Here is a 143019-nt window from a genome sequence, read left to right as displayed (position 1 = left end):
TATGAAAATGTAGTATGAAGATACTAACATGGAGTATGAAGATACTAACACGTAGTATGAAGATACTAACACGTAGTATGAAGATACTAACATGGAGTATGAAGATACTAACACGTAGTATGAAGATACTAACATGGAGTATGAAGATACTAACATGGAGTATGAAGATACTAACACAGAGTATGAAGATGTAGTATGAAGATACTAACATGTAGTATGAAGATACTAACATGTAGTATGAAGATACTAACACGTAGTATGAAGATACTAACATGTAGTATGAAGATGTAGTATGAAGATACTAACACGTAGTATGAAGATACTAACATGTAGTATGAAGATGTAGTATGAAGATACTAACATGGAGTATGAAGATACTAACACAGAGTATGAAGATGTAGTATGAAGATACTAACATGTAGTATGAAGATACTAACATGTAGTATGAAGATACTAACATGTAGTATGAAGATACTAACATGGAGTATGAAGATACTAACATGGAGTATGAAGATACTAACACAGAGTATGAAGATGTAGTATGAAGATACTAACATGTAGTATGAAGATACTAACATGTAGTATGAAGATACTAACACGTAGTATGAAGATACTAACATGTAGTATGAAGATGTAGTATGAAGATACTAACATGTAGTATGAAGCTACTAACATGTAGTATGAAGATACTAACACGTAGTATGAAGATACTAACATGTAGTATGAAGATGTAGTATGAAGATACTAACACGTAGTATGAAGATACTAACACAGAGTATGAAGATACTAACATGTAGTATGAAGATACTAACATGTAGTATGAAGATACTAACACGGAGTATGAAGATACTAACATGTAGTATGAAGATACTAACATGTAGAATGAAGATACTAACACAGAGTATGAAGATACTAACATGTAGTATGAAGATACTAACATGTAGTATGAAGATACTAACATGTAGTATGAAGATACTAACACAGAGTATGAAGATACTAACATGTAGTATGAAGATACTAACATGTAGTATGAAGATACTAACACGTAGTATGAAGATACTAACATGTAGTATGAAGATACTAACACAGAGTATGAAGATACTAACATGTAGTATGAAGATACTAACATGTAGTATGAAGATACTAACACGGAGTATGAAGATACTAACATGTAGTATGAAGATGTAGTATGAAGATACTAACACGTAGTATGAAGATACTAACACAGAGTATGAAGATACTAACATGTAGTATGAAGATACTAACATGTAGTATGAAGATACTAACATGTAGTATGAAGATACTAACACGGAGTATGAAGATACTAACATGTAGTATGAAGATAATAACACAGAGTATGAAGATACTAACATGTAGTATGAAGATACTAACATGTAGTATGAAGATAGTCCGGTGGAGTATAAAGTACTCTAAAGCCATACTTGAGTAAAGTAAAGATACTTTACTGGAAAACGACTCCAGTCAAAGTGAAAGTCACCTGTTAGAATACTACTTGAGTGAAAGTCTTAAAGTATCTGATATTTACTGTACTTAAGTTTCAAAAGTAATTTTCTGATATTAAATGTACTTAAGTATTGAAAGTAAAAGTACAAGTAAATGCTGTTAATACAAAAGCAAAGGGTCAACATTTTGAGAATTATGAAGTTTATTCTTTTACGTGCTGAGGAGCTGAGATCCATCCAGGAGCAACAATGTTCAACATCAGATCCTGTACAGAAGAATGCTTTACTATGAACTTATCATCAGAATTCTCCAAAAAGCAACATGACCCTATGAAGGAGTTATAACGTTTATAAGTCTGCTCGTTCCGACTAGAGGATGTAGAGAACAAATGCATAATATTGTGTTCAGCAGCAAACATCAACTTGCTGCATCAGGTCCGTGTTTAGAGGAACCTTCTGAACTCCTCTGGGCCTGATTTGTGCATTCGTGTCATCATTTTTGCATTCGGCTGCAGTTCCTTCACAAAATCTCTAAATGGTTCTTGTTCAACAACACAGAATGGATGGAGGCCTCGGACCACATACTGGACCTCTGAGACCCAGTCAAGGTGTTCAGTGATGTGGTCTGCTTGCTGGTGGAGGGAGTCTCTTCGTTGATGTCAGCGCTGCATATTGTTTAAGGTGATGTTCATGCTTTCTCTGAAACAGTGAGAAAGACATTACCCCCACGTGCTACACACACTTGCATGCATCTCCGACTACGACGCGGTTCAAATCGTAACGCTGCGCTCGGCTCCTGTCAATCCTATGGTGTGGTGGCTAGCTAACGTTACGTTAGCTAACGTTAGCCAACTAGTGCTGCAATGATTATAGCTAAGATGACTCAAATCAACAAAATCTCAGAGGTCACAGCCCGGTGTCTCCTAGTGAGCGCAGTCCACCGAAAACATTATATTTAACACAATTTAAGCTTCTGCATTTTCCAAACGCACAAGTATTATTCAAACGTATTGTTCGGTTTGTAAGCCTCGTACCGAACGGTTTAATACGAATACGTGTGTTGTTACACTCCTAGAAACAAATAACCGTAGCTGTGGCTCATCATGAGGTTATTATGGGGTGGTTCAGATGCAGGACAGCCACTGGAATCTGGTAACTAAAGTAAAACTAAATGAAGAGCAGTAAAAGTACAATATTTACCTCTGAGATGTAAAGATGCTAAGCTAACGAGCAGCTCACTGATCAAAATGTCGTCACCGGTTTGTTTCATCTGAACAAAAGCTGAAGAGTAGTGTCGAGGGGAGACCTTTCCAGGAGAGAGACAGGCCGCTGGACTTCTGCTGCTGCTAACTTTCTGCAGCAAAGTCCCACCAAAAATGAACTGGATCCGGCTTACAATCAAAAAGTATTTAATTAACATGAGAAGCTAGAACAGTTGCAAACTGAATTACTCTATCGATATCAATATGTCCCTTGGGGCTGAGTCCTCACTTGCCCCAGCTAATCGGCCAGCCCAGCTGGTCAACTCCCGAGTGGTAACAGTGCGAACAGAACCCAAAACTCTCTGGAACTATCCTATATTTAAAAGTCTCTGTCCGAATGTTTAAATGTCCAGTATCAGCCTCTGTGATTGGCCGAAATACAATAAACCCCTAATGGCTTTGGCTGTTATCAGCTCAGTGTTTGGTTGAAGTCGTCCGGACTCCTCCTGCTCTGTTGGTCATCTGTCCAGCTCCTCTGTGTCCCCTTTGATGTCCCCTTTGATGTCTCTGGTCCTCGACCTATTCCCTTATATGGTCGTGAAGAGCCTGTCCTCTGCATTCCTCACTGACCCTGTCTCCCCTTTGATCTCTCTGCCTCATGGCTCAGAACCCCCTAACCTATGTGACTGTACTTTGGTTCAATACTTCCAATGATTATGTTAAAGACTCCTACAAGTAAACTTATTGCAAACATATAATATCTTCCATAAGTAAACATCCTGTAAACCTATATTACATTCCATAAGTAAATATATTGTGACTCTTAACATAATTTACATTCTCATCATTGTGACAATTTTATTCACCACTAGGGGTGTTATTAATTCTACTAAATAATGCTTTTAATACTTAAATTCTCCACAGTAAAAACATTTTGTGGAGGTTTATATGTACCGCAGTATTTCTACACGCACAGCTGTACAGTTACATTCAAAAATATAATTTAAAATGTTTAAAATACATTTAAAGTTAATACAATTCATTTAACATCAAGGATGTTCTCTACATTTCATCATGTGTTTATCTGATGTGAGTCCCGATGTTTGTTACTGTCACTTTAAAGATGAAGGTCTTTTATCAATGAGCAATGTCCTCGAGTGATGTCACTTGAGTCAACGTCTTGCAGACTAAAAAGTGAGAGAAGTAAGTGTGACGTTGTGAAGGAGTGAGACATCTGTACCCGCTGCTCATCTCTGCATCGGGACACAACACGCGGCAGCCTGTCGGAGCGAGAGGTGCATTGTGGGTAATGTAGGCGATGGGTTTTAACCAGGAAGAAGAACGTTTCTCTGATTCTTTTAGTTTCAGGAGTCACTTGATGAATACAAACATGTTTATGATGTCACGGCTCATTTGCATATTAACACCAGGTGTACACTGAGGGTCCTGTGACCAGCAGTGTCTCTCTCTCTCTCTCTCTCGCTCTGTTGGCTCTTTGCTTGGACGCCCGCTCTGTCTACATGACCTCCGTGTTCAGCTTCTTCTTCTCTGGTTCGGCTACGTTCAGGAAGCTGATGTGACACTCCGACTCGTCCTGCAGCGCTCGCCGGCCGCTCTGCTGTGATGATGATGATGACGATGTCAGCAGCCAGCAAGGGGCGTGGCCTCGGGCCCTGCAGTGACCGTGCAGCACAAGGGCGGCGGTCAGCGCCACCGCGCCCAGCGTCAGGCCCGCCAGCACCAGCAGGACGACGAGCTGGACCTCCGACAGGCTGGCGGCACGGCGCTCGCTCACCGTCACCTTGAACGGCCTGTCGCCATGTCGACTGCCGTTCAAGGTGACGGTCCTCTCATTCTGATCCCCGGTGGTCAGGCGAGGTACGGCCCCGCCTCCTCCCGCCTCCCACCCCAGCGTCGTCCAGCCGGGCTCGCGGCCCCTCGGCTCCATCTCGCAGGTGACCCCGGTGTAACCGGGCCGGCAGACGCAGTGGAAGCCTGCGGCGCGGTCCAGGCAGCGGCCGGCGTTGAGGCACGGCCGGCTGGCACAGTCGTCCAGGTTGACGGTGCAGAAGCGGCCGGTGAAGCCGGCGGGGCAGAGGCACGAGAAGTGGTTGACGCCGTCCAGGCAGGTGGCGCCGTTGGCACACGGTCTCACCAGGCAGTCGTCCACATCGGTCTCACAGCGCCGACCCGTGAAGCCGGCCAGGCAGCGACACGCCAGGTCCACCGCAAAACCGTCGGCGTCCTCACAGAGGCCGCCATTTTTACATGGAGACCTGGAGACAAAACACACGAAGAAGAAGAAGAGACAAGCGTGAACACCTGGTGCTGAGTTCACAGAACCACATCCATCATCATCAGGGACATGAGGACATGTTAATGACGTAGTAGCTAGCTAGCAGCAACTAGCTACTAGGTAGTAGCTGCTAGCTCGCAGACATTCAGTAACTAGCTAGCAGCTACTAGCTTCTAGATACTAGCTACTAGCTAGCTAGCTCCCCACTAGGTGCTAGCTGGCTAGCTATCCCTAAATAGTTGGTTCTTGGATTAATCAGTTATTGTTAATAGTTGAACCTGTCCTGTGACAGTGACAGTAAATATAAATGTGTTTGTAGTCGTCACTTCCTCAGATACTAAATCAGACTTTATTCAGATTAACTAAATGTTTACTTTTAGGGATTCAAACTAAAAAACAGCTTTTTAGAGCTGAACAACTGTTTTCATGACGAGTGAAGGAGGACGAAGTTGGCCAAACAGAAGGATCATCCAGGTGGTCTACAGGGAGACCTGCACAGACCTTCTCAGGTGACAGGGTCCGGTCTTCAGCTGACAGTCTCTGCCGTGGAAGCCGTGGGCACACAGACAAGTGTACTCAGCGTTGTCCTCCATCACACAGGTCGCTCCGTTCTGACACGGCGGCTGCTCCGAGCACACCGACAAGTCTGAAACAAGGAGACGGGGACACGTCAGACCGGATCCCAACAGGGACCCCAAAAACCAACCAGAAGAAGAGGGAGACTCCAGACCTTTGTCACAGAAGCGGCCCCCCCAGCCCGGCTCACAGCTGCACTGCCACGGCTGCTGACAGGATCCGTGAAGACAGCCGGGCGTCGGCACGCAGCGCTCGCACCGCTCGCCGTCCCAACCGGGGTCACACCTGGAGACACAGAGAGACAGAGACCTCATTCACCGGGTCCTAATCCGGGTCTCTACCCGGGTCTACCACCAGCTGGACCAGAAACCCTCTAGAGGAAGGATCCGGATCAGATGTGGAGCCAGCTAGCTAGTAGCTAGTCTCTGAGTCCTTGGGTCTCTACTCAAAAGACCAGGACCAGAGCTGAGGGCTAGACCTTCAGGCTCCCTCTGAACCACAACAGTCCACTACAGCAGTGCTGACGCTCAACAGAGGGGAGACTCCGGGTCAGTTGTCCCAGGTCCTGGTTCGAGAAGGGGAGGGGGGGGCTTTAGAGATCATCTAGTCCTGGGCATCAACAAGACACCCAGAAACTAGACCTCCATCAGTTAGGCCAGAAACTCACTTCCAACCAGACATCACGTGTTAAAGCTGCATTCTCTCTAGTGTCCACCAGGGGGCGACTCCTCTGGTTGTATAGAAGTCTATGAGAAAATGACTCTACTTCTCTCTTGATTTATTACCTCAGTAAACATTGTAAACATGAGTTTATGGTCTCAATCTCTAGTTTCAAGTCTTCTTCAATACAGCATGATGTTCATTTAGTACATGATGGTCCATTTAGAGTCACACAGACCATAAAGCAGGGGATGCTTTAGGGGCGGGGCTACACGGTGATTGACAGGTCTCTGGTAGACCATAAAGCGTGTATGCTTTAGAGCGGGTTATTGATGGTCTCACATGCAGACTCCGGACTCGTCACAGCGGCTGTTGGTGACGTTACAGCTGCAGTCACTTCCTGCAGAGAAGAAAAGCCAGAAGAAGAAGAGAAGAAATCAGCTGGAAGCTTAGATTTAAACAGGAACAGCTTCCTGTTTCAAGAGTTTCACAATAAAAGCATCAGCTGAACTTCTATCAATATTTACTGATCAATAATCAAACTCATTAGTTCAACAGGATTCTGTGGGGGACTTTTATTATTGAAGGCGAACATCAGTATGACATCTGGTTCATCAGGTGAAAACAAACTAAATCTAAACTTCAGGGCCACTTACTGGCTTTTTTTCAAACACATCTCACAGCCTTCATCAGCTCAGTGGTATCACATGACCGAGGGGTCGAACGTCATTGGTTACATGATCAAGACACGCTGATGAAGGCCGTGAGATGTGGTTGAAAGCTCTGGAAGAAACTCCTCAGTGGATCTGGAGATGAGATCGTGTTTTTCAAAATGACACAATTGATTGTGTCATTCCTGTGGGCGTGGCCTGTGAGTGACTCAGGTCAGGTGACCTCTGACGCGTCTGTCTGTCTGTCGGAGAGAAAGCTGAACTCTACTGATCTTCATCAGAGTGAGGAGGAAGAGGACAGGAGACACTTCCTCTCTGCAGGTGAGTCTCAGATTCCAGGTTTGATGGAGGATCAGACTGCAAGTTATCAGCAGGAATATTTAGACGAGCAGCTGTGATTCAAAGGGGGTCCTGACAGGAGACCAGACCACAGACCACCAACAGCTGAGGGGGGCTAAGTGTTATCTGAGAAGGATTTAATCTGACAGCTGGACAACAATAGGACACCGAGTGAGGATCTGCTCTAAAAGAACAATACTAAGGACTTGACTGTACCTTGACCTCTGCAGGACGGGACGATGAGGACGATCAGGACACAGCAGCTCAGCAGGAAGCCTGAAGATCTCACTGAGGACATGTTGGAGACCCGGAGGACGAAGACCACCTGTGACAGAAGAGACAGACGCGTTGGTGGAGGCTGACCTGGAGTCAGTTTGTCGGCGTCGGGTGAACTCACTGAGGCTCCTGAAAGGTGAGACGTCTCAAGCTGTCATCGTCCAGATCAAAGGCCTGAACCAGGTGTGAGACACATAAATCAGACCTGCTGCTGCTCCCATATCAGCTGTTCACACATTATACCTCTTGACATCACAGACCAGAAACTGATCTGAGGACGTCAGACAAATCTGACTTCAGATCAGAGTGATCGGGTCTCACGGCCATTGGCATCATTTCAGTTTGCAAAGACCGTTTGTCGTTTTTAACCGGTGGGCAGCAACGCATCAAACCCGTGAGAACTGAGAATCAAACCCACGAGGACTGAGAATCAAACCCACGAGGACTGAGTATCAAACCCGTGAGGACTGAGAATCAAACCCGTGAGGACTGAGCATCAAACCCGTGAGGACTGAGCATCAAACCCACGAGGACTGAGAATCAAACCCGTGAGGACTGAGCATCAAACCCACGAGGACTGAGCATCAAACCCGTGAGGACTGAGCATCAAACCCGTGAGGACTGAGCATCAAACCCACGAGGACTGAGCATACAAAGTACCTGAACAGGTAGAGAACAGAGTACCTGAACATTAACTAACTGCTTTGAGGTCAGTGAACGACGTGTCTCCATGACAACAGCTCGACTGGACCACCTGACTACCACCAGCCAATCACGCTCTCTTTAGACGGAGCTAGGCTAACAGTTTCCACCAGTGGTGGCCGTCAGGGCCTGCAAAGCCTTCTCTGCTGGCCTAAACAGAATCACAAAGTTAGAGCTAGTTTATAATTTAATAATGTTTCTTAAATACACTACATGTATCATAATTTATATAAATATTGTTCCCATTATCTTATGTTCTCATTGCACAGCTACTGTGCTCCTCAGCTGCTCTGCTTCAGTGCAGCTTGTTTTAAGTAGAGCTTTGATCCAATCAGAGTTCACCTCTGTGTCTCTAGGTAGAAGAGAGGCCCCAGGCCTGCAGACTCACCAGTGAATCCATGTGCAGGTTAAGTGAATGGGGACGATGTTGTTGATCGTCATAGTCTTCAACCAATCAGATCTTTAGTTTGACATGTTGGGCGTATTCTTTGACGTGTCAGAGCTGCTAGCTGGCCTACAGCTACGTCAGCATTAACACACAGCTCAGTTTTCAGCAGCAGCTCTGCAGTGAGGTGCAGCGTGCGCTGTGATTGGTCAGTGGGCGAGCACGTGACTATCGGAAAACGAAACTTAAAGTAGCATCAGAGGCTTAGTCAGAGTAGTGAGAGTTCACATTGAAAGATATGGAAGAAATTATGACATTTAGCTTGGTGTAGATTATTATTATTTTTACCTATCTTTGTTTTTTAACACTCAATGGCTGAAGGAGGAGAAACGGATTAGTGAGTTGGGATTTAACCGTGAGATTAAACTCTGTCAACAAAGAAAGGAGGATGGAGTTTGTCTTTAAGTGATCAGCATTTGGTAAGTCAACTGGTTTGTTTTTTTACATCTAATATCTGAATGTCCTCGAGTGTGCAGCAGAACACGTGTAAGAATAGACGTATTCGGATTAAACCGTTCAGTACGAGGCTTACGACTAACAATACGTGTGAATAATACTCGTGCATTTGGAAAATTCAGAAGCTTAAATTGTGGGAAATATAATGTTTTCGGTGGATTGTGCTCACGTAGGAGACAACGGGCCTTGACCTCTGAACCCGGAACAAAAACAAAAAACAGCTGAGGCCCCGCACTTCTGAGAGGCTAAACTAGCTTAGCAAACAATAACTCCGCGCATGACGGGATGCTTCGGAATTAACGGACAATGCATAAAGTCCAAATCTATAACTAACACAATGACAACAACAAACTCACAAGAACCCGTCACATGAATTCATGACAACAGAGCAACAAATCAATCCAGCAACACAGCAGCAGAACTCCCCTAGAAACAAATAACCGTAGCTGTGGCTCATCATGAGGTTATTATGGGGTGTTTCAGGTGCAGGACAGCACTGAAGACCCGGCTATAACATTCACAGCCCGCCACTGGTTTCCACCTGCTTTCAGTCTTTGTGCTAAGCTAACCTCACCACATGCTGGACTTGTCTCAGAGAACCAGTGGTTGTGACCCACACCTGTTCCTGGACTTTAAATCATGTGATACTCCTCCAGCTTCCTGTTCCTACCTGCTTCTTCCTCTTCTTCCTCTTCTTCCTCTTCAAGCTTCAGTCTGTTCAGCCTGTTGCTGTAGCGACAGTCCTCAGGGCGCTCTGCCCACACACTCGACTGGCAGGCGGCAGGAGATAACGAGCAGGATCATTTTTCCAGAGATTACAGTTGAGAACACAAGACAGGAACTGACATGCCTGTGTGTGTGTGTGTGTGTGTGTGTGTGTGTGTGTGTGTGTGTGTGTGTGTGTGTGTGTCTGTGCTGTGGTATGTGAGTGAGGAAGACACTCGGTCACACACATTTCTTTTCTTTCAGTCTGTTTGCTCGAGAAAGAAAAGAATGAAGGGAGTGTGTGTGTTTGAGAATGGAAGGCAACAGGTGGCCAATTTAACACACACACATACACACACTCACACTTTCTGTATTGTCAGTAAAGCTGCAGAATAAAACTATATTGGTGGAATGTAACTAAGTACATTTACTACACTACTGTACTTTTGTACAGAGCACAGGTACTTTACTTTACTTGAGCACTTTCTACTTTTACTGTACTTCATCTCAGAGGTACATAGTGTACTTCTTGGAGTCCACAAATGGACTAATTTTAATGTGCTGCTGCCAAATCTCTGAGTTATCTTTGATCAGGATTTGTCTTTGAACTCTCAGATCAAACAAACTTCAAGGACCGCCTCTTTTCACCTACGTAACATTAAACAATCAGACACATCCTGTCTCACTTCTAGACTAGATTACTGTGATTCCTTATAGAACCATGTTACTCTACTAGAGAGCACCATCATACCTTAAGGAGCGTATAGAACCATGTTACCCTACTAGAGAGCACCATCATACCTTAAGGAGCTTATAGAACCATGTTACCCTACTAGAGAGCACCATCATACCTTAAGGAGCTTATAGAACCATGTTACCCTACTAGAGAGGACCATCATACCTTAAGGAGCTTATAGAACCATGTTACCCTACTAGAGAGCACCATCATACCTTAAGGAGCTTATAGAACCATGTTACCCTACTAGAGAGGACCATCATACCTTAAGGAGCGTATAGAACCATGTTCATTATTGATGGTACTGCTGTTGATGATGTTGACAGGCTAGAGATTGATCATAAATCCGTCAACAAGGTCCTTAAGCAAATCAATGTCAACAAGGCCACAGGTCCAGATGGTATCTCTGCTTCTCTAATAAAAACATGTGCAGATGAATTGACGCCTGCCCGGGGCCCCATTTTCTGGAGGTCCCTAGATTCTCACACTGTACCAACACAATGGAAAAAGGCAATCATCACACCTGTCCCTAAGAAAGCCTGTCCACAGGAGGATAATGATGTAGACCTGATGCTCTAACCTCTGTTGTGATGAAGTGTTTGGAGAAGCTCACGGTGAACTACGGCTGGATGTAGGTCCACAGATAGATCCACCAGTCTGCATACACAGCAGAGGCACTGATGATGCAACCAACAGCATAGTGCATCTAGTTAGGGCTGCACGATTATGGCAAAAATCATGATCACGATTATTTATCACGATTATTCATTAATTCTAGGGACAGCATCTTTTTATTGCACTTTCATGATTAAATGAACAAGAACACTGCTTTCACTTCCATGTTGTGCTACATTCCAGCTATTTACGATTTCCCTTTCACACGACACCGTCTGCTCTGTTCTGTTGTCTCTCTACTCTACTAACACCGGAGTCGACTGCAGACAGAACTTGTGTTGAGGCTGCCCTGCAGGGTGCACATATGACTCCTCCCACCTCGTTCGCCCCCTGCTGGCTGACTGTTAGTTGAGGAAGCGCTTGATTTGATCTGTAGCAGAGCATTTTAAACGTCAATATCGCAAACGATCATGCTCATTTAATTGTGGCAGCCAAAATCGTGATCGCAATTAAAATTTGATTAATTGTGCAGCCCTACATCTAGTGAAGAACACCTGGAGGATCTGAGGGCTGATGCTAGACTGATGTTTGTAGACTTGAGTTCAGCCTTTAACACTCTACAGCCCCACGTTCTCCTGAACACACTGCAGCTGATGAACGTCAACCCGTCACTACTGAGTGGTCCCACTCATTCCTCACCAACCGGACCCAGCAGCTCACCAGTCCTGTTCACCCGGTACACTAATGAATGACCATGCAGCCCTGCTAACAGTGACGTGATGAAGCTCTCTGGTGATGCAGCCATCCTGGGCTGAATACAAACATGAGATTCAGAACTTTGTCCAGTGGTGCGACAAACACTTCCTCATCCTCAACGTCAGGAAGACAGAGGAGATGGTGTTCAACCCCAAACACACTGGAGACCCTCACCAGTGGTCATCCAACCAGAGCACAGGTTGACTCCTACAGATACCTGGGCAACACACTGACAATGAACCGACATGGAGTGTTCAGGTAGTAAATGTCTGCACACTTCCTTCGTAGGCTGAGGGTCTTTGGGGTCAACCAGAAGGTGTTGCTCCTCTTCTACCACGCCGTAGAGAGCGTCCTGCGGTTTGGCCTCTCAGGGTTCAGCTGAAAGCCCAGATCACCGGCTCACACAAAGATCCATGAAGATGATGGGAGTCAGACAGCATCCCACACTCCAGGCCGTCTCTGATGAGACTATCATCAGACAGAAGATGATCTCAGACCCACCATGTCCTCACCCTGAAGATCAGCTTCTTCCCTCAGGCAGACGCTTCAGAGTCCCCCAGAGCAGCTCCACCGCTGTAAGAACTCCTTTATCCAGCAAAGCCCGAAATGGAAAGCTAGCCAGAGCTTAACCCAGTAACACCATGTTTTTATTCATTTATTATCTTAACTATACACTACAGGTGTGTGTACAGGTGTGTGTACAGGTGTGTGTACAGGTGTGTGTACAGGTGTGTGTACAATGGGCAGTGTGAAATGTATGTGATGGCTGGTGGCAGTCTGTGCATGTACTGTAGGTACTGTGTGTGCAAGCATGTGGACAGGTTTAAAGTTAGGGCTGGCTCAGGTTTATAGTTAGGACTGGTTCAGGTTCATAGTTAGGACTGGTTCAGGTTCATAGTTAGGACTGGTTCAGGTTCATAGTTAGGACTGGCTCAGGTTTATAGTTAGGACTGGTTCAGGTTTATAGTTAGGGCTGGTTCAGGTTCATAGTTAGGACTGGTTCAGGTCTATAGTTAGGGCTGGTTCAGGTTCATAGTTAGGACTGGTTCAGGTTTATAGTTAGGGCTGGTTCAGGTTTATAGTTAGGACTGGTTCAGGTTCATAGTTAGGACTGGTTCAGGTTTATAGTTAGGACTGGTTCAGGTTCATAGTTAGGGCTGGTTCAGGTTTATAGTTAGGACTGGTTCAGGTTTATAGTTAGGACTGGTTCAGGTTTATAGTTAGGGCTGGTTCAGGTTCATAGTTAGGACTGGTTCAGGTTCATAGTTAGGACTGGTTCAGGTTCATAGTTAGGACTGGTTCAGGTTTATAGTTAGGGCTGGTTCAGGTTCATAGTTAGGACTGGTTCAGGTCTATAGTTAGGGCTGGTTCAGGTTTATAGTTAGGACTGGTTCAGGTTTATAGTTAGGACTGGTTCAGGTTCATAGTTAGGACTGGTTCAGGTTCATAGTTAGGACTGGTTCAGGTTTATAGTTAGGGCTGGTTCAGGTTTATAGTTAGGACTGGTTCAGGTTTATAGTTAGGGCTGGTTCAGGTTCATAGTTAGGGCTGGTTCAGGTTTATAGTTAGGACTGGTTCAGGTTTATAGTTAGGGCTGGTTCAGGTTCATAGTTAGGACTGGTTCAGGTTCATAGTTAGGACTGGTTCAGGTTTATAGTTAGGGCTGGTTCAGGTTCATAGTTAGGACTGGTTCAGGTCTATAGTTAGGGCTGGTTCAGGTTCATAGTTAGGACTGGTTCAGGTTTATAGTTAGGGCTGGTTCAGGTTTATAGTTAGGACTGGTTCAGGTTCATAGTTAGGACTGGTTCAGGTTCATAGTTAGGACTGGTTCAGGTTTATAGTTAGGACTGGTTCAGGTTTATAGTTAGGACTGGTTCAGGTTTATAGTTAGGGCTGGTTCAGGTTCATAGTTAGGACTGGTTCAGGTTCATAGTTAGGACTGGTTCAGGTTCATAGTTAGGACTGGTTCAGGTTTATAGTTAGGGCTGGTTCAGGTTCATAGTTAGGACTGGTTCAGGTCTATAGTTAGGGCTGGTTCAGGTTTATAGTTAGGACTGGTTCAGGTTTATAGTTAGGGCTGGTTCAGGTTCATAGTTAGGACTGGTTCAGGTTCATAGTTAGGACTGGTTCAGGTTCATAGTTAGGACTGGTTCAGGTTTATAGTTAGGGCTGGTTCAGGTTTATAGTTAGGACTGGTTCAGGTTTATAGTTAGGGCTGGTTCAGGTTCATAGTTAGGACTGGTTCAGGTCTATAGTTAGGACTGGTTCAGGTTCATAGTTAGGGCTGGTTCAGGTTTATAGTTAGGACTGGTTCAGGTCTATAGTTAGGACTGGTTCAGGTTCATAGTTAGGACTGGTTCAGGTTCATAGTTAGGACTGGTTCAGGTTCATAGTTAGGACTGGTTCAGGTCTATAGTTAGGACTGGTTCAGGTTTATAGTTAGGACTGGTTCAGGTTCATAGTTAGGACTGGTTCAGGTTCATAGTTAGGACTGGTTCAGGTCTATAGTTAGGACTGGTTCAGGTTTATAGTTAGGACTGGTTCAGGTCTATAGTTAGGACTGGTTCAGGTTCATAGTTAGGACTGGTTCAGGTTCATAGTTAGGACTGGTTCAGGTTCATAGTTAGGACTGGTTCAGGTTCATAGTTAGGACTGGTTCAGGTTTATAGTTTGTTATCTATCTATCTTCGTTGGTAGTCATATTACTATTGCCGATACTATTACTGCTTTTGTTACCGTTGTTATTCTACTATATCCACTTCTGCTGTTATTACTAGTGGTCATGTTTCCGTTATTATTATACTTACTACTCATTATATTAATCATTTCTGTCACATTGAGTGTGTTGTAACTCCGTTATGTTGTTCATTCTGTACAAATGACATCACACTTCATCCTGATAGAGGATGATGATGATGATGATGATGATGATGACAGAGGATGTCGTATGTGTACAGATAGTAAAGAACTCTGAGGAGAATTTGTGATTTTGGGCTACACAGAATATATTGAATTTAATTAAACTAAAAGTATTAACACCACACTGTAGAAATACTCTATTAAAATAAAAGTACTAATATTACTCTGTAACATACTGTTACAATAAAAGTACTAATACCATACTGTAAAAATATTCTGTTAAAAAAAGTCCTTCAGGTGTCCAACATGTCAGTAATGTCAGTACATCTTAAAAACTGATCATGTTATTGATCAAACCCTTAGAGGGTTCCTTTTATTCCACAACCACTGGACCATACATTTCCCATAATGCAATGGGATAGTGCCTTTGATAATGCCACACACATCGGGCTAACCGTCCGTCGGTCCGAACTTCTATAGGTATCAAACACGTGATGTCTGTAAATGATGCTGCTGAACTCTCCAACTGATGCTAAGCTAACTTTAGCCTTCCATCAGTAGTAACTGTCACAGCATCAACACCTCAGAAGACGACATGACAACAATCCCGTAGGATAGAGTGACTACAAACACTTATTTCAGGTCAAACAAACAAACACAATACATAAAAAGATACAAAATCTATGGAAACAAACAAATGACATCGTTGCTATCGTCCCTTTAAACGGCTCAAAGTGTGTGTGTGTGTGTCTGTGTGTCTGTGTGTGTGTCTGTGTGTGTGTGTGTGTTATATTCTGGATAAACTGAAGCTGATCTAATGTTACATTCTCCTGAGTGTAAAGAGTGAGAACAATAAAGAAGTGTAGTTCTTACCTTCATCTGACAGATTCCTGCTTTAATGTCACAAAGCTCTTTAATATTCAGTGTTTGCTCTCTGCTGCCCTTCAACACACACACACACACACACACACTCTCTGTTCCTCTGCTGCTTATTTTAAAGACTGTTTGAAGCTGCAGACGGACGACCAGGAGACCCGTCCTCCACCCGTCCTCCCTCTTCATTTAACACACTCCCTCTCTGCAGGGTCTGACCCCAACACACACACACACACACACACACACACACACACACACACACACACACACACACACACACACATTTACTGGAGTGTATGTGCTGTTTGTCAGATAACTGTGGTGTTAAATTAAATCTGACCACAGTGACAGAAACACTGAGGACACACTGTTAATAAGTGTTGATTAGACTTTCACACTTAAAGTAAAAGATGTGTGATGTTGTGAAGACAGCTGCAGGTCTGAAACCAGAGAATCTATAAAAATAAAATGTTATTCATCGCGAACTATTATACATCCTTTGCACAAAAAATATTTAAGATAAATATATCATGAACAAAATACTGAAGCACAGTGTTACAGTCTATGTTTGTATTTAAAACTGCTGGCTGAGGAGCCAAAGAAAAGAGGACAAAGAACCGTGAACAAGACCAAACGAGTCTGAGACTAAATATTCTCGGGACAGAAACAGGAGTAAAAAGACTTTGGAGTAAAGAGTAGAAACACTCAGAGAACTAAAACAGGTCTGAGTCAAAACACCCAGAGAACTAAAACAGGTCTGAGTCAAAACACCCAGAGAACTAAAACAAGTCTGAGTCAAAACACCCAGGGAACTAAAACAGGTCTGAGTCAAAACACCCAGAGAACTAAAACAAGTCTGAGTCAAAACACCCAGGGAACTAAAACAGGTCTGAGTCAAAACACCCAGAGAACTAAAACAAGTCTGAGTCAAAACACCCAGAGAACTAAAACAAGTCTGAGTCAAAACACCCAGAGAACTAAAACAAGTCTGAGTCAAAACACCCAGAGAACTAAAACAAGTCTGAGTCAAAACACTCAGAGAACTAAAACAAGTCTGAGTCAAAACACCCAGAGAACTAAAACAAGTCTGAGTCAAAACACCCAGAGAACTAAAACAAGTCTGAGTCAAAACACCCAGAGAACTAAAACAAGTCTGAGTCAAAACACCCAGAGAACTAAAACAAGTCTGAGTCAAAACACCCAGAGAACTAAAACAAGTCTGAGTCAAAACACCCAGAGAACTAAAACAAGTCTGAGTCAAAACACCCAGAGAACTAAAACAAGTCTGAGTCAAAACACCCAGAGAACTAAAACAAGTCTGAGTCAAAACACCCAGAGAACTAAAACAGGTCTGAGTCAAAACACCCAGAGAACTAAAACAGGTCTGAGTCAAAACACTCAGGGAACTAAAACAAGTCTGAGTCAAAACACTCAGGGAACTAAAACAAGTCTGAGTCAAAACACTCAGGGAACTAAAACAAGTCTGAGTCAAAACACCCAGAGAACTAAAACAGGTCTGAGTCAAAACACTCAGGGAACTAAAACAAGTCTGAGTCAAAACACTCAGGGAACTAAAACAAGTCTGAGTCAAAACACCCAGAGAACTAAAACAGGTCTGAGTAGAAACACTCAGGGAACTAAAACAGGTCTGAGTCACTAGAAAACTAGAACTAGAACCACCTACAGAACCCCTGTAACCTCCTTGATGACCATTAGAAAAATACCCATTCAACTAAAAGAAGTCTGAGTCAAAACAGGCTGTTGTTTACCCAGAATGCTCTGCTGTTTTTGGGACCGTCTTCCTCTATCTGATGATCCCCACAGATCTGTTCAGTCTGATATCAGCTTCCAGCAGGCCAAGTGTGTCGGCATCAGACGGTGTGTGTTTGTAAAAAGGCTTCTGTAAGCGAATCAGATCTGACTTCAGATCAGTAGACGCGACTCTTACCGGCAGGCTGAGACTCGTCTTCACTTGAACAAGGTGCAGCTTTTTATTTGTCTTCAGGTGAGAGTGGAGAGACAGAGGCATGCTGGGAGACAACATAAACACTTCAGAGATTCATGACATTCCTTTTGTACACTACAAACTTCATTGAAAAAAGTGTAGACACTGTAAAGTACAAAGTAGGTTTAAGAGGATCCCAGCACTGTTCATCAGAATCTCAAAGTGTTGTACCAAAATCCATGTTCTTTAAAAAGATGTTCCTTTTTTCTGTGTTTTGATGATGTGGGAAGAATACATCTCTCCAAAATGTTGAGTATGTGTTCAACCACCATAACAAAGACCACTACAACCACTAGAACATCCTAAGGGCCCACAGAACCTCCTCAAGGACCTCCTATGGTCTCCTTGATGATTACTAAAACTACCTACAGAACTTCTAGAACCTCCTTGATCACCACTAGAACCACCTACAGAAGCCATAAAACCTCCTTGATTATATATTGTTGATATATTGATGATATACTGATGATATACTGATGATATACTGATGATATACTGATGATGTACTGATGATATACTGATGATATACTGAGGATATACTGATGATATACTGATGATATACTGATGATATACTGATGATATATTAATGATATACTGATGATATACTGATGATATACTGATGATATATTAATGATATACTGATGATATACTGATGATATACTGATGATATACTGATGATATATTAATGATATACTGAGGATATACTGATGATATACTGATGATATATTAATGATATACTGATGATATACTGATGATATACTGATGATATATTAATGATATACTGAGGATATACTGATGATATACTGATGATATATTAATGATATACTGATGATATACTGATGATATACTGAGGATATACTGATGATATACTGATGATATATTGATTATATATTGATTATATACTGATGATATACTGATGATATATTGATTATATACTGATGATATACTGATAATATATTAATGATATACTGATGATATACTGATGATATACTGATTATATATTGATTATATACTGATGATATATTGATTATATATTGATTATATACTGATGATATACTGATGATATATTGATTATATACTGATGATATACTGATGATATATTAATGATATACTGATGATATACTGATGATATACTGATTATATATTGATTATATACTGATGATATATTGATTATATATTGATTATATACTGATGATATACTGATGATATACTGAGGATATACTGATGATATACTGATGATATACTGATGATATATTGATTATATACTGATGATATATTGATTATATACTGATGATATATTGATTATATATTGATGATATACTGATAATATATTAATGATATACTGATGATATACTGATGATATACTGATTATATATTGATTATATACTGATGATATATTGATTATATATTGATTATATACTGATGATATACTGATGATATATTGATTATATACTGATGATATATTGATTATATACTGATGATATATTGATTATATACTGATGATATACTGATAATATATTAATGATATACTGATGATATACTGATGATATACTGATTATATATTGATTATATACTGATGATATATTGATTATATATTGATTATATACTGATGATATACTGATGATATATTGATTATATACTGATGATATACTGATGATATACTGATTATATATTGATTATATACTGATGATATATTGATTATATATTGATTATATACTGATGATATACTGATGATATATTGATTATATACTGATGATATACTGATGATATACTGATTATATATTGATTATATACTGATGATATATTGATTATATATTGATTATATACTGAGGATATACTGATGATATACTGATGATATACTGATGATATATTGATTATATACTGATGATATATTGATTATATACTGATGATATATTGATTATATATTGATTATATACTGATGATATATTGATGATATATTGATTATATACTGATGATATATTGATTATATATTGATTATATACTGATGATATACTGATGATATACTGATGATATATTGATTATATACTGATGATATATTGATTATATATTGATTATATATTGATTATATACTGATGATATATTGATTATATATTGATTATATACTGATGATATATTGATTATATACTGATGATATATTGATTATATACTGATGATATATTGATGATATATTGATTATATACTGATGATATATTGATTATATACTGATGATATACTGATGATATACTGATGATATATTATATATATTATAACTCCTCCTCACAGTTTTACTATGAAAACGTGTGAAAGGCAGATTGTGGAGCATCATGGGACGTTAAATGAAAATCCAATGAAAATGTGTCATCACAAATAAAACATTTACAAATCAATAAGCAACAATCTGAGACCTGATGAGCTCCACTGGTCTGGTTCAGTTTCTGCTGGTGTAACCGGATCCATCTATGACGGCGTTCAGGATCTAAATCTGACCGCCGGCCGCCGCTCAGACGGTTGGTGGTGGTTGGACGGGGTGGGGTGGGTGGGGTGGTGGGGGTGGTGGGGGGGATTGGGTGGTGTTGTGGGTCTGTGGTGGTCTGTGGGGGTGTTGGAGCTCTGTGGGTGTCTGTGGATCTGTGGGTGTCTGTGGTGGTTTGTGGGTTTGTGGTGGTCTGTGGGGGTGTTAAGGGGTTGATGAGGGTCTAACCTAATGAATGAACCGGACCAGGAGCAGCTGGGAGATTCCTCTCTGCTCTAAACTGTCAAACCACCTGCCCCACAATGCCTCTGTGTTTATACAGGGAGAAGAATGGAGGGGGGAGGAGGGGGGGGGGCCTTGACCCCACCCCTCACCACAGCTGCTGAGGACCCCCCCCCTTAACATTCAGAAGGGGTAAAGCAGTGGTTCTCAAACTTTTTCTGTCACGCCCCACTTTGGAGGAAGAAAAATGTTCATGCCCCAACAACATGGTAACGAAGTGGTAACAACACGGTAACAATGTGGTAACAACATGGTAACAAAGTGGTAACAACATGGTAACAACATGGTAACAACGTGGTAACAAAGTGGTAACAACATGGTAACAACGTGGTAACAACGTGGTAACAACGTGGTAACAAAGTGGTAACAAAGTGGTAACAACATGGTAACAACGTGGTAACAAAGTGGTAACAACATGGTAACAACGTGGTAACAAAGTGGTAACAACATGGTAACAACGTGGTAACAAAGTGGTAACAACATGGTAACAACATGGTAACAACATGGTAACAAAGTGGTAACAACATGGTAACAACGTGGTAACAACGTGGTAACAATGTGGTAACAAAGTGGTAACAAAGTGGTAACAACATGGTAACAACGTGGTAACAAAGTGGTAACAACATGGTAACAACGTGGTAACAAAGTGGTAACAACATGGTAACAACATGGTAACAACATGGTAACAAAGTGGCAACAACATGGTAACAACATGGTAACAAAGTGGTAACAACATGGTAACAACATGGTAACAAAGTGGTAACAACATGGTAACAACATGGTAACAAAGTGGTCCGTGTTGAATTATTGTTCTATCTGTGCAAAAAATAACTAATATTTGGCAAAGAATTGCTTATTATAGCTTATCCAGACCCAGCTCCACCTTTATCCAGGCCCAGCTCCACCTTTATCCAGACCCAGCTCCACCTTTATCCAGGCCCAGCTCCACCTTTATCCAGACCCAGCTCCACCTTTATCCAGGCCCAGCTCCACCTTTATCCAGGCCCAGCTCCACCTTTATCCAGGCCCAGCTCCACCTTTATCCAGGCCCAGCTCCACCTTTATCCAGACCCAGCTCCACCTTTATCCAGACCCAGCTCCACCTTTATCCAGGCCCAGCTCCACCTTTATCCAGGCCCAGCTCCACCTTTATCCAGGCCCAGCTCCACCTTTATCCAGACCCAGCTCCACCTTTATCCAGACCCAGCTCCTTCACATCTCAGCCCTGCATCAAGCTGCGCTACACAAACAGCCTCTTCCTTCCTCCTCTACCTCATCATCTCATCAGTATCTGGGCCTTTCATTCTACTTTGAGTTAAAACAAACAACCTGATCCGCCGGTGTTCCGGTTTAAAGTTAACAACGTTTTTTCCTCCTAAATCGCGATAATGACGAACGTTAACAATCCACAGAGTTCCGCATGCAGTGGACGTTAACTTAACCAGCAAGTCTGAACGGTAACGTAACTTAACGTAACTTAAACTGTAACGGAGGGAAAGACGCTGTAGACATCTTAACGCTGATTGAAGACTCCACACGTCACATCAAAGATGTTTTATTGTGAAGATCACCACATCAGCTTTTCTCCTCGTCTCACTCCAACCTGAGAAACGCTGGCGACCAGTTGACCCCCCCCCCCCCCCCAAAAAATAAAAAAACTCTACGGATATACACGATTCACGTGGATGATATATTTTGATTAAAAACGGCGAATTTCACCAAAAAGCGACAAGTTTGCAGGTATGAATACAATTCTTGAAATAAAAAAATTCTGCATTTCCCTCACGCCCCACCTGCAATACCGCTGCGCCCCACTAGAGGGGCGCGCCCCACAGTTTGAGAACCACTGGGGTAAATGATTCAGGAGTCCCATATTTCCTTTTTTACTTCCTTTGTCCTTCCCTACTTCCTTCCTTCCTTTGCCACCAGACTCTGTTCGTACCAAACAAGGATTCATGTTTCTATTAATGTGACATTTTATAAACTTTATAAACTTTCTTTTATGTTTTACTGGACTGATGCCTCTGACCTCTTTGATAATGAGCCAATAAACACAGTGATCAATACGCTCTGTGTTTTTATGAGTCATCATCATCCTGTTATTGTAACTGATCGAGGGAAGGGAGGAGATGAGGAGATGAGGAGATGAGGGGAGGAGACGAGGAGACGAGACGAGACAAGGATGACAGAAGATACAGATCATGTTGAGATCAGATGACATCATTGATCAGTATTGATCAGCTCTGAGAAGTCAGACTGCTTCTTCTTCTCTCTGACTTTCCTTCACAGGTTTTGAAACCCGTCAGAGAGACACCAGCAGCTGCTGGGACTCAAACCAGTGACATGTTCTCCATACCTCCCATTACTCCCATTACTCCCATAGCTCCCATAGCTCCCATACCAGAGGACAGAGGGGGGATCTGCATTGTTGTGGAGCAGCTGGACATTGTCTTCGTCTCTCGCTCTGCAGGGAGACGATAATCTGCTCAACAGCTGTGTGTGTGTGTGTGTGTGTGTGTGCATGCGTGTGCGTGTGCGTGTGCGTGTGTGTGTGTGTGTGTGTGTGTGTGTGTGTGAGCTTCAGTGTGAAGACGATTTGATTGGTTGAGAGAAGAAAGGGAGGACGGGTCATTGTTTCTCAGGTGGTCCTCCACATAGATCTCCCATCATGCACCACATAAACAAACTGTTCCTCTTGTGCTTTTATTTGATTTCCTTTACTTTTCTAAGTGTTCTTCCTTTACTTCCTGTGCCCTCAGTCAGTCAAATCTGATGTGTTGATACATAACACCTCAGTGTGTCTATCTGAGTGTTTTGGTGTAAACAGTCTGAAACAGTCTATGGACACTGGAACCAACCTGCAGACATAACTGAGGGACTCTAACACAGACAACCTGTCTGTCTGTCTCTCAATTCAATTTCAATTTTCAATTCAATTTGCTTTATTGGCATGAACGTTTAGAAACGGTATTGCTAAAGCATCACACAAATGTAACAAACAATAATATTAATCCTGACGTCAGTGGGGAGTTCATTCCACCATCGTGGGGCCAGGACAGAGAACAGAGACCGGGTCCATCGGCCTCAGGGACCTCTGAGCGACGGGGAACCGATCGCCCCGAGGCAGCAGAGCGGAGTGGTCGGGGGGGTGTAGGGCTAGACCATGGCCTGGAGACAGGAAGGAGCTGTTCCTTTCACTGCCCTGTAGACTAGCACCAGAGTCTGAACCTGTAGCCTAGCACCAGAGTCTGAACCTGTAGACTAGCACCAGAGTCTGAACCTGTAGACTAGCACCAGAGTCTGAACCTGTAGACTAGCACCAGAGTCTGAACCTGTAGGCTAGCACCAGAGTCTGAACCTGTAGACTAGCACCAGAGTCTGAACCTGTAGACTAGCACCAGAGTCTGAACCTGTAGACTAGCACCAGTCTGAACCTGTAGGCTAGCACCAGTCTGAACCTGTAGACTAGCACCAGAGTCTGAACCTGTAGGCTAGAACCAGTCTGAACCTGTAGACTAGCACCAGAGTCTGAACCTGTAGACTAGCACCAGTCTGAACCTGTAGACTAGCACCAGAGTCTGAACCTGTAGACTAGCACCAGAGTCTGAACCTGTAGACTAGCACCAGTCTGAACCTGTAGACTAGCACCAGAGTCTGAACCTGTAGACTAGCACCAGAGTCTGAACCTGGATGAGAGCTCTTACAGGGAGCCAGTGTAGAGCACGGAGAAGGGAGGTTGTGGGAGAACTTGGGGCGATCAAACACCAGACGAGCTGCAGAGATGAACAGAGCCTGGATGAGCATCTGCACCGTCTCCTCAGTGAGGAAGAGGAGAATCCTCCTGATGGTGTAGAGCAGGAATCTACAGGAGCGAGTAACCGATGAGATGTTTGCTGAGAACAACAGCTGGTCGTCCAGGGTCACACCCAGGTTCACCACGGTATCATCACATATAATATCTATATATTAGTGCTGGGCAACGATTACAATTATTTATCTCGATTAATCGCATGATATTTTTTGCGATTAATCTCATTGTTGTGTTAAAGTTCATAATGAATCTAAAGTAGTGTGTTGAGCTCTTGTATGTTAAAGTGCTGCTCTATGAACTAAAGGTCAACAACATTTGGTTTAAACACTTTAAACTCATCAGGTTCTTGTTAACAGCAGGATTCTCTTCACACAGCAGCAGTTATAACACAGTTATAATGATTCTGATCATAGATATTCAGCGTGTTCACAACTTTATCTTCATGTGTGTCAGAGATGAATTTAAATATACATCTTGAAACCTGAAACCGATCTACGTCATGTTTTATGTTTGTTAAAGTCTCAGTAGTGATAACTAAATTATGTGATTATTAAACATATTACAAACTAAACACTTTAAAAACTCTAAACAATAATTTAAATGAATAATTTATTGTTGGTATGTTGGTCAGACACTATGCTACGCTGATTAGCGTAATATGTGTGGTGTTTGTTATAAATGTACGTTGGTACATAGAGGGTGATGAGAAGCTGTACATGGAGGGACTTAGGACCCAGGGGAACGTAGGGGAAGCATGGAACCTGTAGTGTGTGTGTGTGTGTGTGTGTGTGTGTGTGAGAGAGAGAGAGACAAGAGTGAAGGAGTGAAGGGGGTCTGGACCGGGCATGTCACCTGGTGGGGGGAGCGGCAGCAGCAGGAAGTGACGTCACACAAACAGCTGTTCACCGCTCGCTGCCCGGTTCTTGTGTTAAAAATGTTGCTTAATAGTAATAATAAAAACTGCGTTAACGCGCGATAATATAATTGTCGGCGTTAATTAATGAATGCTTTAATGCAATAATAACGCGTTAACTTGCTCAGCACTAATATATATATATTTATATAACGTGTGTGTGTGTGTGTAGGTCACTCGCTGTCCCTCAGCTTGTGGCATGTTAATACGTATTGGGCAGCAAGATATGTCCTATCTCCTCCTCTACTCCCTATCTCCTTCTCCTCTACTCCCGATCTCCTTCTCCTCTACTCTCTATCTCCTTCTCCTCTACTCCCTATCTCCTTCTCCTCTACTCTCTATCTCCTTCTCCTCTAGTATTTTTCATTTTAAGATGTCACTAACATTTTTAAATCTGAAATTACAGTTTATTATATACATTTTATTGAATGTTTGGCATTTTATGTGGAAGTGCATCTCCCTCTGTCTCTCTGTGTCTGTATATATATCTGTATATATATATCTGTATATATATACAGACATATATATATATATGTCTGTATATATATCTGTATATATATATCTGTATATATATACAGATATATATATACAGACATATATATATATATTGAGGTTTTCGTACATTACTTGAGGAGTAAACGACTACTAGAATATGTTGTAAGTATTTCTTTATATATTTAGAGTCAAAGTATTTTAATCATTTTATTTTATTCCGTCCACATTAAGGTGTGTGACGTCATCACGCAGGACGTCTGACGGGCTCGAGGATTCCTAAGGATTACCCGTCATGCCCCGCGGGTAAAGATGGCGACAGCTGAGCCCAGCAGCAGATGAACTTTATCGGCTGTGAGTGACCGTTAGACACCATCGAAGAAGAAGAAGAAGAAGAAGAAGAAGGCTCGGTGCGTCTCCTCCGGATGTTGATCTCCTCCTCAGACCGGAGGAGCGGACCGAAGCTCCGGATAAAGTTTATCTGCTCTCCGCGCTGACTCACAGGTAAGCTCTGTAGTTCCGGTTCTGTTTGTTGTTCGGTGAACTGGGCCACAGTCAGACCCGCCGCAGGTCTGTCCCGTGTTAGTGTTGAGGCCCGGTTCGGCCCGCTGTGTCCGTCGTGTTTGTCCGCCGTCAGCCTGTGAGACCGCTCTGAGGGCTGCACTTTCCGCTCAAATACTTTTACTAGAGAACTGTCTCGTTCGCGTGTGCGCGCGCGCGAACGAGTGTGCGTGTTTTACAGATTCCTGTAGGACACGCCCTCATCACACCCACCTGGCTCTAACAGCCAATCACAAGGCTGGATTACATCCTGGGCAAAGTGACCCACTTCTCAGGGAGCCCAAGACCCTCAGAGACCCTCAGAGACCCTCAGGGACCCTCAGGGACCCTCAGGGACCCTCAATAATGGAATATATATTTTTGTAAACCAAATCAACCAGTTTAATGAGTGAAGTTCTGGACTTTTGTTAACCAGCTGTGAAAGAACAGATGTGGATCAGAAGAAGTCTACTTTAGTGAGTCCAGACCTGGTCTCGCCCTCCAACATCTCCTCTTGTTTCATGTTCGCTCATCTTCATCAGTAAACGGGTGAACTCTTCATCAGTAAACGGGTGAACTCTTCATCAGTAAACGGGTGAACTCTTCATCAGTAAACGGGTGAACTCTTCATCAGTAAACGGGTGAACTCTTCATCAGTAAACGGGTGAACTCTTCATCAGTAAACGGGTGAACTCTTCATCAGTAAACAGGTGAACTCTTCATCAGTAAACGGGTGAACTCTTCATCAGTAAACAGGTGAACTCTTCATCAGTAAACAGGTGAACTCTTCATCAGTAAACAGGTGAACTCTTCATCAGTAAACGGGTGAACTCTTCATCAGTAAACGGGTGAACTCTTCATCAGTAAACGGGTGAACTCTTCATCAGTAAACGGGTGAACTCTTCATCAGTAAACGGGTGAACTCTTCATCAGTAAACGGGTGAACTCTTCATCAGTAAACAGGTGAACTCTTCATCAGTAAACGGGTGAACTCTTCATCAGTAAACAGGTGAACTCTTCATCAGTAAACGGGTGAACTCTTCATCAGTAAACGGGTGAACTCTTCATCAGTAAACAGGTGAACTCTTCATCAGTAAACGGGTGAACTCTTCATCAGTAAACGGGTGAACTCTTCATCAGTAAACGGGTGAACTCTTCATCAGTAAACGGGTGAACTCTTCATCAGTAAACGGGTGAACTCTTCATCAGTAAACAGGTGAACTCTTCATCAGTAAACAGGTGAACTCTTCATCAGTAAACAGGTGAACTCTGCTGATACACAGTTCAGATGTGTCAAGTTGTAAGAGGTCAAAGTTCAACACACCTGAGGGGGGGCTGGGTACTGGTCTGTTGCTGAGTTCAGTACCTGTAATAACCTGTAATAAGCTGTAATAACCTGTAATAACCTGTAATAACCTGTAAACATTTAACAGGGAGAGCACTTTAAGGCTCAGGTGTGTGTTTAACTGTGTTTAGTTGTGTTCAGGTGTGTGTAGTTGTGCACGCTGTAAAACGTTCACTGTTCGTTTTATTACGTATTTTATTATGGTGCTGGGCGGTATGACCTAAAGTGTGTATCACGGTATATCACGGTATTTTCTTTGTGTGCATATACTTATTAAACAGACCCTTTCAGGTGAGGACTGTGGTCTTTAGAGCAGTTTAGACCCTTTAAAGAGACCAAACAGATATTTGACTTTCACGTGTGGCTTTACATGAGTTCTGCTCTGTGATGTCTCTCCTCGTCTCCTCCTGTGTCACGGTGTGGGGACATCTCACTGGAGTCAGGAAGCGTATCAGAATACTCTTATCTGATTGGTTAAACTGCATCACGTGACGTGCTTTACAACGCATTGGTCTGTGTTTTTCCTGCGCCGCTGAACAAGTGGCGTAAATGCTGGACAGGAGCGTGAATAACTGCGCTGCTTTAAGGCAAAGGCCCGCGACCCACTGAAAACGGGTCCACCACGACCCACCAGTTGAGAATCTGGTCTACAGGATCATGACGAGCGGTGAACAGCTGTTCATGTGGCGTGTCTTCCGTCTCTTCCTGTTTCCTTCCCCTACATTCCCCTGGGTCCTAAGTCCCTCCATGTACAGCTTCTCATCACCCTCTACGTACCGACGTACATTATAACAAACAGCACACATATTACAGTAATCAGCGTCTGACTCTATCGGTGCATCTCCAGTTAAAGTTATGAAGTTATGACCATGACTAGGGGTCCCTCTCAATACAGATAAGATAACTAGCTCCGATGCTAACGCTTTCGCCAGTGAACTATATCGCTAGCTGCCTGTTGAAGACGGACAGCAGTGTTCCGGCTGTGCACCGGTATGACGGTATGTGAAAATTCATATCGTACGGGAAATTGAAACCGGTATACCGCCCAGCACTACTTTGAATTAATTAAAAACATAAAGTTAAACTAAAGGATTGTCTTTGTTCATCTTCATCAACATAAATCTTATTACTTTATGACTTTATGAGTATAATTATTAAACCTGTGAGATAAACTTATCGTTTGTTTTCGTGCTGCGTCACTTTAAATGTTGCCACCGCAAGGAATTGTGGGTCGGAATTATCTCCTTTCCTTTGATAAAGGAAGGTCCAGTGTTTCCTATGCTAAAGGATATAGGAAAGGAAGCATTGAAGCACCTTTCCTTAGCATCTAGATGATTGTAACAGCTGTTATCATGAAGCACTCTTAGAGACTTCAGGTTCCTCGGTGAGGAACCTTCTGAAGAAGAAAGGACTGGTAGACCTCTGCCTCCTCAGTGTGTTGGTCCGTCCCTCTATCCGGTCTGACTTCCTGTGTGGCCCGTTGGTTCCTCCTGAACTGAGCTGTAGTGAGTGTGTTGTGATGTAGAGTGAGTGTTCTTAATTAAGATATCAGGCTGTGATACAGACACAAGACGTATTAAATGTCTGTGATTGTGACGCATGTGGACGATATAATCTATAATAATATGATCCCTCACACTGACTCCTATAGAGCTGTGCTGTTGCTAGGAAACAGCCTGAGTCTGTGTTGTCTTTGTGATGTCAGCAAACAGTGACAGGAAGTGAGGTCGCTCTGCTGTGAGGGAATCTGACTCTTGTTTGATGTGGACTGATCCAGGGGTACATCCCAAGTCTCTTAATTGCATCCTCGTTTCCCTCACTTGGGTCCTTTCCTTGCATCCTAGTCCCTCCCATCACGGATGCATGGAGGAAGCCAAGCGAGGAGAGAGGAGACGAGGAAACATGTTTTAAGAGACATGAGACGTCCTTTCCTCAGTTGCGTCACGTGAAGCGACGTCTGTTTCTGATGACGAGGATCAGCTGATCACATCTGGATCAGCTGATCACATCTGGATCAGCTGATCAGTCAGTCGGCTTTAACAGCTGGAGAGACTTTAGAGGAGTTTGTGTGTGTTCACATGATCCTCTCTCTGACTTTAATCCTTTCATCATAAAGTTATTGAGGGAACATCAGATCATGAAAACACTGTTTTTAATAAATGTAGAAAGTTGTTTGTGGTTCTTTTGTTGTTCAGACTACAATGAAGATCTATTTAAACCAGACGGTGAATCAGAAAGCTAGTGTGTGTGGGGGGGGGGGGGGGGCTGCACAATTAATCGAATTTTAATCGCGATCACGGTTTTGGCTGCCACGATTAAATGAGCATGATCGTCTGCGATGTTGACGTTTAAAATGCTACAGATCAAATCAAGCGCTTCCTCAACTAACAGTCAGCCAACCAGCAGGCGGAGAACGAGGGGGGAGGAGTCACATGTGCACCCTGCAGAAGTAGAAGAGTAGAGAGGAGGAGCTTGAAGGACGAGTACTTGTGCTTCATTTATTTATTTCCCCCCCCTGTGTTTGGTTTCTGTCTGGTTTCTGTTTCCATGAGTTTGGTTTCATGTTCATGTGAGTCAAGTCATACGAGCTCAGCGTATCAAGAACCTGTGACGGTAACGAACCTGTGAAAGTCATCTGAAGGAGTTCAGTCGTCACCCCAAAAAGGACAGAAGTCGCTCAGAGACGGTTGGTACAGTCGCCCCAGAGATGGAGGGTGGTCTGCTAGACCAGGGGTTCTTAACCTTTTTGACCTCGGGGCCCATTCACATGTTCACACTGTGTTGGTTTAACTGATCTCACTCTTGGTTTGATTTGTATTCAATAACTAAATCAAATCCACTCCCAGTTTAACAAGCAGAGCCCTCGTCAAATAACTGAGAGTGTGTGTGTGTGTGTGTGTGTGTGTGTGTGTGTGTGTGTGTGTGTGTGTGTGTGTGTGTGTGTGTGTGTGTGTGTGTGTGTGTGTGTGTGTGTGTGTGTGTGTGTGTGTGTGTGTGTGTGTGTGTGTGTAAACCTGCACACACAACAAGACCAACAGGCTAACAATCCAACAACTCAAGCTCCTACAGGAACACATGGAAAGGCTCAATTCAGGCTTATTAACACAAAAATAATTAATAATTAGATTTCACTACAGAAAAAAGGGAGACTCAAAAAAACTGAGAAAAAAATTGAAATTTGATAAATAAATATGTGGTAATAAAATAAATACAATCAAAATAATAAGTTTCACATTAAATAAACTATAAATACTATTTAAATAAAGTGCAAATGAAACCATAGCCTCATAATCTGACGACGACGACGACGACGACGACGACGACGACGACGACGACGACGACGACGACGACGACGACGACGACGACGACGACGACAACAACAACAACAACAGTTCTGCCCCTCTCAGTGAGACACCATCACATCCTGTGCTCTCTGAGGAGACTCCGGTCCGCTCAGTCTGCTTCGGGCTTTGGTCTTAGTTGCGGCCACGCTGGAGAATCCTGACTCACACAGGAATGTAGTCCTGAATGGGAGAAGGAGTTTCACAGCCCTCAGTTCTCGACACGGGTCCTCCTTTGAGACCGCATTCCAGAAGGAGCCCAGGTCCAGTTTGCCCCACTGCACCTTTAAAGTGCTGTCGGTGGAAACGTCCAGAACATTCCAGATGTGAGGGCAAAGCAACATCGTCTTCAGTGGGATCCACAGGAAATTGGTCCAAAATCCACATGTGCCCGTCTCTGGGACCCTCAGGACAGGATGTGAGAGGTGCTGAGAGACCGAGTCACCGATCTGCACCTGAGGAGAGTTTTCCAAAATGTCAGACAAAAGTGTAAACAGGTCCATCCTCTGCTCCTGGGCCCTCAGTCCACAACGCAAGGTTCCTCCTGAAACTTGAACTTTGTCTGCAACAACACATATGTTGCTATTACTCCCTTGAAGTGAGATGTTCAGCCGGTTCAGGAGGCAAGTTTAGCTGTGAACTCCGTGTTGGCATCGTCATGTGCCAGAGGAGACCTCATTCCTCAGTCCAAACAGACGATTGAGGACCATCTCACCTCACGGTGATGGAGCAGCTGGACACGATCTGCTTCCATGTCCTCTCACAGCTCGACAAAACATCTGGAGTTCACAGCTCTACTTTTAATGAAGTTGATGGTTTTCACACTCACATCCATCAGCTCATGGAACTCTGGGGACATTTGTTTACCTGCAAGGCTTTCACTGTGCAGAAAGCAGTGGGTCCATTTAGCTTCTGGTGCACGATCAAGTATCTGCTTGACGAGGCCGTTGTGCCTGCCAGTCATTGACGCTGCACATTCACTGCACACCCCAACACGTTCTCAGTGCAGCAGTTATCCACGCAAAGGAAACGTTCCTGAGCCGTAGCTCGTGTTGGTAGCTCTCCACAAAACAGTGTGTCTTCGTGCAAACTACTGTCCCAGCGACAGCGAACAAAAAACAGCGGCATTCGTGACATCAATGGACTCGTCTACTTTCTATTCTTTCCAGAAGCTGGTGCTGTATGTCTGAGGCCATGTCCGTGATACGGTGACTCACAGTGTCGGTTGAGAGTGGGACGGTCAGCAGCCTCTCCAATCACCTCACAGCGGCAGCTAACCAGCTCCTCCGCTGTGGTGAATGGTCTCTCACTCTGCGCCACACGTCTGGCTACGAGGTAGCTGGCTTTCAAAGCACATTTGGAGTCACCAGTCAGTGACACGACAGACCTGTTCTGCATCTGTGGCCCATTTTCCTTTCTCTTGAAGAATTCCACCGGCTCTCCCACGAGCGTTGGATGTTTGGTCGCGAGGTGTCGCTTTAGTTTGGAAGGCTTCAGTGCTTCGTTGGATAGCGTTAGCTCACACTCCACACACGGGGCCCTCGGCTCGGCCTCGTTGCCTCCGTTCACAAAGCCGAACTTAAGAAAGTCAGGATTCTACTTGCGCACACATTTAGACGTTTGGGGGGGTTTGGTACCACTGTCGTCTTCATTTTTTCTTTTTAAATACTTATCCATCACTTTCGCTACAGGCTAGCGGCTAGCTGAGTGTCGTCTTCTGCTTATTGGACGCAATACCGCCACCAGGTGGTGGGAAGCTGTACTGTAACTGAGCGTCTCATAACAGTAATATCTCTGTCTTTAATTGATAACCTATGCGGTCCCGCGGCCCACAGGTGCAAAACTGAAAGTTTTTTGCGGCCCTCTATTCTTAACCATGGGGCCCCGTGGTTAAGAATCACTGTTCTAGAGGACAGTAGTCTCCCCAGAGAAGGAGGGTAGTCTTCTAGAGAAGGACGGTAGTCTTCTAGAGAAGGACAGTAGTCGCCCCAGAGATGGAGGGTAGTCTTCTAGAGAAGGACAGTAGTCTCCCACAGAGATGGAGGGTAGTCTTCTAGAGAAGGACGGTAGTCTCCCCAGAGATGGAGGGTAGTCTTCTAGAGATGGAGGGTAGTCTTCTAGAGATGGACGGTAGTCTTCTAGAGAAGGAGGGTAGTCGCCCCAGAGAAGGAGGGTAGTCTTCTAGAGAAGGACGGTAGTCTTCTAGAGAAGGACAGTAGTCGCCCCAGAGATGGAGGGTAGTCTTCTAGAGAAGGACAGTAGTCTCCCACAGAGATGGAGGGTAGTCTTCTAGAGAAGGACGGTAGTCTCCCCAGAGATGGAGGGTAGTCTTCTAGAGATGGAGGGTAGTCTTCTAGAGAAGGACGGTAGTCTTCTAGAGAAGGACAGTAGTCGCCCCAGAGAAGGAGGGTAGTCTTCTAGAGAAGGACAGTAGTCTCCCACAGAGATGGAGGGTAGTCTTCTAGAGAAGGAGGGTAGTCTTCTAGAGAAGGACAGTAGTCTCCCACAGAGATGGACAGTAGTCTTCTAGAGAAGGACGGTAGTCGCCCCAGAGATGGAGGGTAGTCTTCTAGAGAAGGAGGGTAGTCGCCCCAGAGATGGAGGGTAGTCTTCTAGAGAAGGAGGGTAGTCTTCTAGAGAAGGACAGTAGTCTCCCACAGAGATGGACAGTAGTCTTCTAGAGAAGGACAGTAGTCTCCCACAGAGATGGAGGGTAGTCTTCTAGAGAAGGACAGTTGTCTTCTAGAGAAGGAGGGTTGTCTTCTAGAGAAGGAGGGTAGTCTTCTAGAGAAGGACAGTAGTCTCCCACAGAGATGGACAGTAGTCTTCTAGAGAAGGACGGTAGTCTTCTAGAGAAGGACAGTAGTCGCCCCAGAGATGGAGGGTAGTCTTCTAGAGAAGGAGGGTAGTCTTCTAGAGAAGGACAGTAGTCTCCCACAGAGATGGACGGTAGTCTTCTAGAGAAGGAGGGTAGTCTTCTAGAGAAGGACGGTAGTCTTCTAGAGAAGGACAGTAGTCTCCCACAGAGATGGACGGTAGTCTTCTAGAGAAGGAGGGTAGTCTTCTAGAGATGGACGGTAGTCTTCTAGAGAAGGACGGTAGTCTTCTAGAGAAGGACGGTAGTCTTCTAGAGAAGGACAGTAGTCGCCCCAGAGATGGAGGGTAGTCTTCTAGAGAAGGACGGTAGTCTTCTAGAGAAGGACGGTAGTCTTCTAGAGAAGGACGGTAGTCTTCTAGAGAAGGACAGTAGTCGCCCCCAGAGATGGAGGGTAGTCTTCTAGAGAAGGACAGTAGTCTCCCACAGAGATGGAGGGTAGTCTTCTAGAGAAGGACGGTAGTCTTCTAGAGAAGGACGGTAGTCTTCTAGAGATGGAGGGTAGTCTTCTAGAGATGGAGGGTAGTCTTCTAGAGAAGGACGGTAGTCTTCTAGAGAAGGACGGTAGTCTTCTAGAGATGGACGGTAGTCTTCTAGAGATGGAGGGTAGTCTTCTAGAGAAGGACGGTAGTCGCCCCAGAGATGGAGGGTAGTCTTCTAGAGAAGGACAGTAGTCTTCTAGAGAAGGACGGTAGTCTTCTAGAGAAGGACGGTAGTCTTCTAGAGAAGGACAGTAGTCGCCCCCAGAGATGGAGGGTAGTCTTCTAGAGAAGGACAGTAGTCTCCCACAGAGATGGAGGGTTGTCTTCTAGAGAAGGACGGTAGTCTTCTAGAGAAGGACGGTAGTCTTCTAGAGAAGGACGGTAGTCTTCTAGAGAAGGACGGTAGTCTTCTAGAGAAGGACAGTAGTTGCCCCCAGAGATGGAGGGTAGTCTTCTAGAGAAGGACAGTAGTCTCCCACAGAGATGGAGGGTAGTCTTCTAGAGAAGGACGGTAGTCTTCTAGAGAAGGACGGTAGTCTTCTAGAGATGGAGGGTAGTCTTCTAGAGATGGAGGGTAGTCTTCTAGAGAAGGACGGTAGTCTTCTAGAGATGGAGGGTAGTCTTCTAGAGATGGAGGGTAGTCTTCTAGAGATGGAGGGTAGTCTTCCAGAGATGGAGGGTAGTCTTCTAGAGAAGGACGGTAGTCTCCTGCAGCGAGGGACAGTCATCTTCTAGAGGTCGGTAATCATCCCCCTTGACGACAGTAGCTGATCTTTATTAGCATGACGGAGTAGAAACCACAGCAATCAGAGCAGAGCTCTAAACAACAACATCATTAAACTAGTGCTGGGCAACGATTACCATTTTTTATCGCATGATTTTTTTGCGATTAATCTCATTGTTATGCGCAGAATTCAGTAATGAATCTAAAGTAGTGTGTTGAGCTCTTCTATGTTAAAGTGCTGCTCTATGAACTAAAGCTCAACAACATTTGGTTTAAACACTTTAAACTCATCAGGTTCTTGTTAACAGCAGGATTCTCTTCACACAGCAGCAGTTATAACACAGTTATAATGATTCTGATCATAGATATTCAGCGTGTTCACAACTTTATCTTCATGTGTGTCAGAGATGAATTTAAATATGCATCTTAAAACCTGCAAACCGATCTACGTCATGTTTTTATGTTTGTTAAACATTCAGTAGTGATAACTAAATGATGTGATTATTATACATATTACAAACTAAACACTTTAAAAACTCTAAACAATAATTTAAATGAATCATGTATTTGTTGGTATTTTGGTCAGACACTATGCTACGCTGATTAGCGTAACATGTGTGGTGTTTGTTATAAATGTACGTTGGTACATAGAGGGTGATGAGAAGCTGTACATGGAGGGACTTAGGACCCAGGGGAACGTAGGGGAAGGAAACAGGAAGAGACGCCACACAAACAGCTGTTCACCGCTTGCTGCCGCTACAAAAAAAACTGTGTTAACGAGCGATAAAATAATTGTTTCCGTTAATGAATGAATGCGATAATAACGTGTTAACTTGCCCAGCGCTACATAAAAGCTTCTGACGTCTGAAGGTGAGAGGATGAAGAGCACTTCATCTTCACATGGTTTACTCTCAGAAGGTCCACTTTTATATTTTATTAAAGTGAAGTCGTCTCGTTGTGTTTGCTTCAGTGAAGCAGAAAAGCTCTGAGTCTACTGATCCACCTCCAGACCTCCAGACCTCCAGACCTCCAGACCTTCAGACCTCCAGACCTTCAGACCAGGTCAACTGTCTCCTTACAGCTGGGAAGAGGAAGGGAAGGAAGACATGAAGGAAAGGAGGAGTAGAAATAACCGAAAAAGTATTGAAAAGAAAGCACAGAAGGAAAGGAGGCAATGACTGCTGTAAGGAAACAAAAACTGTGTGAAGGAAACATGAGATTATAGTAAATATCAAGCAGAAAGAGGAGTGAAGGAAAGAAGGAGGTAGTGTGCAGGAAATAAAAGGAGGAAGAGAGGGAAACGACAAAATGGAGCACATGAAGGCAACGAAGTGGAAGGGAAGGAAACAAAGAGGACATGAAGGACAGAAGAGGAGAGAAGGAAACAAAGAAAGTATGGTGGCAAGGAAGGAAGCATGGAAACAGCGAGGAGAGGAGGTCAAGTTGACAAAAAGAATTAAGGAAAAATGAACTCTTGTGTTTTTGTGAAGGTGAAGATCAGAAAACAGCAAACGTTTGTTTTATTCATGCGTTGGACAAAGGAGACGTCAGTGTGTCCTTGACGCGTCCTCTCCTCTAACATGCTGCTACCTTCATGATTATGTAATATAACTCTTCTATCAATCATTCAAACGGCACAGAGCCGCCTCAACGACTCCGGCAATAGAGAAGGGGGTTGTGGGTAATGTGTTCTGTCCGACCGGCAACCCACAATGCATCTGGGCTGACAGACCTCAGAGAAAATCCTGAATGAGTCATAAAACACTTTTATCAGAAAATCATTTCATTGATTATCAAAACAACTTTTTCGTGTGTGTGTGTGTGTGTGTGTGTGTGTGTGTGTGTGTGTGTGTGTGTGTGTGTGTGTGTGTGTGTGTGTGTGTGTGTGTGTGTGTGTGTGTGTGTGTGTGTGTGTGTGTGTGTGTGTGAGTGTGTGAGAGAGAGAGAGAGAGTGATTACATTGCACAGGGGTTTATCTCCGCTCAGAGAGGATTATGGGTAGGATGAGCTGGTGGCTGCTTTCTGATTGGCTGATGTCAGTCACTCCCTCAGCTGGGTGGAGAGAGAGGCTGATCAGACCTGGAGTCAGATGATGACTAATTGAATGAAGACCTGTGTGTGTGTGTGTGTGTGTGTGTGTGTGTGTGTGTGTGGGGGGGGGGGGGCGTCATATCGGTGTGATCTAGTTTGTCATGTTCACTGAACCACATTTCACTTCTAGTCCAAAATATATTCATCGTGTCACCGTCACACACTGACTCCTCAGGTGAGTCACACACTGACTCCTCAGGTGAGTCACACACTGACTCCTCAGGTGAGTCACACACTGACTCCTCTCAGGTGAGTCACAGCAGCTGTTGACGGTGTTCTTTCCACGTCTTGTGTTTCAGGTGAGTCCTGAGGACGAGGCTCAGAGGAGGAAGAGCACTGAATGTGTGAGGACCAAACCTGCAGAGAGGATGAAGAGTTTTCGGTGCTGACGTGCGAGGTGAGGATGTACACACACACACACACACACACGCACGCACGCGCGCGCACACCTGAGACTTGCAGGCTCAGGTGAAACAAAAAGGTTCTAGAATGAACGTAGAACGGACATCAGACTGCTGCTTCAAAAGAAACTAGCGATTGTTCCGGTGACATCCCATCATGTAGACTCACATTCATAACATGTTATGTTAGAACATGAACATGTTAACTTATGAAGTGGTGTCTAACTGTTCTTCTGATCAACGTGTGAACATGAACAGGTGACGCTTGTTGTTTCAGGTGTTTGTGTGGATGTAGTCCGCTGTGGAACAGATCACCATCAGGTACTTTCATTACCTCACATCCTACACAAACACATGTTTTATACTGAAAATCAGCTCAGAGAGGAAGAGGAGGGTGAGGGGTGTGAGATGAAGAAAGAAAGGAATGAAAGAAAGAAAGAAAGACGTGAAATAAGTCCAGGTAGAGGAGGAAAGAGGTGGAGAACCAGTGGAAGAAGAAAAGAAAGTAGACGGACATGAAATGAGTCAAAATTATCAATGAGTCAAATTATCTGGGTCTGAGGACGGACGGTGTCTGTGTGTGACACATTGATCCATGGCTCCTCATTGGTCCCCACAGCCAGAACATGGTCATGTGACACTGAACACGTCAGACCAGTAGAGACCAGTAGAACAATACTTTACTATTTGTGTATTATTGTATTCATCTTCAGGGGTAAAGTGTTACTGTTAGCTTGTGATAGCTCTCTGTCATTGACATAAACATGCTAATGCTGACATGCTAACGATGCCCTCATTCAGATCAATGGAGCTGCACTTCCTGTTCTGGAAACTGTTTGAGATCAATGTGTCGCCTGAGGCACGCACGCACACATAGACACACACATACACAGTACATGTATTGACACACTTGTGAGGACCACCATTCATCTGTTTTTAGTTTTGGATCCTACAAAGGGACGTTTTTAAGACAAGGTCCTTACAGTGAAGGTTCAACACCTGGTCCTCACAAAGGCACAATTATCAAACACACACACAGAATCTTGTGTTTGGACCTTTGTCCAAAATGTCCTCACAGTAACGGTCATGGTCCTCACAAAGGTCATAGTTCAGGAGTACACAGACACACACCCCTAAGGACCTATGATATACTTGTGAGGACGGATTTGTTAGTGAGGACACGTGTCCTCAGTGCAGGTCAGAGCCTCCGGGCTCGTCCTCTTAAAGCTACAAAGAGACGAGCAGGTGTGTGTGAGAGAGAGAGGCATGTTTGATGTTGATGAGGGGCGACCGAGCATTGATCTGCACACAGAGAGAGAGAGAGAGAGAGAGAGACAGTAGTGACAGAGTCCAGTCCTGGTTGAGGCGTTGTGCTCGGAGGTCGGCGGCGGTTGGCGGGCGTCATCGTCGTGTTTATCTAACTCTTCTTCTTCTGCTGGCAGCACCGACAGCAGAGAAGAAGAAGTCCCAGGATGACGAGTGCGGCCCCGGCCAGGAAGCCGTACCGTAAGGCTCCTCCTCAGCACCGCGAGACACGTCACGCCCCGTCTGTCGCTCCGCCTCCACCTGCGCAGCAGCCCGACATCAATCAGGTAAACCGCCACCCGTTAAACACAACTCCACCCCTCCCCCGCCTCCCAACCGCCACCTCTCAGTGGCCGCAGGGCTTCGGGTCGCAGCGCGGCCTCGCAGCCTCGCTGCTCTCGGACAGCGAGCTGGACGTCTCGAGCCTGTCCAGCGTGGAGCTCTGCGTCCCGCCGCTTTTCAGAGGCCACCGGCACAACCGGACCAGAACCACAGCGGTGGGCGTCACCGCGAGTCTCTTCGTCGGCTGTGACGGCGAGGATTTTCCGACGCATCGAAAGCCCGCCGCAGCCAGGAAACCCTCCTCTTCCTCCTCCGCCCGCGGCGCCAGAGGAGAGTGCCACCACCGCACTCAGACGGCCACGCCTCCGAAGGGGATCCTGAAGCAGCCGGCCTCGCTGGGCGTGGAGCACGCCTATGACATCATCAGAAAGTCTAAGTCAGAGGAGCAGCTGGATGACATCAGAGAGCGTGGCGGTGCCCTCGTCCACCTGCCCGCCCGCTCTCTGGACCGGTCGGACCAGTGGGCGCCGGCCTCGCGGCGGTCCTCGGACCCGCCTTCTCCCTGCAAGACGGACTGCAACTGGAAGATGCAGGTTCTGGAGGAGAAGATTCGCTTCTCCAACTTCCTGGACGAAATCACCTGTCGCGTCCTAAGCCCCGCCCACCTGACACTGCTGGGCAGGACGTCCTCCAGCGAGAGAGGAAGCCCCACCCCCCACCAGCGCCACGGCGTCCCCGCCTGCAGGAAGCAGGGGGCGGAGGAGGTTACGTCTGCCGACCGTAGGAGGCGCTGGGACGACTGGGTGGCGGCCATGCAGCGGCCCGGCAGCTGGTACCAGCCGCTGCAGGAAGAGAGGGCGGGGCCTAAAGAGGAGGTGTGGAGGGTAAATAGAGGAGTAAAGATGGAGGTTCAGGAGACAGAGGAGCCACTAAGGCACAAACACAGGCCTCCTGCTTCTAATCAGTCTCTTCTGTCCCACATCAAGGTAGGTCAGAGGGGCACCTTCATCATCATCATCATCATCTCCTCCTGAAAATGTTTTATGTTTTATTGTGAAAGGTCTTAAAGTTCTGCATTAAGATATGAAGCTTCTTGTTCAGGTCCACACTGGTTCAGGTTCAGACCGTGTCCTCCTCTCTAGGTGTCTCCAGATAGCAATGATGCTAAGCTAACGAAGACGTTTTAGATATATTATACCTCGTTATATAATATAAACAGACACATGTCTCACTCCTTATTGTTCCCTGAAGAACATATTTTTTACAGATTATTGACCAACACGGACGGAGATTTGAAAGAAAGTCTGTTTGTTATTTTTAACTGAATCAGTTAATCAGTTAAGTTAATTTTTGTCTTCAGACCGCAGCGTTAGTCCCTGGAATACCCAGAATGCAACAGTACAAAGGTCAGGAGATGAAACCTAAATCTATCGTAATGCAACCATCGGCTATAAATCTCCACATGCTCTGATATTGATCACCAATAATGAACTTCAGGGAACTGATATATTGTTTATAACGAATCATCACAGCAGAACGCAGCGATCTGATTGGCCTTTTAGCAGCTTAGTCATTGATTTTACGGCTCTGGAGGCGATCGATCAGCTGAGAGGTTCCATTGTGTCCCAGTGCATTCTGGGATAGGACGTGTTTCCATACGTCGACAGAGATCGATGAAGAAACAGGAAACGTGTCGTCTCATTGACGTTTACTGACCTGACATCACTGACGGGTCACGTGTCCGTCATGTGACCCGTCAGTGGTCCAGACAAAGTCCTGGAAACGTTTTAAAATTCCAGTCAATCAATAGTCCCAATCAAAATATGTATTTATTTTTGATGTTTTCATTTTAACAATAAACAATGTTTGTACGGCTACAGCTAACTATTTATTTATACTTATTTATATTAGTGCGTAACAATAAACAATACAAGAGAATAAGACACATTCAACAAACAAACAAATAAGATTATTAGAATTATCATCGATTATGTTTTTATTAAAAGGCAAGTTTTTATTCAGCAACAAGTCAAAGTGCAAAAGAAACGCATGATAAAAATACATTTAATTAAAAACTCACTGAAGACCCAAGAGAATAAAAATGATCAGAATTCATAATGAATTATAATTATTTGTTTGCTCTGTAAAATGTTAGAAAATCTCAAAGTCCAAAAGTCTGCCAGAAGAATCAAATGAAAGTGATTATAATGAAACTGAATGATGAATAGTAGATATTGTTTAACTATTGATGAAATGATTAATATAAATCTGACCTGTAGTTAGAACCCTGCTGACCATCCTCAGGCTCCGCCTCCAGCAGGTGAAAACAGGATGCTGATGAGGTCGCCGGGGTTACAGATGTTTCTCATGTTCTAACGTTTCTAAACAGCTCGTCTTTGAAGCCAAACCTTTGTAACGTGATGAAACATCAAGAACATCATTTCTGTGTTTGATTATCATGAAAGATGTATTAATAAATAAATAGATGTATTTGTACATTAATACCTGAGACTGACCTCCGTGTGTTGTGTTCCAGGAGGCGTTATCAGACTCTGACCGGATCAGGTGAGATTCATATCAATCTAGTGTTTTGTTAGTAATATTATTATTATTATTATCAACATTAGCGCTGCTTCATCAGCTCACATGATTATCATATGATAATTAGTTATTAATGATCATTAATAACTAATTATCATGATTATTAGTTATCATTTAAGAACAGCACTGACTCATCTCTTCTTTCATCCACGACCCAACTGATGTGTTCATTGTACTTTTAATTGTAATGATTTATAGTTGTACAATATTTACCTGAGGTCTAGTACAATAAAAAGTAATATAATTACCTCTGAGATGTAGTACACTAAAAAGTACAATATCTACCTCTGAGATGACATTCATTTAAAGTACAAGTACCTCACAACAGCCCAGTAGTTTGTTTAAATGTACTTAATGTTAAACTCAGAGACCGTCTTCCAGTTATGACCTCACTGACCTCTGACCCCCACTACCCAGAATCCTCCAGCAGCAGAAAGAGGATCTACAGCGACGCCTCTCTCTCTCCACCCACAAGACGGAGGCCATGGAGGCGGAGTTTGACAGCAGCCGTCACTACATGGAGGCGGAGCTAAGCCGGACCAGAGACGACCTGGACAAGATGAGGGACAAGTTCCGCAGGTGAGGACTCTGATGATCCAGATCAGTTATATTCTCTTATTCTCTATAACTCTTCTGTGACTCGTCTATGACTCTTCTGTGACTCGTCTATGACTCTTCTGTGACTCGTCTATGACTCGTCTGTGACTCTTCTGTGACTCGTCTATGACTCTTCTGTGACTCGTCTATGACTCTTCTGTGACTCGTCTATAACTCTTCTGTGACTCGTCTATGACTCTTCTGTGACTCGTCTATGACTCTTCTGTGACTCCTCTATGACTCTTCTGTGACTCGTCTATGACTCTTCTGTGACTCGTCTATGACTCTTCTGTGACTCGTCTATGACTCTTCTGTGACTCGTCTATGACTCTTCTGTGACTCGTCTATGACTCTTCTGTGACTCGTCTATGACTCTTCTGTGACTCGTCTATGACTCTTCTGTGACTCGTCTATGACTCTTCTGTGACTCGTCTATGACTCTTCTGTGACTCCTCTATAACTCTTCTGTGACTCCTCTATAACTCTTCTGTGACTCCTCTATAACTCTTCTGTGACTCGTCTAACTCGTCTATGACTCTTCTGTGACTCGTCTATGACTCTTCTGTGACTCGTCTATAACTCTTCTGTGACTCGTCTATAACTCTTCTGTGACTCGTCTATGACTCTTCTGTGACTCGTCTATGACTCTTCTGTGACTCGTCTATAACTCTTCTGTGACTCGTCTATGACTCTTCTGTGACTCGTCTATAACTCTTCTGTGACTCGTCTATAACTCTTCTGTGACTCGTCTATAACTCTTCTGTGACTCGTCTATAACTCTTCTGTGACTCGTCTATAACTCTTCTGTGACTCCTCTATAACTCTTCTGTGACTCCTCTATAACTCTTCTGTGACTCGTCTATAACTCTTCTGTGACTCGTCTATAACTCTTCTGTGACTCCTCTATAACTCTTCTGTGACTCCTCTATAACTCTTCTGTGACTCGTCTATAACTCTTCTGTGACTCGTCTATGACTCTTCTGTGACTCGTCTATGACTCTTCTGTGACTCGTCTATAACTCTTCTGTGACTCGTCTATAACTCTTCTGTGACTCCTCTATAACTCTTCTGTGACTCCTCTATAACTCTTCTGTGACTCGTCTATAACTCTTCTGTGACTCGTCTATAACTCTTCTGTGACTCCTCTATAACTCTTCTGTGACTCCTCTATAACTCTTCTGTGACTCGTCTATAACTCTTCTGTGACTCCTCTATAACTCTTCTGTGACTCCTCTATAACTCTTCTGTGACTCGTCTATAACTCTTCTGTGACTCGTCTATAACTCTTCTGTGACTCCTCTATAACTCTTCTGTGACTCGTCTAACTCGTCTATGACTCTTCTGTGACTCGTCTATGACTGAGCTCAGTAACACTTTTCTTTCTTTACAGACTCCAGAACAGCTACACAGCGTCTCAGAGAGCCAATCAGGATCTAGAAGAGAAGCTTCACGCTCTGGTAACTGTGTGTGTGTGTGTGTGTGTGTTTGTGTTAAAATACGCTTTGTCTCCTTCTGGAGAGCTTCTTTGCAAAGAGGAAAAGGCCGCTAAGGAGCCAGAAGAAGAGACGACAACTTCCAAGAAAAATAAAGCTTCATTTAACAGACAATATCAGGAGTCTAATTAAATATCAGGAGTCTAATTAAATATCAGGAGTCTAATTAAATATCAGGAGTATTTCTCACGCTCTGCAGACTATGAGGCCACAGATGAAGATCAGCTGCTGGAGGTTGTAGATGACGGAGGCCTTAAAGTCTGTTTGAGACAACAGCTCTGCTGGTGTTTAGATTATCTGAGATCTCCACTAAACACTGAAACCTGCTTCCATGTCACACCTCCTCTCTGTGAAGATGTTCTGCAGTGACAGCGGTCAAACATAACGCAGTAGTCTGGACATGAGGACTTCAGGTGTCATCGTCTCCTTTAACCAGACGGGACGTCCCGCTGCAGAGACCAGCTCAGCTCCACTGATTCAGTGTTGGGAGTTGTAGTTTTTGTGCATTTTATATTTGTTTTAATGCCGATCGTATCATTTTATTTCGTCGTGTTTATCCGCCGCACGTTGAATGAGGGTCCGTGTAACATGAAGCCGTCCGTGGAGCATTAAAGGTCGAGGACCTCTGTCCTACGCGATGATGTCACTCCAACAAGGCGTCTCTCTGTCCAATCAGAATGTCTGATTTAATGAATGTGTCTCGTTGTGATGTCCTTTCATCTTCTGTCTCCTCTTCCTTCATGCTGCTCTGTGATGGACCAACTCATCTTCATCCTCTTCATCCTCTTCATCAGGCTGCTGTCAGTCAAACATGGGTTCATGCAGTTGGGTTTATTCATGTTCTTCCTCCTCCTCTTCCTAACTCTTCTTCTTCTGTGGTGTTTCTGTCTGAAGCTGTCAAACATTAATCTGATTCAACTGATTTTATATTTATTTAACATTATTTATATTATTGTATTATTATTCATTTATATTATTGTATAATTATTGATTAATTTGTTGTATAATTATTAATTTAGAAAGGATGAATATTAAAATACTGATTTGTATTATATTTGTAATAAAAAAAAAAGAAATTATGTAAAAATCATAATAATAATGATTTTGAGGTTCCCAGTGTATCTGAATGTAGGCCCGCCTCCTGTCACCTCAGGCTCCTGATTGGCTGACTCACTCTGATGACAGTTGATGATGTCATGTCTCTGCTCCTCCCACAGCTACGGAAGGTTGAGAGGGACAAAAAGACAATGGACCAGGAGATCGTGGAGCTCACCAACAAGCTTCTGGACGCCAAGAACACCATCGACCGCCTGGAGGAGCTCAACGTGAGTACAAGTGATCTGATACCAGCACCACTAATGCTGGACCCCCTGCTGGACCCCCTGCTGCTTACTACGGGCAGACAGGTCGGTGGATGATGCAGTCAGCATGGGACTGCATCACACGCTGCAGTTTTTCTTTTTTAATACATTTTTTTTCTGTCAAGATGGGGTGCTGAGTGTTCATTAATGAGAAATAAAATGAAGTTTTTTGATTTTAGCAAATGGCTGCAATGAAACAAAGAGTGAAAGATTTAAAGGGGTCTGAATACTTTCCGTACCCGCTGTGTGTCCCCAGAGCAACACTGGACGTAACGATGGTTCCTATCACATATTAAACCAAACAAAAATCCATCTTCATACAAATAATAATATATAAACAAGCATCTTAAGGCTGCTGCAGATGTAAAAACAAAAGCATTTAACTTCCCAGAGCTGCTGTTCACTGTTTACAGACAAAGTCCATCCTCCTTTCTTTGTTAATAAAGAGTTTAATCTCACGGTGTTCAGAACATCCGTGTGTTTTAGTTCCAGTCAGAAGTTCTTCTGGATTCATGGACGCCAGTGAAGACAGTCGAGCCTCCTCAGTTGTGTTTCTTGAACACGTTTTAATGCGTTTGAGGCTGAACATGTCGCTCCACAGAGGCAGCAGATGTTGGGATCGTCACCGCCCAACATGTCACGCTAGCCCACTGACCAATCACGTAGCTGTAGGCCAGCTATCAGCTCTGACACGTCAAAGAATACGCCCACCATGTCAAACTAAAGATCTGATTGGTTGAACACTATGACAATCAACAACATCGTCCCCATTCATTTAACCTGCACATGGATTCACTGGTGAGTCTGCAGGCCTGGGGCCTCTCTTCTACCTAGAGACACAGAGGTGAACTCTGATTGGATCAAAGCTCTACTTAAAACAAGCTGCACTGAAGCAGAGCAGCTGAGGAGCACAGTAGCTGAGCCTACAGTCACAACTGTGATAGAATCTGAACTGTAAGTCGCTTTGAATAAAAGCGTCTGCTAAATGCCTGTAATGTGATGTAGTACGAGTCTGAATACTCTGATACTAGTACTGCTGTAGTACGAGTCTGAATACTCTGATACTAGTACTGCTGTAGTACGAGTCTGAATACTCTGATACTAGTACTGCTGTAGTACGAGTCTGAATACTCTGATACTAGTACTGCTGTAGTACGAGTCTGAATACTCTGATACCCTCACTCTATGCTGTGTTTGTCTGACGGCCTTTCATCTTCCTCTTCTTCTTCCTCTTCCTCAGGAGCGCTACAGACAGGACTGTAATCTGGCCGTCCAGCTGCTCAAATGTAACAAATCACATTTCAGGAACCACAAGTTTGCTGATGTGAGTAACTGTGTGTGTGTGTGTGTGTGTGTGTGTGTGTGTGTGTGTGTGTGTGTGTGTGTGTGTGTGTGTGTGTGTGTGTGTGTGTGTGTGTGTGTGTGTGTGTGTGTGTGTGTGTGTGTGTGTGTGTGTGTTATACTATATTGATCTTAGGGAGGAGGTTGGGCGGAGTTTAGGGAGGAGGTTGGGCGGAGTTTAGGGAGGAGATTGGGCGGAGTTTAGGGAGGAGGTTGGGTGGAGTTTAGGGAGGAGGTTGGGCGGAGTTTAGGGAGGAGGTTGGGCGGAGTTTAGGGAGGAGGTTGGGCGGAGTTTAGGGAGGAGGTTGGGCGGAGTTTAGGGAGGAGATTGGGCGGAGTTTAGGGAGGAGATTGGGCGGAGTTTAGGGAGGAGGTTGGGCGGAGTTTAGGGAGGAGGTTGGGCGGAGTTTAGGGAGGAGGTTGGGCGGAGTTTAGGGAGGAGGTTGGGCGGAGTTTAGGGAGGAGGTTGGGCGGAGTTTAGGGAGGAGGTTGGGCGGAGTTTAGGGAGGAGGTCGGGCGGAGTTTAGGGAGGAGGTCGGGGTTATGACCCAACTTCTGCATGGGCCATCATGGCGAAGTGGCACGAATTGAGCACAAATACAATGCGGTGGCTGTTTGGCCTACATTGCATTGGGAGTTTACAGGTTAAAAGTGTAAATTGGAGCAAAAGTGTACTGAAGTCGGAAATGCTACGGGGGCCGCGATTCATTTTCTACACCGAAGGCCAAATGGGGGGACTTCTGCCTTCTGGGTATAATTCATTGGAAAACATGGAAATGGATCAGTTCTCACCGCACGATGCCAGGTTCGACCAGAGACACGTCCGTTATGTTACCGGATGCACAGGGATGACCCCAAATGGTTTAAAAAAGGCCAAATTAAGCATAATGAATCAAGTTATCAGAGGGAAAGTTTGATGCAAAATTCAGGCAGTTTCAACCTTTTTCACAGATTATATGTCCATTTTTACCATTGCACCAATTACGATTATTGGCCTACATGACTTGCCCATGACATATAGTTGAAATGGCATTTCAACTACATTTGATTGGGCTCTCATGTAAGACAAAAATCCCAACCCAAAAGGCAAAAGTAACCCAAAAGGCAAAAGTAACCCAAAAGGGAAACTCAGGACAATTACTGCCATTTGGGTCGGAATTATTGGCCTACATGAGAGCCCAATCAAATGTAGTTGGGTCCTATAAAAACACTAATAAATGACTTGTTGTTGTTGTTGTTATAAAATTGACATATGGTGGACACAAGAGGACACTCTATTAGGATTAATTGGTTTGATCTCATTAGCATGCTGCTAAAAGAAGATGGCTTTCCAGAGGGCTGAGAGACGGGGTCTTTGGTGAGCGAGCTCAGGACCTCAGATAGGAGGTTGGGTGCAATTTCCAGACTGTTTGAGCTATTTGATGAGTTATTTAGCATTTTGTAGAAATGGAGGACAATTGGTTCAATGTTGGCAGATTGGGTTGGGATTATTGGTCTACATGGTCAGCCCATACATATGTAGTCGAAATGGCAGTTTTAGTTATAAGGGAACTGCTATTACCCAGACAAAAAGGTCAGACTTTGGGAAGGTAGTGTAGTCCAAATTTCAGCTTCCTAGTTCATTGTTATGTGGAGATATCTCGGTGGAATATATGCGAAATTGACTACATTACTATGAAGAAAGTGTAAGGAGTTTCCCATTGTTATTCACACCATTTAATCTATGGGCAAAGGGGGAATTACCGTCCAAACTTCAGCTTCCTAGCCCAAAGGGTTGTGAAGATATTTAGGCCGAAAAAGGCACATTTTATTAAATTACAATGAAGAAATTGTGAATTGCAATTTCTCCAATCATTTTCATACAAGTGAATCTATAGGTCGAGAGGATAGTACAGTCCTTTCTAGGTCAAACTTCAGCTTCCTTCCAACTCAAAAAGTGTAATTTCGACTATATCTGATTGGGCTCTCATGTAGGCCAATTATCCCAATCCAAATGGCCCATTTGATCTAATTTCTCCCAAACAATATCTCCAGTATGCTCTAGGCTAGGAGGCTGAAACTTATGAGGGGGTATACCTGGGAACAGCCCACCAGGTGCGCAAAGTTTCAAGCAAATCGGATGAGTTAGAGTTTTGAGCAAAATCGATGCCTTGTGCCCTTACGGCCCAATATTAATGTAGTCGGAAAAAAAGGGAGGTCGGGAGGAGTTTGGGGAGGAGGTCGGAGAGGAGGTCAGAGAAGAGAGCAGGGAGGAAGTCAGGGCGGAGTTCATGGAGGAGGTCTGAGGAGGTCTGATGTGGTTTCTGTGTTCCAGCTCCCTTCTGAGCTTCAGGACATGCTGAACAAACACATGAAGACGAGTCTTCCGGAGCAAGACCCCGCCCCCGGCGCTCAGGACCCCGACACCCTCAGTTTGACTCCCGCCGACGTGGTGCCGACCTCGGTCATCGCCCGAGTCCTGGAGAAACCCGAGCCGCTGGTCCTGAATTCGGCTCAGTCCAGCAGCTGCAGCCGGCCCGTCTCCGAGGACGTGTTCGTGCACGTGGACATGACGGGCCCCCCGAGCAGCGGTCGGGACGCGGCGCAGCAGAACGGTTCCTGTCGCAGTCAGAGCAGTCTGGATGGGCAGTCGGGGGGCGAGGAGGGGGGCGGGGCTCCGTCCTTCGACAAGCTGAACCCGTATCCGGTACCGCCGCCCCCCCACCCGCTGTACCCGGGTCGCAAGGTCATCGAGTTCTCATCTGACGACAAAGTGAAGATCCCAAAAAACTCGCCACTGCCAAACTGCACCTACGCCACGAGGCAGGCCATCTCCCTGAGCCTGGTCCAGACCGACGACGAGCGCATGGCCCCAGCAAGCCCCGCCCCCTCCTCCGGTGGGGGGGGCCACCACCGCACGCCGCCGTCACAGCGGGACGCCACCAGTGAGCCGCTGTCGGGTCAGTCCAGCCCGTTCAGCAGCCCGCCGCAGGTACACACACACACACATATATATTATATATATATATAAGTGGGAGGAGCTTGTTTGTCACAGGTGTACTAACTTAAGCCCCTCCCTCTCAGGCCCTCAGCGTGCTGGCGAGCTCCGGCAGCTCGGAGGAGGACCTGCTGGCCAACTGGCAGCGGATGTTCGTGGAGAAGACGGCGCCGGCGCGCGACGGCTCTGCGCTCCACCGCACGGCGTTCAGCAGTCAGACGGCTCAGGAGCTGCAGAGGAGGAGGCCACCCGCCGGGGGCGGAGCCTCTTCAGACCGCCACCGGGCGGCGTACTCAGACGGGGAGGAGGGCTCGTCGGCGAGGAGCTGGACGCCGAGCCGAGGATCCAGCCTCGACACCGACACCGACACCGAGCTGAGGGCCGGCCGGAGGGCCCGCACGGAGGAGGGGGGGGGGGCTGCTGGTGGACCTGGAGGACGACACGGCGGACACCATGGCGACCAGCCACGGCAACGCCCGCAGGAAGGAGTTGGAGGAGGAGGAGGAGGAGGAGGAGGAGGAGGAGGAGGAGGAGGAGGAGGAGGAGGAGAGCTCCGCCGAGGAGAGCTCCGCCGAGGAGAGAGACATCCTCCCTCATGACATGCCCGTCATCTCTTCGCCCCGCCTCCTGGATCCTGACCCCGAACTCGCTGCCGCCCCCACGAAGCGTCCCCAGAAGAACCCGAAGAGGATGGGGGTTCACCACCTGCACCGCAAAGACAGCCTGACCCGAGCCCAGGAGCAAGGCACGCTGCTGGACTGAAGCCTGTTCCAATGGCAACGGACCTGTCTCACACATCCAGGATAAAGCCATGCTCTACCCAATGCTGCCGTGTGTGTGTGTGTGTGTGTGTGTGTGTGTGTGTGTGTGTGTGTGTGTGTGTGTGTGTGTGTGTGTGTGTGTTTGTCAGAGAAGAAGAAGAAAGAAACTAAAATGAACTAAAAACTTTACGGACGTCTTCGCCTTGTTTCCTGACAGGAAGCTTTTATTTTGAAGAGAACAGATGAGACACACACCCTCTCTCTCTCTCTCTCTCTCTCTCTCTCTCTCTCTCTCTCTCTCTCTCTCTCTCTCTCTCTCTCTCTCTCTCTGGAAGGTTGCGAGTACGACGCCGCGCTGAAGGTCAGACTTTTATTTTCTCGTCTCTATTGGTCGGTGATTTCCTGTCATATTATTTAGTCTCCTGATTGGTTGTTCACGGACCTGCAGGGGGTGGGGCTTAGTTGTTTTTGTTGTTATCACCTTTTAGTTGTTTATTATATGAATATAAATCCATTATTAACAGTTTGATTGTGTTTCTGTTGTTGTGGTTTGGTGCTACGGAAGCATGTTGGTGCCAGAAACAGAAACGGAGCTTTGACTTTATAATAAATACAACAGATACGAGATAAAACCTCAAATCTCAAAATGTTATTGATTGAAATCAGTCAGATAAAAACCTTATTGATCCAAAAACCAAACCTATTCAAAGTTATTTATATATATATATATATATATATATATAATGTACTCCATTGTGTTTGGTTTTCTTCCAAACTTCCAGATGATTTAAAACGTGTCGGGTGTTATTACAGTCGTAAGAATAATAATTATAATAATACTAACATTAATAATAATAATAACATTATCAATAACAAAAGTCAGATTATTATCAATAACAATAATAACAGTCCCTCGTGTTTCTGGCACTCCTGAGCTTCCGTACTTTAACTCCATCGTTCTTCTTCTGTGGTTCGGGTTCATGAATGTTCACAGCTGTGATTGTGACTTATTGATTGATTGACCTTTTCAGAGTCTTTACTTTTAAAAACAGTTTTTCTTTGATTTCTCAGCAGTGTTTCATGTTTTCACAGGAAGTATTGATCACATATTGATCAGCACTGTTAGAACTCAAAGCTTCAGTCTGTGATCGATTCTTAACTGGTTTCATCAGTTAATTGATTAATTTGTCTTAAAAGGAATTAACCAATCACAGACTGAAGCTTCTTGACCATCACTACTGGTGCATTATGGGATAAAGGTACTGTCAGAGTGCATGATGGGACACAAACAACGATGAAACTTTATTGACACGTTTGCAGCAGAACAGAAAATAATAATAAATGCATTAAAATAAAAGAATATTTGATGATATTTTACATTTCCACCAGATCTCTTGTGTTTCTTTCTTCATTTAATGATCTATGATTGAGGTACTGGTGAGCTAAGCTAACAGGGCTAACAGTCTCTGTGCTAAGCTAGCCTAAAGATGTTCTGGTATAACTCTCTCTAGCTTTATTTGGATGGCACTAAGCTAACAGGGCTAACAGTCTCTGTGCTAAGCTAGCCTAAAGATGTTCTAGTATAACTCTCTCTTTAGCTTTATTTGGATGGCGCTATGCTAACAGGGCTAACAGTCTCTGTGCTAAGCTAGCCTAAAGATGTTCTGGTATAACTCTCTCTTTAGCTTTATTTGGATGGCGCTATGCTAACAGGGCTAACAGATATGATGGAGGATGTTTTTAAAGTAATTTAAAGAGTAAATCAGAAGAAGTCGTCCACCGGTTTGTTGATGTTTTGAAGCCTCCAGCTTGGCGTTTAAGTCGCCGCCATCTTGGTTTTTGGAGCCAGGAGTGACCATGAGTGGGTGGAGCTGGAGACGGACTGCTACAGGCAGCGACCTGTCAATCACCGTGTAGCCCCGCCCTAAAGCATACCCTGCATCATCCTCCTCCTCCTCCTCCTCCTTTTCTTCTTCTTCTATCCTCAGCTGTAATTATTAGAAGAACAAGCGGCTGCCATTAAATATTAACGTTTTAATACCGTCAGAAATGGGTCGCTAATACTTTAGTGTGTGTGTGTGTGTGTGTGTGTGTGCGCTTCTGTTTTTGTGTGCGTGTGTGTGTGTGTGTGTGTGTGTGTTTGTTTGAGAGAAAGAGAATCTAAGTGTTTAATATTTCATACGAGTCGTCGGATGTTCAGGAGACACAAGGACAGAACAGGGTGTGTGTGTGTGTGTGTGTGTGTGTGTGTGTGTGTGTGTGTGTGTGTGTGTGTGTGTGTGTGTGTGTGTGTGTGTGTGTGTGTGTGTGTGTGTGTGTGTGTGTGTGTGTGTGTTGAACTCTGGGTATAAATAGACTTTACATCTGGACTTGTGAAACTTTAATGACTTCTTCATGAATATAATTGGAGACATTCGTCTCAGTGAAAGTCAAACACTCTTCTTCTACTGTTCTTTTGCCTCATCTTTATTTTTATTTCTCAAACAGTTTATACCCACTGATTTAATGTTAATTACATGTTATTAACATCTTATTGTTTATACCCGCTGATTTAATGTTAATTACATGTTATTAACATCTTATTGTTTATACCCACTGATTTAATGTTAATTACATGTTATTAACATCTTATTATTTATAACTGCTGATTTAATGTTAATTACACGTTATTAACATCTTATTATTTATACCCACTGATTTAATGTTAATTACATGTTATTAACATCTTATTATTTATAACCGCTGATTTAATGTTAATTACATGTTATTAACATCTTATTATTTATAACTGCTGATTTAATGTTAATTACACATTATTAACGTCTTATTATTTATACCCACTGATTTAATGTTAATTACATGTTATTAACGTCTTATCGTTTATACCCGCTGATTTAATGTTAATTACATGTTATTAACATCTTATTATTTATACCCACTGATTTAATGTTAATTACATGTTAACATCTTATTATTTATAACCGCTGATTTAATGTTAATTACATGTTATTAACATCTTATTGTTTATACCCACTGATTTAATGTTAATTACATGTTATTAACATCTTATTATTTATACCCGCTGATTTAATGTTAATTACACGTTAACATCTTATTATTTATAACCGCTGATTTAATGTTAATTACATGTTATTAACATCTTATTATTCATAACCGCTGATTTAATGTTAATTACATGTTATTAACATCTTATTGTTTATACCCGCTGATTTAATGTTAATTACACGTTATTAACGTCTTATTATTTATACCCACTGATTTAATGTTAATTACATGTTATTAACATCTTATTGTTTATACCCGCTGATTTAATGTTAATTACATGTTATTAACATGTTATTATTTATAACCGCTGATTTAATGTTAATTACATGTTATTAACATCTTATTGTTTATACCCGCTGATTTAATGTTAATTACACGTTATTAACGTCTTATTATTTATACCCGCTGATTTAATGTTAATTACACGTTATTAACGTCTTATTATTTATACCCGCTGATTTAATGTTAATTACACGTTATTAACATCTTATTATTTATAACCGCTGATTTAATGTTAATTACATGTTATTAACATCTTATTGTTTATACCCGCTGATTTAATGTTAATTACACGTTATTAACGTCTTATCGTTTATACCCGCTGATTTAATGTTAATTACATGTTATTAACATCTTATTATTTATACCCACTGATTTAATGTTAATTACATGTTAACATCTTATTATTTATAACCACTGATTTAATGTTAATTACATGTTATTAACATCTTATTGTTTATACCCACTGATTTAATGCTAATTACATGTTATTAACATCTTATTATTTATAACCGCTGATTTAATGTTAATTACATGTTATTAACATCTTATTGTTTATACCCGCTGATTTAATGTTAATTACATGTTATTAACGTCTTATTATTTATACCAGCTGATTTAATGTTAATTACATGTTATTAACATCTTATTATTTATACCCGCTGATTTAATGTTAATTACATGTTATTAACATCTTATTTATACCCACTGATTTAATGTTAATTACATGTTATTAACGTCTCATCCTTTATAACCGCTGATTTAATGTTAATTACACGTTATTAACACTTAACCCCACAATGTCTCCGTAGCTGTGTCTACGGTGATAGAATGTGAATTGTTAGTCTGCTAAATGACTGTAATGTGATGTAACATGTTAATATTCGCTGGTTAGCTGGCTAACAGTGTTTGTGTGTCTGTCTGTCAATCATCTGGTCTTAAAGAACCCTCCTCTTCTGGTTCCTTCAGGTTCTCCAGGGTTCTTTTGGAACCATAACGATCTTCTGAACAGACCACACACAGGTCTCTGTAGAACCATGAGAACCAGAACCTTTCACAGTAAATTCACTGTTAAAATGATTCAAACAGGAAGTAGTTTTCAGATTAAGAGCCTTTATTTGGTTCATCAGGTTCTCTTCAGGTGGATGAAGAACTCTTCCAGAACCTGCTCCACTTCCTCTTCTCTGTAATCTTTAACCACGAACTGATCGCCGCCATCGGCGCCGCGAATCATCGCCGACAGACCTGAGACAGGAAGTGATCAAAAGATTATTATTTATAGTAGGTTGTTGTTGTTGTTGTTATGTTTTTCATCACACGTCCTGTGTCCTCGTGTCCTCCTCGTGAGGAGGAGCTGAGACGTCAGCGTGATGAAAAACAGAGGGAAATGGGATGCAGCCGAAGTCTCTGAAGGAAGGAAGAAGGGAGGAATAACGAAGGAAGGGATGAAGAAGGGAGGAATAACAAAGGAAGGGATGAAGAAGGGAGGAATAACAAAGGAAGGGATGAAGAAGGGAGGAATAACAAAGGAAGGGAGGAAGAAGGGAGGGAGGAAGAAGGGAGGAATAACGAAGGAGGAAGAAGGAAAGAAGGTAGGAAAGAAGGAAGAAAGAAGGGAGGAGGAAGAAGGGAGGAAGGAAGGAAGAAGAGAAGAGAAGAAAGAGGAAACATGAAGTGTCCTCACGTCGTCCTGACGACGGTCTGAATAAACAGAGGATTTTCTTCGTCTCCATGGCGACGGCTCTGCCGAGTTCGTAACCAACGCCCAGAGACGGGTTAGTTACCTCGGCAACGACCACTGAAACAAAGGTCAGAGGTCAGAGGTCACGGTGATCTACTATATATATATATATGTATATAACAAAACATAAAGCACGCAGAGTATATTAAATATAGACAGACAGGTGACTTATGTACTTCATGTTATAGCTTTTATACTTAATGTTATAGCTTTTATACTTAATGTTATAGCTTATATACTTAATGTTATAGCTTATATACTTAATGTTATAGCTTATGTACTTAATGTTATAACTTATATACTTCATGTTATAACTTATATACTTCATGTCATAGCTTTTATACTTCATGTTATAACTTATATACTTCATGTTATAGCTTTTATACTTCATGTTATAACTTATATACTTCATGTTATAGCTTTTATACTTCATGTTATAACTTGTATACTTAATGTTATAACTTATGTACTTAATGTTATAACTTATGTACTTAATGTTATAACATATACTTCATTTTATAGCTTTTATACTTAATGTTATAGCTTTTATACTTAATGTTATAGCTTATATACTTCATGTTATAGCTTATATACTTCATGTTATAACTTATATATTTTTATACTTAATGTTATAACATATACTTCATGTTATAGCTTTTATACTTAATGTTATAACTTATATACTTAATGTTATAGCTTATATACTTCATGTTATAGCTTTTATACTTAATGTTATAGCTTATATACTTAATGTTATAGCTTATGTACTTAATGTTATAACTTATATACTTCATGTTATAACTTATATACTTCATGTTATAGCTTTTATACTTAATGTTATAGCTTATATACTTCATGTTATAGCTTATATACTTCATGTTATAGCTTTTATACTTCATGTTATAACTTATATATTTTTATACTTAATGTTATAACTTATATACTTAATGTTATAGCTTATATACTTAATGTTGTAACTTATATACTTAATGTTATAGCTTATATACTTAATGTTGTAACTTATATACTTCATGTTATAGCTTATATACTTCATGTTATAACTTATATACTTAATGTTATAACATATATTTTTATACTTAATGTTATAACTTATATACTTAATGTTATAACTTATGTACTTAATGTTATAACTTATGTACTTAATGTTATAACATATACTTCATTTTATAGCTTTTATACTTAATGTTATAACTTATATACTTCATGTTATAACTTATATACTTCATGTTATAGCTTTTATACTTCATGTTATAACTTATATACTTCATGTTATAGCTTATATTTTTGTGGAGCCAAGTCTCAGATAAACAAAGAAAGTCAAGATCGGAATCAAGCAAAAGATCTCTGATCTACCTGCTCCTGATCTACCTATCACTCTATTGATGTATTGATCACTCTATTGATGTATTGATCACTCTATTGATGTATTGATCACTCTATTGATGTATTGATCACTATATTGATGTATTGATCACTATATTGATGTATTGATCACTCTATTGATGTATTGGTTGATCACCATCACTCTGTTGGAGCCAGTCTACATCTCGGTCATGAATGATTCGATCTCCTCCTGATCCGGCGTCCTCTCCTGTCCAATCACAGCACAGCACTTCAGTGACGTCAATCATTCAACTGATACAACTGATACTGAAACAATAATAATAACAACAATAACATTAGATCAGCTCAGTTAATCATTGGACTGTGTCTCTGTGTGTGTGCGTGTGTCTGTGTGTGCGTGTGTTGTGTGAAAGAGAGTGTGTGTCTGTGTGCGTGAGAGAGAGTGTGTCTGTGTGTCTGTGTGCGTGAGAGAGCGTGTGTCTGTGTGTGCGTGTGTGTGTGAGAGAGCGTGTGTCTGTGTGTGCGTGTGTTGTGTGAAAGAGAGTGTGTGTCTGTGTGCGTGAGAGAGCGTGTGTCTGTGTGTGCGTGTGTGTGTGAGAGAGAGAGTGTGTGTGTGTGCGTGTGTGTGTGAGAGAGCGTGTGTCTGTGTGTGCGTGTGTGTGTGAGAGAGAGAGTGTGTGTGTGTGCGTGTCACCTCTTTCGCTGATCTCGGTGCTGCCCACGTGCTCGGTCAGCACGCTCCCGTAGCTCTGCAGCTTCTGAACGATCCTCCGGTAAATGTGTACGTCATCTCTGCCGCCGCGGATACTCCCGCAGAAATACACCTTCATCTCTCCGTCTGTCTGTTCTCTCTCTCTCTCTCTCTCTCTCTCTCTCTCTCTCTCTCTCTCTCTCTCTCTCTCTCTCTCTCTCTCTCTCTCTTTACTTCCTGCCGCTGCTTCCCGCGCTGGAAGTAAACAAGGCTCTGCGCGGTGACGTCAGACGCTGTATTAACCCTAATATATATTATAATATATTACATGAAGACTGCTGAAGCATATCATTCACAGATAAGGCTATATTTTCATTTGTACCTTATTTCACTTTTATTTACAGTTTATTGTAATAAAAGCAGTAATTGTGTGTTAAACCTGACCTGAGCGTAGTCTCACAGGTTCTTTCTCTGCTCTGATTGGAGCACCTTGAAGGAACAACCTGACAGGCTCCACTTTGGGCAAAAAATATATTATTATGTTAAAGTATTAATTAGTTGATTAGTACTCTGTTATAATATAATATACTATAATATGTAACAGATCCTCCGTAATGAGACAACGTTCCTTTAAATCACTTTCATTCATTTGATATATTTTATCCTGAATCAAGTATATATATATATTTATTATATATATATATATATATATATATATATATATAATAAATATATATATATATATTTATTATATATATATATATATATAATAAATATATATATATATATATATATATAATAAATATATATATATATATAATAAATATATATATATATATATATAATAAATATATATATATATATAATTCATATAAATATATATATATAATAAATACAAAGAGAAGAACTTGAATAGAAACAAATCAGTTTGTAAACGTTTATTCAAAGTAAAGCAGTTTATTTGAGTCTCTGTTCAGAAACTATAAATACATCTTCAAACATTAAACTTTACAGAAAGATTTAAAATGTACATGAAGACGTTCACTGGGCCCTCAGCAGGGGCCCCAGGCTCCTCATGGAGGCATTCAGGGTCAGCTCAGGCACGTCTCTGGCCACCCGCTGCATGGGAGCCATGTTGGGTCCTTCAAGAGAGTCCAAGAGACCTGAAACCACAAAACGGAAGGTCTCGCTCAGACACTAGACCAGGACAGAAGGTCTCGCTCTGAAACTAGACCAGGACAGGAGGTCTCGCTCTGAAACTAGACCAGGACAGGAGGTCTCGCTCTGAAACTAGACCAGGACAGGAGGTCTCGCTCTGAAACTAGACCAGGACAGGAGGTCTCGCTCAGACACTAGACCAGGACAGGAGGTCTCGCTCTGAAACTAGACCAGGACAGGAGGTCTCGCTCTGAAACTAGACCAGGACAGGAGGTCTCGCTCTGAAACTAGACCAGGACAGGAGGTCTCGCTCTGAAACTAGACCAGGACAGGAGGTCTCGCTCAGACACTAGACCAGGACAGAAGGTCTCGCTCTGAAACTAGACCAGGACAGGAGGTCTCGCTCTGAAACTAGACCAGGACAGGAGGTCTCGCTCTGAAACTAGACCAGGACAGAAGGTCTCGCTCTGAAACTAGACCAGGACAGGAGGTCTCGCTCTGAAACTAGACCAGGACAGAAGGTCTCGCTCTGAAACTAGACCAGGACGGGAGGTCTCGCTCTGAAACTAGACCAGGACGGGAGGTCTCGCTCTGAAACTAGACCAGGACGGGAGGTCTCGCTCTGAAACTAGACCAGGACGGGAGGTCTCGCTCTGAAACTAGACCAGGACGGGAGGTCTCGCTCTGAAACTAGACCAGGACGGGAGGTCTCGCTCTGAAACTAGACCAGGACGGGAGGTCTCGCTCTGAAACTAGACCAGGACGGGAGGTCTCGCTCTGAAACTAGACCAGGACAGAAGGTCTCGCTCTGAAACTAGACCAGGACGGGAGGTCTCGCTCAGACACTAGACCAGGACGGGAGGTCTCGCTCTGAAACTAGACCAGGACGGGAGGTCTCGCTCTGAAACTAGACCAGGACGGGAGGTCTCGCTCAGACACTAGACCAGGACGGGAGGTCTCGCTCAGACACTAGACCAGGACGGGTCTAGGAGAGGACATGAGGAGGTCTAGCTCAGACACTAGACCAGGACGGGTCTAGGAGAGGACATGAGGAGGTCTCGCTCAGACACTAGACCAGGACGGGTCTAGGAGAGGACATGAGGAGGTCTAGCTCAGACTCTAGACCAGGACGGGAGGTCTCGCTCAGACACTAGACCAGGACGGGAGGTCTCGCTCAGACACTAGACCAGGACGGGTCTAGGAGAGGACATGAGGAGGTCTCGCTCAGACACTAGACCAGGACGGGTCTAGGAGAGGACATGTCTCACCTGCTACGATCTTGTGGTAGGCGAAGTGAAGGTAGAGCAGGAAGAGCATGTGGAGGACAGACAGAGTTCCACAGAGGAGGAGACGAGGAGTCTGACCCACCGTACGGGACAGCAGAGCCGCTACCTGACGGAGGACAAGAAACAGGAGGCGGGTTAGTGAGCGGCTGAGGGACAAGAGGCTGCTGGGAAACGCAGTCCTCACCATGCGCAGAGTGGACAGTCCTCCACACAGCAGCCAGAGGACGTAGAACAGGAAGTGGAAGTGGATGTTGTAGGTGACGAAGAGGACGACGCAGTGACCAAACAGACCATAACCCTGACGACAGGAGAGAGGACGTGATGTCACACAAGTGATCCAATGAAAAGACTACAAAGCACAAATTATACTTCCTATTTAATCCCTCAAAGCATCATGGGAACAGTTCCTTTTTGTTCGTAGAATTGTGTTTCGATCTATCATTTCTAGAACAAATGCTTTATACCGATAACTTTATTTAGCATTAGTAACATGCTAACAGCAGCTAGCTTAAGCATCTGTTTCTTTACTTTGGCTGAGAAACCAGATGTGCTACAAATATGCTATGAAGGCAAATCACCGTCAAAATCCCAGAGCAGATGAGATCCAAGCGCTCGTATTTTACTTTGATGAGCGCTTTTACATCACTCCACGAGCAAAAGTCGCTCGAGAAGCTTGAACCTGCTCGCTCTCGAGTAGTTTTTCTTGTTGACAGTAAGTGGGCGGAGCCAGTCTCCATCGTGTCGCTACATCTGATTGGTCACAATGCTCGTCTTTGGATAAAGCGGATATATATAAAATACGCGCATGGATCTCATCTGCTCTGGGATTTTAACGGTGATTTACCTTCATATATGCCGTCCTGTGAATAAACGGCTGGTTGGAGCTAAAGAGACATAACGTGTGCCTGAATCAAAACACAACTGCTACATGTACTCGCAGTACTTGCAGTACTTGCAGTACTTGCAGTCACTGACCAGCAGGGAGAGCATCTGCAGCATGGTGATCTGAGCGTTCACCAGATACGCCAGGAAGTAGATGAAGGAGGAAACACCGAGCCAGTAACCAAAACACGTTCCTATAGCTGTTCCCATCAGGGTCCCCTCTCTCTGACAGACAGGGAGAGAGAGACAGGTCATTATCAATGCTTATCAATGGGAAACACTGGTGTGTGTGTGTGTGTGTATATATATGTGTGTGTCCCTGTGTGCGTGTGTGTTCTTACGATCACGGTGTCTGACGTCTTCATTCCGTGCAGTAGAATCGCAACCAGAGTGAAGACCAGCATCAGAGGTCCGTACAGCTCACCTGCGATCTTCTACAGGAAGAACACACGGTCAGGACTGAAGCTCTTATTGTGAAAATCTGGAGCTGGTGTGATGTTTCTGTGAGAGAGAGACAGGAAGTAGGAGGGTGTACCTGGGGGAAGTTGATCATGCGGACAGGTATCATGGACTCCATCAGCCTGAGAGGAGACAGGTAACATCCGTTAGCATCCCACTGAGCAGGAAACAGCTAACAGGAAACAGGAAGTGAAGGTTCCTACCTGCTGCGCACCTGAACCGGCTCCACGTCAAAGTAAGGCCGCAGGATGTCGATGTTGGCGTACAGGTTGAAGGCTCTGGAGGCCTGACGCTTACCTGCCTGCCACACCTGAACAGGTAAGAGAGACACACCTGAATGCCTGTACATGTGATCCTCTAGTCTACCTGTGGAGGTGATCCTCTAGTCTACCTGTACAGGTGATCCTCTAGTCTACCTGTGGAGGTGATCCTCTAGTCTACCTGTACATGTGATCCTCTAGTCTACCTGTGGAGGTGATCCTCTAGTCTACCTGTACATGTGATCCTCTAGTCTACCTGTACAGGTGATCCTCTAGTCTACCTGTGGAGGTGATCCTCTAGTCTACCTGTGGAGGTGATCCTCTAGTCTACCTGTAGAGGTGATCCTCTAGTCTACCTGTACATGTGATCCTCTAGTCTACCTGTGGAGGTGATCCTCTAGTCTACCTGTACATGTGATCCTCTAGTCTACCTGTACAGGTGATCCTCTAGTCTACCTGTGGAGGTGATCCTCTAGTCTACCTGTGGAGGTGATCCTCTAGTCTACCTGTGGAGGTGATCCTCTAGTCTACCTGTGGAGGTGATCCTCTAGTCTACCTGTGGAGGTGATCCTCTAGTCTACCTGTACATGTGATCCTCTAGTCTACCTGTGGAGGTGATCCTCTAGTCTACCTGTGGAGGTGATCCTCTCGTCTACCTGTACAGGTGATCCTCTAGTCTACCTGTACATGTGATCCTCTAGTCTACCTGTGGAGGTGATCCTCTAGTCTACCTGTGGAGGTGATCCTCTAGTCTACCTGTGGAGGTGATCCTCTAGTCTACCTGTACATGTGATCCTCTAGTCTACCTGTGGAGGTGATCCTCTAGTCTACCTGTAGAGGTGATCCTCTAGTCTACCTGTAGAGGTGATCCTCTAGTCTACCTGTGGAGGTGATCCTCTAGTCTACCTGTACAGGTGATCCTCTAGTCTACCTGTACAGGTGATCCTCTAGTCTACCTGTACAGGTGATCCTCTAGTCTACCTGTACAGGTGATCCTCTAGTCTACCTGTGGAGGTGATCCTCTAGTCTACCTGTGGAGGTGATCCTCTAGTCTACCTGTGGAGGTGATCCTCTAGTCTACCTGTACATGTGATCCTCTAGTCTACCTGTGGAGGTGATCCTCTAGTCTACCTGTGGAGGTGATCCTCTAGTCTACCTGTACAGGTGATCCTCTAGTCTACCTGTACAGGTGATCCTCTAGTCTACCTGTACATGTGATCCTCTAGTCTACCTGTACAGGTGATCCTCTAGTCTACCTGTACATGTGATCCTCTAGTCTACCTGTACATGTGATCCTCTAGTCTACCTGTACAGGTGATCCTCTAGTCTACCTGTGGAGGTGATCCTCTAGTCTACCTGTACATGTGATCCTCTAGTCTACCTGTACATGTGATCCTCTAGTCTACCTGTACATGTGATCCTCTAGTCTACCTGTACAGGTGATCCTCTAGTCTACCTGTGGAGGTGATCCTCTAGTCTACCTGTGGAGGTGATCCTCTAGTCTACCTGTGGAGGTGATCCTCTAGTCTACCTGTACATGTGATCCTCTAGTCTACCTGTGGAGGTGATCCTCTAGTCTACCTGTGGAGGTGATCCTCTAGTCTACCTGTACAGGTGATCCTCTAGTCTACCTGTACAGGTGATCCTCTAGTCTACCTGTACATGTGATCCTCTAGTCTACCTGTACAGGTGATCCTCTAGTCTACCTGTACATGTGATCCTCTAGTCTACCTGTACAGGTGATCCTCTAGTCTACCTGTACATGTGATCCTCTAGTCTACCTGTGGAGGTGATCCTCTAGTCTACCTGTGGAGGTGATCCTCTAGTCTACCTGTAGAGGTGATCCTCTAGTCTACCTGTAGAGGTGATCCTCTAGTCTACCTGTAGAGGTGTGGACCTTCCTCACCTGGACCATGTGATACAAGATGTTCCGGATGCTTTGAATATTTAGTATATTATATATTATATATTATATCTGTTGGAGTCTGACTGGTCTCATGGCTGACTAAGACCCTCACATGTGCTTTCAAACAAAGGAGCATCCATGTTGGTTTTCTTTCAGTAAGAGGCCTGATCTGGGTGCTGATGAGGCTCCAAGAGAGGGGACCACACCTCCCAGCTCCAGCCAAAACGTAATGCTGGCCCCTCCCTGGCCAAAAGGGACCCCCCACCGGTCTTATTACCTGAGGACAGGCATTTGTTAAAAGCAAGCGCGACTCTCGAATCTGTCTCTTCCGTCTGAACTCGCTTCAGTGTTCGGACTGATTGAATACAGGTGAGCTCAGGTGAGTGAGGAGGCTCCTCCCCCCCGTTCACATTCTGGACTCACCTCGTCGGCCACCTGTCGGCCCAGCTGGCCCTTTAACCCCTTCATGCCCAGGAACTCTCCGTCCTCTGCGTTGTCGTCCTCGGTGGCGGCGGCCTCCTCCGTGACCTCCTCCTCCTCCTTCATCCTCTGGTGCATCTCCCCCATGTCCTCGAAGCTGGAGCCAGACGTGTCGTCCATGTTCTCCATGTCGATGACTGCAGAGCCTCCGCCCTGCTCACACGGGGTACGTATACAAATATACAGTATATATATATATATATATATATATATATATATACACACACACACACACACACACACACACATATATATATATGGTTTGTGTAAAGGGGACCAGGACCTGGTCTGTGTGAAGAGGACGAGGTCCTGGTCCCTTTTGCACAAACCAGGACCTGGTCTGTGTAAAGAAGACCAGGAACCACGAGAACAGACTTCCAGGAAGTGTTTTAACGGTGGACACGCCCCCTCATCATTCATCTGCCATGTGATTGGACGCTGCAGCCGATCGGACTGATCAACATGTAAACAGTGAAGACGGATCAGATTAAACTCTAGTTTATATTTGATCTGTTCTCTGGTTTAAATAGATGTTCATTGTAGTCTGAACAACAAAAGAACCACAAACAACTTCCTTCATTTATTAAAGATTTGTGTTTTCATGATGTTTCCTCAATAACTTCATGATGAAAGGATGAAAGTCAGAGATCTGGAGAGACGCAACACTTATCTCTGACTTTAATTGTTTCATAATAAACATAATAAAAGTTATTTTATATATATATTGTATTAGTTACTATTATTAAGTGATCATGTGAACAGACACAAACTCCTCTAAAGTCTCTCCAGCTGTTAAAGCCGACTGACAGCTGATCCAGATGTGATCAGCTGATCCAGATGTGATCAGCTGATCCAGATGTGATCAGCTGATCCTCGTCATCAGGAACAGACCTCGCTTCACGTGACATAACTGAGGAAAGGACGTCTCATGTCTCTTACAACATGTTTCCTTGTTTCCTCTCTCCTCGCATGGTTTCCTTGCTTCTCTCCATGCATCCCTGATGGGAGGGACTAAGACGCAAGGAAAGGAGCCAAGTGAGGGAAACGAGGATGCAATGAAGAGACTTGGCATGCACCTAGAAACCCGTGAAGCGTTCTACTTCCTGTTCCAGCTGAACAGAGCAGTCATTGGTTCAAAGGGTTTCCGTGTAACGTAACCATGACGTCATGCATGTATGTTTACCTGCTCAGCTGGTTAGCTTATCTTGGCTAACGTATGCTAGTTAAACTCGTGCATGTGAGGAATCTGGTGACAGTGAACTCAACGCACGCATGCGCAGGAGGAACCAGCAGTTTGGAAACCGACAGGTTCGTTCTCCCGGTAGAAGGCTAGTTAGCATGTTAGCATGTTAGCTCACCTGGACGAGGTTGTCATCGAAGCTTCCCCACGGTTCCGTGTTCGTGTTTCTGTTCCCGGAGCCCGCAGACATGGTTCCGGTTCAGCGGGTAGTTTACGGTGTAGGTCCCGGGTCAGAGCCGGTGTTAAATGTTTCCTAACGGACGTTATTTTACACAGAAACACGATTTAAACAAGAAGCGACGTTTCTACCATCACAAACAACACGGGCTCTGACTCCGCCTCCACGGGCAGCACGCAGGGAGCGTAATGACGTCACATAGGAAGCGGAAGTGGTGAATAAATAACGTAAACAACGTACATAACATACACTTAGGGTACATCCCAAGTCTCTTAATTGCATCCTCGTTTCCCTCACTTGGCTCCTTTCCTTGCGTCTTAGTCCCTCCGACCAGGGATGCATGGAGAGAAGCAAGGAAACCATGCGAGGAGAGAGGAAACAAGGGAACAGTCCTTTCCTCAGTTGCGTCACGTGAAGCGACGTCCGTTCCTGATGACGAGGATCAGCTGATCAGGATCAGCTGATCACATCTGGATCAGCTGTCAGTCGCTTTAACAGCTGGAGAGACTTTAGAGGAGTTTGAGTCTGTTCTCATGATCTCTGGACTAATAATAGTAACTAATAACACTAATAACTCATAAACACACAGTGATCGTCTCTGTAGTCTGTTAAACTGTGTTCATGAGATCAGGATCATCTCTACGGTGGAATGTTTTCGTCTCATTTATGATTATTTGCGTCTGTACGTTAAACTGTGACTGTGACGTCATCATGAAATAACCAGAACATGATGATTGTTTCTCTTAAATGATGAAACTCATGAAACTCTGAATGATCCTCAGTGATTGAATGAGATGATGATCAATGATGTAAAGATCTCTCACTTTCATCCTTTCATCATGAAGTTACTGAGGAAACATCATGAAAACACTAATCTTTAATAAATGAAGGAAGTTGTTTGTGGTTCTTTTGTTGTTCAGACTACAATGAACATCTATTTAAACCAGAGAACAGATCAAATATAAACTAGAGTTTAATCTGATCTTCACTGTTTACATGTTGATCAGTCCGATCGGCTGCAGCGTCCAATCACATGACAGATGAACGATGAGGGGGCGTGTCCACCGTTAAAACACTTCCTGGAAGTCTGTTCTCGTGGTTCCTCGCTCATGGCTCCTCGGAGGGTACATGCCAAGTCTCTTAATTGTCATTAATTGTCATTACCCTCAGTGTTCATCATGTGATTGGACGCTGCAGCTGATGACTGAGTTTAACAGCAGAGTGAAGATCAGATTAAACTCTAGTTTATATTTGATCTCTTTTCTGATTCACCGTCTGGTTTAATAACTTCATGATGAAAGGATGAAAGTCAGAGATCTTTACATCATTGATCATCAGTTCATTCAGTGACGTGAGGCTGATCATTCAGAGTTATGAGTTACTGTTATGAGTCCAGTGATCATGTGAACTGTAATGGTAAACACATGTATGAAGTATAATGTGTTTACAGTGGAGAGCACACGTCTGCTCTTTAGTGAACTGTCTGAAACAGAAATATCTGCTTCCTGTTTATCAACTTCAGTTTGTGAGAAAACTGAAACAAAGGTTCAGTTCTCCAGCTGGCATCACCTCACAGACTTCTGCTTTGTGTCTCATGTGTTACTTCCTGTTGTGTGCATGAATACCATGAGCTGTGATCTCTGGAAGAAGCTCTCTGCACATCCTCTGAGACACTGACTGTGTCCGCTCTCCTGCTGCCAACAAAACCACAAACAGCTGATTCTTTATAGACTGTTTATTGAATAGACTGCAAACTTCTCAACTCTTCTCCCGACTAACGCAGAAATCTTCCACAACAGAACAGACACACACTCCTCTAAAGCCTCCAGCTGTTAAAGCCGACTGACAGCTGATCCAAATGTGATCAGCTGATCAGCTGTGATCAGCTGATCCTCGTCATCAGAAACAGACGTCCTTCACGTGACGCAACTGAGGAAAGGACGTCTCATGTCTCTTAAAACATGTTTCCTCGTCTCCTCTCTCCTCGCATGGTTTCCTTGCATCTCTCCATGCATCCCTGGTGGGAGGGACTAAGACACAAGGAAAGGAGCCAAGTGAGGGAAACGAGGATGCAATGAAGAGACTTGGGATGTGCCCACAAAGTACTCTAACTGGTAATTAAACGATGAAAGACATTTGAACTGCTCTATTGAAGAGTGGTGGAGGAAGTACTCCAATCATGTACGAATACCACACAAATACTGTTGCAAAGTATGTGTTGGGAGTTTTACTTAATTAAAAGTACCAAAATGTCTCATTCTACAGAATAGTATAAATGATATTATTGGTGCATGAACGTGTTCGTCACGTTAACGGTGCAGCTCATCGTCATGACGTCAGGTCACATGATCGTGTGTACAATAGGGGGCTTCAGGCTCCTCCTGGAGTCTTAGTGCTGCAGGTCTCTGCACACTGACGCAGGTCTGTAGCTCCTCTCTGTGACCCTGGTCTCCTTTGTCAGTGTGGTTCTGGTCTGGTTGTACAGGATAGTGGGCTCACAAACCCTCAGACGAAGCAGGACTGGACCTGAGTTTCTGCCTGCAGGTCTGGAGAAGATGAACCAGACCACGATCACAGAGTCCCAGAGCTGCACAGGGGGACTGAGCGCTAGGGGGCCCAGTGTGTTTTGGTCCCTGATGGGACGCTCAGTGTATTTACTCAGCTCTTTGTTATAGAGTCTGCGTCACTAACAGGTCTGAGGTTTACAGTGAAGACGGGTTCTAAGTGAGGCTGAGACCTTAGTCCTGGATGTGCTCACCAGACCAGGTTCCAGTGTGTATATGATCTAAATAAATAAACTGTTCCATATTGTCTGAATCTTTTTCAATAAAACTAAAGAAACAGTCCCTCGCGTCACCAGCAGGGGGCGTTCCCGCGGGATACTGTTGGCTCTCTCTTAAGTTCTCGCGAGACTCCTCCGCTCCCCTCTGTGTTATGTTTTAGTTTCCCTGACGTGTTCGTGACTTCGGGCCGCAGCTGGTGGGAAACACCGGTTTACCGTCTACCGGAGCTCTTCTTGTCCTCCACGAGTCTCCTGAACATCACGGAGTCTTCATGACGTCGAAGGGGAGAGTCCAGAGCAGAAGCTCCCGGTGAGTTAGACCGAGGACCGGGTCCGATCTCATCCAAAGTGTCGGCTAGCTAGCGTTAGCTCGAGTAGCTAACGCTAGCCTGAGTAGCTAACTTTAGCTACTCGAGCTAAAAACACGCTATGACCTCCAGTTGGAACCGTGAGATAATAGAAACACGTTAATTACACTAAAGTGTTTTAATGCTTTACGAAGCTCAGACTCGTCACAATAGTCATGAAGATTTATATTCGTGTTCACCGGTTGGTTCACGTGTTGAGAACCAGCCTCCCTCCAGAATAACCTCGTGAACCGTTCATGTGTACGGTCTCACGCGCTTCACGTCATTAGTGTCCTCTCTGCCGTAACTCGTATTGTCTTTGTGACCGGAAGTTATCTCTCAGGTGTGTGACTGTAAAGACGAGCCGCTGATAGGAACTCTGCCCGTCAGGCAGAAGTAAACATCCAGTTATCAGCTGTGTACAGCGGCCTCTGTCACGTGGGAGTTAATGAATGACGTGTGTGTAACACAGCTGTTTGTGTGAGATAATAGAGCCCCCCCCCCCCCCCCACGTGTGTGTACGTGCGGGCCGACAGACTGCGATGGCGGACACTGTGACGTGTTTCCTCTCTGAGCTCCACAATAACCGTCTCAGACTGGAGCTCTGAGCCGAGGACGAGGCGTGTTTTACGGATCTTTTCTTTGTGTCACTGAGTCACAAACATGAGGTACGAGCCTTGCACCGCTTTATCACCTTGTTGCTGTCGCTCAGCGGGCTAATATCTAACGGTGAAGTACTTCTTAGGACACGTTAAGATACTAATATTCAACGATGGAGGAAGTACTTTGGTACAATAATGTACAAATACTTGTTAAGCAGGAAGTGATGGTGTAGTAAACGTATTAATACACGTGTTTGTGTGTTTTTTATTAGTTGCGTGATATTGTGTGTAAATATATATATATATATATATATATATATATATATATATATATATATATATATATATATATATATATATATACTCTACTGCAGTACAAGTACTTGAGACGTATACTTGGCTCCACTACTTTGATTGAGATCAAAGAGATTTTGGAAACATGTGATTATTGGTGATGTCAGAGGTCACTCTGTGTAGAAGAAGTATTTGTGGTATTAGTTAGAATACTCGGTAGACGAGGATACTTCTAGTACTCATTAAAGTAAACTAGTGTATCTGTGTACTATGGCTGAACAAACACGATCCAGCATGTCGCTGGACTCTGGTGGGTCGAAGTGGTTCAACAGTTGAACTTCCTCACTGAACTCAGTCTGAGGTCAGAGCTTCACTATCAGCTGTAAACAGTCAGCTGATAGCAGCGTCACACCCTGAGGCCACGCCCACTTTCACCCCCACCAACAGAGGGCATCAACATGAGGCCTGTCTGTCTATATTTATTTATTTATATATTAGTGCTGGGAAACGATCACAATGTTTAATGTTGATTAATCTCATTGTTATGTTAAAGTTCATAATGAATCTAAAGTAGTGTGTTGGTCTCTTGTGTGTTAAAGTGCTGCTCTATGAACTAAAGGTCAACAACATTTGGTGTGAACACGTTAAACTCGTCCGGTTGTTGTTAACAGCAGGATTCTCTTCACTCTCTGTGCTCAGTGTGTGACGTCATGTGAAACCTTCACTGCTGTGAACATGAACAACACGAACAACACGTTTCATCACAATGTGTGTGTTGTGTGTTCTCCTCTTCATCACTATGATGCTGTAACTCAGAGGTGATGAAGGTCACCCAGCGATGTCCAGTAGTCTCCAGTGAGAGCAGCAGCTGGTGCTCGTTGTGACGCGTCGCTGTTGTCGTCTCTCCTTTAACACAACTCGTGTGTTCTTCTGGTGACGGTGCGTCTTGAGGCTCATACGTGACGTCATGAGGACGTTCCTCAGACCGACATCTTCACAACACTAACCTGCAGCGTGTCTCCACTGCTCTGTAGCATCTGTTAGCTTGTCTCTGTAGCATGTGTTAGCTTGTCTCTGTAGCATCTGTTAGCTTGTCTCTGTAGCATGTGTTAGCTTGTCTTCTCTAAACTTCCTCCACCTCTTGTTTGGGTCCTTTGCTGCATCAACGGTGTGTTTTGCATTTTTTTTTTAACTGCGTTAATGTGCGATAAAATAATTGTCGCCGTTAATTAATTAATGCGTTAAGTTGCCCAGCCCTAGACATAATATATATAAAAAACTATCAAATTTATTACATTTATTTTGGAGCAGCTCCAATAGCAACACAATTTCTGAGTCTCGGGGTGCTGTACCGAGTCTCGGGGTGCTGTACCGAGTCTCGGGGTGCTGTACTGAGTAAACCTTTATCTAGATAAGTTACCCTGTGACCTCGGACATGTCCCAACAATGTGAAACCATGTACTTGTGTGTTTACGTTTCCTCTCCTTTACTTTTAGCTACGTTGTGCATATTTTCACAAAGAGAAGCCTAAACTCCTTACTCCTCATTCTTTACTCCTTACTCCTCATTCTTTACTCCTTACTCCTCATTCTTTACTCCTTACTCTTTACTCCTTACTCCTCATTCTTTACTCCTCATTCTTTACTCCTCATTCTTTACTCCTTACTCTTTACTCCTTACTCCTCATTCTTTACTCCTTAGTCCTCATTCTTTACTCCTCATTCTTTACTCCTTACTCCTCATTCTTTACTCCTTACTCTCTACAGGAGTGTGTCACATGTGTGTCAGTGAGGGCTGTTGTCCAGCTGTGTCTTAAAATAGTTGGTGGTGAGACTGGTTTAATGCAGGTGACCCACCAGCTCTCTGACCAATCACAGAGCACAATGCAGGTGTGGCTGTCAGCTGAGTGTCACAGTCTGAGCAGAACAATGGAAACACCTGAACAAATAGCATCACCATAAATCCTCCTCCTGTCAGGACTCACCCGTGTGGTCAGGACTCACCCGTGTGGTCAGGACTCACCCGTGTGGTCAGGACTCACCCGTGTGGTCAGGACTCACCCGTGTGGTCAGGACTCACCGTACCTCTTCGGTCTGTTTTTAACTCAACAGATAAAGAACAACAATACCTTTGAAGACTACTTTATATTAACATGAAAACATCTCCTTCAAACTACTGGATTTATTCAAGTTTATCACCAAAACTACGTTTTACAGACGACATGTGAACACATCATGACGTGGCTCACTGAGTAGAGGGTCGTCCGGTAACCACGAGGTCGGCGGTTTGATCCTTGGCTGCCACGTGTCCCTGAGCAAGACACTGAACTAGTGCTGGGCGGTGTGACCACACGCGTGTCACGGTATGTTTTTAAGATTCTGGCGGTTTCACGGTGTTTGTGTTGATCGTGGTTTACTCTGTCAGGAGCTCACAGAGTATCAACATGTTCCTGTCATCGTGTATGAAGGCTGTGATTACTACAGGCTGTGCTCGTGTGTTCCTATAATGTTGGGATGGCAGTTTGGCTGAAGTATTGTCGCCCCGGTCAGACGTACCTTGAATCTGGTGTTGTAATGGTTGCTCTGAGTCTAGACTGTCTGTAGTGGGACCAGGTCCCTGCAGAGCTGGATCCTTACTGCGTTCGTAACGTCGCTCCACCGCTTGCTGTTCTTGTCTTATGCTGCCTCGAGCTAAAGCCTCTTCAAGTGACGTGTGAGCCTTCGGCTTCACGGCTTCACTCACGCTAACGTTACCGTTACTATCGCTGCATCCCCGGTGTGTCTTTGTTCCTCCTGCATCGCTCCGTTCTGTTCGTTAATGTAGCGTTACTGTAGCGACGGAGCCTCTCAGCTGTTAGCACACTGTTGTGCTAGCGGGCTAGCTAGCGAGCTGTATCCAGCATGCCGTTCGGTGTAATTTTATAAATGTACAAATATTAGTGTTACAAATAGTTTATGTGTCACAGACTGTTGTGTGGTGGTGTGTTGCCCTGTTAAAGACAACTAGCTCCGCCCGTAGCGGCTGCGCTGCTAACAACACATCCTGCTGCCTGCTGAAGAGTGTGACTACCTGACTGCTCCCTACGTGCACAGCGATGGGTCAAATCCTTCCGGGATGAATATAGTAAAAAGTAATTAAGAAAGTAACGTTATAATGTACCTTCAGCCAGTACTAATGTTCACTGAGCAGAGCCTGAAGGCATCATGATGTCAGTGAACCACAAACAGCAGCTGAAGGTCTAACATCCAGTGTGTTTTATTTTGAAGGTCTAACTTCAGTCCACATCCAGTCTGTTTTATTTTGACGTTGTGTTTCCTGTCCAGCATGGCGGAGGCGGCATTGGGTGGACTGAATCAGTGCCGACTGGCTCAGGATCAGCTGGAGGACGCCATCAACGGCGTCATGAAGGCCGAGAGACAGCTGAGAGAAAACACCAGAGAGGTTAGAGAGACCTGTCAATCACTGTGTAGCCCCGCCCCTAAAGCTGCTTTATGTCTGTGTGACTCTAAATGAACATCGAGAGAGAGAGAGAGAGAGAGAGAGAGAGAGAGAGAGAGAGAGAGAGAGAGAGAGAGAGAGAGAGAGAGAGAGACTCTATAAAAGAGTTGAGTTCATTTAACAGTCTGAGAACCGTTTCATCTGCTGGACTCTGCTGTAGCCTAGTGGACTCTGCTGGACTCTTCTCCAGGTAAATCCTCCATGTTGAGGCTCACTGTGATGATTCGTTGATAGATTAGTGGAGGACCAGAACAAAGTCCTGGAAGGATTTAATCATGTTAACCTCCCCCCTGTGTCTCCCCCTGTGTCTCCCCCTGTGTCTCCCCCGTCTCCTGGGAGCAGGTGCGCTGTGATCTCCAGAGCAGTGTGAGTCGGCAGCAGGAGGCTCTTCGCTGTCGGGAGGTTTGGCTGCTGGGACAGATCGAGCTGCTGGAACAAGTCAAGACTGAGACTCTGCAGCAGCAGCTGCACCGTCTGCACTGGGTAACCACTGCTTGCTGGTCTCTGCCGGTCTCTGCCGGTCTCTGCCGGTCTCTGCTGCTGGTAGTCTGGTGTTTACTGGGTGTTTGTTTTCCAGCTCAGAGGACAGTTTGATGTGATCGTCCATCAGCTGCAGAACTCCAACAGCAGCAACGACCTGAACAACCAGCTGACCGGCTGCCTGGAGAAGTGAGTCCACGTCCTCGTAGACCTGCAGACCAGGTTCAGACGTCCGCTCACAGCCGGAACGTGGACTTTGTGTTTGACGTGTTCCTCCGCTTCATGTTACTCATTGATCTGTATACACGTGTGTTCATGTACTTGATGAAGATGATGATGAAGATGAACTGTGTGCAGGTTGTCCTCTCTGAGTCTGACACCTGAGGAAACGCCCGAGATGAGTTTCCATGCCGACGCTCGCTCTCTGAGAGAGGCCATCACCTCGTTCGGCCGCATCACGGCTCAGGTAGGTCACTCACCCTCTCACCCTCTCACTCACTCCTCACTCACTCACCCTCTCACTCACTCCTCACTCACTCACCCTCTCACTCACTCCTCACTCACTCACCCTCTCACTCACTCACTCATCGCTCTACATCGGGGTGTTGAACTGGAGAACCTCCTCATCTTGTTATGAGTCCTGTGAATCCAGCAGCAGCTCTTTGCAGGTCTACATTCATATAGCTGCATGTAGAACATGTTTACATTCATATAGCTGCATGTAGAACATGTTTACATTCATATAGCTGCATGTAGAACATGTTTACATTCATATAGCTGCATGTAGAACATGTTTAGATGCAGAGCCCGTTATTACGATGTGTGAGGAGTAGTTACAGGTCTACAGTGGTGCTGGGCGGTATAACAGCTGCATCACTCTTCAGCAGGCAGCAGGATGTGTTGTTAGCAGCGTAGCCGCTACGGGCGGAGCTAGTTGTCTAGTGATGGTTATAACTCTACAACAATTAATAACCCACAACTAACGCTCTTTAACAGGGCAACACACCACCACACAACAGTCTGTGACACATAAACTATTTGTAACACTAATATTTGTACATTTATAAAATTACACCGAACGGCATGCTGGGTACAGCTCGCTAGCTAGCCCGCTAGCACAACAGTGTGCTAACAGCTGAGAGGCTCCGTCGCTACAGTAACGCTACATTAACGAACAGAACGGAGCGATGCAGGAGGAACAAAGACACACCGGGGATGCAGCGATAGTAACGGTAACGTTAGCGTGAGTGAAGCCGTGAAGCCGAAGGCTCACACGTCACTTGAAGAGGCTTTAGCTCGAGGCAGCATAAGACAAGAACAGCAAGCGGTGGAGCGACGTTACGAACGCAGTAAGGATCCAGCTCTGCAGGGACCTGGTCCCACTACAGACAGTCTAGACTCAGAGCAACCATTACAACACCAGATTCAAGGTACGTCTGACCGGGGCGACAATACTTCAGCCAAACTGCCATCCCAACATTATAGGAACACACGAGCACAGCCTGTAGTAATCAAAGCCTTCATACACGATGACAGGAACATGTTGATACTCTGTGAGCTCCTGACAGAGTAAACCACGATCAACACAAACACCGCCCAGCACCAGCTAGTCTTATATTTACAACCGGCCCTCTGAGGGAACCGTGACGCTCATGTGGCCCAGAGGGTCTACACCGTCCATTGGTCCTCACAAAGATAGCTGTACAAGTATAGAGGTACACACAGGTGTTGTCTGTGGACGTGATGATGATGATGATGATGATGATGATGAGGTGTTTTCTGTACTTCCTGGTTACAGCTGGTGGAGGGTGTGTCCTCTCAGAACTGTCCAATAGCTGCCAAGAAACAGGTAACGTATGACATCAATGAAGCATTATGACGTTACATCATCAGTATGATAATATTATAATAATATTGTAATGATTTAATATTGAAACATCATGAGACATGTTTTTAAGAAGCAGAAAGGTGACGTCATCATTTGTGTCTCTGATCAGAAGATGGAGGTCGGATCTCTGAGCGACTGGCTGATGGGAACTCCTCCTTCAAGCAGCGCTCCTATTGGTTACCAGCCCAGCAACAAGCCTCAGGATTGGCTGATGACACCCGAGGACAGAAAGGTGAGAGAGCGACGACCTCCTGTAGTTCTTTAATACTTTATTACTATAAATACATGAACCATGACGTCATCGACAGGAAGTGAACCCAGAGTTCTAACTGACTTCCTGTGTGTTTGTGCCAGACTTCCTGTCCCGTCCTGGTCTCTGAGGACTTCCTGCAGGCCTGGGGTCAGATCAGGGACCTGGAGTTCTGGCTCCTCCAGGACCAGGTCCAGACCCCCGTCAGCAGGGAGCGCACAGTCAGCAGCTGCAGCTCCTCCTTCTCCATCGAGAAGATCGACGAGTCAGAGTTCACCGTCGGTCCTGAGGAGGAGGAGGAGGAGGAGGAGGAGGAGGAGCTGAGTGACTGGCTCATCACCCCCCCCCACCGATACCATGGAGACGATGTCAGACGCAGAGCGATGGCGTCGGGTGTTGAAGCCTTTCGATGACGTCTGGTCCTCCAGTGATTGGCTGGCAGGGTCCAGACGCCCCCCCGCCGCTGACTGCTCCTCCTGCTGCCAGACCACCGAGGCCCTGGAGATAGAGAACCTGGGTCGGCTCAAGTGCCTGAAGGCCCCGCCTACTTCCACCGCCGCTCCCCCCCCCCGCGGCCCTGGAGGCGTGGCTTCAGCAGGCGGTGCCGGTGCAGCAGACCTGCAGAGCCAACGAGGTCTGCACCTCATTCTCCGACTGCGTCTGTGAGGAGAACTGTGGGAGAGGAGCTCTGAACCTCTGGCTGCTCCACCAGGACGGGAGGGACAAGAACGGGGTCCCTGTAGGAGCCCCGCCCACGTCTAACAGAGCCACGCCCATCGTCAAGGACGCCCCGCCCCCTCTGCACCGCAGAGAGCAGGAGCAGAAGGTGATTTATTCTTTCATCCTTTTAATCAATGATTTCATCGATGATCCATCAGGTCTTTAACGTGACGGGATGCCGATCGGGTCTGTAACGTGACGGGATGCCGATCGGGTCTGTAACGTGACGGGATGCCGATCGGGTCCGTAAAGTGAAGGGATGCCGATCGGGTCTTTAACGTGACGGGATGCCGATCGGGTCTGTAACGTGACGGGATGCCGATCGGGTCCGTAAAGTGAAGGGATGCCGATCGGGTCTTTAACGTGATGGGATGCCGATCGGGTCTGTAACGTGACGGGATGCCGATCGGGTCTGTAACGTGACGGGATGCCGATCGGGTCCGTAACGTGACGGGATGCCGATCGGGTCTCTAACGTGACGGGATGCCGATCGGGTCTCTAACGTGATGGGATGCCGATCGGGTCTTTAACGTGACGGGATGCCGATCGGGTCTTTAACGTGACGGGATGCCGATCGGGTCTTTAACGTGACGGGATGCCGATCGGGTCTTTAACGTGACGGGATGCTGATCGGGTCTTTAACGTGACGGGTTTCTGGTGTTTCTTCAGGTTCAGGCCATCCTGGAGGCCTGGCTCCACCCCACCAACACCTCGTCCCTCTCTGGCTGGGCTCCTGAGGAGGAGAAGGCCAGCAGGGAGGACCACAGAGACCAGACCTCGTCTCCTTTCCTTTGCCCTCTGGATCCAGGTCTCTGGGTGCTTCCAGGACAGACTCCGGGGTCAGGAGGTCAGACCCTCCCAGCAGCAGAGGAGGAGGACAAATGGCTGCTGAGGAAGAGGAGTCAGGCTCAGGTAACAGGACCTCTGAGACCAGTACAGATCAGTACGGACGTGTCCTGACAGCATTGTGTGATGTGTTAAATGTTTCAGGAGCTCCTGGCGCTGCCGTTCGTCTGTGACCTGTTCACCTGTATGAAAGTGGGCGGAGACAAAGAGAAGTGGCTGCTCAGAGCTCCTGAACAGGTGAGTTCACTTCTTTTAATGTCAGTCGGGTAGTGAGGTAGTACTGTTCCTTTTAAGACCAGTCTGTTAGCGGCGTACTGTTCCTCTAATGCCGTGTTCACACCAAACGCAGCGCGAATAGATTACATACAAAGTCTATGCACAGACGCGATGAGACTGGAGTGGCGCGAATTTGCGTCAAACGCCGAATCGCCCCAACGCGCGAGTTGAAATTTTTCAACTTCGGCGAAAAAAATGGCGTGACGCTGTGGCGCGATAGCCTATCAGCGTTGAGATGTTTCGCCTGTCATCACTGACGTCCTGCCCTTGTTGAATCAGGGTGTGTGTGTGTGTGTGTGTGTGTGTGTGTGTGTGTCCCACCCATATGGTACAAACAATGAAGAGACGCTGCCGTATTTACGTCTAGATGACGTTATCGTGAGTGTTGATGGAGCTGCTACAATGTTAGCATAGCCTAGCACCGATCGCTCCGAGCTCCATTGAGAAAACAAGTACAAATCGGCATCATTACGTAGTTATTTCGGAGTCCCGTATTGTTTATTGCCGTTAAATCACAGCCAATCAGTGTATTGTGTGTTCATACAGCTGTAGTAAACAGACGTGTGGCTCTAGACACAGTGAGCTCGATGAAATCCACGGAGCTCCTCCGGACTATGTTATGAACCAGACATGACGGCGTTTAGTTCCCGTGATATCTGGACTTCCACAACACGTACTGAGCAGAAATAGAGGAGATTTTTTTTTACACGGTTGATGGCGGACAGTTGAACGGCTTTCAGGGCGATAAGCCACGCCCCCTCTCCGGCGCGTCCAGCGCGATTCACACGAATGAACACAAATAGTCCCGGAGAGACCGGCGGCGAGTCTGGCGGTGCGAATGACGCGGCATAAGACCAGTCTGTTAGCGGCGTGCTGTTCCTTTAAGACCAGTCTGTTAGCGGCGTGCTGTTCCTTTAAGACCAGTCTGTTAGCGGCGTGCTGTTCCTTTAAGACCAGTCTGTTAGCAGCGTGCTGTTCCTTTAAGACCAGTCTGTTTTCTTCCAGATGTGACGATGACCACGATGATGATGATGATGCTTCTTCTTCTTCTTCTTCTTCTTTAACGCTGATCAGCGAACACGAACTACAACAGTCAAATCATCAACACCTTCTTTCCTGTGACATCACTGAGCTCTCCTCCAATCAGGATCAAGAACTCACTGATCAAGACGATTCAGTGAGGCTCCAGAGCTTTCAGCTGCGTCTCACTGTCTTCATCAGAAAACATATTTGAATGTTTATGGTCTTTGATTAGTTTATGAAACGTGCTCATCAGAGAATATTAGTCCATTAATCGATTATCAAAGAGTTCCCGATCGATTGATTAATAGTTATTGATCACATGTTGATTATGGTCCTGACAGGAGGAGAGGGGGCGGGGCCTGGAGGGGCGGGGTTAACCTTTGTCATGAAGTAGCCTTTATTTTAACAAACCTTGTTTTTATGATTTCCTTAATTTAGTGGAATGTTGCTTTTCTTCTTCTCTTGTTTCCTGTGAAGCTCCTGAGCTCAGAGATCTACTTCCTGTCCGGTCTGCACATGCTCAGTAGTGTTTCACTCGTGGAAGAAATCTGAATAACTCAAATCAATCGTTTATACGATAGATTTATTATTTTAAAACTCATTTAAAGGAAATGTGTAAAGGAAACTCGCAGCTGTTTGATCTTTCAAATTAAAAGCTCCTGGACTTTTTAACATGCATTTCGTACCCTGAGTTGAGTCTTGCAGGCAGACATCGCCCGTCTCTTATCTGAAGGATTTGATTGGTGGAGCTCGTCGTCTGTCGTAACAACAACTGGAAGACTCAGTTCTGGGCATAAAGCAGTTCCTAATATCTACAGAATCAAGTTACCTTGTTACCCAGAATGCCTCTGGGGTACGCATGCTGCAGTCTGTCAGATCACATGACTGCAGTTAGCAGTGATTGGTGCTTTTTATTGAAGCTGAGGGGGCGGGGTTAATATATATAGCTGGGATGTCATCAATACTCTCTGTGATTCTTTACAGTAATAAAACATGCTGACATCATCACTGCGTCTGTGACATCACTAACTTTACCTGAAGGATTTTATTCTGAAGGTTTCCAGAGCAGCTGCAGGTGAATCTCACCTGTAAATCAGATCTTATACGAACCATCAAAGGAAATATAAAGAAGTACTCGGATCCTTTCCTCTATTACTGAAGTAATACTTAGTACCTCAAGTACTAAAGTAATACCACAAGTACTGAAGTAAGTCTAGTCTGAAGTCTTTTTATTGGTTTTTGTGATAAAGGACGGTGCACATTAATAAAAACATTTCTGTAAATGTGCCAGTTAGCCAAAAAGCTGTTTTTCATCTGTAGTCCCAAGAGGCAGAATATTGACGCTTTACAATGCGCACAAACAATGTGAGAATATTAATATAAGTAGTATCCTCATAACAAGACATGCGACACACAAAGCAAATAAAATAAGGGATAACTGTTAAATAGAAACTTGGACTAAAGAGAATATTATGCTGCAATTGTTAGACACTAAAAAACATCCACGTCACAACACTTAACAGCAAGCAGAGTATGTGAAGCACATAAATCAGTCAGACAGCTAAACAACAGACAGACAGACAGAGGTGCAGTTCCATTCTAGTGCTGACAGAGCTGGGTACTAACTGACCACTTCTTGAATTGAGCTTTAAATGAACTGTATGTCTGTGGTTCTCTAGTGGTCTCTGGGATGGATTCCATGTGTGTCTTAGCTGCCTCTGTTGACATGTAGTTTCGTGTGGACCTGAAATTTGATAGATTAAATTTGACCCGGTTACAGACCTTTGTCACCTGAGATTTGAATGATAATTTGGAATCAAAAAGTCCTCAGAGATACTTGTAGTCAGGTTCAACCGGAGCCTCTCCCCAGATACAAAGACATCCGGCTCTACACCACCAGAGCTTTTGGTAAAAAACATACTGTTTTCATCTGCATACATGTGGATGTTGGTGTCAGGGCATGCTGATGGCAGATCATTGCTAGATAAAGAGAACAGCAGTGGGCCCAGGACAGATCCTTGTGGGACGCCTGTGGACAAGTGGAGGGCAGTAGATTGATAGTTGTGTGTTTGGACAAACTGTGATCTATTTAGCAAATACGATTCAATCCATTTCAGTGTACCTGAGGAGACATTGTAGCTGGGCAACCTGGACAAAAGAATACGATGATTAACAGTCAAATGCCTTCTTGAGATCAAGAAATACAACAACAACACCTCAGGACAATAATTGGCTCTGAAGACGAATTGCATTGGGTGAAGGGCAAAAGAACTGGTATTCAAACGGCAGATCATTTGCTCAGCTACCAACTTCTCTGCAACTTTTGATGTTGTTGGCAGGATACTGATGGGTCTGTAATTACAGGTAGAAAGGAGAAAGTCTAGTCTGGAGTCTAGTCTGGAGTCTAGTCTGGAGTCCAGTCTGGAGTCTAGTCTGGAGTCTAGTGTGGAGTCTAGTCTGGAGTCCAGTCTGGAGTCCAGTCTGGAGTCTAGTCTGGAGTCCAGTCTGGAGTCCAGTCTGGAGTCCAGTCTGGAGTCTAGTCTGGAGTCTAGTCTGGAGTCCAGTCTGGAGTCTAGTCTGGAGTCCAGTCTGGAGTCTAGTCTGGAGTCCAGTCTGGAGTCCAGTCTGGAGTTCAAACTGAATGTTTGTGATCACACCATGAACTGAAAGCTCTTATAAAGCTAGTAAGGGACCCTTGAGTCGGGAACACCAGACAACACTGTGACTAAACTACAACATGTGAATTCTGTCATATTAAATCATAGTGTTGAGTTACTTTGACCAGAAGCCTTTGTGGACCGTGAATATTTATGATTGGATCCTTAGTTGTGTTCAGAGGAGATGAAAGAAGAAAGAGAAACTAAAAAACAGAGATTCTTTAATGGAGTTCAACCTGCTCTTCAGAAAACGTTTATTCTTCACAGAAACAGCGCGGAGAGGAACCAGCTGATGATAAACGGGTTAAAAACACACAGAACCGTAAAAACAGCAGCTGTGTTCGGTAGAATCCGTCAGATGGACGTACTGAAGCCTCACGGCACTTCACGACACCTCAAGACGTTTGGCGGCACACGTTTTGCGGGTTTTCAGCCCGCCAGCCAATCAGGTTCGATGCACCGAGCAGGCTGCGCAGCAGCTCGACCAATCATCGTCTGGAGAGGCTCCGGACGGTCCGCCGCGTGCCGCCTCTGAGCCGCGACGTCCCATCCACTCTGCTGGGCGACCTGCCGCTCTCTGCCGCTCCGTGCCGCTCCAGCAGGACGTCGCAGCAGCGGTAGCTAGCCGACAGGCCGCCGCTGCTCTCCGGCTGAGATGCGACTGAAGCTCCGGAGACTCGTTCTCATCCAGAACCGGACCGAAGCGGACTGATCCGGGTTTAGTAAGGTACCGAGACCAGTGTGATTTAACCGGTAAAATAACGGGCGCGAGGTGTGTGTGTGTGTGTGTGTGTGTGTGTGTGTGTGTGTGTGTGTGTGTGTGTGTGTGTGTGTGTGTGTGTGTGTGTGTGTGTGTGTGTGTGTGTGTGTGTGTGTGTGTGTGTGTGGAGTCACAGCAGATGTTCACATGAAGGAGGAGAAGGAGACTCGGTGACAGGAAGCCATGAAGAGCAGGAGGTGGTGATGATGAGGCCTCCTTCATCCTCTTCTCCTTTTCCTCATCACCTCCTCTTCCTCTCCATCTCTTTATTTTACTGTATTATTTGTATTATTATTTATATTTTGTAATACTTCTGATCTGCGGCCGTCTGTCTTGGACACTCGGTGAAGAGGAGCAGAGCTGATCCTGCTGGTGAGGTGGATCAGATGGGGACTGTTGACCCGGACGGGGGACATCGCCGTGCGGTGGAAAGAACACTTTGAGGAACTCCTAAACCCGACCAACATGTCCTCTGCAGAGGAGGCAGCGCCTGAAGACCTGGGGGGGCTCACCATATCCCTGGCAGAGGTCGCTGAGGTCAAAAAGCTCCTTGGTGGCACGGCGCCGGGGGAGGATGAGATCCGAGGAGCTGGACACTGCTGGGCTGTCTTGGATGACACGCCTCTTCAGTGTCGCATGGGGGTCGGGATCAGTGCCCGTGGTCTGGCAGACCGGGGTGGTGGTTCCCATCTTCAAAAAGGGGGACCGGAGAGTGTGTATCACACTACTCAGCCTCCCGGGGAAGGCCTATGTCAGGGTGCTGGAGAGGCTCCGACCGTTTGTCAAACCTCGGATTCTAGAGGAGCAGTGGACCAGCTCGTTACCCTCGCAAGACCACTGGAGGCCCAACCAGTCTACATGTGCTTTGTGGACTTGAAGGCTTTCGACCGGGTCCTAGGGGTGGGAATCACGAGAGATCCCGCGATACGATATTATCACGATATTATCACGATATTATCACGATACTGCGATATGCTGAGTATTGCGATAACATACATTGCGATTTATTACCTTTTTTCATCTTTAAATGACGTCCCGAAAGGAAAACTGTGTCAACATATTTTATCTGATAAGATAAAGTTTTCAGTCTGTTCGTCTCACTTCAATCACTGTTATTGCATCAAAATGTGATTATCAAGCAGACTGACTGACCAACACTGACATCAATATTGAATGCACCTGACAAACTTAACTGAATGCAGACGTGTCTGTAACGTCTATAAGTACGATATAAGAGTGATATAACTGGTATAACTTGTGATGCGTGTCGGCTGATTTAACCCCGCTGTGAGGTCAGATTGAGCGAAACACTTCACATGCAGCCAGGCACCTGCACCACACGGTGCACACGATGAAGAGACGCTGCCGTATTTACGTCTAGATGACGTTATTGTGAGTGTTGGTGGAGCTGCTACAATGTTAGCATAGCCTAGCACCGATCGATCCGAGCTCCATTGAGAAAACAAGTACAAATCGGCATCATTACGTAGTTATTTGAGTCCCTTATTGTTGATTTATTGCCGTTAAATCACAGCCAATCAGTGTATTGTGTGTTCATACAGCTGTAGTAAACAGACGTGTGGCTCTAGACACAGTGAGCTCGATGAAATCCACGGAGCTCCTCCGGACTATGTTATGAACCAGACATGACGGCGTTTAGTTCCCCGTGATATCTGGACTTCCACAACACGTACTGAGCAGAAATAGAGGAGATTTTTTTTACACGGTTGATGGCGGACAGTTGAACGGCTTTCAGGGCGATAAGCCACGCCCCCTCTCCGGCGCGTCCAGCGCGATTCACACGAATGAACACAAATAGTCCCGGAGAGACCGGCGGTGCGAATGACGCGATTAACACGATTCGCGCCGCGTTGATCTCTGTAGAGTTTGGGCACGGCTGTGTCGGTGAAAAAACGCTGCGACGGCCTTTCTTGTTAAATAAATATCCAAATAAGTCCAGACGGGTCCCTCGGGGGTTCTTGTGGGGGTGCTGCGGGAGTATGGGGTGCGGACCCGTTACAACGGGCGATCCGGTCTCTGTACGACCGCAGTAGGAGCTGTGTCCGCATCCTCAGCAGTAAGTCAGACACGTTCCCGGTGGGTGTTGCCTCCGCCAGGGCTGCCCTTTGTCACCGGTCCTGTTCGTGACTTTCATGGACAGGATATTTAGGCTCAGCCGGGGGTGGAGAACGTCAGGTTCGGGGGTCTCGGGATCACCTCTCTGCTGTTTGCAGATGATGTGGTCCTGTTGGCCTCCTCGGATCGTGACCTCCAGCATTCACTGGGGCGGTTTGCAGCCGAGTGTGAAGCGGCGGGGATGAGAGTTAGCACCTCCAAATCCGAGGCCATGGTGCTCTGCCGGAAACCGGTGGATTGCTCCCTCCAGGTGGGGACGGAGTGCCGACCTCAAGTGAAGGAGTTCAAGTATCTCGGGGTCTTGTTCACGAGTGAGGGTACGATGGAGCGGGAGGTCGACAGGCTGCAGCAGTAGAGCAGGCGCTGCACCGGACCGTCCTGGTGAAGAGAGAGCTGAGCCGGTCGGTCTACGTTCCGACCCTCACCTGTGGTCAGGAACTCTGGGTCGTGACCGACAGGACAAGGTCGCGGCTACAAGCGGCCGAAATGAGTTTCCTCCGTAGGGTGGCCGGGCTCAGCCTCAGAGAGAGGGGGAGGAGCTCAGCCTCAGAGAGAGGGGGAGGAGCTCAGCCTCAGAGAGAGGGGGAGGAGCTCAGCCTCAGAGAGAGGGGGAGGAGCTCAGCCTCAGAGAGAGGGGGAGGAGCTCAGCCTCAGAGAGAGGGGGAGGAGCTCGGACATCAGGAGGGAACTTGGAGTCGAGCCGCTACTCCTTCACGTCGAAAGGAGTCAGCTGAGGTGGTTCAGCATCTAATCAGGATGCCTCCTGGACGCCTCCCACTGGAGGTTTTCCGGGCACGTCCAACTGGGAGGAGACCCCGGGGAAGACCCAGAACACGCTGGAGGGATTATATCTCCCAGCTGGTCTGGGAACGCCTCGGGATCCCCCAGTATGAGCTGCAACATGTTGCAGAGGGAAGTCTGGGTCAGCCTGCTGGGCTGCTGCCACCAAGACCCGACCCCGGATAAGAGGAGGAGGAGGACGGATGGATATTTATATTTTACTGTATTATTTATATTATTTAACTATTTATATTTTACTGTATTATTTATATTATTAAACTATTCTTTTTATTTTTATTTCACTATTATTTATATTATTAAACTATTTTTATTTATATTTTACTATATTATTTATATTAAACTATTCTTTTTATTTTACTGTATTATTTATATTATTAAATTATTTTTATTCATATTTTATTATTTATTCGTTCTTCATTCTGTTATTTTCACTGTAGTTTTATTTTGAAGGACAATCCACCGTACTTCCGTTTCTTCGCAGCCATTTAATCCTTTTCCCACAATGCTTTGTGTCCGCTGCTTCCTGTTTATTGTGACCGTCTCCACCGGTTAAAACATTACCGTTTATGTCTCCGTGTCTCCGTCTAAAGCTCGGTGAGTAACCGAATCACGACTCGTTTGACCGCGGAATCTGGTTACCGTCGTTTATTCCGCCGCTCGCCTTTTATTTTGACAGTTTACGTTCGGGGAGGAGAAGATCCCTCCGCTTCCTCATCACGGCCCCGACACTCCGCTCACAGACGGCTCTATTTAACTCCTCCTCGCTTTACGACCAACGTGAAACACGTTTTTAAACGTTTTACTGTATTAAACGTAACTAACGGATGTTGTGATGAGTTCGGCTTTCAGATAAACTGAATCAGATGTAAGTTAAGAAGAAATGTCCTCGTTGATAAAATGGATGCGCCAGTAACCGCCCTCCGCGCGACAGTCTGTGGTCGTAATCCGGAGAGAAGAGAGAACCTGTCTCCATGTTTAAATAATAACATGTTGATCATATGTGATTAAATAATAACATGTTGATCATGAGTGTGATTAAATAATAACGGATTCATTAGAGTCGGTCTGGACTAGAGAGAGAGCGGTCCAGTACAGAGTGAAGCGCTCTCTCTCTTTAAACCACTGATTCATGAACGTAGTCCGGTTCAGCTCAACGTAATGAATGAAAACGATCAGGTTCAATATTCATTATATTAATATATTATATAAATATTAATATTATTAAAGTGTTAGGAGGTCAGAGGTCACCTGTGTTTATTCATGACATCATCGGGTCAAACTGACCTCAGATCTGCTCTTTGTTTACTATCACGTGATTATTGTTTGTTCATTTAAATTATACTGATAATAATATATATGTAATAATAATAATATTTTAATTTTATATAGCGCTTTTCTAAGTACCCAAAGACGCTTTACATGTGACAAACAAAACAATGTATATGTCATGAAGATTTATTATTTTATATTCATATTAAATAAATTCTACATTACATGTTATATTATGATAATAATAATGACGTGTGTATTCTGTCACATCTAACTTCTTCTCCCCTTCTTCCTCCTCCCCCCCCCCCCCCCCCCCCCCACAAGGCTGTAGCCCCTCCCCCCTTACAGGGCTGTAGCTCCTCCCCACTTCCAGAGCTGTAGCCCCTCCCCCCACTTCCAGAGCTGTAGCCCCTCCCATACAGAGCTGTAGCTCCTCCCCACTTCCAGAGCTGTAGCCCCTCCCCCACTTCCAGAGCTGTAGCCCCTCCCATACAGAGCTGTAGCTCCTCCCCACTTCCAGAGCTGTAGCCCCTCCCCCCACTTCCAGAGCTGTAGCCCCTCCCATACAGAGCTGTAGCCCCTCCCTCCCCTACGGAGCTGTAGCTCCTCCTCCCCTACAGAGCTGTAGCTCCTCCCTCCCCTACAGAGCTGTAGCTCCTCCCTCCCTTACAGAGCTGTAGCTCCTCCCCTCCCCTGGTTTAGGTCTAGGATGGAGGACCCGGTCTCAGAGTCTGATGCTCTGGGAGCAGACTTCATCACGGTGGAGTTGGACACTCAGCCCATCGAGTACGTGGTGAAGTGGGCCGAGGTCGGCTCTAAATTCACCATCTCCTGCGTGAAGAAGGACTCGGACGACCCGGCGGACCTGACGGAGCAGCTGAAGGTGGAGACGGAGGAGTCCTTCTTCGCTCCCTACGAGGAGGTGTTCCCCTGTGAGGTGACGGAGCAGAGCGTGGAGATCAAGACCGACTCTGACGACGAGGAGGACGAGGAGGAGGAGGAGGAGGAGGACACCGAGGAGGAGGAGGCACCGGTGGAGGCGAGCGTTAGCCGGACAGACGGAGAGGTGGACTCGGACCTGGCCGACTTTGAGCCGGACGAGCGTCAGTACCGCTGCAGCTACTGTGGGAAGAGCTACAGCCACGCCTCCAGTCTGTACCGGCACCAGCAGACGCACAGCGGCAAGACCACCGGGGGCCCGATGCCGCCTGCCAAGAGGGCCCTGGAGCCCCCCCACCAGGAGGCCCGCTACACCTGCCCCCACTGTGGGATGAGCTTCAAAGGCAGCAGGTAACGGTCCTCATTTATTCTCTTTGTGTCCTTCATTGCTTCCGTTTCTCTTCGTGTCCTTCATTGATTCTGTTTCTCTTTATGTCCTTCATTGCTTCCGTTTCTCTTCGTGTCCTTCATTGATTCTGTTTCTCTTTATGTCCTTCATTGCTTCCGTTTCTCTTTGTGTCCTTCATTGCTTCCGTTTCTCTTCGTGTCCTTCATTGATTCCGTTTCTCTTCTTGTCCTTCATTGCTTCCGTTTCTCTTCGTGTCCTTCATTGCTTCCGTTTCTCTTTGTGTCCTTCATTGCTTCCGTTTCTCTTTGTGTCCTTCATTGCTTCCGTTTCTCTTCGTGTCCTTCATTGATTCCGTTTCTCTTCTTGTCCTTCATTGCTTCCGTTTCTCTTCGTGTCCTTCATTGCTTCCGTTTCTCTTCGTGTCCTTCATTGCTTCCGTTTCTCTTCGTGTCCTTCATTGATTCTGTTTCTCTTCATGTCCTTCATTGATTCTGTTTTTCTTCGTGTCCTTCATTGCTTCCGTTTCTCTTCGTGTCCTTCATTGCTTCTGTTTCTCTTAGTGTCCTTCATTGATTATGTGTCTCTTCGTTGATTACATGTCTCTTCATTAATTCTGTTTCTCTTCGTGTCCTTCATTGATTCTGTTTCTCTTCGTGTCCTTCATTGATTCTGTTTCTCTTAGTGTCCTTCATTGATTCTGTTTCTCTTCGTGTCCTTCATTGATTCTGTTTCTCTTCGTGTCCTTCATTGATTCTGTTTCTCTTCGTGTCCTTCATTGATTCTGTTTCTCTTCGTGTCCTTCATTGATTCTGTTTCTCTTCATGTCCTTCATTGATTCTGTTTCTCTTCGTGTCCTTCATTGATTCTGTTTCTCTTTATGTCCTTCATTGATTCTGTTTCTCTTAGTGTCCTTCATTGCTTCCGTTTCTCTTCGTGTCCTTCATTGATTATGTGTCTCTTCGTTGATTACATGTCTCTTCATTAATTCTGTTTCTCTTCGTGTCCTTCATTGATTCTGTTTCTCTTCATGTCCTTCATTGATTCTGTTTCTCTTTATGTCCTTCATTGCTTCCGTTTCTCTTCGTTTCCTTCATTGATTCCGTTTCTCTTTGTGTCCTTTATTGATTCCGTTTCTCTTCGTGTCCTTCATTGATTATGTGTCTCTTCGTTGATTACATGTCTCTTCATTAATTCTGTTTCTCTTCGTGTCCTTCATTGATTCTGTTTCTCTTTATGTCCTTCATTGCTTCCGTTTCTCTTCATGTCCTTCATTGATTCTGTTTCTCTTTATGTCCTTCATTGCTTCCGTTTCTCTTCGTTTCCTTCATTGATTCCGTTTCTCTTTGTGTCCTTTATTGATTCCGTTTCTCTTAGTGTCCTTCATTGCTTCCGTTTCTCTTCGTGTCCTTCATTGCTTCCGTTTCTCTTCTTGTCCTTCATTGCTTCCATTTCTCTTCTTGTCCTTCATTGCTTCCGTTTCTCTTCGTGTCCTTCATTGCTTCCGTTTCTCTTCGTGTCCTTAATTGCTTCCGTTTCTCTTTGTGTCCTTAATTGCTTCCGTTTCTCTTCGTGTCCTTCATTGCTTCCGTTTCTCTTCGTGTCCTTCATTGCTTCCGTTTCTCTTCGTGTCCTTCATTGCTTCCGTTTCTCTTCGTGTCCTTGATTGCTTCCTTTTCTCTTTGTGTCCTTCATTGATTCTGTTTCTCTTCGTGTCCTTCATTGCTTCTGTTTCTCTTCATGTCCTTCATTGATTCTGTTTCTCTTCGTGTCTCTTCGTTGATTACGTGTCTCTTCGTTGATTACGTGTCTCTTCATTGATTACGTGTCTCTTCATTGCAGGATGTTGGGGAGTCACCTGCGGCTGCACGGTAAGAGGAGGATCCATCCCTGTAACATCTGTGGTAAAGAGTTCAACCACAGCTCCAGTCTGTCGCGTCACCGCCTCATCCACAAGAAGGGGAGGGGCCTCCCCAAAGACGTCAAAGATGTGGCCCTCAGTCCCAACATGGCCGCCCTGCGTCACTCGCTGAAGGCCGGCAGTAAGAACAAGAAGCCCAAGAGGCAGCAGAGGCGGCAACAGCAGCAGCACGTGGCGTCGGCGGCCATCTTGGAGAGTCATGGCGGCGATAAGTTCTACGCCTGCCCTCAGTGTGACATGAGCTTCAGGACGTCCACGCAGCTCTCCAAGCACCAGGTGACCCACGTCAAGGAGCTGCTGGACAACTACACACCGGGCAAGGAGAACCTGGGAGAGACCTCGTCAGACCTCAAGATCCGCCTCAAGCTCTGCTCCCGGGACAAGCCCAACTTCTACACCCTCTGCAAGAAGAACCGGCGCCGCCGGGCGGGTCGGGCCGGCAAACGAGCCTCCACCATCTCTGAAGAGGAGGTGGGAGGAGGAGGAGGAGCCGGTCGACATGGGTGCAGCCAGTGTGGGAAGAGGTTTAGCCACGCCTCCAGTCTGGCTCGGCACCAGCAGACCCACCGTGCCAGCGGTGGGAAGCTGCAGCAGCACCACCAGAAGCAGATCCACGTCAAGACCGGACTCCCCACCAAGACCAAGACCTACACCTGCGCGGCCTGCAACAAGACCTTCATGCACTCGTCCAGCTTCTCCCGACACAAGAAGGCCCACCTGGAGGAGGAGCAACGAGCCGCCGCCGCCAAGCGCCGGAAGAGGGTCGTCCTAGACGAGTCCGCTCCGCTGGAGTCTGACTCCGAGTGACGGTTCGTTTTTTTTCGACCTGTTCTGGGTTGGTTCTGAATCAGCACTGACTGGTTCTGGACTGGTTTGGGGCCAGTTCTGGAAAAGTTCTAATTTAAAAGTTTCTGGACCAGTTCTCCACCAGTTCTGGACCAGTTGGAGACAGATTCTGGGCTGCCAGGTTTTGTGTACTGGACCTGGTTCTTCTCTGGTGTAGATATCAGCAGGACATCTCCATATATGGTCGTACCAGACCGTTAGCTCTTAAGGATGGGATTAGATTTAAAGTGTTACCCAAGCCCCGCCCATCGCCCCGCCCCTCCACCTGTCTGTCAGGTTGCACACGGACACTTTCATTCTGCCGCCTTTACACTCCATTTCCCATCAGTCACCTGGGCAGAGAGCTGGGAACTACTGTTGGCTAATTTCCCATCAGCCCCGTTACCCGAATGAAGTAGACATTCAATGTCAGAGTGGCGGCCATCTTTATAGCTGACTCATTCAACACAGCACGCAGTGCATTCTGGGAAACTGGTTCTCCAAAGAACTTTGTGCAGGTTCAGGTCTGATCTGGTTCAGGTCTTGATCTGGTTGAGGTCTGATCTGGTTGAGGTCTGATCTGGTTCAGGTTTATTTTCTTTCCTCCCAGACTGGTTGTGATTGGCTGAAGTTCTTTGCCGGTGCAGCGCTGTGATTGGTCGATCCAGCGTTTCCTCCACATTAACGTTTGCATGAAGCTAGTCGGCCATGTTTGTAGTTTTTCGGCAGTTTTGTGGAGGTCGAAGGGTGAACTGCACTTCTTATTTATGAATTTGGAACAATGTTGTAATATATAAATATTTAAATGTGACTGACAAGTAAAAAAGACAAAAGCTGCCCTCGTTACCGTAGCAACACCACCGCCACCTTCGTTGTTCTTCGTCTTCATCGGGCAGACAGGAAGTCCAGCTTTTCAAAGTTAAAGCCTCCTTAAAGAGACAAAAGAATCCAGAATAAAACAGACGTATGTGAAGTTATTTAAAGACTCTTAATGGGCGTCTTGGACCAATCAGGGACCAGGTCTTCTTCCTCCCTGACCCCCCCCCCCCCCCCCCCCCCCCCCGCCGTCTGACGGCAGAGGACACTTTGAGTTTGTGAAAACAACCTTTTACTGTGTGAATTGGATTTAATTTAATGGTGAAACTATTTATAAGTGTGTCGCACTACGAGCCTCCTCTTCCTCCTCCTCCTCCTCCTCCTCCTCCTCCTCCTCCTCCTCCTCTTCCTCTTTGTTTGGTTTCCAGCGGAGCTTCACCTGCAGATAGAAGGCTGTTCGTCATCGTGTTTAACAATAGAATAAAAACCCCAGTTGACATGTTTTGTCTTGCGTTTTGTAATAAACCTTAAAAAAGAAGTTTCCTCTGTTTGTCTTCACTGATCCTACGGAAGCCCAGAGAGCTCATCACACTTTAAATCACACTTTAAATCACATTTGATGGAAAACAATTCTTTCTGCTGCGAAACAATCAATCAACAAAAGGATCTTAGTACCTCAGAAAAAGTTTCAAATTGATGAGATACTTTATTTATATAGTTATTATATAACTAGTTTGAAGACGCTGGCTTGTTATTGGAGAAACTAACTGGTTGTTATTTACTGTAGTACAGTACGGCTCACTGGAGACCTCAACCTTCCTCTTCAGTTCATTTGAGGACGTTCAGTCACAGCTCAGCTGGTAAACCAGTGACCTGCTGATCAGAGGACTCGTCTGTTCTGGTCTTGTTAGACCTTCGTGCTGCGTTCTAGACCGTCACATCCTGCTGCAGGGACTAGAACCTTCTATCGGCATCGAGGGAACCGCACTGAACTGGTTTAAGTTCTGTTCATCAGATCGATCTCAGCTCGTAAACGATGAAGACCGTCAGTCACAGAGCTCCTCAAGGTTCAGTCTTATTCACCTTATCTCTGCTTCCTTTATAATATCATCAGAGAACACGATAAACTTTCATTGTTATGCAGATGATCCTCAATTATATCATTGGATGAAACCAACCAGCTCACTCAAGCACGACTCATAAAAACCTGCTGAGCTGCAGCTTCCTGATGTTAAACTCAGACTAAACTGAAGTTATTCTACTCGGCCCAGAACTCCTCCGACATCAGTGATCTGATCTAGTTCCTCCAGACGGCCTCGCTCTGCATCCAGCAGCCCCGTAAAGAACCGGAGTTATCTTTGAACTCTCAGATCAAACAAACTTCAACTCCGCCTCTTTTCACCTACGTAACATTAAACAATCATCCTGTCTCACTTCTAGACTAGATTACTGTGATTCCTTATTATTAGGCTCATCTAATAAATCTCTTAAATCTCTCCAGTTGATCCAGAACGCTGCAGCTCGTGAACCAACAAGAACTAAGAAAAGAGATCATGTTACTGCTGGATCAGCTTCTCTGCACCGGCTCCCTGTAACATCTACAATATCATTTAAAATCCTTCTGCTCACCTACAAAGCCTGAAGTGGTCGAAACCATCATACCTTAAGGAGCTTATAGTTAGGACTGGTTCAGGTTTATAGTTAGGACTGGTTCAGGTCTATAGTTAGGACTGGTTCAGGTTTATAGTTAGGACTGGTTCAGGTTTATAGTTAGGACTGGTTCAGGTTTATAGTTAGGACTGGCTCAGGTTTATAGTTAGGACTGGTTCAGGTCTATAGTTAGGACTGGTTCAGGTCTATAGTTAGGACTGGTTCAGGTTTATAGTTAGGACTGGTTCAGGTCTATAGTTAGGGCTGGTTCAGGTCTATAGTTAGGACTGGTTCAGGTCTATAGTTAGGACTGGTTCAGGTCTATAGTTAGGACTGGTTCAGGTTCATAGTTAGGACTGGTTCAGGTCTATAGTTAGGACTGGTTCAGGTTTATAGATAGGACTGGTTCAGGTTTATAGTTAGGACTGGTTCAGGTCTATAGTTAGGGCTGGTTCAGGTCTATAGTTAGGACTGGTTCAGGTTTATAGTTAGGACTGGTTCAGGTCTATAGTTAGGACTGGTTCAGGTTTATAGTTAGGACTGGTTCAGGTCTATAGTTAGGACTGGTTCAGGTTTGCCTTGGACCAGCTTGGACTAGATAAGCTGCTATAGGACTAGACTTCCTGGGCTACACTGAGCTCTTCTCTCCTCCGTCTGTATGAATTGATGTCCCATTAATTACTGACTTTGCTTCTTCACCAGAGTCTCTAAAATAAATGTAATTGAATTGAAAGTGTAGTATTTCACAGAAAGCCTAGTATGTCATAGTAGTATAATTAATACATAATAATGTAGTATAGATACTATGACTTTATAAAGACTTTTTAAGACTTTTTAAAGATATACTACCAGGGGTCACCAATAGGCGGACCGCGGTCCGGATCCGGACCTAAAACCGATAGATAATTGAGAATTATTACATTTTGACGGAGCGCTTCTATTTGAACCGGCGCAGCTTTTTAAGCCTTTACGGCTTTTGTTCAGCGGCGCACATCACGTGATGCAGCTCAGCCAATCAAATACGAGTATTCTGACACGTTTCCGGATTCCAGTGAGATGTAAACACGCGGGAGAGAGGAGGAGAACGAAGAGCACGAGGACAAATACTGAGTCAGAAGGTATGTTACGTGACGGTCTCCGAAGAGACCACAGAGACCAGAGACCAGAGACCAGAGAGACCAGAGAGACTAGAGACCAGAGACCAGAGAGACCAGAGAGACTAGAGACCAGAGACCAGAGACCAGAGAGACCAGAGACTAGAGACCAGAGACCAGAGAGACCAGAGAGACTAGAGACCAGAGACCAGAGAGACCAGAGAGACCAGAGACCAGAGACCAGAGAGACCAGAGACTAGAGACCAGAGACCAGAGAGACCAGAGACCAGAGACCAGAGACTAGAGACCAGAGACCAGAGAGACCAGAGAGACTAGAGACCAGAGACCAGAGAGACCAGAGACTAGAGACCAGAGACCAGAGACCAGAGACCAGAGAGACTAGAGCTGAAACAAGAGGTTCAACACCAGATGAAGTCCTGAACACCAGTTTCTCTTGTTAGAAGATGAGACAAATAGAATATTGTGGCTTTGTTGATGACATCACTTCACCCTGAATGAAGTGAATTTAAAGCTGCAGAACAATTCAGTGAAATTATCTTTTTCTAAAATGACTTTATTTTAAGATGCACATTTTTCAAAAGCTTTCTGTCAGTTCTTCTTTATCCAGACCTTATTCTACTGGAAATGAGAAGAACATTTATTTATGTATTTCTATGTTTTATTTATAATCATCCAGTTAAATGTGAAAACTGAGAAGAATAATTGTTAAAATATAATTGATGTGAACTGTCCGCCATTAACCGTGGAAAGAACCACCTCTATTTCTGCTCAGTAGTGTTGTGGAAGTCCCAGATATCACGACAGTTCAACGGCTTTCAGGCCGATAAGCCACGCCCCCTCTCCGGCGCATCCAGCGCGATGCACGCGATGAATGCGGATGAACACAAATAGTCCCCGGCGATACCGGCGGCGCGAATGACGCGAAAATAATACAAATCGCGTAAATCAACTTCCGGTGTTGTCATGGCAACGTTTATACGCCGGTCAGCGTCAGATACAGAACCGGAGTCCTGTTCCGTTATTCACGCAAACATCTCCGCCACTTACTGAGCGGCGTAATAATCACAACACAACGAATCGATAATGAAATTCGTTGCCAACTCTTTTAAGAATTGTTTTTTATCGATTTGATCGGTTCGTTGTTGCAGCCCTAATATATATATATATATATATACACATGTACATGTATATATACACATATATATATATATATTTGTATATATACACACTACATAGTGCAGGTTAGGTTAGGATGGGGACGTGACCTCCTGGTGAAGGTCACGGGGGGCCCGGGCACAAGGGGAACATACATCTGGAAGATTTCAGTGTTCTTTCATATAGATTTTGCTAAAAGTCCCCCCATGATAAACAATCTAAAGTAATACAAATAAAAAAAATTAAAGCTGCAAGCAGCGATGTACGGGCCCTCGTATCCTCCCGCACGTCGGAGGTACTGGCGGGATGCCGGTAGAAGCGGCCATAAATATCTGCGACCATCAGACAGCGAGCCCACAAGTTAGACTTATTTTTAATGATTGGACCGTGTGACACTGGAAATTATGTAGTGCAAATATTTCACCAGTTCCTGTATCCACTATGTGGCGCTAGAGAACACGCGCAAACATGCATTATGTTGCTCTATATCAAGTATAGACCACATCATGTAAATCCAATTCAGTGTGTCACATAACGCTGTCTTCCTGTTGTCAGTAGGTGGCACTATGATTTTAAGTGGAAATTGGCTCATAGACATCCTCAGGCCATGACTATTATCAAGTATGGCAAGTTTGGAACAGATTTGAGCAAGTCCAGTAGAGTTACATCAGCTTGTTGTTTAACGGCGAATCACTTAAAATGGCCGCCATGCCACGGCTACGCCATTCCATCAAACGTAAAACTTTGACTAACTTGTAATTGCAAAGTTCTTTAGATTATACTGACCAAATTTGAAGTGGATCTGACAAAGTCCCTAGGAGGAGTTCGTTAAAGTATAGCGACTAGAAATCATGGGGAAATTCACACAAAAATCAAAATGGCCGACTTCCCGTTAAATTTAGAGCATGGTCCCAAGACACTTTTTTTTAAGTCTTCATGTGATACATGTGCCTCCTAAATTTCATACATGTAGGTCAAATGTAGCGCTGGGGCTGGGTTTTTGAATATTTGTAGGGGGTGCTATCGAGGCAATTTGAAAGGGTCAAGCCAAAAAGCCATATGAAATATTTATTTCCATCACCTATGACACCTGTGCAAAGTTCCAAGGCTTGTTGAGCATCCTAAGCCACAGAAAAATAAGCTTCATTTTTCATGGCGAATGACCATGAAAACCCAGGGTCTAGGAGAAGTGATTTTTTTTTTATTTTTACAAAATTCAAAATGGTGGATAATTTTGGTAGGCGGAGCTTAGGGTCCCAAGAGGATTTTTTGTAGAGCTCATTCAGTTGCTCATGTCTGTAAAATCTTAACTAATTTGGACATACGGGCTGTTGGGGCTTGCCTTTCCATTATCTAGGTGGCGCTAACGAGTAATTTTGTATGCTCGAGCATTGGACCCATAAAATATAAAAATTTCCCGCAGTCCTGATATGCTCGCCAAATATGGGGAGGTTGGGGACATGTCAGATACCCTTAAACGTTTTTTCATCATAGGGTATAATAATAATTCCTACAGATACAATAGGGACCTCGCGGACCCGACGTTGTCGGTGCTCGGGCCCTAAAAATAAAGTAACTTAAGTAAAGTTATGACTTTTCGACATGGTACACTGACTTTTTCATGACTTTTTCGACATCCTATACTATGCTGTTTATAACTCCGCAGCAACTCCCTTCATCAACATCGATTGTCTTCCTTCAGGATGGAGTTCAATCGCCAAAGACGTTGCACTATTCACATTTGTACAATGTGTAATAAATGATTGTGAAATTCTAATGAAGTCTCTCCTGATTGAATGACTTTTTTGACTGTTTTTCGACTTTAACCCCAGTAGAACAAACTGAAAAAACACAATTGGGTTTCATCATTAAATTCTTTTCTTTACTGCATTTGCACATAATTCACTGAACACACGGAAGTCCAGAAGCATCCAATACATAAACTGACCGATGAAAACAAGGTAAAAACAATAGGTCTGTAATAAAATACACTTTCATGTTCTTATATGCATAATATAAAAACAATAAAGGAAAATATTTAAATTGCAGTAATTACTATTTACAAAAGGCATTTTCTTTTAAAAGGAACTTTTACAACTTCAGTACCTAAAATAAATCAAACTATATGCAGGTCAGGTGCAGTAGTACAAAAAGGCTTTGATATCAGGAGAGTAAGGTGACAGTTTTACAGCAGGACAGAAAGGCGGGATAAGGCCTGATGAACATTAGGTAGCCTGGAGGAGTTCACCAATGAGGAGCGAGTGCTTTTCCTCCGTTTCGTCTCTGGCCGGTCCAGGTTGCCTTCCAACCCAGCTGATATCACGCAGAAGTTCCAAATCATCAAGGTTGATAGGGTGAGGTCATCGCTAACGGAAATAACGAGCCTGTTGACGAGGGCATCTCCCATGCCATGCACATTATGCACTGAACACAGACTTCTATTCGCCAAACCTGTAAGGTAGTGTACTGTACTGTTTATATGTTGGTTGAAATTAAAGATATGTGTAGTTTTGGTTTTCCAAATGTGCAAGGTGTTGTAATTAATGCAGTGCTTACTCTGAATCAACACTACAGGGATACGGAATAAAAGTTTTTCAAATAAAAATAAAGTAACTAAAAAAGTAACTTTAAAAGTAAAGTAACTAAAAAAGTAACTTTAAAAGTAAAGTAACTAAAAAAGTAACTAAAAAAGTAAAGTAACTAAAAAAGTAACTTTAAAAGTAAAGTAACTAAAAAAGTAACTAAAAAAGTAAAGTAACTAAAAAAGTAACTTTAAAAGTAAAGTAACTAAAAAAGTAAAGTAACTAAAAAAGTAACTTTAAAAGTAAAGTAACTAAAAAAGTAACTAAAAAAGTAAAGTAACTAAAAAAGTAACTTTAAAAGTAAAGTAACTAAAAAAGTAACTAAAAAAGTAAAGTAACTAAAAAAGTAGCTTTAAAAGTAAAGTAACTAAAAAAGTAAAGTAACTAAAAAAGTAACTTTAAAAGTAAAGTAACTTTAAAAGTAACTAAAAAAGTAAAGTAACGAAAAAAGTAACTTTAAAAGTAAAGTAACAAAAAAAGCAACTTTAAAAATAAAGTAACTTAAGTAAAGTTATGACTTTTCGACATGGTACATTGACTTTTTCATGACTTTTTTCGACATCCTATACTATGCTGTTTATAACTCCGCAGCAACTCCCTTCATCAACATCGATTGTCTTCCTTCAGGATGGAGTCCAATCGCCAAAGACGTTGCACTATTCACATTTGTACAATGTGTAATAAATTATTGTGAAATTCTAATGAAGTCTCTCCTGATTGAATGACTTTTTTGACTGTTTTTCGACTTTAACCCCAGTAGAACAAACTGAAAAAACACAATTGGGTTTCATCATTAAATTCTTTTCTTTACTGCATTTGCACATAATTCACTGAACACACGGAAGTCCAGAAGCATCCAATACATAAACTGACCGATGAAAACAAGGTAAAAACAATACGTCTGTAATAAAATACACTTTCATGTTCTTATATGCATAATATAAAAACAATAAAGGAAAATATTTAAATTGCAGTAATTACTATTTACAAAAGGCATTTTCTTTTAAAAGGAACTTTTACAACTTCAGTACCTAAAATAAATCAAACTATATGCAGGTCAGGTGCAGTAGTACAAAAAGGCTTTGATATCAGGAGAGTAAGGTGACAGTTTTACAGCAGGACAGAAAGGCGGGATAAGGCCTGATGAACATTAGGTAGCCTGGAGGAGTTCACCAATGAGGAGCGAGTGCTTTTCCTCCGTTTCGTCTCTGGCCGGTCCAGGTTGCCTTCCAACCCAGCTGATATCACGCAGAAGTTCCAAATCATCAAGGTTGATAGGGTGAGGTCATCGCTAACGGAAATAACGAGCCTGTTGACGAGGGCATCTCCCATGCCATGCACATTATGCACTGAACACAGACTTCTATTCGCCAAACCTGTAAGGCAGAGTACTGTACTGTTTATATGTTGGTTGAAATTAAAGATATGTGTAGTTTTGGTTTTCCAAATGTGCAAGGTGTTGTAATTAATGCAGTGCTTACTCTGAATCAACACTACAGGGATACGGAATGAAAGTTTTTCAAATAAAAATGAAGTAACTAAAAAAGTAACTTTAAAAATAAAGCAACTTTAAAAGTAAAGTAACTAAAGAAGTAACTCTAAAAGTAAAGTAACTAAAAAAGTAACTTTAAAAGTAAAGTAACTAAAGAAGTAACTCTAAAAGTAAAGTAACTAAAAAAGTAACTTTAAAAGTAAAGTAACTAAAGAAGTAACTCTAAAAGTAAAGTAACTAAAAAAGTAACTTTAAAAGTAAAGTAACTTTAAAAGTAACTAAAAAAGTAAAGTAACTAAAAAAGTAACTTTAAAAGTAAAGTAACTAAAAAAGTAACTAAAAAAGTAAAGTAACTAAAAAAGTAACTTTAAAAGTAAAGTAACTAAAAAAGTAACTAAAAAAGTAAAGTAACTAAAAAAGTAACTTTAAAAGTAAAGTAACTAAAAAAGTAAAGTAACTAAAAAAGTAACTTTAAAAGTAAAGTAACTAAAAAAGTAACTAAAAAAGTAAAGTAACTAAAAAAGTAACTTTAAAAGTAAAGTAACTAAAAAAGTAAAGTAACGAAAAAAGTAACTTTAAAAGTAAAGTAACAAAAAAAGCAACTTTAAAAATAAAGTAACTTAAGTAAAGTTATGACTTTTCGACATGGTACATTGACTTTTTCATGACTTTTTTCGACATCCTATACTATGCTGTTTATAACTCCGCAGCAACTCCCTTCATCAACATCGATTGTCTTCCTTCAGGATGGAGTCCAATCGCCAAAGACGTTGCACTATTCACATTTGTACAATGTGTAATAAATTATTGTGAAATTCTAATGAAGTCTCTCCTGATTGAATGACTTTTTTGACTGTTTTTCGACTTTAACCCCAGTAGAACAAACTGAAAAAACACAATTGGGTTTCATCATTAAATTCTTTTCTTTACTGCATTTGCACATAATTCACTGAACACACGGAAGTCCAGAAGCATCCAATACATAAACTGACCGATGAAAACAAGGTAAAAACAATACGTCTGTAATAAAATACACTTTCATGTTCTTATATGCATAATATAAAAACAATAAAGGAAAATATTTAAATTGCAGTAATTACTATTTACAAAAGGCATTTTCTTTTAAAAGGAACTTTTACAACTTCAGTACCTAAAATAAATCAAACTATATGCAGGTCAGGTGCAGTAGTACAAAAAGGCTTTGATATCAGGAGAGTAAGGTGACAGTTTTACAGCAGGACAGAAAGGCGGGATAAGGCCTGATGAACATTAGGTAGCCTGGAGGAGTTCACCAATGAGGAGCGAGTGCTTTTCCTCCGTTTCGTCTCTGGCCGGTCCAGGTTGCCTTCCAACCCAGCTGATATCACGCAGAAGTTCCAAATCATCAAGGTTGATAGGGTGAGGTCATCGCTAACGGAAATAACGAGCCTGTTGACGAGGGCATCTCCCATGCCATGCACATTATGCACTGAACACAGACTTCTATTCGCCAAACCTGTAAGGTAGTGTACTGTACTGTTTATATGTTGGTTGAAATTAAAGATATGTGTAGTTTTGGTTTTCCAAATGTGCAAGGTGTTGTAATTAATGCAGTGCTTACTCTGAATCAACACTACAGGGATACGGAATAAAAGTTTTTCAAATAAAAATAAAGTAACTAAAAAAGTAACTTTAAAAGTAAAGTAACTAAAAAAGTAACTTTAAAAGTAAAGTAACTAAAGAAGTAACTCTAAAAGTAAAGTAACTAAAAAAGTAACTTTAAAAGTAAAGTAACTAAAAAAGTAATTTTAAAAGTAAAGTAACTAAAAAAGTAACTAAAAAAGTAAAGTAACTTTAAAAGTAACTAAAAAAGTAAAGTAACTAAAAAAGGAACTTTAAAAGTAAAGTAACTAAAAAAGTAACTAAAAAAGTAAAGTAACTAAAAAAGTAACTTTAAAAGTAAAGTAACTAAAAAAGTAAAGTAACTAAAAAAGTAACTTTAAAAGTAAAGTAACTAAAAAAGTAACTAAAAAAGTAAAGTAACTAAAAAAGTAACTTTAAAAGTAAAGTAACTAAAAAAGTAACTAAAAAAGTAAAGTAACTAAAAAAGTAGCTTTAAAAGTAAAGTAACTAAAAAAGTAAAGTAACTAAAAAAGTAACTTTAAAAGTAAAGTAACGAAAAAAGTAACTTTAAAAGTAAAGTAACAAAAAAAGTAACTTTAAAAGTAAAGTAACAAAAAAAGCAACTTTAAAAATAAAGTAACTTAAGTAAAGTTATGACTTTTCGACATGGTACATTGACTTTTTCATGACTTTTTTCGACATCCTATACTATGCTGTTTATAACTCCGCAGCAACTCCCTTCATCAACATCGATTGTCTTCCTTCAGGATGGAGTCCAATCGCCAAAGACGTTGCACTATTCACATTTGTACAATGTGTAATAAATTATTGTGAAATTCTAATGAAGTCTCTCCTGATTGAATGACTTTTTTGACTGTTTTTCGACTTTAACCCCAGTAGAACAAACTGAAAAAACACAATTGGGTTTCATCATTAAATTCTTTTCTTTACTGCATTTGCACATAATTCACTGAACACACGGAAGTCCAGAAGCATCCAATACATAAACTGACCGATGAAAACAAGGTAAAAACAATACGTCTGTAATAAAATACACTTTCATGTTCTTATATGCATAATATAAAAACAATAAAGGAAAATATTTAAATTGCAGTAATTACTATTTACAAAAGGCATTTTCTTTTAAAAGGAACTTTTACAACTTCAGTACCTAAAATAAATCAAACTATATGCAGGTCAGGTGCAGTAGTACAAAAAGGCTTTGATATCAGGAGAGTAAGGTGACAGTTTTACAGCAGGACAGAAAGGCGGGATAAGGCCTGATGAACATTAGGTAGCCTGGAGGAGTTCACCAATGAGGAGCGAGTGCTTTTCCTCCGTTTCGTCTCTGGCCGGTCCAGGTTGCCTTCCAACCCAGCTGATATCACGCAGAAGTTCCAAATCATCAAGGTTGATAGGGTGAGGTCATCGCTAACGGAAATAACGAGCCTGTTGACGAGGGCATCTCCCATGCCATGCACATTATGCACTGAACACAGACTTCTATTCGCCAAACCTGTAAGGCAGAGTACTGTACTGTTTATATGTTGGTTGAAATTAAAGATATGTGTAGTTTTGGTTTTCCAAATGTGCAAGGTGTTGTAATTAATGCAGTGCTTACTCTGAATCAACACTACAGGGATACGGAATGAAAGTTTTTCAAATAAAAATGAAGTAACTAAAAAAGTAACTTTAAAAATAAAGCAACTTTAAAAGTAAAGTAACTAAAGAAGTAACTCTAAAAGTAAAGTAACTAAAAAAGTAACTTTAAAAGTAAAGTAACTAAAGAAGTAACTCTAAAAGTAAAGTAACTAAAAAAGTAACTTTAAAAGTAAAGTAACTAAAGAAGTAACTCTAAAAGTAAAGTAACTAAAAAAGTAACTTTAAAAGTAAAGTAACTTTAAAAGTAACTAAAAAAGTAAAGTAACTAAAAAAGTAACTTTAAAAGTAAAGTAACTAAAAAAGTAACTAAAAAAGTAAAGTAACTAAAAAAGTAACTTTAAAAGTAAAGTAACTAAAAAAGTAACTAAAAAAGTAAAGTAACTAAAAAAGTAACTTTAAAAGTAAAGTAACTAAAAAAGTAAAGTAACTAAAAAAGTAACTTTAAAAGTAAAGTAACTAAAAAAGTAACTAAAAAAGTAAAGTAACTAAAAAAGTAACTTTAAAAGTAAAGTAACTAAAAAAGTAAAGTAACGAAAAAAGTAACTTTAAAAGTAAAGTAACAAAAAAAGCAACTTTAAAAATAAAGTAACTTAAGTAAAGTTATGACTTTTCGACATGGTACATTGACTTTTTCATGACTTTTTTCGACATCCTATACTATGCTGTTTATAACTCCGCAGCAACTCCCTTCATCAACATCGATTGTCTTCCTTCAGGATGGAGTCCAATCGCCAAAGACGTTGCACTATTCACATTTGTACAATGTGTAATAAATTATTGTGAAATTCTAATGAAGTCTCTCCTGATTGAATGACTTTTTTGACTGTTTTTCGACTTTAACCCCAGTAGAACAAACTGAAAAAACACAATTGGGTTTCATCATTAAATTCTTTTCTTTACTGCATTTGCACATAATTCACTGAACACACGGAAGTCCAGAAGCATCCAATACATAAACTGACCGATGAAAACAAGGTAAAAACAATACGTCTGTAATAAAATACACTTTCATGTTCTTATATGCATAATATAAAAACAATAAAGGAAAATATTTAAATTGCAGTAATTACTATTTACAAAAGGCATTTTCTTTTAAAAGGAACTTTTACAACTTCAGTACCTAAAATAAATCAAACTATATGCAGGTCAGGTGCAGTAGTACAAAAAGGCTTTGATATCAGGAGAGTAAGGTGACAGTTTTACAGCAGGACAGAAAGGCGGGATAAGGCCTGATGAACATTAGGTAGCCTGGAGGAGTTCACCAATGAGGAGCGAGTGCTTTTCCTCCGTTTCGTCTCTGGCCGGTCCAGGTTGCCTTCCAACCCAGCTGATATCACGCAGAAGTTCCAAATCATCAAGGTTGATAGGGTGAGGTCATCGCTAACGGAAATAACGAGCCTGTTGACGAGGGCATCTCCCATGCCATGCACATTATGCACTGAACACAGACTTCTATTCGCCAAACCTGTAAGGTAGTGTACTGTACTGTTTATATGTTGGTTGAAATTAAAGATATGTGTAGTTTTGGTTTTCCAAATGTGCAAGGTGTTGTAATTAATGCAGTGCTTACTCTGAATCAACACTACAGGGATACGGAATAAAAGTTTTTCAAATAAAAATAAAGTAACTAAAAAAGTAACTTTAAAAGTAAAGTAACTAAAAAAGTAACTTTAAAAGTAAAGTAACTAAAGAAGTAACTCTAAAAGTAAAGTAACTAAAAAAGTAACTTTAAAAGTAAAGTAACTAAAAAAGTAATTTTAAAAGTAAAGTAACTAAAAAAGTAACTAAAAAAGTAAAGTAACTTTAAAAGTAACTAAAAAAGTAAAGTAACTAAAAAAGGAACTTTAAAAGTAAAGTAACTAAAAAAGTAACTAAAAAAGTAAAGTAACTAAAAAAGTAACTTTAAAAGTAAAGTAACTAAAAAAGTAACTAAAAAAGTAACTTTAAAAGTAAAGTAACTAAAAAAGTAAAGTAACTAAAAAAGTAACTTTAAAAGTAAAGTAACTAAAAAAGCAACTTTAAAAATAAAGTAACTTAAGTAAAGTTATGACTTTTCGACATGGTACACTGACTTTTTCATGACTTTTTTCGACATCCTATACTATGCTGTTTATAACTCCGCAGCAACTCCCTTCATCAACATCGATTGTCTTCCTTCAGGATGGAGTCCAATCGCCAAAGACGTTGCACTATTCACATTTGTACAATGTGTAATAAATTATTGTGAAATTCTAATGAAGTCTCTCCTGATTGAATGACTTTTTTGACTGTTTTTCGACTTTAACCCCAGTAGAACAAACTGAAAAAACACAATTGGGTTTCATCATTAAATTCTTTTCTTTACTGCATTTGCACATAATTCACTGAACACACGGAAGTCCAGAAGCATCCAATACATAAACTGACCGATGAAAACAAGGTAAAAACAATACGTCTGTAATAAAATACACTTTCATGTTCTTATATGCATAATATAAAAACAATAAAGGAAAATATTTAAATTGCAGTAATTACTATTTACAAAAGGCATTTTCTTTTAAAAGGAACTTTTACAACTTCAGTACCTAAAATAAATCAAACTATATGCAGGTCAGGTGCAGTAGTACAAAAAGGCTTTGATATCAGGAGAGTAAGGTGACAGTTTTACAGCAGGACAGAAAGGCGGGATAAGGCCTGATGAACATTAGGTAGCCTGGAGGAGTTCACCAATGAGGAGCGAGTGCTTTTCCTCCGTTTCGTCTCTGGCCGGTCCAGGTTGCCTTCCAACCCAGCTGATATCACGCAGAAGTTCCAAATCATCAAGGTTGATAGGGTGAGGTCATCGCTAACGGAAATAACAAGCCTGTTGACGAGGGCATCTCCCATGCCATGCACATTATGCACTGAACACAGACTTCTATTCGCCAAACCTGTAAGGTAGTGTACTGTACTGTTTATATGTTGGTTGAAATTAAAGATATGTGTAGTTTTGGTTTTCCAAATGTGCGAGGTGTTGTAATTAATGCAGTGCTTACTCTGAATCAACACTACAGGGATACGGAATAAAAGTTTTTCAAATAAAAATAAACTAAAAAAGTAACTTTAAAAGTAAAGTAACTAAAAAAGTAACTTTAAAAGTAAAGTAACTAAAGAAGTAACTCTAAAAGTAAAGTAACTAAAAAAGTAACTTTAAAAGTAAAGCAACTAAAAAAGTAATTTTAAAAGTAAAGTAACTAAAAAAGTAACTAAAAAAGTAAAGTAACTTTAAAAGTAACTAAAAAAGTAAAGTAACTAAAAAAGTAACTTTAAAAGTAAAGTAACTAAAAAAGTAACTAAAGAAGTAAAGTAACTAAAAAAGTAACTTTAAAAGTAAAGTAACTAAAAAAGTAACTAAAAAAGTAAAGTAACTAAAAAAGTAACTTTAAAAGTAAAGTAACTAAAAAAGTAACTAAAAAAGTAACTTTAAAAGTAAAGTAACTAAAAAAGTAAAGTAACTAAAAAAGTAACTTTAAAAGTAAAGTAACTAAAAAAGCAACTTTAAAAATAAAGTAACTTAAGTAAAGTTATGACTTTTTGACATGGTACATTGACTTTTTCATGACTTTTTTCGACATCCTATACTATGCTGTTTATAACTCCGCAGCAACTCCCTTCATCAACATCGATTGTCTTCCTTCAGGATGGAGTCCAATCGCCAAAGACGTTGCACTATTCACATTTGTACAATGTGTAATAAATTATTGTGAAATTCTAATGAAGTCTCTCCTGATTGAATGACTTTTTTGACTGTTTTTCGACTTTAACCCCAGTAGAACAAACTGAAAAAACACAATTGGGTTTCATCATTAAATTCTTTTCTTTACTGCATTTGCACATAATTCACTGAACACACGGAAGTCCAGAAGCATCCAATACATAAACTGACCGATGAAAACAAGGTAAAAACAATACGTCTGTAATAAAATACACTTTCATGTTCTTATATGCATAATATAAAAACAATAAAGGAAAATATTTAAATTGCAGTAATTACTATTTACAAAAGGCATTTTCTTTTAAAAGGAACTTTTACAACTTCAGTACCTAAAATAAATCAAACTATATGCAGGTCAGGTGCAGTAGTACAAAAAGGCTTTGATATCAGGAGAGTAAGGTGACAGTTTTACAGCAGGACAGAAAGGCGGGATAAGGCCTGATGAACATTAGGTAGCCTGGAGGAGTTCACCAATGAGGAGCGAGTGCTTTTCCTCCGTTTCGTCTCTGGCCGGTCCAGGTTGCCTTCCAACCCAGCTGATATCACGCAGAAGTTCCAAATCATCAAGGTTGATAGGGTGAGGTCATCGCTAACGGAAATAACGAGCCTGTTGACGAGGGCATCTCCCATGCCATGCACATTATGCACTGAACACAGACTTCTATTCGCCAAACCTGTAAGGCAGTGTACTGTACTGTTTATATGTTGGTTGAAATTAAAGATATGTGTAGTTTTGGTTTTCCAAATGTGCAAGGTGTTGTAATTAATGCAGTGCTTACTCTGAATCAACACTACAGGGATACGGAATAAGAGTTTTTCAAATAAAAATGAAGTAACTAAAAAAGTAACTTTAAAAATAAAGTAACTTTAAAAGTAAAGTAACTAAAGAAGTAACTCTAAAAGTAAAGTAACTAAAAAAGTAACTTTAAAAGTAAAGTAACTTTAAAAGTAACTAAAAAAGTAAAGTAACTAAAAAAGTAACTTTAAAAGTAAAGTAACTAAAAAAGTAACAAAAAAAGTAAAGTAACTAAAAAAGTAACTTTAAAAGTAAAGTAACTAAAAAAGTAACTAAAAAAGTAAAGTAACTAAAAAAGTAACTTTAAAAGTAAAGTAACTAAAAAAGTAAAGTAACTAAAAAAGTAACTTTAAAAGTAAAGTAACTAAAAAAGTAACTAAAAAAGTAAAGTAACTAAAAAAGTAACTTTAAAAGTAAAGTAACTAAAAAAGTAAAGTAACTAAAAAAGTAACTTTAAAAGTAAAGTAACTAAAAAAGCAACTTTAAAAATAAAGTAACTTAAGTAAAGTTATGACTTTTCGACATGGTACATTGACTTTTTCATGACTTTTTTCGACATCCTATACTATGCTGTTTATAACTCCGCAGCAACTCCCTTCATCAACATCGATTGTCTTCCTTCAGGATGGAGTCCAATCGCCAAAGACGTTGCACTATTCACATTTGTACAATGTGTAATAAATTATTGTGAAATTCTAATGAAGTCTCTCCTGATTGAATGACTTTTTTGACTGTTTTTCGACTTTAACCCCAGTAGAACAAACTGAAAAAACACAATTGGGTTTCATCATTAAATTCTTTTCTTTACTGCATTTGCACATAATTCACTGAACACACGGAAGTCCAGAAGCATCCAATACATAAACTGACCGATGAAAACAAGGTAAAAACAATACGTCTGTAATAAAATACACTTTCATGTTCTTATATGCATAATATAAAAACAATAAAGGAAAATATTTAAATTGCAGTAATTACTATTTACAAAAGGCATTTTCTTTTAAAAGGAACTTTTACAACTTCAGTACCTAAAATAAATCAAACTATATGCAGGTCAGGTGCAGTAGTACAAAAAGGCTTTGATATCAGGAGAGTAAGGTGACAGTTTTACAGCAGGACAGAAAGGCGGGATAAGGCCTGATGAACATTAGGTAGCCTGGAGGAGTTCACCAATGAGGAGCGAGTGCTTTTCCTCCGTTTCGTCTCTGGCCGGTCCAGGTTGCCTTCCAACCCAGCTGATATCACGCAGAAGTTCCAAATCATCAAGGTTGATAGGGTGAGGTCATCGCTAACGGAAATAACGAGCCTGTTGACGAGGGCATCTCCCATGCCATGCACATTATGCACTGAACACAGACTTCTATTCGCCAAACCTGTAAGGCAGTGTACTGTACTGTTTATATGTTGGTTGAAATTAAAGATATGTGTAGTTTTGGTTTTCCAAATGTGCAAGGTGTTGTAATTAATGCAGTGCTTACTCTGAATCAACACTACAGGGATACGGAATAAGAGTTTTTCAAATAAAAATGAAGTAACTAAAAAAGTTACTTTAAAAATAAAGTAACTTTAAAAGTAAAGTAACTAAAGAAGTAACTCTAAAAGTAAAGTAACTAAAAAAGTAACTTTAAAAGTAAAGTAACTTTAAAAGTAACTAAAAAAGTAAAGTAACTAAAAAAGTAACTTTAAAAGTAAAGTAACTAAAAAAGTAACTAAAAAAGTAAAGTAACTAAAAAAGTAACTTTAAAAGTAAAGTAACTAAAAAAGTAACTAAAAAAGTAAAGTAACTAAAAAAGTAACTTTAAAAGTAAAGTAACTAAAAAAGTAAAGTAACTAAAAAAGTAACTTTAAAAGTAAAGTAACTAAAAAAGTAACTAAAAAAGTAAAGTAACTAAAAAAGTAACTTTAAAAGTAAAGTAACTAAAAAAGTAAAGTAACTAAAAAAGTAACTTTAAAAGTAAAGTAACTAAAAAAGCAACTTTAAAAATAAAGTAACTTAAGTAAAGTTATGACTTTTCGACATGGTACATTGACTTTTTCATGACTTTTTTCGACATCCTATACTATGCTGTTTATAACTCCGCAGCAACTCCCTTCATCAACATCGATTGTCTTCCTTCAGGATGGAGTCCAATCGCCAAAGACGTTGCACTATTCACATTTGTACAATGTGTAATAAATTATTGTGAAATTCTAATGAAGTCTCTCCTGATTGAATGACTTTTTTGACTGTTTTTCGACTTTAACCCCAGTAGAACAAACTGAAAAAACACAATTGGGTTTCATCATTAAATTCTTTTCTTTACTGCATTTGCACATAATTCACTGAACACACGGAAGTCCAGAAGCATCCAATACATAAACTGACCGATGAAAACAAGGTAAAAACAATACGTCTGTAATAAAATACACTTTCATGTTCTTATATGCATAATATAAAAACAATAAAGGAAAATATTTAAATTGCAGTAATTACTATTTACAAAAGGCATTTTCTTTTAAAAGGAACTTTTACAACTTCAGTACCTAAAATAAATCAAACTATATGCAGGTCAGGTGCAGTAGTACAAAAAGGCTTTGATATCAGGAGAGTAAGGTGACAGTTTTACAGCAGGACAGAAAGGCGGGATAAGGCCTGATGAACATTAGGTAGCCTGGAGGAGTTCACCAATGAGGAGCGAGTGCTTTTCCTCCGTTTCGTCTCTGGCCGGTCCAGGTTGCCTTCCAACCCAGCTGATATCACGCAGAAGTTCCAAATCATCAAGGTTGATAGGGTGAGGTCATCGCTAACGGAAATAACGAGCCTGTTGACGAGGGCATCTCCCATGCCATGCACATTATGCACTGAACACAGACTTCTATTCGCCAAACCTGTAAGGCAGTGTACTGTACTGTTTATATGTTGGTTGAAATTAAAGATATGTGTAGTTTTGGTTTTCCAAATGTGCAAGGTGTTGTAATTAATGCAGTGCTTACTCTGAATCAACACTACAGGGATACGGAATAAGAGTTTTTCAAATAAAAATGAAGTAACTAAAAAAGTAACTTTAAAAATAAAGTAACTTTAAAAGTAAAGTAACTAAAGAAGTAACTCTAAAAGTAAAGTAACTAAAAAAGTAACTTTAAAAGTAAAGTAACTTTAAAAGTAACTAAAAAAGTAAAGTAACTAAAAAAGTAACTTTAAAAGTAAAGTAACTAAAAAAGTAACTAAAAAAGTAAAGTAACTAAAAAAGTAACTTTAAAAGTAAAGTAACTAAAAAAGTAACTAAAAAAGTAAAGTAACTAAAAAAGTAACTTTAAAAGTAAAGTAACTAAAAAAGTAACTAAAAAAGTAAAGTAACTAAAAAAGTAACTTTAAAAGTAAAGTAACTAAAAAAGTAAAGTAACTAAAAAAGTAACTTTAAAAGTAAAGTAACTAAAAAAGTAACTAAAAAAGTAAAGTAACTAAAAAAGTAACTTTAAAAGTAAAGTAACTAAAAAAGTAAAGTAACTAAAAAAGTAACTTTAAAAGTAAAGTAACTAAAAAAGCAACTTTAAAAATAAAGTAACTTAAGTAAAGTTATGACTTTTCGACATGGTACATTGACTTTTTCATGACTTTTTTCGACATCCTATACTATGCTGTTTATAACTCCGCAGCAACTCCCTTCATCAACATCGATTGTCTTCCTTCAGGATGGAGTCCAATCGCCAAAGACGTTGCACTATTCACATTTGTACAATGTGTAATAAATTATTGTGAAATTCTAATGAAGTCTCTCCTGATTGAATGACTTTTTTGACTGTTTTTCGACTTTAACCCCAGTAGAACAAACTGAAAAAACACAATTGGGTTTCATCATTAAATTCTTTTCTTTACTGCATTTGCACATAATTCACTGAACACACGGAAGTCCAGAAGCATCCAATACATAAACTGACCGATGAAAACAAGGTAAAAACAATACGTCTGTAATAAAATACACTTTCATGTTCTTATATGCATAATATAAAAACAATAAAGGAAAATATTTAAATTGCAGTAATTACTATTTACAAAAGGCATTTTCTTTTAAAAGGAACTTTTACAACTTCAGTACCTAAAATAAATCAAACTATATGCAGGTCAGGTGCAGTAGTACAAAAAGGCTTTGATATCAGGAGAGTAAGGTGACAGTTTTACAGCAGGACAGAAAGGCGGGATAAGGCCTGATGAACATTAGGTAGCCTGGAGGAGTTCACCAATGAGGAGCGAGTGCTTTTCCTCCGTTTCGTCTCTGGCCGGTCCAGGTTGCCTTCCAACCCAGCTGATATCACGCAGAAGTTCCAAATCATCAAGGTTGATAGGGTGAGGTCATCGCTAACGGAAATAACGAGCCTGTTGACGAGGGCATCTCCCATGCCATGCACATTATGCACTGAACACAGACTTCTATTCGCCAAACCTGTAAGGCAGTGTACTGTACTGTTTATATGTTGGTTGAAATTAAAGATATGTGTAGTTTTGGTTTTCCAAATGTGCAAGGTGTTGTAATTAATGCAGTGCTTACTCTGAATCAACACTACAGGGATACGGAATAAGAGTTTTTCAAATAAAAATGAAGTAACTAAAAAAGTAACTTTAAAAATAAAGTAACTTTAAAAGTAAAGTAACTAAAGAAGTAACTCTAAAAGTAAAGTAACTAAAAAAGTAACTTTAAAAGTAAAGTAACTTTAAAAGTAACTAAAAAAGTAAAGTAACTAAAAAAGTAACTTTAAAAGTAAAGTAACTAAAAAAGTAACTAAAAAAGTAAAGTAACTAAAAAAGTAACTTTAAAAGTAAAGTAACTAAAAAAGTAACTAAAAAAGTAAAGTAACTAAAAAAGTAACTTTAAAAGTAAAGTAACTAAAAAAGTAAAGTAACTAAAAAAGTAACTTTAAAAGTAAAGTAACTAAAAAAGTAACTAAAAAAGTAAAGTAACTAAAAAAGTAACTTTAAAAGTAAAGTAACTAAAAAAGTAAAGTAACTAAAAAAGTAACTTTAAAAGTAAAGTAACTAAAAAAGCAACTTTAAAAATAAAGTAACTTAAGTAAAGTTATGACTTTTCGACATGGTACATTGACTTTTTCATGACTTTTTTCGACATCCTATACTATGCTGTTTATAACTCCGCAGCAACTCCCTTCATCAACATCGATTGTCTTCCTTCAGGATGGAGTCCAATCGCCAAAGACGTTGCACTATTCACATTTGTACAATGTGTAATAAATTATTGTGAAATTCTAATGAAGTCTCTCCTGATTGAATGACTTTTTTGACTGTTTTTCGACTTTAACCCCAGTAGAACAAACTGAAAAAACACAATTGGGTTTCATCATTAAATTCTTTTCTTTACTGCATTTGCACATAATTCACTGAACACACGGAAGTCCAGAAGCATCCAATACATAAACTGACCGATGAAAACAAGGTAAAAACAATACGTCTGTAATAAAATACACTTTCATGTTCTTATATGCATAATATAAAAACAATAAAGGAAAATATTTAAATTGCAGTAATTACTATTTACAAAAGGCATTTTCTTTTAAAAGGAACTTTTACAACTTCAGTACCTAAAATAAATCAAACTATATGCAGGTCAGGTGCAGTAGTACAAAAAGGCTTTGATATCAGGAGAGTAAGGTGACAGTTTTACAGCAGGACAGAAAGGCGGGATAAGGCCTGATGAACATTAGGTAGCCTGGAGGAGTTCACCAATGAGGAGCGAGTGCTTTTCCTCCGTTTCGTCTCTGGCCGGTCCAGGTTGCCTTCCAACCCAGCTGATATCACGCAGAAGTTCCAAATCATCAAGGTTGATAGGGTGAGGTCATCGCTAACGGAAATAACGAGCCTGTTGACGAGGGCATCTCCCATGCCATGCACATTATGCACTGAACACAGACTTCTATTCGCCAAACCTGTAAGGTAGTGTACTGTACTGTTTATATGTTGGTTGAAATTAAAGATATGTGTAGTTTTGGTTTTCCAAATGTGCAAGGTGTTGTAATTAATGCAGTGCTTACTCTGAATCAACACTACAGGGATACGGAATAAAAGTTTTTAAAATAAAAATAAAGTAACTAAAAAAGTAACTTTAAAAGTAAAGTAACTAAAAAAGTAACTTTAAAAGTAAAGTAACTAAAGAAGTAACTCTAAAAGTAAAGTAACTAAAAAAGTAACTTTAAAAGTAAAGTAACTAAAAAAGTAATTTTAAAAGTAAAGTAACTAAAAAAGTAACTAAAAAAGTAAAGTAACTTTAAAAGTAACTAAAAAAGTAAAGTAACTAAAAAAGGAACTTTAAAAGTAAAGTAACTAAAAAAGTAAAGTAACTAAAAAAGTAACTTTAAAAGTAAAGTAACTAAAAAAGTAACTAAAAAAGTAAAGTAACTAAAAAAGTAACTTTAAAAGTAAAGTAACTAAAAAAGTAACTAAAAAAGTAACTTTAAAAGTAAAGTAACTAAAAAAGTAAAGTAACTAAAAAAGTAACTTTAAAAGTTAAGTAACTAAAAAAGCAACTTTAAAAATAAAGTAACTTAAGTAAAGTTATGACTTTTCGACATGGTACATTGACTTTTTCATGACTTTTTTCGACATCCTATACTATGCTGTTTATAACTCCGCAGCAACTCCCTTCATCAACATCGATTGTCTTCCTTCAGGATGGAGTCCAATCGCCAAAGATGTTGCACTATTCACATTTGTACAATGTGTAATAAATTATTGTGAAATTCTAATGAAGTCTCTCCTGATTGAATGACTTTTTTGACTGTTTTTCGACTTTAACCCCAGTAGAACAAACTGAAAAAACACAATTGGGTTTCATCATTAAATTCTTTTCTTTACTGCATTTGCACATAATTCACTGAACACACGGAAGTCCAGAAGCATCCAATACATAAACTGACCGATGAAAACAAGGTAAAAACAATACGTCTGTAATAAAATACACTTTCATGTTCTTATATGCATAATATAAAAACAATAAAGGAAAATATTTAAATTGCAGTAATTACTATTTACAAAAGGCATTTTCTTTTAAAAGGAACTTTTACAACTTCAGTACCTAAAATAAATCAAACTATATGCAGGTCAGGTGCAGTAGTACAAAAAGGCTTTGATATCAGGAGAGTAAGGTGACAGTTTTACAGCAGGACAGAAAGGCGGGATAAGGCCTGATGAACATTAGGTAGCCTGGAGGAGTTCACCAATGAGGAGCGAGTGCTTTTCCTCCGTTTCGTCTCTGGCCGGTCCAGGTTGCCTTCCAACCCAGCTGATATCACGCAGAAGTTCCAAATCATCAAGGTTGATAGGGTGAGGTCATCGCTAACGGAAATAACGAGCCTGTTGACGAGGGCATCTCCCATGCCATGCACATTATGCACTGAACACAGACTTCTATTCGCCAAACCTGTAAGGTAGTGTACTGTACTGTTTATATGTTGGTTGAAATTAAAGATATGTGTAGTTTTGGTTTTCCAAATGTGCAAGGTGTTGTAATTAATGCAGTGCTTACTCTGAATCAACACTACAGGGATACGGAATAAAAGTTTTTCAAATAAAAATAAAGTAACTAAAAAAGTAACTTTAAAAGTAAAGTAACTAAAAAAGTAACTTTAAAAGTAAAGTAACTAAAGAAGTAACTCTAAAAGTAAAGTAACTAAAAAAGTAACTTTAAAAGTAAAGTAACTAAAAAAGTAATTTTAAAAGTAAAGTAACTAAAAAAGTAACTAAAAAAGTAAAGTAACTTTAAAAGTAACTAAAAAAGTAAAGTAACTAAAAAAGGAACTTTAAAAGTAAAGTAACTAAAAAAGTAACTAAAAAAGTAAAGTAACTAAAAAAGTAACTTTAAAAGTAAAGTAACTAAAAAAGTAACTAAAAAAGTAAAGTAACTAAAAAAGTAACTTTAAAAGTAAAGTAACTAAAAAAGTAACTAAAAAAGTAACTTTAAAAGTAAAGTAACTAAAAAAGTAAAGTAACGAAAAAAGTAACTTTAAAAGTAAAGTAACAAAAAAAGCAACTTTAAAAATAAAGTAACTTAAGTAAAGTTATGACTTTTCGACATGGTACATTGACTTTTTCATGACTTTTTTCGACATCCTATACTATGCTGTTTATAACTCCGCAGCAACTCCCTTCATCAACATCGATTGTCTTCCTTCAGGATGGAGTCCAATCGCCAAAGACGTTGCACTATTCACATTTGTACAATGTGTAATAAATTATTGTGAAATTCTAATGAAGTCTCTCCTGATTGAATGACTTTTTTGACTGTTTTTCGACTTTAACCCCAGTAGAACAAACTGAAAAAACACAATTGGGTTTCATCATTAAATTCTTTTCTTTACTGCATTTGCACATAATTCACTGAACACAGTTTGTTTGAAAGGGTCCAGCCAAAAAGCCATATGAAATATTTATTTCCATCACCTATGACACCTTCCTTGTGCCAGTAGGTGGCGCTATGACTTTGTGAAAATGTTGGCATGGAGATGTGTTCAGGCCTGGACCAGCATCATGCAAAACTAGTTTGGGGCATATTGAATAAAGTACCTTGTAGTTACAACAACTTCCTCTTTCATGGCGAACGGCACGAAATGTGCCTGACATGGGCGCCACATAAAACGAAGGTCGTTCAATGTCAGTACACCATTTCAGTAACTTTTCATCATTAATGTCTTTAGATCATCTTGACCAAATTTAAAGTTGATTGTATGAATTCTGTGGGAGGAGTTCGTTAAAGTACAATGCCTGGAAGTTTGGGACAGATTTGAGCAAGTCCAGTAGAGTTACATCAGCTTGTTGAACGGCGAATCACTTAAAATGGCCGCCATGCCACGGCTACGCCACTCCAGCAAACGTAAAACTTTTAGTAACTTTTAATTGCAACAGTCTTTAGATTATACTGACCAAATTTGAAGTGGATCTGACAAAGTCCCTAGGAGGAGTTCGTTAAAGGATAGCGACTAGAAAGCATGGGAAAATTCACACAAAAATCAAAATGGCCGACTTTCCGTTAATTTTAGAGCATGGTCCCACGACATTTTTTTTAATGTCTTCATATGATACACGCGCCTACCAAATTGCATACATGTAGGCCAAACGTAGCGCTGGGGCTGGGTTTTTGAATATTTGTAGGGGGCGCTATCGAGGCAATTTGAAAGGGTCAAGCCAAAACGCCATATGAAATATTTATTTCCATCACCTATGACACCTGTGCAAAGTTCCAAGGCTTGTTGAGCATCCTAAGCCACAGAAAAATAAGCTTCATTTTTCATGGCGAATGACGCGTTGCCACGGCAACAGCGTTTAACGACAACTCACAATATTCATGATGAAGCATCATCATTGTCTTACAAATTACCTTACCATATTTGAGAGTGATCTGGGAAACTTCCTAGTCGAAGTACATCAAAGTATAAAACTTGTCATTTCCTTGTGCCAGTAGGTGGCGCTATGACTTTGTGAAAATGTTGGCATGGAAATGTGTTCAGGCCTGGACCAGCATCATGCAAAACAAGTTTGGGGCAGATTGAATAAAGTACCTTGTAGTTACAACAACTTCCTCTTTCATGGCGAACGGCACAAAATGTGCCTGACATGGGCACCACATAAAACGAAGGTCGTTCAATGTCAGTACACCATTTCAGTAACTTTTCATCATTAATGTCTTTAGATCATCTTGACCAAATTTGAAGTTGATTGTATAAATTCTGTGGGAGGAGTTCGTTAAAGTACAATGCCTGAAAACTATGAAAAATGCCGAAAAATGCAAAGAAATGAGAGTATTACTGCATCGCCCCCTAGAGGTTGTATGGAATAAAAATTTGAGGGTATGTTACAGGACACAATGTGAACATATGCTACAGATTTCGTGATGATAAGCCACATGGTTTTGAAGTTATATATATTGCTGTAGAAGGCCAACTCTTCATGAAATTCATTGGTCCATATATTCTTAATGCAATAAGATATCAAGAAACTTTTCATAACTTTTGATGATATATATCCAATAATGATTCACAGCAAATTTGGTACCAATCAGACCCAGGGTCTAGGAGAAGTGATTTTTTTTTTTTTTTTACAAAATTCAAAATGGTGGAAGATTTTGGGAGGCGGAGCTTAGGGTCCCAAGAGGATTTTTTGTAGAACTCATTCAGTTGCTCATGTCTGTAAAATCTTAAGTAATTTGGACATACGGGCTGTTGGGGCTTGCCTTTCCATTATCTAGGTGGCGCTAGCGAGTAATTTTGTATGCTCGAGCATTGGACCCATAAAATATAAAAATTACCCGCAGTCCCGATATGCTCGCCAAATATGGGGAGGTTGGGGACATGTCAGATACCCTTAAACGGTTTTTCATCATAGGGTATAATAATAATTCCTACAGATACAATAGGGACCTCGCGGACCCGACGTTGTCGGTGCTCGGGCCCTAAAAAAGTAAATTATTAAAGAAAAGGTTTAAAAACAGAACATCAGAGCAGACAGGCAACGGGAGTAGACTCTTAAAAGAAACCACAGGATCTCCAAAGTCCGCCCCCCGGTGGAGGTTCCTATAAAAGAGACAAATTAAAGGCACTGTCCAACAAATTAATAGTGTTTCCTTTATAAATATATAAATAAGAGAATGAAATAAATTAATTAGTTAATTAAATAAAGTATAAAAAGATAAATACACAGTCTATATATATATATATATATATATGCACACACATACACACCACATCTAAAACTTAAGGTAAGTGCTTTTTTTGGATATTAGTGTAATGTTCCGGACCTTTGCACGAGGAGATCTTCTCATCGGGACCTTTGGTCATTGAACACCGTACTGTACGATGACTTTTCACGATGTGGTTAGAATATCGTGAAAAGTCATAAAAAGTTAAAACACAAGAACCTTTGATTGTCAAACATGTCCACTTTATTTTTCTTTTGTACAAACTGGTACTTTGATTCTATGTGTTGTAGTAAAGACGACGTATGTTCTGTTTCCTGTTCGTTCTCTCAACGTTTCATCCAGAACGATGTCGACCTGAAATTAAACTTGTGATCTTTAAATGTTTAAACGTCTGTGATCAACACAAACATGAAACATGGAATAAAAGCTTCAAACAACAAAGAATCACAACAACAGAATATCAGCTGATGGGAACATAAACAATGTTGTTTGTAAATAGTGGTGAGGGGCGTGGCCTCCCAGGAGGCGTGGTCTGTTGTGAGCGTGACATCGATGAGAGGCGTGGCCATGAGTCCATATAGTGTCACTATAGAAATAAAGCTCTTTTAGTTTCATATATTTTGTTCTTTAAACTATTTTATTAACGAGTTTAGTGAAGCAGCTCATGAGACGTTCAATGTCTGTCGTTAACGAGAAGCTTCGGTGCTCCGAACAAATGCCAATATGTGGAATATTACCCAGAATCCATCACATCTGTTCAACAAACATCAACCTGCATTCTATATGACAAAACATCCCAAAACACAAAACATATGTTTGTGACATCATTCAGTTCATTCTGGTGCTTTATTAAAACCTTTATGTTTCTATTTATATCAAACGTATTTAACAGAACATCAGAGTTTGACTTCAGTGATTTCACTCATGAACTGTAATTTAAACATTAACTTAAACTAAACGTGTTCAACATCCTGAAATACTCGTAACATATACTTCTATAACTCGTGATGAGTTGGCGGGATGAAAACCTCAGACATGGTTTATGGAGTTCTGGTCCAGAACTGTCTGAGGTTCTGGTTCCTCCAGCAGCTGGAAACTTTGACCCACGGAGAACGTTTCGGCTTCTCTCATTGGCTGAACGTCGATGACGTCATCACTAACATTCAAATAAAACAGAACATAAATGATGGATGCTGATTGGACGTCTACATTCACTGTGTCTCCTCGTCATTGTCACAGAGCCGTGCTGACAGGTGATTGGTCGGCTCAGGTGGAGGGGGCGGGGCTCTGTGCTGCGTTCAGGTGTCACGGGACAGACGTGGTGATGTGGAGGAGCTCTTTTCCACAGCAGGAACTGAACGACCAGGACCAGGATCAAGACCAGAACCAGAAAGTGGAGCCAATATTGATCTTCTTTGTTTACTTTCAGCTCTTAAACATGATTTTTAATGATTTACTCCTGAAGTCATTTGTTTTATAAATAAAATATAAAGACAACAGCTGTTAGATGATTGTGTGAAGACCAACGCTCCCTGAACGTCACACAGAGGGATCGCTATCATTTGAAGATCTTCTCTGTAAATGTGGTTCTAACGTGACCTCACTGAGGAACCGAAGCACAACGTTCCTTCACAGCTCCGAGCGGTTCTGGAGAGGAAAAGGCCCGTTGGCGATGCGTTCAGGGACCTTCGGTCTCGGTGTGAACGAGGCTGCCTTCAGGTCACCTGGATGAACACAGATGCAGGTGTCGGAGGTGATGTCATCGTCACATGACCTGAACCGGGAGGCGGGATGGACGTCTACGCGGCGTCCTGCTCGTTAGCGGCCACCGGGGGTCAGACGGCTTCAACCTCCTCCAATCAGAGAGTCCGGCTCAGAAGGGACCGCCTCCCCCTGGTCAGAGGGCCTCCTGATTGGCTGTCAGGTACTCCTCGGCCCTCTTGTGAGCCTCCAGAGCTTTGATGGTGTAGACGTCCTGAGGAAGCTCAGACTTCCTCCTCATCAGGACCTTGTCCTTCTTCAGGTCCTTCAGACCCTGAGACAGGGGGGGGGGGACAGAACCAGACCAGGATCAGGGTACACTAATGAGTGTATTACTTACTTACAGACAGACAGACAGGTTACCTGTGAGGCCTCACTCTCCACAGTCTTCTTTAACAGCTGGATGTCTTCAGCTGTTGGCGTCTCTGTTTCCATCGAGTACACAGCTACAGTACTATCACTGTACAACATGTACTGTAAATATACACAAAACACATTTACAACCGCTGCATAATTCACATTCAAAAACACATTTATTATGTTAAATAATCACTAATAACGTTAAAGACTCGTAACGTTAAACACTCGCAACGTTAAAGACTCGTAACGTTAAACACTCGTAATGTTAAACACTCGCAACGTTAAAGACTCGTAACGTTAAAGACTCGCAACGTTAAAGACTCGTAACGTTAAACACTCGCAACGTTAAAGACTCGTAACGTTAAAGACTTGCAACGTTAAACACTCGTAATGTTAAACACTCGCAACGTTAAAGACTCGTAACGTTAAAGACTCGCAACGTTAAAGACTCGTAACGTTAAAGACTCGCAACGTTAAAGACTCGTAACGTTAAAGACTTGCAACGTTAAAGACTCGTAACGTTAAACACTCGCAACGTTAAAGACTCGTAACGTTAAAGACTCGCAACGTTAAACACTCGTAGTGTTAAAGACTCGTAACGTTAAACACTCGTAACGTTAAAGACTCGCAACGTTAAAGACTTGTAACGTTAAAGACTCGTAACGTTAAAGACTCGCAACGTAAAAGACTCGCAACGTTAAAGACTCGTAACGTTAAAGACTCGTAACGTTAAAGACTCGTAACGTAAAAGACTCGCAACGTTAAAGACTCGTAACGTTAAACACTCGTAACGTTAAAGACTCGTAACGTAAAAGACTCGCAACGTTAAAGACTCGTAACGTTAAAGACTCGTAACGTTAAACACTCGTAACGTTAAACACTCGTAACGTTAAAGACTCGTAACGTAAAAGACTCGCAACGTTAAAGACTCGTAACGTTAAAGACTCGTAACGTTAAAGACTCGTAACGTAAAAGACTCGCAACGTTAAAGACTCGCAACGTTAAACACTCGTAACGTTAAACACTCGTAACGTTAAACACTCGTAACGTTAAACACTCGCAACGTTAAAGACTCGTAACGTTAAAGACTCGTAACGTTAAAGACTCGTAACGTAAAAGACTCGCAACGTTAAAGACTCGTAACGTTAAAGACTCGTAACGTTAAAGACTCGTAACGTTAAAGACTCGTAACGTTAAATAAACAATAGTAAAAAGACCTCTTCCTGTGGGTGGAGTCCTGGGCGGAGGGGGTGGAGCCTATTGCTCTGTAAGAAAGGAACACAGTTAATTACATAAAGATCACTGAACACAAAGGTTTTTTTAGCATAATGGGTATTTTTACTTTTCATACTTTAACACATTTGCTGATAATATATGATATGATGAGAGGATGTTTCCTACTGTTACACATCTTTTCTCTATTAATATATACTTGCCACTTTAATAATATACTTGTTTTAACGTACGGATATGCGTTTGTTTACCATATTTGATTGTGCTGTTTTAAATAATGTCGTACTATTCTGTGTTCATTGTTTCTTGTTCACCAAGTCAGATTCCTCGTATGCGTAACGAACTTCATAAACGGTTCTGATTCTGATGACATTTTCAATGCAGGACTTTTACTTGTAGTAGAGTATCTTCATTGAATATGTAAATAACATACATATACATATATATATATATATATACATGTATATGACAGTAGAGTGGAGTACCTGGGGGTTTTGTCTGGCCAGGTCCTCTATCTTGTGCCAGACCTCCTCTCTCTCCTTCAGCTTATATTTCTCTCTGCAGACAGAAGAGGATCAATCATCTGGTGACGTCTGGTTTAGATGTTTCATCGTGTGAACAGACTCAAACACTGCTAATGTGTTCTTACTTCTGTTTCTCGGCCTTGTACTGCTGCGTGCAGTCATCAAACAGCTTCTGGTTCATCTCCATGAAGAGCTTCAGAGCGTTGTAGATCAGACCGTGGATCGTCCTGAGGAACAGGACCAACAGTTTATCTTCAGAACCACTTCAGTCCGTCTGTGGTATGAAACCAGCCTCACACCTCTAATGGAGACTGAACATCAACCTGCAGTGTGTTGATCAGTGATCGATCAGTGTGTTGATCAGTGATTGATCAGTGTGTTGATCAGTGTGTTGATCAGTGATCGATCAGTGTGTTGATCAGTGTGTTGATCAGTGATCGATCAGTGTGTTGATCAGTGTGTTGATCAGTGATCGATCAGTGTGTTGATCAGTGATTGATCAGTGTGTTGATCAGTGATCGATCAGTGTGTTGATCAGTGTGTTGATCAGTGTGTTGATCAGTGATTGATCAGTGTGTTGATCAGTGTGTTGATCAGTGTGTTGATCAGTGTGTTGATCAGTGATTGATCAGTGTGTTGATCAGTGTGTTGATCAGTGATTGATCAGTGTGTTGATCAGTGATTGATCAACACACTGATCAGTGTGTGTGTGTGTGTGTGTTACTTGTTCCAGTGGCTCTTGGAGTTCTTGTAGAGGGCCGGGAACATGATGGGGAGGATCTTAGCAGCGTTGTCACTGATCAGACTCATGATGTACTCGTTGTTCCAGTAATACAGAGCCCGCTCTGCCACCTGTGACACAGCAATATGTCTTCTTCATCATCATCATCTTCATCATCATGTACACACATATACATATATCAATATAATATATTATACATATATATTTCACTTTAACACACCGAGGAACACGGAAATAAAGCTGAGTCTAGTTCGAGGCTTAAGGCAGTCGCTCTGGTCCTGGTTCTGGGTCAGGTAGTGTGAGGTTGAGTTCTGAACTAGTTTATGTTCTGGTCCTGGTTCTGGGTCAGGTAGTGTGAGGTTGAGTTCTGATCTAGTTTATGTTCTGGTCCTGGTTCTGGGTCAGGTAGTGTGAGGTTGAGTTCTGATCTTGTGTCCTGGTTCTGGTCCTGGTCCTGGTCCTGGTACCTGGAAGTGTGGACTGGACACACACTTGGCCAGCTGTCTGAAGAGCGGCTCCTGGACCTTGACGAACTCCGAGGGCTCGATGACGTCCAGGATCTCCTCCAGCTCGTTGAGGAACATCACCTCTTTGGGACTGTGAGTCTTGGGCCAGAACTTCAGCAGACCTATGATCACCTGGAGGGGTCAGAGGTCACGGGGTCACCTGAGGGTTACACTCATCACATGTCATGGAAACAGGACGGAGACTCACCGGCTCCGTCAGACTGCTGTCTTTCTCCAGGAACTGGACCACACAGTACGCCAGCTGGAGGAGAGAGAGACAGGGAGAGAGTGAGACAGGTAGGGAGAGAGAGAGTGAGACAGGTGAGAGAGTGAGTGAGAGAGAGAGAGACCTGTGGGTGGTAGACACTGAGAGACTTGACTTTGTGAAGCGGCAGCAGAACTCTGATGAGGAACATCTTGTGTTCTTCTTTCAGAGGGAGAGCGAAGCCGTTGATGATGCTGAGAGAGAGAGAGAGAGAGAGAGAGAGAGAGAGAGAGAGAGAGAGAGAGAGAGAGAGAGAGAGAGAGAGAGAGAGACAGGTGAGACTGAGACAGAGATGCACTTCCTCCTAAAATGCGAAACATTCAATACAATTAGGAACATGTACTTTAAAAAATTTGACTCTGTAATTTCAGATTTTAAAAAATTTAGTGACAACTCAAAATTAAAAATACTCCTCGGAGAAGCAGATCGGGCACCTTGCTGCCCAATACGTGTTAACATGCCACACACACACACACACACACACACACACACACACACACACTTTATATATATATATATACTGTATATATAAAATGAATAATCAATCTAGATGTTATATAAATGTTATTGTTTATTAATATTATTGTATGTTTAATTTTTGTGATGCTTTGGCAATACCGTTTCTAAATGTTCATGCCAATAAAGCAAATATCAATTGAATTGAATTGACAGTTAACATCGTCATGACGACCAACGTGCATGTGTTACCCATCGTCATAACGACCAACGTGCGTGTGTTACCCATCGTCATAACGACCACCGTGCGTGTGTTACCCATCGTCATAACGACCAACGTGCGTGTGTTACCCATCGTCATAACGACCAACGTGCGTGTGTTACCCATCGTCATAACGACCAACGTGCGTGTGTTACCCATCGTCATAACGACCAACGTGCGTGTGTTACCTCCCCAGGATCTCCAGCAGCTCAGCGATGCCGTTGTGATGTTCTGTCTCATAGATGAATCTGTAGAGAAGATCAATAGATCATCACAGGTTATTGATCAATAGATGATCACAGGTTATTGATCAATAGATCATCACAGGTTATTGATCAATAGATCATCACAGGTTATTGATCAATAGATCATCACAGGTTATTGATCAATAGATCATCACAGGTTATTGATCAATAGATCATCACAGGTTATTGATCAATAGATGATCACAGGTTATTGATCAATAGATCATCACAGGTTATTGATCAATAGATCATCACAGGTTATTGATCAATAGATCATCACAGGTTATTGATCAATAGATCATCACAGGTTATTGATCAATAGATCATCACACAGACTAATATCGATAGACGGATATTGATCCTGACCTGTAGAAAATGTTGTTGATCTGGCGCCTGATGTAGGCTCGGAGGCCCAGGAACTTTCCGTAGATGCGGTGCAGGATGGTCTTCAGGAAGTCTCTCTCTCTGGGGTCCTCACTGTCAAACAGCTCCAGCAGCTTGGAAACAAACGTTAAAGTCAAACCTCTCCTCCTCCTTCTCCTCAACATGCTCCTCTGCTCTCTAGACGTCACATCTTACCGACATCACAAACTTCTGGTCGATGTGTTTCTTGGCCACGTTGGGCTGGAAGTCCGGCGACTCCAGGAAGCGAAGGAAGAACTCGTAGACGAGCTGTGGACACAAACATGACGACAACAACGATGTCCAATCAGGACCAATCATATGGAGCTGTGGGGGGGGGGGGGGGGGGGGGGGGGGAATATTCTTTTACTACAGTAAAGGTACTCTGTGTGTATTTGTACCTGCAGGTGAGGCCATGCAGCCTCCAGCGTTGGTTCGTCCTCTTCAGGGTCAAACTCTGCTCCGGTCGGGTTTGAGGACGGAGGAAGAGTCCGGAACAAGTTCACTGAAAACTGACCCCACACACACACACACACACACACACACACACACACACACACACAGAGACACACACAGGTGGTGAATGTGTGTCTATATATATATTTATATATATAAAAATATATATATTAGTGCTGGGCAAGAATTACAATTATTAATCTCGATTAATCTCATTGTTCTGTTAAAGTTCATAATGAATCTAATGTAGTGTGTTGAGCTCTTGTATGTTAAAGTGCTGCTCTATGAACTAAAGGTCAACAACATTTGGTTTAAACACTTTAAACTCATCAGGTTCTTGTTAACAGCAGGATTCTCTTCACACAGCAGCAGTTATAACACAGTTATAATGATTCTGATCATAGATATTCAGTGTTCACAACTTTATCTTCATGTGTGTCAGAGATGAATTTAAATGAATCATTATTTTGTTGGTATGTTGGTCAGACGCTATGCTACGCTGATTAGCGTAACATGTGTGGTGTTTAAATAAATGTACGTTGGTACATAGAGGGTGATGAGAAGCTGTACATGGAGGGACTTAGGACCCAGGGGACTGCAGGGGAAGGAAACAGGAAGAGACGCCACACAAACAGCTGCCGGCCGGTTCTGGTGTTAAAAATGTTGCTTAATAATTTTAAAAAAATTGCGTTAACGCGCGATACAATAATTGTCGGCGTTAATTAATTACCGCGTTAACTTGCCCAGCACCAATATATATGCATGTGTGTGTGTGTGTGTGTGTCTCACCATGAACACGGCCTCTGGGTAGATGATCTCCGTCACCACATCACTGCTGTGAGTGATGTACTCCACCATCTCGTTCAGTCCGGCTCGCTTCACCTCTTTGTACTTCAGGTCGCTGAGCGGATCGCTGACGAAGTCGAACAGGACGCAGCACTGACGGAGCTTCTGCACGAACAGCTCCTCCCTCTCCACCGGGGGGGAGTCTGGGGGAGAGGGAGGTGTATATATATGTATATATATGTACATATATGTATATATATGTATATATATGTATATTATATATATATAAAACATGTGGTGTGAACACGTTAAACTCATCCGGTTGTTGTTAACAGCAGGATTCTCGTCTCTCTCTGTGCTCAGTGTGTGAACATGAACAACATCAACAACACGTTTCATCACAATGTGTGTGTTGTGTGTTCTCCTCTTCATCACTATGATGCTGTAACTCAGAGGTGATGAAGGTCACCCAGCGATGTCCAGTGAGAGCAGCAGCTGAACTATGACCTTTACAGATCTAAAGGTGACTGTTGGTCTCTGAGGAGCTCACAACTTCATGTTTTTACACAATCTGGTTAAAGTGAACGCTTTATTCTTAAATGAGAATTAAATGTTTTTGATGAAGTATCACTATTTTAAGCTCAGTTTCGTTCGTCACACGTGATGTGTTCAAGGACCGTCGGACAGAATGAGAACCTGATGATCACATGTTTACAGCCTCAGTGTGTGTTGTGTGTTGATCACAGAGCCTCAGTGTGTGTTGTGTGTTGATCACAGAGGCTCAGTGTGTGTTGTGTGTTGATCACAGAGCCTCAGTGTGTGTTGTGTGTTGATCACAGAGCCTCAGTGTGTGTTGTGTGTTGATCACAGAGGCTCAGTGTGTGTTGTGTGTTGATCACAGAGCCTCAGTGTGTGTTGTGTGTTGATCACAGAGCCTCAGAGTGTGTTGTGTGTTGATCACAGAGCCTCAGAGTGTGTTGTGTGTTGATCACAGAGCCTCAGTGTGTGTTGTGTGTTGATCACAGAGCCTCAGTGTGTGTTGTGTGTTGATCACAGAGCCTCAGTGTGTGTTGTGTGTTGATCACAGAGCCTCAGTGTGTGTTGTGTGTTGATCACAGAGCCTCAGAGTGTGTTGTGTGTTGATCACAGAGCCTCAGTGTGTGTTGTGTGTTGATCACAGAGCCTCAGTGTGTGTTGTGTGTTGATCACAGAGGCTCAGTGTGTGTTGTGTGTTGATCACAGAGCCTCAGTGTGTGTTGTGTGTTGATCACAGAGGCTCAGTGTGTGTTGTGTGTTGATCACAGAGGCTCAGTGTGTGTTGTGTGTTGATCACAGAGCCTCAGTGTGTGTTGTGTGTTGATCACAGAGCCTCAGAGTGTGTTGTGTGTTGATCACAGAGGCTCAGTGTGTGTTGTGTGTTGATCACAGAGGCTCAGTGTGTGTTGTGTGTTGATCACAGAGCCTCAGTGTGTGTTGTGTGTTGATCACAGAGCCTCAGTGTGTGTTGTGTGTTGATCACAGAGCCTCAGTGTGTGTTGTGTGTTGATCACAGAGCCTCAGTGTGTGTTGTGTGTTGATCACAGAGGCTCAGAGTGTGTTGTGTGTTGATCACAGAGGCTCAGTGTGTGTTGTGTGTTGATCACAGACTCACCTTTGAGAGCAGGTAACTTCTGCAGCTCCCTGTTCTTGCTGAGGCTGAAGCGGGAGGAGCTCTGGCGGCGCTCCTTCTTCACCAGCTGAGGACCTCCAGAGTACTTGATCTTGTTCAGCTGGGTGGGGGGGGGGGTGCTGTTGCTGGGACGCTTACTGCCACTCTGCTGCTGCTGGGAAAACACACACATACGCAAGCACACAGTGAAGCATTCTGGGAGCTGTAGTCCTGTGCTTTCACTCCATTAACCATTAAAAGTGGTCCTGAAGGATTGAATGGACTGTACTGGTAAAGCTCCTTTCTAGTCTCTCGACCAATCACAAAGCTTTAACATGTTCACACCCTGATGGGTGGAGCTACCATGAGAGGAGCTATAGTGGGAGGCGCTATAGTGGGAGGAGCTATAGTGGGAGGAGCTACCATGAGAGGAGTGTTTACATTCTAACCCTCACCTCGTCTGAGTTCTCTGCAGCAGCCTCTTTGCCCCCCCCACCGCCGCTGTTGCTGTTCTTCATGCCGCTTTTAGCACATTTAGCCGTTTCCTGTTGACACACAAGACAACAGGAAGTAAACATTAGTTCAGACTGTATTTTACAGATGGAACTTGTGTATAAAAGGAGATCTGTTGCTCCACTGATCCATTCATCCACAAACCAGATCAATACTTTAACAAATACAAATCTGTTCTTCAGTCCAAAACAGAAAGATAATCACAACAAATATTTGGTATTTTTTATGTATTTAACAATAATTTGATAACAAATCTAAGTTTGACTGGTTAACTGATCTAAACCACTAGGACTCCAATGCGAACTAAGATTAGCCTTATGTAGCTTTAGCCTTATGTAGCTTTAGCCTTATGTAGCTTTAGCCTTATGTAGCTTTAGCCTTATGTAGCTTTAGCCTTATGTAGCTTTAGCACAGACATGGGATCTACTGTCATGTGACTGACACTGATATAAACAGATCCATCTCCATGACAACGAAGCAACCATCCAGCTGAGATAAGACGAGACAGAAATATAAATAATTATTAATAATAGACAGAACTGTATTCATCCAGAGGTTGTATATATATATAATATAAATAATAAAGATAATCAATAAGGAGAGGTGGTAGAGAGTAAATAAACCAAGTCTCTGCGCATTAAAAGTGATTTTATATCAAATAAACTGAATAAGTTTGTGTTTGGACTGTCATGATGACGTCATCTCAAACATCTGTGATGAAACAGAAATAATCTGCAGAACCAGACTTCAACATTACTGCATCAATAATTATAATACAAGTATATATTATATATATAACGAGTACTTCTACTGTTGGTCCTTCAAGAACGTTGTGTTGATGACACTTTGTGACAGTACTTCTACACTGAGGTATTACTAGTTAAAGAGTGTATAAAGTACACTCGATGCTCTTCACATGATTCTAATACAGTCGGTCTGGCGGAGCTAACGACTAACAGCTGGTTAGCATCACAAATGTAAATGAATGATGTCACACTATTATATATAAATATATATTACATATAATATATCATATCTACTAGTGTTAAATTATCATTTCATTTAAAGATAAACGTTACAGGCAGCGACAAACGGTTCATTCTACCAGCTAGCGTTAGTTAGCATTGATGCTACATGCCAGCTAACGCCTCACTAGCCGTTATTTTGGCCGCTAGCTTAGCGGTCCCCTGCTAGCTGGGCCTCAGCAGGTTATCTTGATGTGTTAGCATGTAAGCTGCTAACGGTCCTCGATGAAATATAAAGTAATCTATAAATAACGTCTGTTTCAAAGCCGCCATGTTTATACCTAAACTGAGAGAAGTCTCCGGCTCACCTTCTCCTTCTTGGTTTTGTTCGGCATAGTGTCTGGAGGAGTCTGGATGTTTCCACCGAGGCTCCGTGATGATCTTCCCCGGGAATCAGACGCTGTCACTCGGTCTCTCACGGCTCCGGTCCGGGCCATCTGATTGGCTGCTGAGGCGGACACCCTGCCTAGCAACGCGTGGAGGGATTTTTGTGATTGGCTGCCTGTGAGTTCAGTGATGAGGAAGGAGAAGAGTCCTCCCTAGCAACGAAACACCTCCAGCCACAGCTGGAATTTATATTATAATGTAGTATTAGCATTAAAATATACTTAAAGTACCAATAGTACAAGTACTCATGATAGAGAATAATATATATTATTGATACATTAGTGTGTTCATCACTTTAAAGTTATATTTTAATGACTATATATATATATTACTCTGATAAATAAATGTGGTACAGTAAAAAGTACAATATGTACCTCTGAGATGTAGTACAGTAAAAAGTAATGTAGTAAAAAAGTAGGAAGTCCAAGTACCTCAGACTATGATAAAGTACATTATGTGTGTACTTGTACTAGGTAACAGTGGATAATCAGGACACAGAGCTGCTGATGTTTAACTTTTATTGAAACTCTACTTGAAGCAACAACAGATTCATTGAGAGGAGTTTGGTTTCTCTCACATCACCACTGACCTCAGATCAGTGAGGTCCAACACAAACCTGCTGCACGTCTACAGGAATCAGATCCTGGATCAGGAATCAGATCCTGGATCTTCAGTTTAACACGAGAACCAACAACTGAGCTGCTTTTTGGTCCGACTGGTTTTAAAAAGAGGAGAAATAAACAAGAAAAACAGGAGGTGGTGTGTCGGGTACTTTACCTGCAGGAGGAGACATGAGGACACGAGGACACGTTCACATTTGATCCCCACAGTCGGGTCAGATATCAGTTTAGTCAAAACCCTGAAACATTGGTGACCGAACATGTGCTTTGCTGTGGTGTGTTTTTTTCTGTGGGTCACAAACTAAAAATATCATCCAGTAATATACGAGAAAGATTAGAGGAACGGCTGAAAAAACAAATCCAACTCGGCTCATTTTTCAGCTTTCTTGTCCCGTTAATCGTCCTCCAGCCCTGAAATGTTCTCAGCCTGAACCGCGTTACGAACCGTAGAACTAGTTCTAGTAAATGGTCATGGGTTTTGACGTTTGTGTCTTTAGAGGACTTCTTGTTTTTAATAAAAGATTGCAGGTCTAGAGATCTGGACGTCTCTAGGGTCCGGGACTCTGGAGGAGAAGACGACAACAAGGTTTCCTAAATGTCTTAAAAGTCTCAAAGTCTGTCAGCATCTTTCTACTCCAGTCGATTACTGATCAGAGACTTCCTGGTTTTAAGGTCAGCTGTTACTCAAAGTTAAAATTGTAATCGAAGTCCAGAGAGGTCATGTCTGCGGGGAGGCCCAGGGTCTCGGGGGTGATCTCCATCATCGGAGGGTCCTCCTCGCTGGGCGTCCCCTCCTCCAGCAGCAACCCTGAACCGGGATCGGACGAGTCCAGCCCCTTTGGGTCCGAAGCTGCCGAGTCAGAATCTCCTGAAGCTGGCTCAGGCTCGGACTGGCTCTGCTGCTGGCGGGTCTGGTATCTGGTTTGAGATCTAGTTTGCCGGACAGGGCGGGGGGCAGGAGGGGTTCTCTTTGTTGGAGTCGCCTTGCCTCTAGTTTTGGGGCCTGGCTTGGGAGCAGGTTCTGGAGCAGTTTCAGGAAGGGTCTCAAGATGAAGCAGGGACTGGCTGTTCTGGTCTGGCTGGGGGTCTGTGTGGATTTGAGGGGCAAGTTTGGGCAGGGACTGCGTTTGAGGTGTTGGTTCCAACTCAGCAGGCTTGGTTTGGGACTGAACGTTAGGAGTCAAGGACTGGTTTTGGGGTGCACTCTGAGCCTCAGACTGGGCTGGTGGCTTCAGTCTAGGCTGGGTTTCAGACGGAGCCACCTCAGGTGGTGGAGTTGGGGAAGGCTGCAAAGACCAAACAGATTCAATTTGAATGAGTGGTTCTGGCCGAGTTTGGGGACTTGGTGAGCCTGGTTGTGGAGATTTGCAGACCTCAGATGGAGGTTGGGACTGAGTTAGAAGCTGAGGTTGTGGTTTTGGTGGCTGCGTGGTAGGAAGCTGACTTTTATTGGTACTGCTCCCGTCAGCGCTGGCGTCCGGCGCTGGTTTGGTGATGGAGGAGGCACCCGATTGGTCAACCCTGCTGTAGAAGATGTTGAATAAGTCCTGGGCTTTAGCTGCAGCCAGGTTACTCTTAAGTTTGTCAGACTTATGAGGTCCATCGCCTATGTTCATGAAAGGTGGAGGCTTGACAAAAACTGTGCGAGTTTGCTCGCCCTCTGGGACGCCAGGAGCTGCCACGTCGGACACGATCTTTATCATTGTTGGTTGTGCCGGTTTTGCCACAGATGGTGCAGGCTTTGCATCGATTGGCGCAGGTTTAGAAACTGGCGGTGCAGGTTTACAAACTGGCGGCGCAGGTCTTGACACCAAGGGTGGAGCTTTAGCCTCCAATGGTGCAGGTCTTGACACCGGAGGTGGAGCTTTAGCCTCCAATGGTGCAGGTCTTGACACCGGAGGTGGAGCTTTAGCCTCCAATGGTGCAGGTCTTGACACCGGAGGTGGAGGCATTGCCTCGAATGTCCCAGGTGGACCACTTGGTTGCTGAGGTTTATCTTCCAGCAGTGCATTCTGGGCATTGAGAGCCCTGGTGAGACCGTCAGAGAATAAGGCTGGTTCTTTCGGAGCAGGTCCTTGTAATCCTGTGTTTTGAGGTTTAATGGAGAGGAAGGTATTCAGAGGGGCAGGTTTACCCATCATGGCGGTTTTCCTTAGGACTGCAGCAGGTGCAGGGAGGTTAGGCCGGATCCTTCCCCGGTTGGCCCGGTTGTACACCCAAGGAGGCGTGGTGTTCTGGCCCCCGAGCTTGTGGGCGATCTCCTTGGCAACAGCCATAGATTTAGCAAAAGAATCCTCCGCCGAGACCGGGTTCTGCTTTGCAGCTGCTTCGTCTTCTTTGATGAACTCTGCGGCAACTTTCTCTGCCTCCTTCGCCAGAATACTCTCTTTCTTCTTCCATGTGAACTTCCCAAAGGTAGGAGTCATGGTCGCAGCCGGAGGTGGTGGTGGTGGTTTGCCAGTTTCCAGACTCTGCTTGCGGAGCTTTGCCCTCATGGCCGGACTGGGTCCACAGAGGATTTTGGGCGGGTCGAAGGGCTTCGGCGGAGGTTCAGGCTTGTTGGTATCTGGTTTCCCTGATGGTTTTCCTGGCTCAAGCTTTTTAAAAGCTTCCTTCTCAGCCTTAACTTTCCCTTCGTCATGTTTGGATCTGAAATCTGGATACAGATCGTATTTATACTCGGCGTCTCTCGGCCCGTATTTGGGACGGTTGTCATATCGGTCCTCTTCCTCCCTGCGATGCCGGTACCGACATTCCTCTTCTCTGTATCGGTCGGCGTCGTCCTTCCTGCTGTGTTTACCCCTCTCCTCTTCCTCTCTGCTGGAGCGATATTTATCATCCTTCTTGCTGCTTTTAAACTTTTCAACCTCATCTTTCTTGCTGTACGAAGGCCTCTCCTCTTCCACGCTTTTGGCATTCTTAAATTCCTCCTCTTTCTTGCTCGGCTTTGCCGCCGCCTCCTCTTTTTTAATTTTCTCCTCCTTCTGAACAGCATCGGACTCTTCCTTCTTTTTCTCCTTGTCCTTTTTCTCCTTTTTGTGTTTGGACTTTTCGTCCTTGTTGCTCTTGTCTTCATCCTCATGTTTGCGTTTCTTCCCGCTGGTCTCGGAGGCCAGTCCGGCCTGCCGGTCCAGGTTCCTCCTTTGTTCATACAAAGGGTTCTCGTACATTTGTTTCTGGAGAAGGAGGCGTTGAAACAGAAAGACAAGAGAGTGAGAAAATACTTCTGAACCAGAACATCAAATGATAACTGAAATACTTTTTGAAAATAAAAACTAGAGCCTGGAAACATGGGACTGATTTCACTTCATGAACACCCACAATCCACCAAACCTGGAGGGTTCTGGTTCTCGGTTCCACTGGGATTTTTTACAAACCACAACATTTTGCATACACATCATTTAAAAAGGTGACAAACAAACATTGTTTTTGGTTTGTTTTGTCTGCAGGTTTGGTTTTATGTTCATGAAACTTGACGAAGAACACAAAACACTTCCGAACCACGGGGTGGATTCAGCAGAGCCTTTGTAGTTATGGTCTGTTCTGTTGGGCACATTATTATTATTCCAGGAATCAAAGGCAGAACTAGAGACAATGGACACACGAGTGGGGACGCCCCCCGAAACCGGGTTCTAAACAGGAACCGGTTCTAAATGAGTAAAGAAACTTGGACCATTGATGCGGTCCGGAGTTAGTGGTTTTGCTATCGGTACTCTGAGTTGTGCTTTACTCTTAAACATCTGAACCAACAAGTAGAACATTAATCTGTTTGTGGAGCAGCTGTCAGGTAACGTTAGTGATGTCATACAGAGTTTGATCAGAACAGGATAATCAATGAAAGATAATCATTGTTGAGCTGAGAATGTATTTGAAAGATTTTAAAACCTCTTGTATCGCTGCTCAAGAAGTTTACATACAAGAATAATAAAGAAATGTGGATTATTTTCTTAATTATCAATAAAACACTAAACGGTACCCGTCCCAACACACCAGACATTCCATGAGTTCCTGCAGAGGAAAACAAGGGGCGGGGCTTAAATACCTTGTATTTTTCATTGTGGGCGTGAGTGGTGACGTGCTCTTCTGCACAGATGGCGTCTCCATAAAACTGTTTGCATAGCAGGCAGAAGAATCCTCTGACGGGCAGCAGGAACTCTGAACCTGCAGCAAAAACACACGCAGCCCGTTTTTTAAAAACACACAGCGGCCATAAAGCCAACGTCAATCGTGTTTTACCTGGTCGGACGTGTGCCAGATCCTGTCAGAGAGGTGACATGTGATTACAGAACACGTGGAGACGATGTACAGATCAAATAAGGACGGTTGTTTGAGGGAAATGAGCAGCACCTTGCCAGAGGTTACTGCAGAACGTTACGTTTTACAGCAGCCTTCACTGGACACATGAAACACTAATGAACTGACATCACAGACGTCGCCTCTGTAGCTCCGTGAGAGTCTTTTGTCTCTTTGGTTAGCACTGTTTTCATTAAGAGACACAGAAACTGCAGCAGAGATCCACCTGGAAGCAAAAGACGGCTAACAACATTCAGGGGCTCGAACACCGGCATCATCGGGACACAAAGCAGCGTCGAGAGGACTTTTAGGAAAGTGATGGATGTGCATTGATGCCTACCTTTGGCGGGTTTCGTCAGCTTCTCTTCCGACAGCAGGTTCTTGCTGATTTTGGTGGGAGTGGAAGCCCAGGGCCGGTCGTACGGGTCCAGAGTCTGAGGAACCAAAGAGAGGAGTTACACGCGGTGTGGTACAGCTGACGTAGACTACCAATTAAGAGTTCCCATGAGAGCTGAATGAGTCCGATGAGAGGACGAGTCTACATGTACGACTTTACTAACATATGTTCTTTAGCTCGGTAGACGTTCACCAGACGCTCGGTAGACGGTCTTCAGTTCGGTAGACGTTCTTTAGTTCGGTAGACGTTCAGTAGACGCTCTTTAGTTCGGTAGACGTTCAGTAGACGTTCTTTAGTTCGGTAGACGTTCAGTAGACGTTCTTTAGCTCGGTAGATGTTCAGTAGACGTTCTTTAGTTCGGTAGACGTTCAGTAGACGTTCTTTAGCTCGGTAGATGTTCAGTAGACGTTCTTTAGTTCGGTAGACGTTCAGTAGACGTTCTTTAGCTCGGTAGATGTTCAGTAGACGTTCTTTAGTTCGGTAGATGTTCAGTAGACGTTCTTTAGCTCGGTAGATGTTCAGTAGACGTTCTTTAGTTCGGTAGATGTTCAGTAGACGTTCTTTAGTTCGGTAGACGTTCAGTAGACGCTCTTTAGTTCGGTAGACGTTCAGTAGACGTTCTTTAGCTCGGTAGATGTTCAGTAGACGTTCTTTAGTTCGGTAGACGTTCAGTAGACGTTCTTTAGCTCGGTAGATGTTCAGTAGACGTTCTTTAGTTCGGTAGACGTTCAGTAGACGCTCTTTAGCTCGGTAGATGTTCAGTAGACGTTCTTTAGCTCGGTAGATGTTCAGTAGACGTTCTTTAGTTCGGTAGACGTTCAGTAGACGCTCTTTAGTTCGGTAGACGTTCAGTAGACGTTCTTTAGCTCGGTAGATGTTCAGTAGACGTTCTTTAGTTCGGTAGACGCTCAGTAGACGTTCTTTAGCTCGGTAGATGTTCAGTAGACGTTCTTTAGTTCGGTAGATGTTCAGTAGACGTTCTTTAGTTCGGTAGACGTTCAGTAGACGCTCTTTAGTTCGGTAGACGTTCAGTAGACGTTCTTTAGCTCGGTAGATGTTCAGTAGACGTTCTTTAGTTCGGTAGACGTTCAGTAGACGTTCTTTAGCTCGGTAGATGTTCAGTAGATGCTCTTTAGTTCGGTAGACGTTCATTAGACTTTCTTTAGTTCGGTAGACGTTCAGTAGACGTTCTTTAGTTCGGTAGACGTTCACTAGACGTTCTTTAGCTCAGTAGACGTTCAGTTCGGTAGACATTCTTTAGTTCGGTAGACGTTCAGTAGACGCTCTTTAATTCGGTAGACGTTCACTAGACACTCTTTACTCGGTAGACGTTCTGACTGAACTCTGATCAAAGAGACAAAGATCCTCTGAGCAACAGAAGAATTAGAAATCAGCTGGAAGCTTAGATTTAAACAGGAACCGCTTCCTGTTTCAAGAGTTTCACAGTAAAAGCAGCCTAGAACAAGTTGGAGTTAACTTTATCACAGTAGAAACAGAAGGTTAGTCTAGAGTTAAATTGTTGGAACATCAGCTGAACTTATATCAATATTTACTGATCAATAATCAAAGTGATTCTAGATAGACGTTGACTACAAAAGGTGGAAGACATTAAAAACAAACCTTTCGGTGCGTTTTGCTGTGCAAGTGTGTGAAATAATCAAACATGGAACCAGAGGTGACGTTACAGTTTTTGCACCAGTGGTTTCCAGCGTCGTAGTATTCAAACGGCTCCGGGGGCGGAGTCGGAGGGGCGTCGGTGGACAGTTCGTCCGGAGACGCTCTCGACGACGGCGCCGCCGCTGCTGAGGTCTGCTAAGAAACAAAGATGGAGGAGAGTCAACGCGGCGGGAGACAAGTGGACACGGTCAGGATTCAGTCAAACTACAAACAGTTCTGTCTTTAAATGTGGAATGTTAAAAGTTTCTTACCTCCAGTGAACTCAGGCCTCAGAAACGCTACTCAACAAGAGAGAATCTGGCAGTCGCTTTGATATCGATTGGAACTTCTAACTCGCTTTACAGTTTACAGTAAACTTTCTGTCGTCGTCATCACTGAAGCTGATGAGAAACAGACCTCTGAGCTATCTGTGTTCAAACAAGATCAAGACGATCTTGATTATTACGACCCGAGAGACGACAAAGACCACCAAATAACATCCTGTTCTTACAGGTTTCTTTTTTAAAATCAATCGCAGTTAAACTACCGTCAATAAAACTCAACACTTCCTACAGAGAACACTTCACTGTAAAAGCCCGTCGGTGGCTTTCCTGACAGGCTTTTAATGTGAAGCAAAGTAGAAAGAGTTTCTACTGAGGAAATAAAGCTAAACGCAGCAGGTGAGACCTCATAGATCAGGTGACCTGCTTGTTATCTGACAATGAATCACAGCTCAGTAACAGAATATTTAGCTGTTAATCAGCTAAATGGACCAGGTCAGGAGCCCTAGCTATGATTCAGAAGTACTTCGTGTTTTACCTCCTCTGCAGGTGTTTGTACCTTTACGGTGGAGCTGCTGGCGGCCTGCGGGCCCTCAGGACTCCTCTGCGCCTCACATTTCTTCTTCTCTGGCGGCGGCAGCGACTCGTCCTCCTCGTCCTCCGGCGGTTTGACGGTCCTGCGGGGCCGGTCGGACGGGATCAGGCCGAGGATGAGCGCTATCTTCTCGATCTCGTTGCGTTTCTTCTCAGCGGCCTCATGCTCTTTACGCAGGTTGGAGATCTGAGCCATGACCTTCTCCTGCAGGTGGCTGATCTCCTGCAGCAGAGGGTCTTTGTGGCCGCCCTTCTCCCGCCGCTTCTTCCTCAGGAGCTCCCCTGAAAAAATACACCCTCCTCTCCGTCAGCTGTACTGTGTGTCCAGGAGGACGAAGGTGACGAAGGGCACGCGTGAACTCACCTTGTTGCTTCCTGAGCCTCTCCAGCTCCTTCATCAGATACTCTTTCTTCTTCATCCGGACGTCTCTCTCCTGCTTTAGCTTCTCTCTCTCCTCCAGAACCTGAACACAGCACACAAACAGGATGTCAGTCGGGGTTCTCCTCTCCCGGGTTTCAACTGTCGTCATGGAGTGGAGGAGACACCTTTTGTTTCTGGCTCTCGTTGTTCTGCTCCTCAGACACTCGGCTGACTTTTCCCTTCTCACCGCCTGGAGCAGAATTCTTCATCGAACCTGACGACAAAACAAACAAACAAGAGTTACATCAACTAATCCGACCACGACTTCCTGTCACCTCTTCTTCTGGTTCTGACCAACAAGCTGAACTTTGCTGTAATACTTGACCGACCTTTGGCCCCCGGCTCTGGGGCCAGTTTGCTGTAGGGGTGTTTGTAGGGTAGAGTGGGGGGGAACTCATCTGGGCCGGTTTGGGGGGGCAGGCCCATGTTGGGGGGCGGGTACATGGGCGGCCACTGCTGGTGCATGTAGGGAAGGTAGCTTCCGTACTGGCTGTAACCCGGCGGGGGGAAGTTGGGGGGCATCATGCCGTGGACCTGTGAGGGGGGGTAGGGGGGTATGGGGACCCCAGGGTGAGCGGGGAGGACGTTGGGGTCGGGGGTTTGTGGCGGCAGCTCTTTGAGTGGCGGCGGCGCTGCAACGTTCGGCCCGGCGATCGGCTCTTTGACTTCTTTGTGAGATTTGGGCGGCGCTGAGCTCCTCCTGCCGCCACCGCTGCTCCAGCTGCCCCCCCGCCCGCGGCTGCAACTCCGGCTGCTGCTGCTGGAGCTGCTGCTGCGGCTCCGCCTCCTGCGGCCCCGGCTGCCGTCCGAGCTGCCGGAGGAGTACCGCCTGCTGCGCGTGGGCGTCTTCGGAGGCGGCTTGTTTCCGTGGAGACGCTCTTTGGTCCTGGCGGCCATCTTGCTGATCTCGGTCACGCCCAAGTCCAGGCCGATGGTCTTCAGCAGGTCCTGGATCTTCTCGTACTCCTCCAGCGCCTGGCGCTCGCCCTCCTCCAGCGGCTCCATCCCCGGCAGTAAAGCGGAGTTCAGCACCTGGACCGTGATGTTGTTGTCGGGGCTGATGGAGGGCCGGCTCGTGTACCTCACATCCACCTCCCCTGTGGTGGGAGGGGCCTGAAGGTGCGGCGAGGCCCCCGGCGGAAGGCCGTATGTCTGAGCGATGACGTGTTTCTGTTGGGGGTAGTCTCCGTACAGAGCCTCCTCCGTCACGTCTCCGTACAGATCCAGTCCGTGGTGTCGGATCGGCTCGGACGCCAGCGGGGGTTTGGGCTCCTCTGAGTCTCCGTACAGGAACTTCTCCTCGTCGTCGATGTCGTCCGCCTTCTCCTGAGCCTTGGCCCCCGCCGGCCCCCCCAGGAGGTTGAGGATCTCTTTGATTTCAGCGTCAAGGCCGGCGCGGTGAGCCATCTGAGGGTCGGACCGCAGCTCCGACAGCATGGAGGCCACCATGTGAGGCTCCATGCCCTTCACAGCCTGCAGCAGCTGGTCGGCCACCCGGGAAATGTTGGAGCCCTCTGGACCTCGGGGGGAGTCGGTGGTCTGGAACACAGAGAGACAGAGCAGAGTGACGCCTTTGGACCACAGACCATCTTCATGACTAGAACTCTTTATTGAATGAGACAATATATTTAGCATTTTTAACCGGCATCATTATAAACAGATCAGTTTGGGAACACTCCCTTCTGCGATGTGTGTTTTTTCGGGGTTTAGGTTGTTGCTGTGCATCTTACCCGGAGTGACGGCGAGTCCTCGGAGTCGTTGCGTTTCTTTAGGATGGATTTTGTCGGCAGACTCAGCATCTCCTCTAGCTCCTTCCTGCGTCGAGCCGTCTCCAGCTCTTTAAAGCCTTTTCCTGACTTGTCATCACTGTCGTCTCTGCTGCTCGAGCTCGAGCTGCTGCTACTCGCGCTGCGACTCCTCTGTCTGCTCTTACTGCGTCCGTGGCTCCGCCCTCTGGACCGAGACCTGCTGCGGGGACGGCTCTTGCTCCTGCCCCGGCTCTTGGCCCGGCTCCGGTCCGGACTGCGGCTCTTGCTCCGGCCCCGGCTCTTGGCCCTGCTCTTGGCCCGGCTCCGGTCCGGACTGCGGCTCTTACTCCGGCTCCGACCCCGGCTCTTGGCCCGGCTCCGGACCGGACTGCGGCTCTTGCTCCGGCTCCGACCCCGGCTCTTGGCCCGGCTCCGGACCGGACTGCGGCTCTTGCTCCGGCTCCAGCCCCGGCTCCTGGCCCGGCTCCGGTCCGGACTGCGACTCTGGCTGCGGGGCCGGCTCTTGCTCCTCACCTGACTCTTGCTCCGCCCCTGACTCTTGGCCCGGCTGCGGTCGGGACTGCGGCTGCGAGGTCGGCTCCGCTCGTACTCGGGTCGAGGAGGGTAGTCTCTGTACGGACACACGGGATTGAGATTGAACAAACGTGTGGTGAACACTGATAGGTGTTCACATCTCCATCCATCAGTAGTCTCATGAGCCAATAAGAATTCTGTTTCCACCCGTACCTGTCATGATGGCGTGAAGGGGCGGAGCCAGATGGTCCAGTCAGCTCGTTGCCAACGGTGATGACAAGGTTGTGGTCGATGGGACCCGACCCTCGAGGCGATGGAGACCTCTGTGACACACAACGATCAAATATATTTATGTCTCGTGGCTTCCTCAGTCAGGAACACCTGATTACCTGTGACTGTGGCAACCCATTCCTCACAGAGCGACAAAGAAACACCTCAAAAGATATATTCTTAATATTTGTTCCATCAGAGGTGTTTAACGTTGCTGCTCTAGTCCCTGTAACGTCACAGTCCTATAACACATTAAACATGAGGGTCACTAGTACCAGAGACCTGCATTCATACAGCAGATAATTAAAGCTACGAGACATGAACCAACAAACAACGTTGCTTCATATGAACAGTACTTCATCAACACCTAAACAAACATTACGTTGTTCTATCAAATGGATGAGATGCATAACTGAAGAAACACAGACTGTAGAGTCTGTTGACACCGGCGGTTTACGATGAGCTAACGTTAGCTTAACGCTAGCTAACGACGTGTTTTAGTGACTTACAACAATACACAGATATAATTAACAGTAAAAGTTAAAAAGTAACCTGGTTTGGTAATAAACACACAGCGTGTCTCTGATAAATCGACCGTGTTTTCAATGGAGTTGTGTGCAGAGGCGCTAATGCTAACAACAAAACAAGCTAACAGGAGAGCGTTACATTCTCACACGTTGAGCCCGGAGGACCCGGATGTCTCACCTCTCTCTGCGGACCCCCGGACCAGTACTCCCCGCCTCGGTGGCCTCCTGACCCGGGGGACGGGTACCTCCTACGCGGCGGAGAGCGGCGGTACGAGTCCGGGTGGAATGGAGGCCTGGGCCGGTTCCGGTCGTCTCTGTAGCCCGGGTTAGGGACCGGGTACGGCCTCGGAGGAGGGGGTCCTCGGCCTTCGAACGGAGGCCCGTAGCCTCCTCTCGCTGGAGGTCGACCTCGGTACATCTCTCCTCCTTTACCACGTGGTCAACCGGCGGGAAGTCTCCAGCGTTTATTTAACACTAAACACGAGACTTTGAATGATTAATTATGAAGTTATTGTGATATAAAAACACACATTCTCTGCACCTCGAGCATTCTCTACACACACACACAAAACCTCCCGGTTCTTCTTCTACGGTCGGAAATAAAACAGACCGCACGAGCTGCTGCTGCTGCTGCTGCTGCTGCTGCTGCTGCTGCACCCTTCAGGAACCACGAGGAACTGAACACGTTCCACCTCATCTCATCTCATCTCATCTCATATAATATAAAATAAATAATACAATACAATACAATACAATACAATACAATACAATACAATATAATATAATATAATATAATATAATATAATATAATACAATATAACATAACATAACATAATATAAATAATATATCATATCATATAAAATAATATAATATATAATATATTATATATATTATATAATATATATAATATAATGATATAATATAATATATGATATAAAATATATGGTATAATATAATGTATGATATAATATAATATAATATGATATAATACAATATATTATATATATGATATAATATATATAATATGATAGAATATATTATATAAAATATATGATATAATATAGTATAATGACATAATATAATATATAATATAATAACAGTAAAATATATGACTTATAATATACTATATAATAAGATAAAATATAATATAATATATATATATATGATATAAAATATCATATATAATATAAAATAATATATATAATATAATATATAATATAACATATATAATATAATATAAAATATAATATATAATATGATATACAATATAAGATAATCCTTTATTAGTCCTGCAGTGGGGACATTTACAGGATTACAGCAGCATAGTGGAGTATATCTATATCTCTAGATCTATAACCCTAACATCACGATGACTTCCTGTACGAGCGACGAGGAATCCTTTATTTACAGACTTGTGGAGCAGACATTGAACACCACACGCTGCAGCCTCGCTGTGGAGCGATGCTTCATGTTGAACAGCGTCGGTGATGAGAGAACATCGGGGAAGCCGCTGCACGCCGTGCTGTTCATCACGTTTATCTGGTGCTGAAGAAGCTCATGATGTGTTCATGACGTCACCATGGCAACATGTTGCACTGGTCACCATGCTGAGTCGTGTGTGTGTGTGTGTGTGTGGACTTGCTCCTGTGTCCTCTTGATGTCCGGTTGAACTACATGATGGTGTAAAGCATCATCATGATGTGACGGTGTTATTAGTGCAGCATAGAGATCATTACTGATGAACATGATGAAGAACAGAGACAATCACACAACATTCATTTACTGCTGATTATGAATAATACACACACACACACACTGATCCACCCACACACACACACACACACTGATCCGCCCACACACACATTCACACACATTCAAACTCCTAGTTCTATATGTAATAGATCTATATTATAGAACTGTATTCTATCAGCGCATACAGCACATCTATCCTCATCAGCATCTCTTCATTGGTATCAGTTAGATGCTCTTTGTTTTGATCTTGGTAAAGAGTTGAGATCCTTCTTGTCTCTAGATCTCATTGGATGATGGTTCCATGAAGCTGCTGCCAGCAGCACGTTTAAAGACGAGTCCTGTGATTGGTCGGGCTGATGAGGCTTAAAATGAGCCGATACATGTTCCAACACTGACGCATCAACGTGTCTGTGACGTGTCACCGTGCTTCTTGTCTCGCCCTCTCAGCGGTGGAGGTGTTAGATGATGTCATGATGATGTCATGATGATGGTCTGGAGCTCCTCACATGAGTTCATGATCATCTCCTGCTCGTCAGGACGGGCACGCCACCGACCCTGATCACTGAAGTCTGGTTCTACTGAACGAGACTGTTTGAGCGGATCAGCCTTTGAGGAACCGAGAGAACCTGACTTCAACCATCGGGTTCCTTTAAGCTGCTAACAGGACATCTGATCCACTTAGTGGACCACGAGGAACGAGGCCCTGGACTGAATCGTTGAAATTACACACAAACATAAATAAAATGTCACAAATGTCTGTTTAAATTCAAATAAAAACACTAGAAAGTGATTTGTCAGTAGTTTTCTTTATTGAACAGAAACAGTAATTTAAGTACATTAAACAGGAAACGATGGATTTACATCCTTTGTGTTCAGCGTCTCCGGTCTGAACGTCACATTTAAAGCAAAGAGCTTCGATCTGAAACTAAATCAACTGAACGAAGTTCAGTCAAAGCATCTCCCTGTGAAACAAGAACAGACGTTTCATGATTTCTACTGAAGAGAATGTTAATCTCTAACACGCTCAGTAAAAGGATGTAAAACATGAACATTAACTTCTTCTTAGACGGCGGTTAAGAATATTTACATTGTTGTGAAATATGTAGAACAACTTGAGCACATTTCTGTGTTACAAGTTTTTAAATAAGTGTTCCACACGTAGCATCAGATGGTGTTTGGAGAAAAACTCCAGACTTACTGTAATTCAAATGGTTTTTATTCTAACTGAACATTACTGTGAAAGAGGACTAAATCCATCTGGACAACCTTCACGCTTCAGTTTCCACAAAGCTGAGGCC

General features: G+C 43.1%; 8 protein-coding genes across 11 annotated transcripts; 3 read left to right on the top strand and 5 right to left on the bottom strand.

Moving 5' to 3' along the window:
• Positions 1–2931: 2931 nt before the first annotated feature.
• dlk2 (delta-like 2 homolog) lies at positions 2932–17488 on the bottom strand. 3 transcript variants are annotated; one of them, XM_079168687.1, is made up of 6 exons: positions 17403–17488; positions 7424–7532; positions 6540–6597; positions 5692–5822; positions 5463–5607; positions 2932–4941 (listed from the first exon to the last, which is right to left on the bottom strand). In XM_079168687.1, the coding sequence occupies exons 2-6, from the start codon at positions 7503–7505 to the stop codon at positions 4182–4184; spliced, it is 1176 nt and encodes a 391-aa protein (XP_079024813.1). In that variant the 5' UTR covers positions 7506–7532; positions 17403–17488; the 3' UTR covers positions 2932–4181. The 3 variants fall into 3 exon arrangements, with proteins under 3 accessions (XP_079024813.1, XP_079024812.1, XP_079024814.1); XM_079168686.1 differs by lacking the exon at positions 17403–17488 and adding an exon at positions 15631–15741; XM_079168688.1 differs by lacking the exon at positions 17403–17488 and adding an exon at positions 9757–9848.
• An 8431-nt stretch (positions 17489–25919) lies between these two features.
• On the top strand, positions 25920–51465 carry tjap1 (tight junction associated protein 1 (peripheral)). Its single transcript, XM_079169433.1, is given in 12 exon segments — positions 25920–26113; positions 37307–37404; positions 37686–37729; positions 38851–39000; positions 41532–41560; positions 42014–42175; positions 43584–43650; positions 44904–45011; positions 46288–46371; positions 48703–49359; positions 49452–49852; positions 49854–51465. Coding segments are annotated over 9 exon segments (1902 nt in total). The 5' UTR covers positions 25920–26113; positions 37307–37404; positions 37686–37729; positions 38851–38880; the 3' UTR covers positions 50128–51465.
• Positions 51466–54576: 3111 nt separating this feature from the next.
• On the bottom strand, positions 54577–57486 carry dnph1 (2'-deoxynucleoside 5'-phosphate N-hydrolase 1). Its single transcript, XM_079168705.1, has 4 exons — positions 57272–57486; positions 56753–56824; positions 55156–55269; positions 54577–54716 (listed from the first exon to the last, which is right to left on the bottom strand). The coding sequence occupies exons 1-4, from the start codon at positions 57405–57407 to the stop codon at positions 54598–54600; spliced, it is 441 nt and encodes a 146-aa protein (XP_079024831.1). The 5' UTR covers positions 57408–57486; the 3' UTR covers positions 54577–54597.
• A 705-nt stretch (positions 57487–58191) lies between these two features.
• yipf3 (Yip1 domain family, member 3) lies at positions 58192–65285 on the bottom strand. The gene is made up of 9 exons (XM_079168433.1): positions 65058–65285; positions 63643–63852; positions 61257–61363; positions 61130–61175; positions 60936–61028; positions 60688–60819; positions 59897–60010; positions 59695–59818; positions 58192–58431 (listed from the first exon to the last, which is right to left on the bottom strand). The coding sequence occupies exons 1-9, from the start codon at positions 65127–65129 to the stop codon at positions 58310–58312; spliced, it is 1020 nt and encodes a 339-aa protein (XP_079024559.1). The 5' UTR covers positions 65130–65285; the 3' UTR covers positions 58192–58309.
• Positions 65286–67915: 2630 nt separating this feature from the next.
• Positions 67916–79128, top strand: ncoa4 (nuclear receptor coactivator 4). The gene is given in 13 exon segments (XM_079169539.1): positions 67916–68209; positions 72466–72583; positions 72983–73123; positions 73218–73309; positions 73478–73586; positions 74919–74969; positions 75118–75240; positions 75363–75599; positions 75601–75819; positions 75821–76084; positions 76648–76890; positions 76969–77061; positions 78106–79128. Coding segments are annotated over 13 exon segments (1734 nt in total). The 5' UTR covers positions 67916–68171; the 3' UTR covers positions 78112–79128.
• A 5857-nt stretch (positions 79129–84985) lies between these two features.
• Positions 84986–90814, top strand: LOC306703426 (uncharacterized protein). Its single transcript, XM_079169403.1, has 3 exons — positions 84986–85071; positions 86071–87036; positions 88874–90814. Exons 2-3 carry the CDS (start codon positions 86456–86458, stop codon positions 89757–89759), a joined length of 1467 nt encoding a protein of 488 aa, XP_079025529.1. The 5' UTR covers positions 84986–85071; positions 86071–86455; the 3' UTR covers positions 89760–90814.
• A 26474-nt stretch (positions 90815–117288) lies between these two features.
• Positions 117289–128660, bottom strand: ppp2r5d (protein phosphatase 2, regulatory subunit B', delta). The gene is made up of 17 exons (XM_079169016.1): positions 128549–128660; positions 127158–127247; positions 126706–126877; positions 125058–125257; positions 124214–124324; positions 123990–124082; positions 123777–123907; positions 123354–123413; positions 122533–122641; positions 122391–122444; positions 122144–122314; positions 121659–121786; positions 121060–121161; positions 120896–120968; positions 120395–120442; positions 119181–119291; positions 117289–119091 (listed from the first exon to the last, which is right to left on the bottom strand). Exons 1-17 carry the CDS (start codon positions 128573–128575, stop codon positions 118954–118956), a joined length of 1818 nt encoding a protein of 605 aa, XP_079025142.1. The 5' UTR covers positions 128576–128660; the 3' UTR covers positions 117289–118953.
• A 468-nt stretch (positions 128661–129128) lies between these two features.
• On the bottom strand, positions 129129–140546 carry znf318 (zinc finger protein 318). 2 transcript variants are annotated; one of them, XM_079168951.1, is made up of 11 exons: positions 140147–140546; positions 139385–139494; positions 138620–139268; positions 137219–138428; positions 137015–137103; positions 136833–136932; positions 136434–136750; positions 135558–135749; positions 133881–133974; positions 133290–133408; positions 129129–132423 (listed from the first exon to the last, which is right to left on the bottom strand). In XM_079168951.1, the coding sequence occupies exons 1-11, from the start codon at positions 140384–140386 to the stop codon at positions 129928–129930; spliced, it is 5616 nt and encodes a 1871-aa protein (XP_079025077.1). In that variant the 5' UTR covers positions 140387–140546; the 3' UTR covers positions 129129–129927. The 2 variants fall into 2 exon arrangements, with proteins under 2 accessions (XP_079025077.1, XP_079025078.1); XM_079168952.1 differs by having other exon boundaries at positions 135558–135746.
• Between the last annotated feature and the right edge of the window lie 2473 nt (positions 140547–143019).

This window comes from Pholis gunnellus (genome assembly GCF_910591455.1).
Source record: "Pholis gunnellus genome assembly, chromosome: 11".
NCBI lineage: Eukaryota > Metazoa > Chordata > Actinopteri > Perciformes > Pholidae > Pholis > Pholis gunnellus.
Note: the sequence above shows the minus strand (reverse complement) of the source record. Positions and strands in the feature narration are given on the sequence as shown.

Bases quoted from the DNA above. Each gene is read 5' to 3' on its own strand.
- znf318 (XM_079168951.1), bottom strand. From the start codon at position 140,386: ATGTACCGAGGTCGACCTCCAGCGAGAGGAGGCTACGGGCCTCCGTTC. The intron at 139,495-140,146 runs GTGAGACATCCG...TGTGTGTCACAG, and splicing joins CCGGGGGTCCGCAGAGAGAG to AGGTCTCCATCGCCTCGAGG. The intron at 137,104-137,218 runs GTCGGTCAAGTA...TTTTGTCGTCAG, and splicing joins CCCAGAGCCGGGGGCCAAAG to GTTCGATGAAGAATTCTGCT.
- LOC306703426 (XM_079169403.1), top strand. From the start codon at position 86,456: ATGGAGGACCCGGTCTCAGAGTCTGATGCTCTGGGAGCAGACTTCATC. The intron at 87,037-88,873 runs GTAACGGTCCTC...TCTTCATTGCAG, and splicing joins ATGAGCTTCAAAGGCAGCAG to GATGTTGGGGAGTCACCTGC.
- dlk2 (XM_079168686.1), bottom strand. The intron at 5,823-6,539 runs GTGAGACCATCA...CTGTGTCTCCAG, and splicing joins GACGAGTCCGGAGTCTGCAT to GTGTGACCCCGGTTGGGACG. The intron at 5,608-5,691 runs GTCTGGAGTCTC...TCCTTGTTTCAG, and splicing joins GGGCCGCTTCTGTGACAAAG to ACTTGTCGGTGTGCTCGGAG.
- dnph1 (XM_079168705.1), bottom strand. From the start codon at position 57,407: ATGAAGGTGTATTTCTGCGGGAGTATCCGCGGCGGCAGAGATGACGTA. The intron at 56,825-57,271 runs GTGACACGCACA...GTGATTGGACAG, and splicing joins CACCGAGATCAGCGAAAGAG to GAGAGGACGCCGGATCAGGA. The intron at 54,717-55,155 runs GTGAGGACACTT...TTCCTGTCTCAG, and splicing joins CAGACCGTCGTCAGGACGAC to GTCTGTCGGCGATGATTCGC.
- yipf3 (XM_079168433.1), bottom strand. From the start codon at position 65,129: ATGTCTGCGGGCTCCGGGAACAGAAACACGAACACGGAACCGTGGGGA. The intron at 61,176-61,256 runs GTAGGAACCTTC...GTCTCCTCTCAG, and splicing joins CCGGTTCAGGTGCGCAGCAG to GCTGATGGAGTCCATGATAC. The intron at 59,819-59,896 runs GTGAGGACTGCG...GTCCTCCGTCAG, and splicing joins GACTGTCCACTCTGCGCATG to GTAGCGGCTCTGCTGTCCCG.
- ppp2r5d (XM_079169016.1), bottom strand. From the start codon at position 128,575: ATGCCGAACAAAACCAAGAAGGAGAAG. The intron at 122,445-122,532 runs GTCTCTCTCTCT...TCTCTCCTCCAG, and splicing joins TCAGTGTCTACCACCCACAG to CTGGCGTACTGTGTGGTCCA. The intron at 120,969-121,059 runs GTAAGAACACAT...TTCTGTCTGCAG, and splicing joins TACAAGGCCGAGAAACAGAA to AGAGAAATATAAGCTGAAGG.